The 121,315-nt window shown below is 43.3% G+C and overlaps 1 protein-coding gene across 7 annotated transcripts; it reads right to left on the bottom strand.

Annotated features, from left to right (window-relative positions):
• Positions 1–222: 222 nt before the first annotated feature.
• On the bottom strand, positions 223–120,757 carry LOC115167527 (diacylglycerol kinase zeta). 7 transcript variants are annotated; one of them, XM_029722010.1, is made up of 37 exons: positions 68,895–69,023; positions 51,479–52,635; positions 50,659–50,767; positions 50,367–50,462; positions 49,168–49,245; positions 48,837–48,899; positions 48,175–48,231; positions 47,891–47,974; positions 45,167–45,235; positions 44,974–45,045; positions 43,976–44,092; positions 42,206–42,277; positions 41,306–41,401; positions 40,962–41,044; positions 40,573–40,633; positions 40,263–40,376; positions 37,960–38,100; positions 36,753–36,831; positions 36,508–36,563; positions 36,258–36,320; positions 35,809–35,882; positions 35,556–35,667; positions 35,210–35,409; positions 31,659–31,759; positions 27,490–27,569; positions 26,273–26,317; positions 24,013–24,082; positions 21,542–21,582; positions 20,607–20,803; positions 16,063–16,176; positions 14,540–14,596; positions 5,575–5,609; positions 4,311–4,360; positions 3,939–4,059; positions 3,422–3,458; positions 3,188–3,287; positions 223–1,579 (listed from the first exon to the last, which is right to left on the bottom strand). In XM_029722010.1, exons 2-37 carry the CDS (start codon positions 52,585–52,587, stop codon positions 1,463–1,465), a joined length of 4,170 nt encoding a protein of 1,389 aa, XP_029577870.1. In that variant the 5' UTR covers positions 52,588–52,635; positions 68,895–69,023; the 3' UTR covers positions 223–1,462. The 7 variants fall into 7 exon arrangements, with proteins under 7 accessions (XP_029577870.1, XP_029577871.1, XP_029577872.1 ...); XM_029722011.1 differs by lacking the exon at positions 26,273–26,317; XM_029722012.1 differs by lacking the exon at positions 48,837–48,899.
• Between the last annotated feature and the right edge of the window lie 558 nt (positions 120,758–121,315).

The raw sequence follows: 121,315 nt of genomic DNA, 5'->3' as shown, positions 1-121,315 counted from the left end.
TAGATCCACAGTTACTAGGGCTCTACATTAAACTAGTTAGCTAGTTATACAGTAGGATAGCTTTTGGAATAACACCAATTCCTTCACTTTACTCTCTACGCAAATGTAACATGTACACCATCACAGGTCTTTATAACTTAAGTTTGATTATATTTCTGTTTTAAATGACCAGCCATATTTTAACAGAGATTATAACTATGGAAAATAAATAGCAACCTCAAATTGATGGTTTGTATGAAGACAAATTATTATTTTTTTTATGTAAAAAAACAACAACAAACACCTTGTAAATTTACAACCCAAACCTTTAGAATATTTTTGAGTTTGCTGAACATAAATCGGTAAAAAAACGTTGAGGTGAATAAATACGCCTTTGACTTCTGTAACAATATGAGAGAAGAAATGCTTTGTAGTTCTGAAACAAATACATATAAAATGCACATTTTATAGTAAATAATGACCAAACACAAAAATGTTAAATTTATATGTACAAATTATATAAACATCAATCTGCTTAAAAATGCTATAAAAATACACCATGACTTAATTAAGTACATTAAATACAAACAAATCAGCCAACAAAATAAGAAAATCAAGGCAATTGGAGCTGCAGTGCATAAACTGCTTTAACACAGAGCTACTACGATAAGTGTACAGTACCAAATATCCTTATTAACACTAAGAAATAAAACAAACATTTGCCAAGTGATCATAAAGTAGAACAACATTGATTTACTCAATTCAAATCGTTTGGTGATGAGAAAAGTGTTACGTAAAAAAATCCCCACTTTCGTGGATAGTTTTATCCCATTACACTGCGTTATGGGTGGACAAATCAGTCAACAAATAATACACATTTTAAAAATCAACAACAGTACAATAAACAAATAAAAACGTCATCAAAATAATGACATTTCTGGTAGCCTTAAAGACAGCTAGCCTACAGATCAGAGTGTTAATACCCTTTTGAAATCCACTGAGTCATTGTGATCTGTACGGTTGAAACGCTCACGCTGCTTTTATAGACACGGAGAGATACAACTCCATCGGAGCGTATAATAATACAATTACCTAGACATTCAATTACCCAAGGTCCTGTCCCAAAAACTTGGAGCACAATTCTCTACATAACCATTCAACATTCAGTCTAGGTGGATTGCAAGCGCAACACAACCTGGAGGAAAAAATGAAACAGAAGAACCATCTCTTCCAAGCGTTCCGACACAAAACATACGCTTTTTTTTGGGGCAGTGCAATAATCAAGTCCACTGGTCACAAGCAACTCACATGGTGGACCTGACGAGTCTCTCATCTGGTAGAACTTCAACCAACTCCCTAGCAGGAGAATACAACACTGGCTACCTTTTGACCGTCTTCTCTGGTGAGTTTCCTTTTTTAGCTAAAGTAGGTTTGGCACAGGGATAGGTGATAGGGAAGTGGTGCTGGAGGTCAGGGAGCAGAGTCACACGGCTGTCTCCTGGTCCTCTCTCTGGATCATCTGGTAGTGCTGCCGGTTCTCCAGGTAGGCTGCCAGCTCTGCATCCTTGGCCTTCTCTGCACGATGCTTTGGTGTGTCACCCTGCAGCACAAGAAAGGCAACTTGCTCAACATAAAATACTGCAATGAAGAACCCAACTTTAATTTAGGCAGGATCTATTTCTCCTGAAGTCTAAACACTAAGCCGCAGAGCCAAAGATCAGTCTGCAATTATTTTTGAGATGTAGGAATCATTTGTATTCGGATTTCATCATGGTATAGATTTAATATTTCCAGTTATCAACAGTGAATATGCACCAAATGTCAGTGTGCAAAAGCAAATCTAGAATGTTTTTAGACTCAATAAAGGTTTTCTGATTCATCCAAGAGCTCCTGTGCCATTTAAGATTTCACAAAATCAATTATTTCTAAGTGCTTGTTTTTTTTAAGCGCAGAGCCCAACAAAACTCGAAGAGAGAGAGAAGAGAGAAGAGAACATGGCGAGAGGGTGAGACAAAAAGACAGGAGAAGTAATTGCTAAGATATGCTGACATCTCAAGGCCAAGAGTGAATGTATTGTGAGTGAGAAAGACCGACAGGCAGAAAGGGTGGCAGGATGAAGAGACGGCGGAGAGGAAAGAAAGCCAGGCTGAACTGCATCCTAAGGCCACAGGGTATGAATCAGACTTGCCCCAAATCCTGCAAGATTACATTTTTTCATCATTGCTTGTACTCACTGCTAGCTCACTGAGGGCAGAAAGAGAGAGAGAGGGGGGGGGGGGGGGGGGGGGTGTACACAGGATAGAGGGAGGTTGCTGAGTTGCTGAATATCATGGGAATGTTTCATTTCGAGGAGCGCCACAGTACCAGAGTACGTTCAATGCACGATAGAACTGACTGGCCAGGACTACACTCCTCCCTAGTGACACCTCAAGCGGTCTGTCAGTTGCTTACAGTATGAGAGAGACCACACTGCAGACACACCATTTGGCAGTGAGATTTTGTATAAGAAAATTCTTCAAGCCTTGACATGAAAATCAAGAAATCTTAAATGTGGTAAAGTCTGAGCCTTCCAGGACAGAAATCTGAGATAAAAACCATCTGTGGGGTCTTCAGAAGGAGGATGCTTGTGAAATACTTTAGTAAAAAATGTAAGCGTTATGCTCCAACTGCTTTCCACACACTGAAACAAATGTATCCAATTGGCTATCTCTGCAGGAGAGGGTAAACACATAAGACATTTTATGATGGAGCCACTTAGAGGTAAGTACTTTAATTGACTTTGCAGGAATCTGGCAAGTTTGGTTCAGAGGGGACGTGTAGGGCACCGCTGTAATGCTCCCTCACCCGGTGTATAATTATCTTGTCATAAGAAAGACGAGCTAATTTTCCTTCTGGATGATGATTAGGCCATTCTATACCCACCACTTATCCATTTTACATTTTAGTCATTTAGCAGACGCTCTTATCCAGAGCGACTTACAAGAGCAATTAGGGTTAAGTGCATTGCTCAAGGGCACGACGGCAGATTTTTCACCTAGTCGGGACTTGATCCAGCGACCTTTCGAACCCAACGCTCTTAACCGCTAGGCTACCTGCCGCCCTATCCACTGTTTAAAAACCCTTCTCAGGGGTAACCTACGCATCAACTTGGATTATTTTGGCCAAATAAAGAATAAAGCAATGAGGGAAGAGGGAGCGTTGCTCTCACCTGTAAGTCTGTCTTCATGAGGGATGCCCCTGCCTCTACCAGGTAGTGACAGATAGTCCTCTGACACAGTGACGCTGCTTTGTGCAACACTGTCTCCCCACTGAGACCGAGAGAGAGAAAGACAGACAGAGTAGATCTAATGAGTGTAACTTCCTATTTAAAAAAACTTTAACTAGATACATCACACAGAATATGTGTAAAATGAGCATTTCAAAATCCATGTCTTAAACTTACTTTTCTTTTTCTGTTACATCCAGGATATCCGTGGGTGCTGTTTTTTGGGAGGGGGCAGGAAAAAAAAAAAAAAAAAAAAAAAAGAAGAGACATTTTAAAGCATGTCCCTAAACCAATTACAATGCTCGAAGGTACTACGTTTATAAAGTAGTAAAAAGCTGGTGCAGGAGGACTTTGACAGAAAAAATTTCCCTTTTCAAATATTAAAATGTATCATTCGTTGTTGAGGAAGAAAGACTCCATAAACGTCATCAAGCGAACACGGCGTGAGATGTATCTGCGCTGCGGCTTGTCTTAAACAATGCTGATGACCATCAAAATGACGGCGTTCCACACCTGGGACATTATTCTACTTTTATAAAACATAGAGCCTACTGTGCTGGGGTTAACTTTCGGACACATAGTTGATATTTGAGGGTCACAGACTCACTTTGGGAAATCCCACAGAATGATTCAGTATTGTGATGGGGGGAGGTCCTACTTAAATAAAACACATATGTATCGCCTTGTCCCCTACCATTGTCCAGGATGTATTTGACAGTGTCCTTGCTACCAGTGTCCACAGCATAGTGGAGCAGGGTGCATCCTGAGGGGTCCTGCAGTGATAGGTCGGCTCCCAGTTTGTGCAGCTCCTTCAGCTGGGAGAAGAGGGCACATTGTTATGACCGCAGGCGTGGGGAAACTGACTGCATGTCTAGAGGAACGGGGGAATAGACTGCATTTTTATTCATTGCCCGACTAGAGAAATGCTTACCCTGAGGTAAAGTCATGACAGAAGTGATCATCATTCCCTTGTTGAATGTATCAATTAGTGAGCCTACATTCGCTATACAGTATGTAGACCTATATGCAGTGAGCATATCCATTGGCCACTGTGGCTGCCGCTCACCTTCAGATGGTTCTTGCTCTTCACACATTCAATCAACACTTCTGGTGATACTGTAAGTAATGAGAAATATGTGGACAGTAAGAAGGTAGAGATATGAGAGGAGGCTACAGATTCAGTAGTCATAACAATAGCAGACCATAATACATGACAGTGTCCTTTGGGGAAAGATCTGAGCAGAGTGCCAGTGTTCATTAATAGTTCTTTATGGGGCACTTGCTCGTTTGGTTTTAGTACTATCTGCACTATATATCTTATGTAAGACTGACACTCTTGGGAAAGGAATCTCAAACTGAATTGATGAGCAAAAACATCAATCTATTTACTCAGCTAACATGGACAGTAATGAGAGCAACATGCAGGTTGCCGCCTTCAGTAGAAACCAAGTATTTAAACACTGGATCATGAAACGTTTTAAATTAACACAGATAATCACATTAGCGCCTGTTGAGTTCTTGGGTTCAGTCTCAATATGGCAAATCCTTGTTCAAAGCACCAAAATGCCCTTTGTAGATTATTTACCCTAATCCACCCATCTGCATGTTTTCCGTCGAGGCAGGAAAACAGTCAACTCAAAATTCCCCACAGCATTCTCCCAAATCTCAGTTAGCCAGCTCTGCAAGTCAAACAGTTGCTACCACGACGTCTGCGTCTGAAGATACGCTCTAGAATCCTGCTGTCAGAGCTGAACAACCAGAATTAGAAAGGGGCTGCTACTGGAAATATACATACATATTTTTGGGGGGAAAATAACTCGAGAGATGCCAAGTCAGGTCTTGAGAATATATCCCGACTGGGCTCACACCAGAATCTTTGAGGGATGGACTTGAACGCTAATGTTTCGTGTGAATTTTAATAACCCTTCCCCGCAGCACTCAAGTTCAAATGCCGTGAAATGCATATCTTAAGTGCCAACAATTTTTTGGGAGTGGGTAAAACCCTTTGCATGATGGCAGGTGAACTTGCGGGGGCTTGTTTAAGCAGGGCCACAAAGGCTAAGAAGTTTTTAACCACCTCTTGAATCCAGCTAAAAAAAATAAATAAACGGCAGGCTCTAATCGTTCGACATTGGCATTATTCATAGCGAAACTTAATTCTGACAGGAATTAGCTGGCGGTGGATATCAGTTTCTTAAACCTTTTCAAAACATCAAGCACGAGAGCAAAACAGTTGTGGGCACCGATTGGCCCACATCCACTTGCTGCCAAGTTAACTGCGTCAATTTATAATCACCTAGTGTTAACAATTCAAAGTGTGTTTGTTTTACCTTTGTCTGTATTGCATAGTGTATTCTTCTCCGACCTGGGGGAGATCGAGAACAGGACACAATTAAAGGAATATAAAACAAACCGTTAACTTCTCAGTCTACAAAAATGCATGGAAAAGCCCACCTCTCTGCACCCCTTGGGTTTTTATAGCAAACATCCATGATAGGAAAAAAACGAAAACAAACCAAATCCACAAAACAAAATGAAATGCCCCCAAAAAAAGACTTACTTCGGTTGCATGGATTTGGTGTTGGTTCAGAGGAGAGTTGGTGGGGTTAATTAGACAGTCCCTTGATGTGCTCTGTTTTTCCAGGCGTCCCTTGCCTGCCAACTAGCCCAAGGTAAAAGATTCTAATACGTGTGTTTGCAGCCAAAAGAACTCCCCCTCCCTCCCTCTCCTCCATTCTGTTTTAGCCAAAAACACACACACGGAGCTGTGTCAGTAAGGCAGTGTGAGTGGACGGAGAGGCAGCTCTTAGGCCTCCCTGCTGTCACTCCAGGTTATGTTACTGTCTGATCCTGGCTGGGCTGTCTGTTTGCCGGAAGCCAAATCCCCCACACAGTAATCCACTGAGAACTGACACAAGACTGTAACATCAAACGCACACAGGCAGGAACAGTGAAGCCGAGACTGACTGTCTGAGGAGCAGGCCCTGTACTGACCAGACAGATTATCCTACTGACTTCCTGGTCAACCCCACCTCTCTCAGGCTGGGCTAAAGATTGGTTCTTCATCTTTGTTATTAGCACAGAGCAGAAGCGGTAAACAATAATTGGTATGAAAGGTGTGAATATATAAAGAACATTAGAGGGTCAGAGACCATTGATATATTCAGTGATATTGTTAACAAACATGCCCCCATAAAGAAAATGAGAATGAAAAACAGGTTCAGCCCCTGGTTCGACAGTGATCTTGCAGAGTTACATGCACATGCATACTCACGCTGACTGGCTCTCATTCAGGCAAATGAGAAAAAAGTGCACTCAGGCTATCCGGAAGGCCAAAGTTAGTTACTTTAAAGAGCAGTTCTCTCTCTCTCTCTCTCTCTCTCTCTCTCTCAGTGGGTCTAATTCCAAGAAGTTCTTGAAAACGTTTAAAGACCTGGAGAATAAACCCTCCTTCTCAAAGTCGCCCATGTCCCTTAAAGTTGATGTGGTTGTTACTGACAAGAAGCACATGGCTGAGATTTTTAAATCACCACTTAATTAAGTCAGGATTCCTATATGACTCAGCCATGCCTCCTTGCCCATCCAACTTTTCCTCATCTCCCAACCCTTCTAATGCGACTAGCCCCGATGCTCTTCCCTCTTTTTCCCCTGCCCCGCAACAAAGTTTCTCCTTGGAGGCGGTCACTGACTCCGAGGTGCTAAAGGAGCTCCTTAAACTTGACCCCCCAAAAAAACATCTGGGTCAGATGGTTTAGACCCTTTCTTCTTTAAGGTTGCTGCCCCTATAATCACCAAGCTCATCTCTGACCTTTTTAACCTGTCTCTCCTATCTGGGGAGGTTCCCATTGCTTGGAAGGCAGCCACGGTTTGTCCTTTATTTAAAGAGATCATGCTGATCCTAACTGTTACAGGCCTATTTCTAGTTTGCCCTGTTTGTCAAAAGTGTTGGAAAAACCTGTCAATAATCAACTGACTGGCTTTCTTGATATCTATAGTATTCTCTCTGGTATGCAATCTGGTTTCCGCTCAGGTTATGGATGTGTCACTGCAACCTTAAAAGGTCCTCAATGATGTCACCATTGCCCATGATTTTAAGCAATGTTGTGCTGCTATTTTTATTTACTTGACCAAAGCTTTTGACAATTCCATTCTTGTGGGCCGGCTAAGGAGTATTGGTGTCTCTGAGGGGTCTTTGGCCTAGTTTGCTAACTACCTCTCTCAAAGAGTGCAGGGTATAATGTCAGAACATCTGCTGTCTCAGCCACTGCCTGTCACCAAGGGTGTACCCCAAGACTCAATCCTAGGCCCCACACTCTTCTCAATTTACATCAACAACATAGCTCAGGCAGTAGGAAGCTCTCTCATCCATTAATATGCAGATTATACAGTCTTATACTCAGCTGGCCCCTCACCGGATTTTGTGTTAAACGCTCTACAACAAAGCTTTCTTAATGTCCAACAAGCTTTCTCTGCCTTGTTCTGAACACCTCCAAAACAAAGGTCATGTGGTTTGGTAAGAAGAATGCCCCTCTCCCCAACGGTGTGATTACTACCTCTGAGGGTTTAGAGCTTGAGGTAGTCACCTCATATAAGTACTTGGGAGTATGGCTAGACTGTACACTGTCCTTCTCTCAGCATATATCAAAGCTGCTGGCGAAGGTTAAATCTAGACCTGGTTTCCTTTATCGTAATCGCTCCTCTTTCACCCCAGCTGCCAAACTAACCCTGATTCATATGACTATCCTACCCATGCTAGATTTTGGAGATGTAATTTATAGATCGACAGGTAAGGGTGCTCTCAAGCGGCTAGATGTTCTTTACCATTCGGCCATCAGATTTGCCAACAATGCTCCTTATAGGAAACATCACTGCACTCTTCTGTAAACTGGTAATCTCTCTATACCCGTCGCAAGACCCACTGGTTAATGCTTATTTATAAAAACCCTCTTAGGCCTCACTCCTCCCTATCTGAGATATCTACTGCGGCTCTCATCCTCCACATACAACACCCATTCTGCCAGTCACATTCCGTTAAAGGTCCCCAAAGCGCACACATCCCTGGGTCGCTCCTCTTTTCAGTTCGCTGCAGATAGCGACTGGAACGAGCTGCAACAAACACTCAAACTGGACAGTTTTATCTCAATTTCTTAATTCAAAGACTCCATCATGGACACTCTTCCTGACAGTTGTGGCTGCTTTGCTTGTTGTCTCTACCTTCTTGCCTTTTGTGCTATTGTCTGTGCCCAATAATGTTTGTACCATGTTTTGTGCTGCTACCATGTTGTGTAGCTGCCATGTTGAGTTGCTACCATGTTGTTGGTATGTGCTGCTACCATGCTATGTAGTTGTCTTAGGTCTCTCTTTGTGTAGTGTTGTCTCTCTTGTTGTGATGTGTGTTTTGTCCTATATTTTTATTTAATTTATTTTTAATCCCAGCCCCATCCCTGCAGGAGGCCTTTTGCCTTTTGGTAGGCCGTCATTGTAAATAATAATTTGTTCTTAACTGACTTGCCTAGTTAAATAAAGGTTAAATAAATAAAATAAATTGTATTCATTGAGAACAAAAAAGCCCTGCCTAAATAGATAGTATAATGGTCATGAAAATGTTGTACCACTTGCTCTGAGTGGCCGTCTACCAGGATTAATGGCTAAACAAGCGTTTAGTAAAGCCATATCGATATTAAAAGATTAAGAGATTTTGGTGAATAAATAAAGCATCATTACAATCTTACAAAACAATCCCATCTTGATTTTCAGGTGGAATACTGCTGTATTTGTACTAGTTTGGTTTGGGAAAATGGTAGTGAATTAGAAGGAAAATCTTCTTTTAGAAACCGTCTGAAAATTCCTGTTCCTGGAAAGCTATCCCCGTGTAGGTTTTCGTCCCAAACCCAGTTGTAACTAACCTGATTCAGGTGATCAACCAGCTAATTATTAGAATCAGGTGCGTTAGATTAGGGTTGGAGTGAAAACGTACAGGACTGTAGCTCTCCAGGAACAGAGTTGGAGAGACTTGGTCTAATCTGTTGGAAACCTAGATCAGTACAATCACCTGGACTTGAAAAACAATACAATTAGGTCGCAACTGAGCAGATGCTTGCTGTGCAAAGCAACACATTCTGATCATGGTAAATCCGAGGAGAAAATAATCCCTGTAACAAGTCTTTCCCCAAGGTCTGGGAGTCCTATATGTCTGTGGGTTACTAATGAGCCTGCTTTCCCCTGTTAGAGGTAATTAAACCACACAGAGCCCACAGTCTCTCTCATCAGCCCAGGAGTCTCTCACAACTACCCAGTCTGTCTACATCTACCCCTCACTACAGTCTCACTTCCTAGATAAAACTTTGATCAAAGACGTTGAGCGTCTTGTCAAAGTTCCACATTTAAAACTCTTGACAAAAGGTGGCTGGCTTCTTGTCAGCTGTTACTAGCACACGCCATTGGTACAGCTGGGAATCTTCCCCCATCACTAGCCATTAGGCTGGTTGACTGTGGAGGATGCAGACGCTAGCAAGAAAAAGTGGTAGCTATGGGTCCAGAGTTCATAAGCTCAGGGGATCATAGAGTAAGCTCCTCATGAAGGCAACAGCTACTGTGCCTCATTCGATGAGGCACAGTATATACCATGTGGTATTTACAGTCGAAGTCGGAAGTTTACATAAACTTGTTTTAATGACTCCAACCTAAGTGTTTCAAACACTCCACAAATTTCCTGTTAAATTATCGTTTTGGCAAGTCGTTTAGGACATCTACTTTGTGCATGACACAAGTAATTTTTCCAACAATTGTTTACAGACAGATTATTTCACTTATAATTCACTGTATGACAATTCCAGTGGGTCAGAAGTTTACATACACTAAGTTGACTGTGCCTTTAAACAGCTTGGAAAATTCCAGAAAATGATGTCATGGCTTTAGAAGCTTCTGATGGGCTAATTGACATAATTTGAGTGAATTGGAGGTGTACCTGTGGATGTATTTCAAGACCTACCTTCAGACTCAGTGCCTCTTTGCTTGACATCATGGGAAAATCAATAGAAAATCAGCCAAGACCTCAGAAAAAAAAGTTGTAGACCTCCACAAGTCTGGTTCATCCTTGGGAGCAATTTCCAAATGCCTGAAGGTACCACATTCATCCATACAAACAATAGTGCGCAAGTATAAACACCTTGGGACAACTCAGCCGTCATACCGTTCAGGAAGTTCTGTCTCCTAGAAATGAACGTACTTTGATGCGAAAAGTGCAAATCAATCTCAGAACAACAGCAACGGACCTTGTGAAGATGCTGGAGGAAACAGGTACAAAAGTATCTATATCCACAGTAAAACGAGTCCTATATCGACATAACCTGAAAGGCCGCTCAGCAAGGAAGAAGCCACTGCTCCAAAACCGCCATAAAAAAGCCAGACTACGGTTTGCAACTGCACAAGGGGACAAAGATCATACTTTTTGGAGAAATGTCCTCTGGTCTGATGAAACAAAAATAGAACTGTTTGGCCATAATGACCATCGTTATGTTTGGAGGAAAACGGGGGAGGCTTGTAAGCTGAAGAACGCCATCCCAACCGTGAAGCACAGGGGTGGCAGCACATCTTGAGGGGGTGCCTTGCTTCTGGAGGGACTGGTGCACTTCACAGAATAGATGCCCTTATGAGGAAGGAAAATGATGTGGATATATTGAAGCAACATTTCAAGACATCAGTCAGGAAGTTAAAGTTCGGTCGCAAATGGGTCTTCCAAATGGACAATGACCCCAGGCATACTTCCAAAATTGTGGCAAAATGGCTTAAGGACAACAAAGTCAAAGTATTGGAGTGGCCATCACAAAGCCCTGACCTCAATCCCATAGAAAATTTGTGGGCAGAACTGAAAAAGCGTGTGCGAGCAAGGATGCCTACATACCTGACACAGTTACACCAGCTCTGTCAGGAGAAATGGGCCAAAATTCACCCAACTTATTGTGGGAAGCTTGTGGAAGGCTACCCGAAACATTGGACACAAGTTAAACAATTAAAGGCAATGCTACAAAATACTAATTGAGTGTATGTAAACTTCTGACCCACTGGGAACGTGATGAAATAAATAAAAGCTAAAATAAAGTGGTGATCCTAAGACAGGGAAAATCTGAGTTTAAATGTATTTGGCTAAGGTGTATGTAAACTTCCGACTTCAACTGTATATATAGGCCATGTATTGTGTGTGATACAGTTCCTGAAAAAGAACCATGCATGTAAGATATATCTTAAGAGGAAAGTGTGCTTTGATTTACTAAAGCCATTCAGTTTCACCCACACTTCATGAAAATGTCATGAGTATTCCAGTCTTACATTACATCAAACTGCATTATCAGTTCCTTTACAGTGCCTGTGACAAACAGAACGCTCTCAGGGTTTAAAAAAAATAGTATATGTTGGTATGGAAACAAGAGAAGCAGACTAAAGTTAAGAAAAAGTGATCACAATCAGGCAAAGCATATGTTCAAGCCCCGGGATCCTGGCAGCAATTTCCTTTGAGAGTGGGAACAAGATGTGCAGCTAAGACGTGTCGGGCAACATCAAGCCCCAAACCACTGGCCTAACCTCTGTCGCTAATGGATTGTCAGTGTGAGGGAGATCCATGGCAGATTACACACAGTTTACTCGAATATCTGTTTCACCTCATAATTAGAGGAGCCTAGCCTCTGCAGTCCAGACACATACATCTCCACCAACCAGACAGTTATTCTCCAATCACAGGGAGAAGGACTTCAGAAGCTTTTATGTGTGCCCTTCTACAGTAAAACTAATGCCTAGGCATAAACTATGGGAATAAACATGAGTCTTCAGGTCTCAGGCAAGGTTACTCATTATGTGATCTCATCCCCCCTTTCCTCCTCCTCCTCCTCCTCTTCTTCACAATGACCCCAGCAGCTGATAGACATCAACTGATCTGCGTCATAGAATCAAGGTTGCCCGCATGACTATAGACAACGTTAATCAGTTGAGCTAAAGCCAAAGCAACAGAATTGCCCTTAAAAGACACGAGCTGCAAGATTTACTGCTGTTGAATGGTCATTTCAATGAATTATATTCTGTTCCAAGCAAAGTGGCAGGGCTGCAGCTCGGCAGAAAAACAGACTCCAGAATGTGGTTTTAAAATGGGGATAATCTTTTCTTATTAGGAAGTGAAAAGCAAGCCTGCTGGATGCTTAGAAGCCAAAGCTGGTAACAATTTGTCATCCCGGAGATCATTAATGCAAACAGTCTGTACATTCCTGTGTAAGTGAGAAAAGACTGTGTGTCAGAATAAGGTATACTAGGCAATTAGAGGACCGGACAGTTCGGTTCAGCACATAGATCTTTCGAAACACAAACATTGAGTAAACAATGGTATAGGGTGCCATCTTTTCTTACCATCGTTAACTTAACAACGTTTCAGAATGTTTGATGCATGCTGGACTGTGTGCTCTGGTATATCAGAGCTCCCTACAGTATTTATTGAACGGTAAATACAAGGTTTCCATCATACTGTATACATATAATGATTGTGATGCCCTGAGAAGCTTACATTTTAGAGTTTGAGCCCATCTACGTGGAGCTGCTGTCCAAATCAACATGATTACATTTTAGAGCTTGAGCCCGTCTACGTGGAGCTGCTGTCCAAATCAACATGATTACATTTTAGAGTTTGAGCCCATCTACATGGAGCTGCTGTCCAAATCAACATGATTACATTTTAGAGTTTGAGCCCGTCTACGTGGAGCTGCTGTCCAAATCAACATGATTACATTTTAGCGCTTGAGCCCATCTACGTGGAGCTGCTGTCCAAATCAACATGATTACATTTTAGAGCTTGAGCCCATCTACGTGGAGCTGCTGTCCAAATCAACATGATTACATTTTAGAGCTTGAGCCCATCTACGTGGAGCTGCTGTCCAAATCAACATGATTACATTTTAGAGCTTGAGCCCGTCTACGTGGAGCTGCTGTCCAAATCAACATGATTACATTTTAGAGCTTGAGCCCATCTACGTGGAGCTGCTGTCCAAATCAACATGATTACATCTTCTGTCATTACCTTCTACTGTCCATGCAGTCAAAACACACTCTGCAAATAACAACCTCCTTTTATAGTAGGGAACATGCATTACACACAGATGAGCACTATCATTACAAAATCCAGTGAATAAAGAACATAAAATGTGACATCTTATAACGCCACCTTAGTGGATGTTACATGTTCATTTAAGCGGATTTGTTGAACCAAACATCAGAGGAAAAGCTGACAGTGATTTCCTTTCTATCAAAGCTCAAATAACCGCTCTTCAAAGACTAGCTGATTACTGTCTAATTACCCATTCAATATAAAAACAAATCCCTTGCTAGCATCCTAAGCATTTTACCCGGACATCAAGAAAAAAAGAAAAGCTCCAAATCTCAAATGAATTACGACATTGGAAATAATTATAATTGCACGACAGGGAAGCATTACACAGGGAAAAATCTGGCAAGGAAAAACGACAAAATACATTAATCAGTCTGTTTGGCAGATCACTGAAGTGACAAGCAAAACTTAAATTCGGAGTAATTTCATGCGTCTCCTGTTTTGGAGTGGCTTTGCGGTGTTGCGCACATGACAGCGTTCAGAGGATGTAACTTCTCATTAGTCATCTCAGTGGACATGGAGAGGATCCATCATGCAAATTTGCCTCCAGACGAGACTCAATCAACAGTGAATTAGCGTCGCTGACAAACAAGAGTGGCAAAAACAATGACACATAATTCATTGTAAAATCTAAATGTGAGGATGTGCCAAATGTGAATACTCTAAGGCAGTCTCTCTCGCGCTCTCTCAGCTGTCCAAACGGAGCTATTTGTATGTAAAAGAGGGGATGGGGCACGGTGACAGCGAGAGGGAGCACATGGGCCTGTTTGTGTCATATGGTTCCACCAGCAGCTGAATGCCATCCCCACATTCTCGTAAGCATCCTGCCAAGCTGGGAGGTGAATATGATACTATTGTAAGGACAATGTTACCGAGACACAACATAAAAAAACAAAAAAACAATCCCTTCGAAATTCAGTTTCAAAAGATCTGATTCTCTCTCTTCACTGGGATGCTACTGGACAACATGCCACGTCTGGCACATTGAGTGGAGGTCTGTGGTGTTGTGTCGACTCAAGACCAAGGAACTAGTAAGCAGAAACTTTGCTAAGTAAATACATTCTTGCGTGACAGAGAGTGCAAAGGGCAGAATTGAGAAAGTGACATGGTGAAGAGAAAGTGAATGTGGTGAAAGAGGGCTTTGATCTCACCTCAGTGTTGGGTTGATCTCAGCTGCAGTAGTGTTAGACCGATGGATACATCCGGCCCTTTAAGACAACAGCAAACAAATGGACGGACCAAAAAAAAAAAAAAACAACAGATGAGCACATTTATGATAAATCATAAATGTGTAAACATGCATGATAAACAATAGAAACAGAAACAACTGGAAAGCCTCTACAAACAAAACCTCATTTCGAGAACGGGTTATTTACATTGAGATGGTATGGTTGAGTTTTAAGTTCATCAGCTGTAAAAAAAAAATAATAATAATAATAATAAAAAGTTGAAAATACGACTTGGAGTACGCAAAACTTACAGTAACTGCACTTTCACTCAAAGGAATAGTAGTGCTTCACCCCTTGTGACTGTATTGCATTTTCACAGCCCACTACGGCCCCGGCACAAAGACCACGGCGGAGCTATAGTTACAGCAATGGAGCTCAGCTAACCGACCCCTCTGTTTTATTTGAAGTTATTTTCAAATTTTACGTTCATTGTGGCAAAATGGGCTCCAGTGCCTGTATTGTATGTGGAGCCTCACGGCCCCTGTTATTGGTGTGGTCACAATATCAAAGAGCAGCCTAACGTCTTTATATTTCATGGCAGATTCAATTTGGAAGGGATAGTCCGTAGCGGATGCTGTTATACACTGTCATTTTCCCTCCTCTCTGGCTCCAATATAGGGAGGTAATATAAACAAAGCACAATCAGCACTAAAAACAAGTCCTACAAACCATTCTCAGTTCAAACACGTAATAAGAATGAATGATATTACGAAAGCAAAAACAAAAATATGTTGTTTTGATGTGTTTGCCCATGAAAAAAAAACGATGGAGAAAAAAAAACAGCATTTCACTGCTTGTCATCTCAGTTTCATGAGACTCAAGGAGGTGAACCATAACACTTTTCTGAAATGATGGACCATGACAAATGCGTACAACTCCACTGTGAAGAATGCATTTCCTTGCAAAAACTAGGATGGTATGGTGTTTTATTGACCCACTGACACTGCAGACTATTTCATGGAACAATTCCTGGCCTAAGTAGATTTGTACACCTGCAAGGAGCCATACACTTAACAGTGTCACGGGCAATACCCTTTCCTAATGTCCAACCCCTTTTCTACTCAGTCCAGGCGAGCGTGACAGGAAAGGGGATGGAGGCTACACCGGTTCTGTCCGATAATGAGGGTTGGCTAAATCTCCACCCAGCCTCATTCTACTCCTGAGCATATCACACCCTGCCAGGGATATGGCTGATGCTTACAACAGTCTGGCAACAGTCTGGCACTGCCGGACCTACACACCGTGGAAGTTAAACACTGCGTTTAAAGCCCTCTTACAATAGCACAGTGTGAGGCTATTATGGCTGACTGCATTGTACGTTAAGTAGCTTCAAAAGATCGAAGTGTGTTACAACAACAAAAATCAAAGAAGTAATATGTGATTTGGGAGATTGACGGGCTGCCTCAGTCCGGGCACCACCCCTGCGTTTTAGTCTCTCTTCTCACCTGGTGAGGGCAGGCTTACTGGACCTGAGGGAGCCGTCGTGTGCCAGCGCCTCCACCACCGAGCTGTCGCTGGATGTTCGCTTCCTCTGAGTGGTCTTCTGGAGCTCCGTGATCCTGAGAGAGAGATAGACAGGAAAGAGAGAGAAATAGAGAGAGAGAGAGATAGCCAGAAAAGAGAGAAATAGAGAGAAATAGACAGAAAAGAGAGAGAGATACAGTATGTTTAAGAAATGATGAGGTTTGAGATGACCTAGAAGGCATCACACGTTGTATACACTACGGAAAGAAAAGTAGTGAGAGCACCGTATCTATTCCCGCCGGGTCCTGAAGTGGAGGTAAACATTTAAGCCTTTTCTTGTCATTATAATAAAGCAAGTGTACATCAGAGGTGGGCACTGTATATATAAAAATAAAGTGTGTTTACATTGCTGGGGGGGGGGGGGGGGGGGGGGCTAGTGCAAGTACAAAAAGCTACACACTGTACAGATAAACCCACTTGGAAGATTGAAACCAGAACATTTCAACCATTGGGAGCAGAGTGCATAAAGCAAAAGAGAGAACTTGAGTACATGAGACAGAATTATAGAATGATGGGGGTCTAAAGAACGATTAAGAAGGTTCGCGATGGAAGATCGGAGAAATCGTAAATGGTAAAAAGTTGCCGTTAAAAGACACTAATATGCAATATAAATGTTCCTGTCATCCAGCACCTACAGTACTCGCTTTGAAGATTGTTTTCCTCCAGTAAAGTCAAAAGAGAGTGTTAAAATGATAAAAATGGTGTTAAATTGTTAATACAACCAATAATAGATAACAATAACATTCTACTTTGACTGAATGTCTTTTTATATTCCATTCGAACTGAAGAGCTGCAACAAAAGAGCAGAAGTGCTGTGTGGATCATTATTTAAACGCTTGGGGTCTTGTTGTGGAGCGTAATGATCCAAATCATGCTGTGGTGCTGGGTCTGTCTGTCTACCACTAACCCGGTCCATCTCTCCCACATTCGTCACATTAGTATGTCTGACTTCCAACCAGGACCAGAGGCAGGTGGAACAAAGAGCATACACCCGGCATACAGGGAATGCGTCTGCAATGCTAAAAGAACATGCAGAAGCTGTTACAATTTTGATGGGTAAAATCTTTTGGAATATAGGAGTAGGGATGTTGTTTAGATCAATTAGGGAAGGTAAGCAACTCACTAAAATAGTGATGCTTTTGCAGGGGGAAAAGTTGAAGGGCAGGACTTGAACCAGGGAAGTGCGGAGCCTAGAAAAATGTAGAGATTCTCAGGAGTGAACAGTCTGCACTTGTGTCCTAATCGAGATGTGCACAGCTGCATACACATTGTCTGTTCAATCGGATTGGTGATTTATGAAATATTGATCATATGAGAAACAAAGATGATGAAAGCCTCTGACATCAAATGAATAAGACTGTTTTCCAAAGATCCAAAGCTGATCTCTTTAACTAATAAAGAAAGATCCACAGCAGGACTAGTTTGTATTTCCAGGACTACGGAAGTTCCAAAACAGCGCTTCCAAAACCGCAGCTATTCATTGTGACAGAGGAAGAGCACTGAACACAGGAAACTACAATATTATTCGAGAGCATCATGACTCATGAATGTGTGTTTAACGATCTAACCGCTCTCACTGTAGATCTGACCCTGAAATAGACCTCATCGATCCCCCAAACCCTAAACCTAATCTAAGCTAACCCCATGCTCAGCCGGGCCACTTCCCCATGTCTCGTTTGGAGCCCAACCCACTCTCTGACTGCCTGCGCATGAAGATACAAACATTATTGAAAAGAGTTAAACAACAGACATCTTTATGGAGACAAATCCTGCTTTTTGACAAGAGCGTCAAACGCAAAATGGATAATCAGATTGGAGAGTGAGCAACTGCTACCCTCAATCTCAGTTGTGATGGCAGATTGTGGGCTTGTGTGATTTTGAAATAGAATCTTGATTCTAAGGAAGGTGGGAGTGAAACATAAGCAGTGAGGCAGATTGGTACTGTATTCATTCCCATTGCAGACGGAACGCTGGGTTTTTGCTCATCGCCTCCCACATTCATCCTCCTCCACCTATTCCAACCCACACAATCAACATTGCATTTGAAGAAAAAAATTATAATAATTGGCCCTGGCAACACACACATGGCTGCAGAAGTATCTATTTTCAAATGATCCAAATGTTATATTTTGAGGAAAATAAAGCGACGCAGTACACACTTTGTTGTTAAACTGCGTTCTGACGATGTAAACTGTAATTTTCCATGAGCTTGAATGTGTTCCACCCAAAAAGATCTTGGACTTAAGTGTATTAAATCAGTCTAGAGGTGTATATCAAGAACACAGAAACCCCTGCTACATCCAAGTAAAACGCAAAGGAATCTTGTATGGCTATAGGGGGAGACACGTCCATGGGCGAGTAAACAATCTTTGGGAGGACAGGATACGTTTAAAAGAAGAGGAGGAAAGGAGAGGCGAACAGGAAGGAAGGACAGATCGATACCTCTTCCTGACAGGAAAGGGGAAGCCGGAGTGAGAGGAGAAGAAGTGGGATTTCTTGTGTCTGACCGCCATGGCCTCGCTGTCTGAGTGAGGGCTGGTGGGACTGACGGTAAGAGGAAAGGGTACAGAGAGGAAGAGGAGTGGATGAAGGAAAGTAGGGCAGAAGGAAGGGCAGATGGAGAGAGAACAGAAACAATTCAGGGATGTTTTAATTTAATAACATGCCCCCCCCCCAAAAAAAAACACACACAAACTTTTTTTAAATATACATTTAAACTGATCTGTGATTAGGGAAAGGAGGACAAAGAAGCCGGGGATCTTCAGAGCCAGTAGCAGGAATAGTTAAGAAATGGTACAAGATCAGTTCAGCAAATGAATTGGTTCTGAGAAAAATGCTGTTTATGCTAGTATGCAAATAATGTAACAGTTAGGATGCGCATCGTCTTAAAATTTCCTTTGATGATTTGATACATTACCAAGAGACTAAGGTGGTATTCATCTATGACAAATTACCTCCAACACAGTGCTACTTCCAAACATCACTGTCCAGGTGTTCCTGTTTCAAGCATTGTAACTACTACTGCAGGACCTGAAGAAGACCCAAAACCACTGGACCAAGCCCCCCCCCCCCCCCGCACATCCAAACACATCAACCACAGCCTGTCTTTCTAGACTACAGGGCTCCTTTTATTAGGAATTCTATTTCAAGCCCCAGCCAGCAGCATGAGAGAACATAGCAAAAAGAACGTGGCCTCTGCTTTGAAAGCATCAAAAGACAGTCTGTAGAAGACGTGCCAATAGACCACAGGGCGAGAAGAGGGGGAGAGAGAGGCTACAATCCCACACGCCCTCAGAGATAGTCCCACCATGTTTACTTTGGAGGGGGGGGGGGGCGGGTTAGGATCTGCCTCTGCCATGTTTGAACTCCATGAACCTGTTGCCACACCTCTTCATCAAACTCTCCTTAAATCCCTAAATGGATGGGGGACAGGGGCCCGAGCTAAAGCGTAGAGAAGAGAGACTTCCACTAAGGTGAAGTTGACCGTAGAACAGAACTCCACAGAAAATCATCTATTGTACAATAGGAACGACATAAAGAGCAATAGAAGTTGATACGCTAGAATGGCAGGGAGAAATGCAAAGGTTTTAAATGACTGACAGCTTCTAATGCATATCGGAAATGATTCTATGAAATATTGATGAATGCACAGCAGATATGAAGAGACGGCTTTATCGTGGCAGTTTATTCCTTCTCATGTTCAATTGTATAACACTTTAAGATGATTTAACAGGATGGACATGTTGAGCTCAAAAGGTATTACTTGAGTAACTTGGTTGACTCGTTCTGAGTGCATCACTAGTGTCATTCACAAAAGGCTACAACACGTGCAGGAGATTTGTTGTGGAAAATTACGGAAATATCTACACCTGGCACACAAGACATCCTTTCTTCTGAAAAGATGAACGTGCAGTATATAGTGAGGCGGAGCGTCTCTAAAGACACTCTGTGGATTCAGGTGAGTGTGGCCCTTCTCCTTCCTAGGGTGATTATGAAGACCAGTGGTTAGAACTTAAGTGATTCATAGATTTAATGGGGGGGGGGTTAATGGGTGAGCATGGCCTCTGCATTCCTCCCTGTCGCCTCATTAATAATTCAACAGGGCAAAATCAGCACGCCCCCCCCCCCCCCCCCCCCCCCCCCGAGGAGCGTACGGTTTTATTGTGTTATAGGGTTCGTCCAAACACAGATTCAGCCCACGGTTTACTCTGCCTTTACTTTTGTGTCCTGGACCTGGGGCACTCCAGTCTGATTATTACTACACTATTTCAGCCTGTCAAAACAGCACTGCTGGAAACCACTTTAAAAACAGACTGGTTCACAGAAAAATGACCTGGTATGTATTCACTGTTATAACCCCCAGAAAGCTCCAGAGGAGCTGCCCCATCTTTTATCTAGTGTTTCTAAAAATGATCTCCAACAGAAATTCCCATTAGAAGCTGTGAGCAGCAGCTGCTTCTCTTACCTGGGTCCCGGTGAGGGGGGAGGAGAAGAGGAGGAGGATTTGAATCCAAACTTGGGAGACGCCTCCGGGAATTCACCAGAAGAATCAACCAGATCAGGCATCCCTGGTGAGGTGCTCACCGTCTTCGTGACGACCAGCTCAGGGTCCAGGACGAAGAGCTCGTCTTGGGATATCTCGGTCACATAGTTTAGGTGTTCCTGTTACGGAGAGAGAAACCATAATCACTTATGTACAGATCATAATGGCCATTGAACATGTTACTTGTTTATTTTGCTTTTGTTATCGGTGTTCCATTACTCTGCATAGTCAATGTATTCAGTGGTGTAAAGTACTTAAGTAAAAAATACTTTAAAGTACTAAAGTAGTTTTTGGGGGTATCTTTACTTTACTATTTATATTTTTGACAACTTTTACACCACTACATTCCTAAAGACAACAATTTACTTTTTACGCACTACATTTTCCCCGACACCTTAAAGTCCTCGTTACATTTTGAATGCTTAGCAGGACAGGAAAATGGTCCAATTTATGCACTTTTCAAAAGAACATCCCTGGTCATCCCTACTGCCTCTGTTCTGGAGGACTCACTATACACAAATGCTTCATTTGTAAATTATGTGTGTGTTGGAGTGTGCCCCTGTCTATAAGTAAATAAATTAAAAAAACAATACAATTATGCCATCTGGTTTGCTTAATATAAGGAATTTCAAATGATTTATACTTAAGTATATTTTAGCAATTACATTTACTTCTGATACTTAAGTATATTTAAAACTAAAAACTTTTAGACTTTTACTCAAGTAGTATTTTACTGGGCGACTCACTTTTACTTGAGTCATTTTCTATTAAGGTATCTTTACTTTTACTCAAGTATGACAATTGGGTACTTTTTCCCATCACTGAATGTATAATTATATACAATGAGACACACTCACCTGAGCACGATCAATTCTGTAAAATCGATCTGCAGTCGTGGCTAGAAGGAAAACAAGGAAAAATCTACTTAGAAATAGTATGAGATTTATAGAGAGTAAATAATATGAAAATAGGCTTGTACACAACCACGCACGCACACGCACGTACATGAACGCACGCGCATGCACACACACACACACACACACACAGTGTTCTAATGAGGCCAGAGAGGGCTGGTAACTGTGCAGGAGCTTAATCAAAGCGTTGACCTGATTAGACCAGCTCCGAAGCGCACCATGCCTTTGCCACATGTTGTTAAATGAAGGAAAAGATGGATAACCTGTATAATAAACAGAACAAGTAAGAGCAAAGGGCCACATAATTGGCCCATTGACTTGGGGACATTACAAGGAGAGTTAAAGGGTTCTGGTAGTGGGTGTAATTCTAGATGTTGGGGGACTGTACCGAACATCTCACACTGTTGCCAGCCAACTAGTCACAAACAGATTCACAGGAGACTGGATATGATCATATGTCAATATAATTGTATGTGCTTCTCAAAGGAAAATCAAATACACTATTGTGAGACTCACGAGTATGTACAACACCACATCTCAGCGTAGAAACTAAGACAGGGGAAGTAGTGCGAAATCTTTACATGGTTGAGGTCTAGTGATCAAATACTTACTACAGATGATCATTTCCCACCAGTCAGCAGAAATTCCACTAAACTAACTCTGTCCCGTCCCCCCCACAGTCTCGTTCTGTTGGACTGTACCAGTAATTAAGCTTCACGCTGCCATTCTGTCTAAGGGAGTGGAAATTAGCTGTTCTCTAGCCCAGTGGGAGCCGACTCAAAGGGGGTGCGCGCTGGAATGAAGTAGATCTGCCAGGCTTCTTCCCCTACATCTAAGATGTCAAGAAATAGACTCCCCTGTCCTCCGTGGACACTGCAAATTGAATTTCTGCCAGCTTCACTGAGCAGAATAATCCAGCTCTTATTTTTATTTTTTGAATAAAATGTATTTTTAAGAATATCTCACAGAAAAGCATGAAGTTTTGCCCAGAAGATTCCTTCAGTATCTTAAGGTCTTTAAGGGCAGGTCTGTGTACCGCATGTTTCTCAGCTTTTCCGAAATATCTGGGAAGGTGTTTTTTTCCCCTTCATCCTTATCAGAATGTATCAAAAAGTATGAAGTGTTTCCCCCGTCGTTCTAATTAAATAATCAGTCAAATCAGAATGCAGCTGGAATTCACTTGCTATGCTTCTAATCAAGAATTAGCCATGCTGTTTTGATGAGAGAGAAAACAATTATAATTTTTTCCACACGAGACCTTTACAACAGTCTTTTTTGGACGGCGCCTTTAAGATCTGGGCTGCTTTATTACCAGTGAATAGAAGCTAATCTGTGCTGATTTCAATGGAGCAGCTATGGGATTTAATTAAGCTTTGAAAAGCTACAGAAAATGTGGCTGTAGATTCCAACACCCTCCCTTCTCTACCAACTATCACTAGTTAAGTAAGTGAATTAACTTAGCATTCAAGCAATGACACCCTTCAGAGACCAGCTATCATATCAGTCTAGTGTAACGAGATGGAAGACTGTGAGTTTCACTGCAGGTGGAGTGGCTGATGAGCAGCACGAGTCCATCATATATGTAAACTGTGTAATGAGTAGTTATTCCTAGCAACGCACATAACGTGTAATTCACAACACTGAAGAAATACATTTAAAAAATCTCACGGGAACTGTGGACTGTCAGTGGAATAACTACAGTGGAATGAGTACCACAGATTCTTTACAGAAATATTATAAAACTGTATGCTTAAGAATATCTCACAGACAAGCATGAAGTCGGCCCAGAACATTCCTTTTCTGCTATGCAACAGAGAGCAGAAACATTCAAAGCAAATCAGTGACATTATTATCGAATAATTTCTGTATCTTTGCACCAGAGCTGTTGATCTAAATTAATGTTAAGATGGAGCTTGGTTTAATTGAATTGGCAGAGCCTATCGCACACAGAAATACAGCACAGCTGCGCTAAATCATGTTCTGGGTCGCTCTACCCATCTTCAATTCTTCTAAACAATAATCTAAAACAAAATGTTGAAATGATCCTCAAAACCTCTGTTTTGAACACGAAGAACTCAATTTATGCTGGGTATATTTGCTTGTAATGCAAATGTGAATCAATACCCTGCAGAAGAAATGCACTGATGCACTAATCGTAAAGGTCATAAAATGGCACTGCTCTATCAAATTAAGTCTACCTCGACGAAACATCAAATTCTGTGGTGAATGAACCAAGAAAACGGTGACTTGTAAGAGACAGATGCTCCCACTCGCAATGATCAGATTATGTGAAGCGCTCTCGCTTAAACATTGAAGATTGACAGAGGACTAAAAGAGGAGGCACAAGAGGAATACTACACTATAGAAAGTGTAAGGAATAAATAGCAGTGCTCTTTATAAGAAGTGGTACTTACAGTCCAAGAAGCACCACTTTGGCGAAAGCTTCTGCGAGGAAAGGGTCTTTGACTTAGCTCCCTCATCCTCCTGAGAAAGAAAATGGGACCAATGAGATTAGTTCCACAACAGCCTGCTCTTTACACCAAACATAAATGAGACTAGAAGGCCTTGACTCTGTTTTGTCCAACTTACTGGTCCATTGAAAAACAGAGGACTCAAATAATAAAAACCTTTTCTGCTAGATGTAGGGCAAGATGTAAAGGCCCTGAGTCTTGTGTTCAGACATAGGCTTTTTGAAATGAAAAGTACTTTTCTGGGCAGTGAGTTCACTGAATGGGCCCAGCATATTAACCCCTCCTTGACTCTTTCATATAGAGTTCCATGAGTTTAGGAGGGCAGGTGTTTTCACCCCCCTCATGTGTGCCTCAGTCACAGAATCCTTGGTCCATAGACCTACGATTCCTTTGGACACGGTTCTTTGCATTGGCTGAACTCTACTTAATCCAAGCACTTTCCAAAGGTACTATAGTCCAGTGACCTTATGCAATGAGACACATTGACATAATCCTCTTCAGAACTTGATCTTGAAGGTAAGTCAGTGTTTAGAGGAAAACGGGCCGAGGCAAGCCACAAAAAGGACATTTGTCTATTCAATGTTCAGACGGAAAGAGAACTGTTGGAATGTGACGACAACAACAGAAGTCATTTCTAGGGCCATGAGTTTCTCCTGACCACATGCCTTGGCCAGGAAAACTCCAGGCCCTAGTTAGAGTTATAGGCTAAAACTAGTGCAGAGAGTTTTTCCTGACCAGTTTAACTGTGGTCAGGAAAACGTACTACTGATTTCCCATCTAAAGGTAAACTTGACCAGTCCATCTAACTTCCAAAGGGACCAGGAGGATAGCAGTGTACAGAATGTAATGATACATGCGGAACTATGCTGAAAGATCATGCTTAGCTTAGGGCACAAATACTGGATACCACCTACAAGAAAAAAAACACACCCACACACCCACAAACAAACAAACAAAGAAAATCGTGTACACAAGGTAGCCAATCTAAGAAACGGCAGACTTTTCTGGGTCTCGAACAGGGAACCCAAAAAATGCAACCACCAAACGAGACAGTATCAACTAGTCCACTAACTGGTCTAGGTCGTAGTGCTCTCTTATATTCAGCAAAAGTATTACTAACTGCAGTAACATAGCCACAGCAACCTTAACAGCAGTTTCTTAAACATTGGATGCTTGCTGCATACAAAAATCAGAAGCAAACATACTCCTGATTACAATGTCTCTCTTTCATGCACACAGAAAGGGAGAGAGAGTAAACACCCACAATCACAAACAAACAAACACACAACACTAAAGAACACATCTAAACCATGCTTAGGGGCACAGAGGAACAAGGAGAGAAACTCTTCCCCAGAGAGCCAAATTTGGGTTGGTTTGTATAGGGGGAACAGGGCCACTACAGAAAAGACAAGAGGAAAAAAAGGGTCTCCTGAGTACAGCCTCTATTATTCAGCCATTCACATTATGCAGCCGGTTTGGCTGAGCTGTGAATGGGGATCTGAAGGAGGGCCAGGGTAGCTGGGAGGAGTGTGTGGTTACCACTGGAGACGGACAGTCTCAGCATCTACCCGCGCCTCTCGCCATCTGGGTATGCAACTTAGAGCGGTGTGGTGAAATCACTTTGTTAAAGGACTAGGGCACGATATTTGAACATTGATGCGACACACCCTTTGACTGATTGCACAGCTTATTCGTTTTGAAGCCAACAAGGAACTACTTGATGTGAGCAGTGTATTTGTGCTCTAGATTATTTTCTTGGGAGACAAAAATAAGACATGGAAGAGTTGATCAAACACACAGTTCCAAGTAAACACCTAAAGCAACGATGAGAATTGTGGCTGCAGCTCTGCCTTTGTACCGTATGTGCTTGACGGTTATGCACAGGGTGGGACAGGTTTGACAAGTGTTTTCTTCAGACTTTAAGCCTATGTATCACATGCTCAAACAGTGTGTTCTCATAAAAAGAACGCGGTCATGACAAAAAAAAGGCCTCATCCTTGTTTTTGAATTCGATTACATTTTACGGTTATTGTTTGCACTGTTTGTGTTTGCTCCGGATAAGAGAGTCTGCTAAAATGACCAAAAATGTCAATGTAAAATGTAATCGGTGATCTAAAGGTCGTTTTTGATTAGGGGAACGTTTCCTTTTCAGACTTGTTCCTTTCCATGCCACAGGCTCCATGTCCTGTCTCGTTTCACCAACCTGGAGCACCAGTCGTTTGAAGAAGGGATGAACGGAGACGAAGTCCTGCGGAACAGCCCCAAAAACACTGTAATTCCATAAACGGAGACTCTCCTTCCTGCCTAATGCCCTTACCCAAAGTAAATCACCACGCGCGGATAGGAAAGTAAGCATCTCGTCTTGAAGTTACTATAATGACTGGTTTTGGATTGCAGAAAATGGGTTGAATGTAGTGGGGGAAACATCCCCCCCCTCAATTTATGCCGTCTTGTGTGCTACGAGTCCTACTTACCAATAATACAGTATTATTATTGGGTGATATGTTTTTGAGAGTAACATATAATGAAAGTGGATGATTACATATAACAGAACTAATACCATTCTGCAACAGTATAGTAGTCATCGTGTCTCCATTAGGAGCAGACAAAACCTAAATATGATTTAAGTCTTTTCTTATAACATTGAGCTGATGAAAACAGCAACAAAAGAACATACCGCATGGGAATCCCAAATGAGGGACAGCCGTTGAGGGATTGTGGTTAAAAAAAAATAAGGAGGAATATAATAATCAAATGATCGCAAAGCGGCGGTGCCGCTAAACCGGCAGCAAATTTCACGCACTATTTATTTCAATGGGTTTTGAACCAAACGAGACAGCGAGGGGGTTAGATGGGCAAGGATGTCATTTTTTGGAAGAATCGCAGTCTCCCCCATTCACAAACAACCACACATGCAATCCTTTCCTATACTAAAGACAGGTTTGGGCTTGTCTGTCGAGATGAGCCATCATATACCAGCCTGAGAGTAATTGCTCTTGACATCAGCAAGTTCAAACCTCTTCTAACCTCCTCTCTTCGTTCAGCTCTTGCACAACTTCATCAGAATGATTTCCCCCATCCTCTCATGGCATTAGCTCAGTCCTACCCCCTCTGTCGTCTTCTTCTACTCTCTGCCTGAATTGTCCTCCATCACAGACATTTCGGAGTTCTCCCCTGGTATTAGTTACCTCACAGCTCCTTTGTCTTTAAATGCTCTCATGTCCTCCATCCCTTCTGTCCCTCTTCTACCCAGAGTCCCATCTCATCAACCCACATGCTCTCCTCTTCTCCCCTCTCTGTCTTTCCTGTAATTCATCAGCTTACCATCTCCTTTACCCAGTGTTCCATCTACCTCCTCAACCCAACACGCTCTCCTTTGTCCCCTTCTCGCTGTCCCCACCTGCTTCCTTCATTTCTCACCTCTTGGAGCCTCTCGATGTGGGAGCGACATGTTTCCAGGTCACTGTCTCCCGGGACAACGATGAGGCCCAGCGGGATAGCTGTGGGGAGAGATGATGAGAGACAACATGCTGTTAAACACTGCTGCAGGCGCCTAGTGATCGAGGCATGAAAAAACATTCTACAGGTAGCTCATAGACACGAGCTACAAGACACAGCCTATCTGATTGTGTCCATTTATCAACTCGAAAACCAGAAAGGTTTTGGGGGGAAGTTTCTTTTGTTGGCAATAGATCAAGGATATATTTAGAGACTTGGGCTTCCTGGATGCCTTGTGTTTCATAGAGCGCCACGCAAAGTCCAATGCACTCAAACCCCTTTGAAACGGCTGTCAAAGTAGGTGAAGTGTATAAACCTAATAGCAATGGAAAACAATAAGAGGAAGAATTCTCTAAATGTGATGTCTGCAAACTGTCTGGCGACATGTTTGCCATTAGTTCCCATGCCCATTGATTTGTGCTAAACTAGAGACAGGCAATTAGGCCTAAAGTACAACTGGGCAGCAAGTGAGAGAGCAGATACACTATGTATCAGTGAGTGCATCAAAACCACATTATGTGATCATGAATGTCCGGGCCATCCACAGGGCCTTCTTCGCGATCAGAACAGAACAGAAATGAATGACTCGTGGACTATCAAGCTGAGATTTGTGAATTGAAAAAGTGTCTCTGAGCAGCAAGTTTCACAGGCAGAGAGAGAGAGAGAGAGAGAAAAGCAGGCAGATTTCTCCACTGAGGAATGTGCTGTTGCCTAGCAACCTTGGAACAGTCTGTCTCTAATTCAATTCCGCTTCTTTCTCTTCTTCCCCCCCCACGCTTCTCTTTTGCTGTCCTCACTCTGCAAAAGCAGAGTTGTCTAAACTCTTTATAGGTGTCAGGCAACTGAGAGAACTGCGTAACTGGTACCAGCCGCATGCTATATTTTTGGATCAGAGACGAGCGAATAGAGCATTAACCTCAGCCATGACAGCGAACATCCCTTGTACCTCAAGATCCATGTGAAACATCAGGGACCTAACTTGATTCAGTGTTAGCCAGAGGGAGGTCTGCGTGTGCTATCTAGAAAGATGCTAAACAATGTGCAAATCGCAGAATGATTGCTCACTTTCATGTGTTCGCTCCCATTTACATTTATGAGTGGCCTATCAAAAACAGCCTTGGAATTCGCTTGTACGTCAGCAAGCATGAGGGTGCATTAGGTACAAAGTTTGTTATTGGACCACTGTATGACAGTTTAATATGGACATTGAGTTTATTTATAGAATCAGTTAAAGTGTGCTTCAGGTTTAAAAACGTATATTATTTTATGTTAGTTGCACGTTCTGACATCTAGTGGTGGAAAACAAAGAATAAACTACTTTCAGCATTCCGTGAAGCAAATGGTAGGTACTGTTAAAAAAAACAGTTGGACCTCCACCAATTATGCCTGAGAACCTACTGGGAGGTTTTATGTCAGGTATTATAATTGCTAAGTCTCGTACGACCATCCTGAAATCTTGCGAGCTTACATTCTGTTTCGCTACACAAATTCCACAGCGGTCATCAGGATGGTAATACGAGGCTTTATAATTGCAAAAGTTCAGGAAGAACCTAAAACATTCATTATATTATTTCCCATTCCTCTTAGGAGTTGGTCCACAGCAGCTGGGTTTTGTACCATCGGAGACCAAAACAGCCCCAAACAGCATCATTTGCATATCAGAGTTACATAACTTGGGGCCAATAACTGTTGCAATTGTTGTCTGGGACACTGTCTGGAACAGTTAGGTTTGTGCATGAGGATGCGAATGTGAGAACAATTAAGAGTGTGGGGGAGGGGAGGGGCTGTAGCTGTGTTATGGAGGTGATTACAGTGTCGTCCTAGCACACAGGTGCTGCAGGAGGCTGTAGAGCACAGAACCACTGACAGAGCCCCTCTGGGGCCCCAGGGCATCCATTAGAGACAGTAATGGGTAGCTACCTCATTATCGCCTCACAGTCACACACTTGATATCTAGCCAAAGTCACATGCAGGGAGGCCCACGCTGATAAACTCATAGCAATCGAATGGCCTGACGAGGGATAGGAGGAGGGTTTCAGGGTGGACGGAATAGCAAAACCTGGAGCCAATGCCCACCTCCCCTCCTCCCTGCCCAGGAGAAGCCAGGAAGAGAGAAAATGAAAGAGTTCCATCTCTGTGGGGTTTTCTGCTAAGTACCATATAAATCAAAAGGGACTTCCTTTTCCTTTGTAATTAGCTAGGCTAGTTGATGGCGGCATCCTTTAAGGGGGCGATCAAGGGCCTGGTGTCTCCTTCCACATGAAATATATTTGTGCTAACCGACGTTTGACAGTGACCGAGTGCACGCCTTTCCTATGCACTTCTCAGTAGTTGGTATACAGATGTACCTTATGCAGGTGCGTAACTGGCTTTGCAGGCATGGTTCCCTTGCGGGCACTGAATACATTTAGCTGAAAACCCTCCCACTTGCTGGCCAACAGATTTTCTCGAGGAGTTTTCATTCAATGGGGTTTTCAGTGCATCTATTTTAAGCCATCCCTTTTAAATACGGTGTACCTTTAAGTTAGAATTTTGTCAACAGACTCGCTAGAATATAAATATATGCATTTTGTTCTCTGTTCCAGCACCAATTGGTGGATTTCAAAATAACCAGATGTTGTAGATTTTTTAGATTAAGGAAAGTATTTATGAATCCTAAAAAAAAAAAACGGTTTGGAGAGCCTTTACACATAAAATAAAACGTTAATTTGATTCATTCTGAAAATTGCCTCATTCAGTTCTTCAACCCACTAATGTTGGAAGATTAGTGTACATAGAATTATAATAGGGAGAATAGTCTATATTATCAACTGTTACTAATGATCCTCAGCTTTACAGAGGAAGCAAATGAAGGTAAACGAAACTATGTCATTAAATGGAATGATAATGTAGGCTATACCAACTGATGGGATCTAATTGACAGTTGAATATGTGTGATTATTAGGCCTACTGACGGTCGATACGGATAAGTGGCGAATATTTAACATGACAGAAATAGGAATTAATTAAGATATTAGAGCGTGCCCATCCCTGCAAGTTAGACAGTACAACTTAGCACAGCATTTCATCAACTTTACTGTGGGAAAGTTGATATGCTTCAGTTTGCTGCCATATAACGGGTTTCACGTGTCTCCAGCGATTACAAGGTAAAATAGTTCTAAAACAAGTGTCATTTATATTAACAATTCCCTTATCCAAATGGATTACTCATTTACCTAGTCCTTGTCAAGTTGTCAAATACAGTGCATGGAGAAGGGTGTTATTTCTACTGGAAAACATTAAGTAAATGCTCTTTCCATTTGGAACCGGTAGAACCTTATTCATGGTTTCCTCCTGCGTAGTTGGTGGAATTATTAGGGAATTAAGTCAAGGTCAGAATATACACATACCTCTGCCACACCTGCATGTATTCAATCTACTGTACACCCCAAACAAATAGCAGGTGAATAGCATTCTATTCTCATGCTTAAATTCATGGTCAGAATACGCACAAGAGAGAAAAGTGCATAGAAAAGGAATCATTTTCCATTTACGCTCTTACTTCGGGTCGGAAAACTTGCCCGTAAAATGGCACAAGGATACGTGTAGTATCAGCCTCCCTGTGGCTCAGTTGGTAGAGCATGGTGTTTGCAATGGTGTTTTCAGCGCCAGGGTAGTGGGTTCGATTCCCACGGGGGGCCAGTACGTAAAAAAAAAAAAAAATGTATGAAATGAATTGAAATGTATGCATTCACTACTGTAAGTCGCTCTGGATAAGAGCGTCTGCTAAATGACTAAAATGTAAATGTAGTATATCTTCAGGTAATAGCTCTTGTCAACTGGCTCAAGTCCCTTACAGTGCATATGGCCAGGATTTAACTCTATAAAACAAGCCTGCCACTTTGAAATTCAACTGCACGGCAGTAAAAAAAAATAAAACTAAAATATGTGTAGACTACAGAGTTCTATGTCACTGAAAACACCTCTGGCTATCAGTAACATCCCTGCATGAAGCAGTGCTCAAGGGCCTGCTGCACTTCTCCTTGAACAGACTGGGCGACACCTGAAGGATGATGGAGTTACAGTGCATTAGACAGAGATGGAATACTCACAGGCTTCTTTAAGTTTCTCCTTGTCGTAATGCAGAGCCTCATAGTCTCGCATGTTAATACGGTTCACCCGGATCCTTAATCTCTCCGGGAAAGGCTGCTGGCTGTGGAAGACAACAGAAGAAGCATACCAGCTGGGTACCATCTCTCAAAAATTGGAATTACACCAAACTAAAATATAAAAGCAACAATTTCAAAGATTTTACTGCTGGGTACCATCTCTCAAAAATTGGAATTACACCAAACTAAAATATAAAAGCAACAATTTCAAAGATTTTACTGAGTTACAGTTCATATAAGGAAATCAGACAATTGAAAAAAATTATATTTTTATTTATTTTACCAGGTAAGTTGACTGAGAACACATTCTCATTTACAGCAACGACCTGGGGAATAGTTACAGGGGAGAGGAGGGGGATGAATGAGCCAATTGTAAGCTGGGGATGATTAGGTGGCCGTGATGGTATGAGGGCCAGATTGTGAATTTAGCCAGGACACCGGGGTTAACACCCCTACTCTTAAAATAAGTGCAATGGGATCTTTAATGACCTCAGAGAGTCAGGACACCTGTTTAACATCCCATCCGAGAGAAGGCACCCTACACAGGGCAGTGTCTCCAATCACAGCCCTGGGTTCATTAGGCCTTAATCTATGGATTTCACATGACTGGGCCCTAATCTATGGATTTCACATGACTGGGAATATAGATATGCATCTGTTGTTCACAGATGCCTTTATAAAAAGGTAGGGGCGTGGATCAAAAACCAGTCAGTATCTGGTGTGACCACTACTTGATCAGGCTGTTGATTGTGGCCTGTGGAATGTTGTCCGACTCCTCTTCAATGGCTGTGCGAAGTTGCTGGATATTGGCGGGAACTGGAACACGTTGTCGTACACGTCGATACAAAGCATGATCAATGGGTAACATTTCTGTTGATTATGCAGGCCATGGAAGAACTGGGACATTTTCAGCTTCCAAGAATTGCGTACAGATCCGTGTGACATGGGATCATGCATTATCAGGCTGAAACATGAGGTGATGGCGGTGGATGAACGGCATGACAATGGGCCTCAGGATCTCGTAACGGTATCTCTGTGCATTCAAATTGCCATCGATAAAAAGCAATTGTGTTTGTTGGCCGTAGCTTATGCCTTCCCATACCATAACCCCACTGCCACCATGGGGCACTCTGTTCACAATGTTGACATCAGAAAACCGCTCGCCCACACGAGGCCATACACACTACGCTGTCTACCATCTGCCCGGTACAGATGAAACCCGGGATTCATCCGTGAAGAGCACACGTCTCCAGCATGCCAGTGGCCATTGAAGATGAGCATATGCCCACTGAAGTCTGTTAAAATGCCGAACTGCAGTCAGGTCAAGACCCTGGTGAGGACGACAAGCACGCAGATGAGCTTCCCTGAGACATTTTTATGAAAGTTTGTGCAGAAATGATTTGGTTGTGGAAACCCACACTTTCATCAGCTGTTCGGGTGGCTGGTCTCAGACGGACCCGCAGATGAAGAAGCTGGATGTGGAGGATCCTGGGCTGGCGTGGTTACACGTGGTCTGCGGTTGTGAGGCCGATTGGACCAACTGCCAAATTCTCCAAAATCATGTTAGAGTAAGCTTATGGTAGAGAAATGAACATCAAATTATCTGGCAACAGCTCTGATGGACATTCCTCAAATCAGCATGCCAATTGCATGTTCCCTCAAAACTTGAGACACCTGTGGCATTGTGTTGTGTTACAAAACTGCACATTTTAGAGTGGCCTTTTATTGTCCCCAGCACAAGATGCACCTGTGTAATGATCACGCTGTTTAAGCAGCTTCTTGATATGCCACACCTGTCAGGTGGATGGATTATCTTGGCTAAGGAGAAATGCTCACTAACAGGAATATAAACAAATGTGTGCACAAAATGTGAGAGAAATAAGCTTTTTGTGCATATGGAACACTTCTGGGATCGATTTCAGCTCACGGGACCAACACTTTTTCTGTTGTGTTCATATTTGTGTTCAGTGTACATATTTGTAGGAACTCTGAGGTTTAAACAACCAAATCATGTCAAATGGACACATAACGATTATTCCTAACCTATGCTAGAGATCAGCACACCATTACACTGTATAGAATCAGTTACTTTCCATATTAATTTCTAACTTTGTAAACTAGTTGGGAGTTGGAAACATCTCAGTTGAGAGATAAGGAAATAAATGAAGGTATAAGTTTAATGAAAGACTGCCACCCGGGAAGAGCATTAAAACAAGCTGATGACAGGGGATCAACCTCCAACCACAACAGTCTGACAACCTGGGCTCACATGGCACAGCAGCTTGGGAGAAGCCAGGGGTGTTCCGAGCAGCTTTCCCCCCTTCCGTTTGTCACCGTGATGGCTTCTAGCATGATTACATATTCATGAAAACAGTTGTGATCTGTGACGAATGTGACCTGTTCGCAGTGTGTGGGAGAGCCAAAAACAACGCTGTGACTATAGCTTACCATTCTGTTCCAAGGACAATAGACAACTGACAACAACGCAAGTTGTATAGGTTTCTTACTGGAGTGTTGTTGGGAAAAATGTTGGGAGAACAGTTTGATCTAATGTTGGGGTATGATCTCAAACAGTGTAATCAGCGTAGAAGTGAATACAGCTGGGTCGTTTGTTTGAATTCCAGGCTCATTTGCATCTTTGCGTTCTTACTTTCTGTCCAAATGCCTGGTGTTTTTGCTTCACAGAAGGTTAGGCCATTCTAACCAAAAAAGGAAGAATGGTATCATGAATAAGGTTCGGATGACCCCGACTTAATCTCAGCTAAAACAGGCTTCTGTAAACACAATCATTGAATTAGTCCCCCCCCGGGACATATCAATCCTTTTGATGGAGGATTCATTATTCCCCTCCGCCAGCAAGTCAATACATAGTCGCGAGAATCAGAGAAGTATGAAATTAGCAAAAAACCTTACAACGGGATTGAAAAAGGTAATGCAATTACCGTGAAAATAAATAGGGCTGTTCATTCTGATAATACATCTTCGATTTTCAGCCTGTAGACAGACTGAGACTGATATGAGACTACCGATGGAGAGAAAAGGAAGATGGCTGCAAAGCCATGACGACTTTGATGAATGTTGTTGTATGTCTTTCTTGTTCTGCTTTCCCCCTCGTCGGCTTGGATTATTTTACACGCACATGTCTTTGTCAGCGCTTCAGCCACCCCCTGAAAATGAATCCCACCTTGTCTGGCCTGTCAGTCTCCCACTCCTGCGTGCCACTTTAAATCACACATTAAGAAATTGAAGAGCGACCTTCGGCTCGGCCGAGGACATTAGTCATGACTTGTGGAATGCATTACAGTAACTTCCAACTCCACAAGCACCGCATGACAAAAAGAGTCAACCTACCGACAGCGCAAAGACTAAATAGTTACACATTAGAAAGTCTCCATAGTGGATTGATGTTCGGATTCTGACTGGACCCCTTTTCTGGTCTCTTTTTATAAACTCAATTCTAAAATGGCGTTCCCATGCTGGACTGTATTACTCACTCGTTGAGCTGCGGTATAGAGGTCTTCCTCTTGGCCTTCTGCACCATGTTGGCTTGGTTCCTCAGGGAGATCCGGATGGTGGAGGGGGCTAGCTTGCACGGCTCCCCATCTACCTGCATGGGGATGGACTTGTAGGTGGTGAGGGTCACTTCTCTGCACTGGTTCAGCCGCTCGCCGTGACCTCCGACCTGCAGTGTTGCCTACAGCACCAGGGGGGACGAGACGACCATCCGTCAGAGCAAGGCTACGACTAGGACAAATGTAAAGAAAGTGACTCATCCATTTCATTCATCTACTAACTCGTATGTTCTAACACACAGACAAATTCAAGTTGATAGGTGAATACCAGAGAGGTCATGGTGAAGCCGATAACTTCAATGCAGCCGTCGTCGTGCCGTTGTGGCTCAAAGTCATGGTGCTCGCTTGGGTTTCCCCATGGCATGGTACCAGCACAGTATCTAGTACCACACACACACACACACACACACACACACACACACACACACACACACACACACACAGTTATGTGCCTAACTTAGCCTACAGCCTACATTACAACAGTGTGATATATAACTCGTTTCCCCATTGAGGCTGCTCACCTAGGAATGTTGAGGAACACCAAACACTGCAGCTTCAGATCCTGAACCTTTGAGGTGAGGTCGGTGCCGTCACACTAATGAGAGGAGACAGACAGATAGACGTCTCCATTACTGTACACAAACGCACTCAGATCATTCCTGGAAGAGGTCTCACGTGGCCAATAAAACGTACCCTTTGAAAGGTGCCACATTCTGACTGACTGACAGTGAAGAAGAACACATCTGTCAGTCTAATGAGATGTACAGGGTCGGTTGTAAGGATCACCAGCTCAGAATGGAGCCCAGGCTCTGAAACGAGGCTCAATTTCTATTTCGGACTAACTATTTTTTAGTATGAAGTGGGGAAATTCCTGTTAACATATTTAGATTTGAACTTGAACCCTTTGTGGAATGACGTCACACAATCTGAGCTGCAGCCAAGGTCCATGTAAATGGTCAGTTGAACTCACCACGACCTTGATGTGTTTGGCTAGGTCTTTGGAGCTGCCCATGAGGAAGTCTGAGAAGGCCGTCTGGTTAGAAGGAACACCAGAGAATCAAACTTGTAGATTATCAATAGAAAATATTGACACAACTAAAGCTATGGCCACAAATACAAACAATTACTATCACTACTAATGATAAAAGTGATGAGAAATGGTGAGAAAATATGAATGTATTAGTTATTTTCTCTTGTTTAGAAAACACAACTGTACCCACCCCTGCATAGAACATCTTGTTCCGAAAGCGGCTGTTGAATTTCTCAGGGTTGGCTTCTGAGGAGCGTTGGTTATAGAAAGCATGATGGAGTGTGAGTAATGAGACACAATGATTTGGCATACAGTAGATACACACAGCATCATCTGTTTACTATCAACGTGAGCCGTCTATGGATAGCACAGATGTATCCCCAACAATGACATTACATGGGTGGTCAACGTTAAGAGATCAGTCAGAAATACAACCTCGAGACTCGTGGAATTCTAGTGTCACGTGTGCGTCGAAGCCGAGGCTGAAGTAGTTGTTGAAGACGTCGAGGGGGAGCTGTGGGAAAGAAAACCCGTACAAAAAAAATTTGTTAATCCCAGATGAAATATCACCAAAACATCAGAAATCACAAGGTAAAATGTTGACATTTCAACACTAAACCGGAGAATGCTGCTGAGCCCAACTCCATCCTCAGTCCTACGGTCTTTAGTGCCCCAGACTACCCTCACTGCCATACGAAAAAATTATCTAACAATAATCCATGATGTTTGAGGTCACTGAGCAACATTGTGCTTCTAGTTGATAACACATCTCAACTTTTAGAAGTAACTAACCATTTAATAATTTAAAGGTCACTGAGGTATTTTGGTGTGTGACCAGCCATGACCCTGTTTACAATAAACAAATTATAATGTGACTTTGTAGAAAGGTTAATTCTCTGGGGCTCAATGAAAACTCATCACAGTAAAGACCTGATTTACGATGCTATTACACACCATCTGATAGGTAAAGTGCTAGCACTAAGTTAAAATTTGATCAATCCTCATTCTCTGCAACACCCATCCACACACACCATCATTTGTTGACAGTGTAACAGTGTAGCTTCCGTCCCTCTCCTTGCCCTTACCTGGGCTCGAACCAGGGACCCTCTGCACACACCGACAGCAGTCACCCTCAAAGCATCGTTACCCATCACGCCACAAAAGCCGTGGCTCTTGCAGAGCAAGGGGAACAACTACTTCAAGGTCTCAGAGCGAGTGACTTCACCGATTGAAACGCTATTAGCACACACCACCGCTAACTAGCTACCCATTTCATATCGGTTACACTCACCCCCCTTTTGACCTCCTCCTTTTCCGCAGCAACCAGTGATCCGGATCAACAGCATCAATGTTACAGTTTTAGCTTCCGTCTCTCTCCTCGCCCCTACCTGGGCTCGAACCATGGACCCTCTGCACACACCGACAACAGTCACCCGAGGCATCGTTACCCATCGCGCCACAAAAGCCACAGCCCTTGCAGAGCAAGGGGAACAACTACTTCAAGGTCTCAGAGCGAGTGACGTCACCGATTGAAACGCTATTAGCGTGCACCACCGCTAACTAGCTAGCCATTTCACATCGGTTACAAGTCCATGCCTACAGTGCAGGATCTGGGACGAGGGGTGAGAGGGGGTTTGTTCACCTTGTCGGTCTGCTGCTCATCCCTTTCCTCTGCTACAGCATCCTGGTTTGGCTCCACTACTAGATTCCACCGGTCGAGCTGGACGATGTTCCCATCCTCTACATGAGACAGGATCTTAGACACCGGCTCATCTGTGTAACCCTGGAGAGGGGAGGAATAGAGAAAGACAACACCAAGAGCATTAAACACAGTTCATTGTAGAAGGTATCTAGTTCCTCCTGAGATATATAAATTCTTCAAGACATTTTTCAAGCAATAATAAGTGGTTATTGTCATGATTCTGGTGTCCTCTTGAGAGTTAACTGTGCATCTGCATTGCCCAACTATGGAAAAGCCTATCTTTGAGGGTGTACACCGTGTACAAAACATCAGGAACATCGGCTCTTTCCATGACATAGACTGACCAGGTGAAAGCTATGATCCCTTATTGATGTCACTTGTTAAATCCACTTCAATCAGTGTAGATGAAGGGGCGGAGACAGGTTAACTATTTAGGGTATAGGGGGTAGTATTTTCGATTTCGGATGAAAAGCGTGCCCAGAGTAAACTGCCTAATACTCGGGCCCAGAGTCAACTATTTACATATTATTAGTAGATTTGGATAGAAAACACTCTGAAGTTTCTAAAACTGTTTGTATGATGTCTGTGAGTATAACAGAACTCATATGGCAGGCAAATACCTGAGAAAAATCCAACCAGGAAGTGGGAAATCTGAGAATTGTAGTTCTTCTTTTGAATCCCTATCGAACCTACAGTGTCTGTGGGGTCACTTTGCACTTCCTAAGGCTTCCTTTGGCTGTCAACAGCCTTTATAAAGTTGTTTCATCCTTCTCCTGTTACTGGGCAGAGAATAGTAGCTCAGTCAATGAGTGGACTGCCTATGGACAAAGGGCTTGGGTATGCGCGAGCCCGTGAGGACGCCGTTCCTTCTTTTTCTCCTGGAATGAATACGCTATTGTCCGGTTGGAATATTATCGACGTTTTATGTTAAAAATACCCTAAGAATTGATTGTAAACAACGTTTGACATGTTTCTACGACCGGTAATGGAACATTTTTACTTTTCGTGTCCTGATTTACGCTCGCGCGTTATTCCTTTGGATAGTGATCTGAACGCACAAACAAAACGGAGGTATTTGGACATAAATATGGAGTATTTCGAACAAAACAAACATATATTTTGGAAGTAGGAGTCCTCGGAGTGCATTCTGACGAAGATCAGCAAAGGTAAGAGAATATTTATAATACTAATTCTGAGTTTTGTTGACCCCAGAACTTGGTGGGTATCTGTATAGCTTGCTTTGATGGCTGAGGTCTGTACTCAGAATATTGAAAAATGTGCTTTCTCCGTAAAGCTATTTTAAAATCTGACACAGCGGTTGCATTAAGGAGAAGTATATCTATAATTCTTTCAATAACTGTTGTAAATTTTATCAACGTTTATGATGAGTATTTTTGTAAATTGATGTGCACATTCAACGGAAGTGTTGGTGGGAATACATTTTCTGAACATCATGCGCCAATGTAAAATGATGTTTTTGGATATAAATATGAACTTTATCGAGCAAAACATACATGTATTGTATAACATGAAGTCCTATGAGTGCCATCTGATGAAGATCATCAAAGGTTAGTGAATATTTTAGCTGTACTTTTGTTTTTTGTGATGCATGTCCTTGCTTGGAAAATGGCTGTGTGGTTTTTCTCGTGAAGTTTGTGTCCTAACATAATCTAATTTTATGCTTTCGCCGTAAAGCCTTTTTGAAATCGGACAATGTGGTTAGATTAACGAGAGTTATCTTTAAAATGGTGTAAAGTAGTTGATTGTTTGAGAAAATGAAATTGAGATTTTTGCTGTTTTGTATTTCGTGCCATGCTATTTCACTGGCTGTTGAATAGTGTGTCCCGTAGCTAGCCCAGAGAGGTTAAAGAAGGAATTTTAAGCCTCGAGACAATTGAGGCATGGATTGTGCGTGTGTGCCATTCAGAGGGCACACGTAGACCACTTTGAGTCAAGCACTGCAATGTCGCAATTTTATTTACACTCAACAGTTTCTGGTGTGTATCAAGAATGGTCCACCACCCAAAGGACATCCAGCCAACTTGACACAACTGTGGGAACCATTGGAGTCAACATGGGCCAGCATCCCTGTGGAACGCTTTCGACACCTTGTAGAGTCCACGCCCCGATGAATTGCGGCTGTTCCGAGGGCAAAACGGCAGGTGCGACTCAAGATTAAAGAAAGTGTTCCTAACGTTTTGTAAACTCCGTGTATATGTTGTCCAGATATGACTGATACTCACACCACCCCAGTTGAGGGTCCTGGCCAGGTCGTTGCCTGTCCCCAGAGGCAGGATGGCTACCGCAGGCTGGGGGTTCAACTGGAGCTGGTCCAGAGCAGACAGGATCCAGCCCACCTACACACAGTGTTCAGGGCTTAGATCACTAAGATGGGGTCAAATGCCTTTAAGGGAAAACACCAGACACTGTCCGCTGTTATTATAATGATCGCAAAGTCAAGTTTGCTGCTAAGAGTGTTCAGGAACGTCTGTGTATTGCGTAAAAAAAGACCGCGAGGCATTGCTGTTGTATAATAAGCCTGTTCCTACTCACCGTGCCATCACCTCCGCATGCCAGTATCCTCAGGTTATGCACCTTACGGTACATTTCTAACCTTGGAGAGACAGAGCAAGAGACAAAATCAACTTCTAGTTTTCCGGCCCAGTCAGTCCACAGTATCAAGCCTGTTAACGAAGGTTGGAATGATAGCATAGGGTATCCATAGCAAGAACAAAAACAATATCAAAATAATACTTTGTAATTAGAACGACTTCTTTTGGTTCAGATACATTAGATGTAACGAGAAGAAGCTCTGCGTCAGGGAGCACAGAGTAACGGAAGAGCTCCAAGACTTACACGTATGATGACGATACTGATGTCTAAAGGCCAGAGTCAGTAAAAAATGTAAAAGACTGCACTAGTACAAAGTTTGGGAAACGTACCCGTCCTTGGGTCCTCCCAGACTCAGGTCAAATACTTGGCGGGGGTTCAGGTACCACATGAACGACTGGATAATCTTGGCTCCCTGAAAAATGAGCAGGAGTACAATTACTACCAAGTCCTCATCGTCGTCACAGTAAAACAAGTATTTGATTAACTGACTAGTATATGATTGAGTGAGGTATGAGCTGCCCGGACTGGATTGCTGGAAAACTCTTTAAGATGCAGACAGGGTTTCATCTCACAGACGGCTTATAGACCAGTCAGGATTACACCTGTGACTGGTGTTGGCCTCGGTCCACTGGGCCTGCACTGACAGCTCCAGTACAGACAGCACGGCTCTCACCTGATTTCCCCCACTCTTCGGGTTGACAAACACCAACAGCGGCTTCATGAGCTGAGAGGGAATGGGTCTAACTATGAAGGGCTTCCAGCGCGCCTCCTGCACAAAGGAAATAAAGGGATGCATTTAGACAGGTGAAAGATGAGAGACCGACGTACAGTGTTGGTTTCCTAAGGGAAGAACACTAAGCTCTTACTGCTTGTACTGATGTTCTGTTAGAAACTATCGTGTCAGACTCGTATAACATTATGCCAAATTAACTCACTAAAATGAAAATGACATAGAGCTGATGTTGCGTGGATACTTCCTACACTCTATGAGATGTAGTAAGCCAAAGAGTATATAGTTGTCTAACAGTTGAAATGATCAATACGGTCTCCAGAGCTGTGGCTTTGGGGTGATCTGGTGGAGTTGGGGTGGGATGGTACCTGGGACTGGCTCCGCCTGAGGCGCTTTAGAGCGCCTTGTCTTTGGAGGGCTGGCTAACCAACGCAAGGCCAGACAAGAGAGAAAATTATTTCTGAAACATGCATCTGTCATGTAAATGCAGTAAAGCCATGGTATTGGACACTGGATGTCGCCAGGAAGTATGTATTGACCAGCACATCCTATGTCCCTGGCTGGGTTGTGTGCAGCAGTGATTCGATAAGGGCCAAGACTGTCTACATCGATAATACCTTGTCATCAGTTTGACATTGTCCTTTTAGTTACCCTTTCATAAGTCTGCGTTTCATTTTATTTCAATGTAAAAACCAATTTAACACTTCACAACAGTTGCAGTATAAGAGGAACGATGCCCCTTCAGGCTAATCAACAAAGGATATTTTAGTTATGTACGTCTCCTCACAATACAAACGGTAGGAAAGGCCATTTGCGATGGAGGAAGTAACAATTCAAACTCACCTCTACTCCCTTTTTGCTGGACTTGCGCTTAAACGAGGTCCGTTTTTTCTTTTTACTCGACTTTAGTGAGGTCTAAAAGAATAACACACGAGGATTAAAATGTCACATCGGTATTCCATTTTTATAAGGAACAGCAATTGATCAACTATAAATAATACAATGTAATTTATCATAACTGTTGAATAAGTTAGCTCTAAATATTTCTAAAACTAAAAGCATTGTATATGGGACAAATCATTCACTAAATCCTAAACCTCAACTAAATCTTGTAATAAATAATGTGGAAATTGAGCAAATTGAGATGACTAAATTGCTTGGAGTAACCTTGGATTGTAAATGGTCATGGTCAAAACATATTGATACAACAGTAGCTAAGATAGGGAGAAGTCTGTCCATAATAAAGCACTGCTCTACCTTCTTAACAACACTATCAACAAGGCAGGTCCTGCAGGCCCTAGTTTGGTCGCACCTGGACTACTTTTCAGTCGTGTTGTCAGGTGCCACATAAAAGGACTTAAATTGCAATTGATTCAGAACAGGGCAGCACGGCTGGCCCTTGGATGTACACAGAGAGCTAATATTAATAATATGAATGTCAATCTCTCCTGGCTCAAAGTTGAGGAGATTGACTTCATCACTACTTGTATTTATGAGAGGTATTGACATGTGGAATGCAATGAGCTGAGTGTTTGAACTACTGGCACACAGCTCAGACACCAGTGCATACCCCATAAGACATGCCACAAGAGGTCTCTTCAAGTCCCCAAGTCCAGAACAGACTATGGGAGGCACACAGTACTACATAGAGCCATGACTACATGGAACTCTATTCGACATCATTTAACTGATGCAAGCAGTAAAATTTGATTAAAACAACCCCGATTAAAAACACCTTATGGAACAGCGGGGACTGTGAAGCAACACAAACATAGGCACAGACACATGCATACACACACATGATAACATACGCAATGTACATTTACATTTTAGTCATTTAGCAGACGCTCTTATCCAGAGCGACTTACAGTAGTGAATGCATACATTTCATAATATTATTATTTTTTCCGTACTGGCCCCCCGTGGGAATCGAACCCACAACCCTGGCGTTGCAAACACCATGCTCTACCAACTGAGCCACACATGTACACACACGTACACATGGATTTAGTACTGTAGATATATGGTAATGGTGGAGTAGGGGCCTGAGGGCACACAGTGTGTTGTGAAATCTGTTAATGTATTGTAATGTTTTAAAAATGGTATAAACTGCCTTAATTTTGCTAGACCCCAGGAAGAGTAGCTGCTGCCTTGGCAGTAGCTAATGGGGATCCATAATAAATACAAATACAAATGCGTGGCTTACAGCTCAAACTAACGGATGACTGCTACCCTCTGTTGGCGTTTCAGTGCAATGGCACCACAAAGTATTTGGGAAAGCATGCCATTGCACTTTGTAAACTCACACGGTGGCAGTGAATATTTGAATACTTGGAAGTGTATTATGCGACTGTGTATTATGTGACTGTGGGGTCTGCAGGTAGCGTAGCGGTTAGAGCGTTGGGCCAGTAACCAAAAGGTTGCTGGTTCAAATACCCGAGCTGACAAGGCCGAAAAATCTCTATGCCTTTGAGCAAAGGCACGTAACCTTCATTTGCTCCGGGGGCACCGTACTACTATGGCTGACCCTGTAAAAAAACACATTTCACCGCACCTATCCGGTATATGTGACAATAAACATCTAGTTATTTATTTAAAAAAAAACATTTTCACCTGAGGTCTGCGGACCCGGAGGATCCAGGTAGAGGGTACAATGACAGAGGCATGAGCACCCAGGGAGCAGGGCTCCTCGATCTGCTGCAGCATGAAGCAAGACACCTTGTTGTGATACTACAGTAGGGAGGGGGACAGAGGAAAGGACGGCAGCGGTGTGAGCGCAATACACGCATCACACACGTCATTCACTTAAAAACACTCGACACAGACCCTCACGCGACTGTCTCACATAAACATACGTACACCACTACAGAGGGTGAAGACAGCTACTGAACACACTCACACAACACATCAGCGATCACGTACATCCACATGCATTGGAAGTGTGTTCATTCGACACAGACACTCGCACAAACGTCTCACACAAGCATACGCACACACATCATTATTATCCATAGTTTGAGGCACAGCAGCACTAAAACCATACAGGGGTAGGCATCAGACTCTCTCTGAGAACATAATCGTATCACTCTTTTGTTGCGGAGTAATTCCAAATGCAGATGAAGTTCATGATTTACATAAATTCCCTGAAAACAGGCAATAGCACACAGCTATATTAACAGTACTGCACTTTTCATGTAGCCTAATTTTGACTAGCTAATATTAGTAGTAGTAGTAGTAGTAGTAGTAGTAGATTTTATTGGTTTCTCAGTAATCGGCTAAATTTACAATAAACCAATTTCCAATCATAACATCAATCATATATAATTATCAAATAGAGCAGTGGAGGTGTCATAATAACCATAAAACCTAGCGGTCAAACAGGGAAATGGACCCAATCGTTTTCCACCGTTATTTTCTTCCCCCATAGGGGATTTTAGAAACACTTAATATAAGGACTGTGTTTCGTGTAGGCTTACCCTGGTGTGAAGTTCGGATAAACATGCAAATCTCTCTCAGACAAGGTGACGTTGCTGCAGGATTAAGTTGCTGCGACAATGCCGGTCAAATTAAGACCCTACATCTGTACAGTACAAACCAACCTTCCAACTTACTGCCTGTTTACACCACGAACAGCTGATGGCCACAATCTCTTTGCTATGGAAGGCAAACTTCTGCTGGAAACCCTGTAGAGAAATGAATCAGATCTAAGATGTAACGTAACCTCAAGGAGAACATGTTTCATCAGATCATTCATCCTGCAATATAGGGCAGAAATGAATTAATTGATATTATAACCATGCTCACCTTCCCACACTGCCGACACTTCCCATCCTGGCGCCTCCGGTGCACCCAATGGTGTCGCATTACGGTGGGCTGGAAAACCGACGTTCATAAACACATTAATCAACTCACTCACAATTGCCCGATTTAAAATATTGTGGTTTTCCTATTTTTTTATCATGTAGACAATGGTGAGTGAGATTAAGGAAAGCTTGTGTTGAGTTTATTGGTTTATAATTAGCAATGTCAGAGGTTTGGACAGACACAGTGAACATTATTGTGTATAGGACCCCATAATAAACCCAGTTCTGTGGTAATAAAGACCAAGTGTAGTATGCTAACAGAAGAGGGCTTCGGGCAGCTGAGTGGAAATGTAAGAAAACTACATTTCTGGAGGACCCATCATCCTTCCACTCCCTCCTCTCTACCTTTTCTTCCTTTGTATCCACTGATAAAGCCGCTCTCTATAACGCTACATTTCAAGCTTCCACCTCCAACCCTGGGAAACTCTTCTCCACTTTCTCTTCCCTCCTTAATCCTCCACCCTCCTCCTCTCTCTCTGTGGATGACTTTGCCAACCACTTTGAAAAAAAAGGTTGACAACATCTGTACCCCTTCTACTCAGCCTACTGAGTCCACTGGTCCCACACACAGAACTACCATATGCCTTGATCTCTTTCTCCCCGCTCTCTACAGATGAAATCCTGCGACTAGTGAGGTGCGGACGACCGACAACATCCCTTTCCTCCAGACCATTTTTGGAGACATTCTCCCATTTCTCACTTTCCTCATTAACTCATCCCTGACCACTGGCTGAGTCCCCTCTGACTTTAAGACTCCTGATGTCAAAAACTACAGACCGGTATCGTTTCTTTTTTTTCCTTTCCAAAACACTTGAGCGTGCCGTCTCTGACCAACTCTCTCGTTATCTCTCTCAGAACGATTTTCTTGACCCTAAGCAGTCAGGCTTCAAGGCGGCTCACCCAACTGAGACTGCTTTCCTCTGTGTCACAGACACTCTCTGCTCTGCCAAAGCTGACTCTCTCTCCTCTGTTCTCATCCTCTTAGATCTATCCATTGCTTTCGACACTGAACCATCAGATCCTCCTCTCCATCCTCTCAGGGTTGGGCGTCTCAAACGCTGCACACTCCTGGATTGCATCCTACCTGGCAGGTCACTCCTACCAAGTGGCGTGAAGAGGATCAGTGTTTGCACCACGTGATCTCACTACTGGTGTCCCCCAAGGCTCCGTTCTAGGCCCACTCTTCTTTTCTCTTTAAACAAAATCACTCGGCTTCGTCATATCCTCACATGGTCTCTCCTATCATTGCTATGTGGATGACACTCAACTTCTCTTCTCCTTCCTACATTCTGACACCAAGGTGGTGAGAAGCATCTCTGCGTGCCTGTCAGACATCTCAGCTTGGATGTCAGCCCACCACCTCAAGCTCAACCTCGACAAAAACGTATCTTCCTCCCGAGGAAGGCCTGTCCATTTCAAGACCTCTCCATCACGGTTGACAACTCCATGGTGTCCCCTTCCCAGAGTGAAAATAACCTTAGTGTGACCCTGGACCACACCCTGTCGTTCTCTGCAAACATCAAAGCAGTGACTCGCTCCTGCAAGTTTATGCTCTTCAACATCTGTAACGGCACTAATCCAGGCACTTGTCATCTCCCGTCTAGACTACTGAAACTCTCCCCGCTTTGCTATCAAACCCCTGCAAATTACCCAGAATACTGCAGCCCGCTTGGTGTTCAACCTTTCTAAGTTCTCCCACATCATCCTGCTCTTCCTCACACTCTACTGGCTTCCAGTCGAAGCTCGCATCAACTTCAAGACCCTGGTGCCTGCCTACGAAGCAGCAAGGGGAACTGCACCTCTTTATCTTCAGACTATGTTCAAAGCCTACATCCCAACCCGAGCACTCTGTTCCGCCACCTCTGGTCTCTTGGCCCTCCCACCACCACGGGAGGGCAGCTTAGCCCAGTCAAAGCTCTTCTCTGTCTTGGCATTCCAATGGTGGAACAAACTTCCCCCTGAAGTCAGAACAGCGTAGTCCCTGCCCATATTTCAAAAACGTCTGGAACCATTCCTCTTTGAAGAGTATCTTAAATAATTCTCACGGCGCCTCTGGCACCCCCTCCTCTCCCCCCAAAAAACCCACAAACAAAACGTATTGTCCCACCAGCACTGACTGCTGATAAATACTTTGTTGAGGGAAAATGGACTTGATACGATTGTGATATGTCGTTGTCTCTTACTTCGCTACTACGGCCCATTTATTGCCTTACCTCCTTACTCCATTTGCACACACTGTATATAGATTTTTCTATTGTGTTACTGACTGTACTTTTGTTTATCCCACGTGCAACTCTGTGTTGTTGTTTTTTGTCGCACTGCTTTGCTTTATTTCGGCCAGGTCGCAGTTGTAAATGAGAACTTGTTCTCAACTGGCCTACCTGGTTAAATAAAGGCAACAAAATATATAGCCATCTTAAGATGAATGCACTAATTGTAAGTCGCTCTGGATAAGAGCGTCTGCTAAAATGACAAAAATGTCTAAATGAAAATGTTTGATGAGGGAATTTTAACTAGGACACCCAAAGATAGCTCTGGAGGACCATAGGCCTTAGGGGTTACCCAGTCTTTATACTCATTAAACGAGTCAGGTATTACTCTCCTACAGCCCCCATAACTGTGGCTTTGGGTTGGGGTGATCTGGGGAGTTAGGGTGGGATGGTACCTGGGACTGGCTCAGGAAAGGGGTGGCCATGCAGTTAGCCATCCGCCTGAGGCACTTTAGAGCACCTCGTCTTTGGAGGACTGGCTAAGGTCAAAGGTCAAGAGAGAAGGTCAACGGGCAAAAGGGAAGCAGGGGCAGGAGGAGAGGGAGGGGTTACAGAGACAGACAGACAGACAGATAGAATGACAAGACAACGGAGGATGAAAAGGTTGTGAAAATAAAGTATGAGTATGAATATCATGATCATGCTGATCAGATGTAAATGACAGTGTATTGGCACTTACCTCTCGTATATTCCTAGACCCCGATTCCCTGAATGACGGTTTACACCTAAAATTTATCTACGGGTGTAGAGAAAACAAATTGTTTAGAACATTGATTTATTTTGCTGGTCGTTGTTTCAATATGTTGTTAGACAACCCCCTGCACCAAAATAAAATGCTGAGTCAGTAATCCAAAATGGCCAATAGGAGAGGTTTCAGGTTAAACTGAACATGCTGAAGTTCTTGTTCACCTAGAAGTACAGTACTTACTGAAAAGGGAAACCTGTGATGCAATATGTGTTACTATGTCAGTGACACAACCAGCTCTTCACCTTTACCTCCACCGTAACAGCATCAGATAAAGTATAAACGATAGATATAAACAAACCCTCAGATTAGCAGAGTTGTGGGAACAAGTTAAAGATATTTTGGAAAAGGGAGATTCAAATCAACTCAGCAACTAAAAATCTCCAGGAAAGAGCAACCCAATCTATTCGACTACCAATCAAAGTAGCCCAATTTGGAAAGCAACTTTGATTATCCAGAGAACGGCCCAATCAGAGTGCAGCATTGGAGGGTCAGGTCAATGGGTCAGGTAGCGTAGTGAGATAGGGTTAGAGAAGGAGTATGATCTAGCACTAGTTATATCCCATAGCAGCCTGAGAGAGGTCAGAGTGTCTCACTCTAAAGGCGGGGTCTTCGATAAGCAGGCTGGCTTCATTTGGCATAGCCTCGGTGTCGAATAACTGGAGAGGAGCAGGATGGGTTAGGTTGGCAGGCTACCATTTCAATCTCATCTTACCTGATGTGATGGAAACATTTTGTCTCCTTGACAGACAACATCTGAAAATGCTGATATTACGGTATTTTCGGGATTCAACATTTGCAACTCATTTGGTCTTGGTATACATGCTGTTAACTCATTTCCACAACTTTGGTGATAACACATCATTTAACATCTATCTGAAGAAAAGTTTGTGAAGCATTTGTTGGGAAAATTAGCTTGAAACTTACCTTTTCTAGCTGCTCTATGCAGATTGTGTGAACCACTATCTTGCAGGCTGCACACTTTTTCCGGGCTACAGATTTTTGCTGTGGTGACAAGAGATGAGAGTGAGAGAATATTATTTAATGATCCTTCTCGTAATGAAATTACTTTATTTAACTTGATAATGCAGGGCACAACCATAAACTTAGATAGGCTTTGAGGCAAAACAGCGGTCTGTTTTAGCATAGGCAGTGCCATATTGAAGACTTTAACCATTTTAAAGTAGTCAACTTGATGGGACTTCCTATGGATTACGGAAGAATCCCATAATTCCATCAAAGTCCTCAGGAGGGATCAGCCAATGCATTATACACCTGAGCATACATTCCTTAACTGCAGGTGGCAGTAAATTACCAATCTTGGTTTTATACCTGTTCAGACAACACACTCCAGGTGGCAGTATCCACCTTTGACTACTTTAAAATGAAGAAAGCTCTCAATGGAGCTGTCGATGTTGTCACAGAAGCCATATGGCACAGATGCAAAGAAGGGCCCTCTATCTACCTCTATGGGTGCAACACCCTCAAGATGGCAGCACCACTTCTTCGGTGAAGTGTGTTAGGGTTATGTGGACACCAGAGGGAGCCTCTACACAAGGGGTGTCAAACTCATTCCACGGAGGGTCGAGTGTCTAGCCAAAAACCAGCAGACACTTTGTAATGAGTTTGACACCCCTGGTATACAGCATTGCATACCATTTTAGGGTGTCACACACTGTGGCTATCAGAACTAAATATCAAACAAATAATGCAATCAAAAAAATACATCTGCATCATCAGGAGATAAACAAAAAAAGATTGGGCTCGTTTTACAGGTTCTCTTCCTAGTTGGCCACTTTTTATAATCCCATCAGTTTTCCAAAACAAGGAAGAGACAGTGTTTATGTTCATAACATGGCACCATCTCATACTGTAATGTTTACAGTTGCAGAGAGCTATTGAGCTATACAATCTGCATTCTCTAGAAGTGTATTGTATGGTACCGGGTGGTATAAATCTGGACAGTATCATCCACTGACGGACGAAAAACAATGTGACAAGGAAGTTTTAGGGTTTCACTACGAATACATCTCCTCTAATGAGTTCATTCCTCCCTTCCTCTCAGAGCATCTGTGGCTTTGCAATGTCAGGCAGGGCCAGCGGTAGCTGCACACAAACCAACTCACCAGTGTCTTGGCAAAGCAGTGCTGCTCTCCGACATAACAGTAGTCCCCAGAGACATTGGTCTCAAACCAGATGTGCTCCCCATACAGGGCGTTCTCCTGGAGGAAAAGGCATTGTCTATTAAATACACCCTTTTTTTACCCTGACAAATAGGAATCTCAGCTCATAGAATCCACTACCAAACAGTATCTCTGGGTAAATAAAGTACACTACTCTGAAACTCATTTAGGGGCATGTAGTCCATTATGAGGTAACAAAAGAAAATCTATAAGCTGGGCCAGAGGCTGCACTTACGGTCCAGTCACAGCTGCTCCGGATCTCCCTGTCTGGGTCAAACTTGGCCAGGGCTGAGGCACTGGGCTGGGCAGACAGGTGCTGTAGACCCGATTTAGCGATGGCCTTCCTGAAAATGACACAGACACAACACCTTTGAATGATTGCAATAACATCATTGAGATGACACTCCCAGTGCGATGCTGCATCACAACACCAGTAAACTGAAGTGCCTAATGGCAAACCCACTCTTCACTGATGAAAAAAAGGTAGGCCCTAATCAAAGAGAGAGGTTTAGCACACATGAGGAATAATGAAATGGTACATCTGACGTCATGCAATATACATCTTTTGAAGTGGTTGCTTGTCCTTCCCTTCGGTAGAACAACACCCTGTTGAGCTGATGTGCAGTCAGGTACAGATGAGGTCTAGGTGGGTATTTGACAGGTTTGTGTGACTGAGACCCTGCATGAAAGGTGCTGTAGGAGTCACTCAACATAAATCCTAGCTTACATGTCAGCAACACAAAAGATCAGCAGAGTTTAATGTAAAATATGAAAGATTTTCCAGTTACATACTGCAGCAGGCTTAGACACAAACACTTGCTTAACTGACATCAACCCTTCAGACCAGGAAGTGCTGGTATGGTTGGACAGGCAGGAATGGCCAGTGACTTTGGCATGCATTTCCCCCTTTTATTGTTCGGATATAGCAAATAGTGTGGTCTAAAACATGCGCTGTGTATACAGACATTTTCTGTGTGTATTCTGCCATAGATGCCCGCCCCCACCCCCACAAAAGCATTGCCTGTGACCCAGTCGAAGGTAGGGGGTCTACATACGAGACGAACCCACTCCAAGTCTCCAGGCGGGGGTCATAGTAGATGCCCTGCAGCGGGCTGAGGGACTCCCTGCGGCCCCTGGGTTTCCAGCAGGCGGAACAGTTCCTATACAGGGAACGGGAGGAGTGGCGGGCCACAATAGAGCTCCTGCGGCTGGGTGGGTGGACTAGCCTGCCTGGCCAGGCGCTGTTGGAGATGGTGGAAGGCCTCCGTAACTGGCTGGAGCGTCGGTAGCGCCCGTGCACACCGTAGACCGCCCTGCTACGGTGCACCGCCTCCGCCGGCAGCAGCTGGGAGGAGTTACGGCGCAGGCAGCGCAGGGCGCGGCTCAGGGGCCGGGGCTGGATGCTCTCCATCGTTAAGGCTGCCATACTATGAGCCTGATTCCAGTCCTCCCATGGAGACGTCCTCTCTCCCTCTGGATATGATGATGACGATGCCGCAGTCCCCTCTCGTTCACTCCCGCTGCCCTCTGACCTGGTGCTACACTCTCTCTGACTGCAGCTGTCCCCCTCTGACTCAGAGCAGCACGAGGAGCTCTCAGTGTCCTCTCCTGACGCCCCCTCACCGCCCTGCGCCTCTGGTGCCTCCCTCTGCTGCTCCTCACTCATCTGGACCAGGCTGGCCAGCAGCATGGAGGGCCCCAGCAGGTGGGTGTCGATGGTGCGGAGCTTGCCGGCCTGCCGGCGGCGGACAGAGAAGCGGGGGTTGACACAGGCCACAGTGGTGCTGGAGCGACGCCTGGTGTAGTATCTGGTCCTTACTAGCTTCCCACCTCCATAACAACAGTGCCCCCCGGTGGCCTGGGGTAACCCCTGCACCTCGCTGGAGTGCCTGCGTTGTTGGTGAGCAGCGCAGGCCAAGCCCACACTGGAGCGTCTACGGCCCACATAACCCGACGGCAGGCCAACACTGGACCTTCTGTGTCCGACAGGACCTGTGAATGGCAGTCCCACACTAGAGCGTCTACGTTGGACCAGGCTAGCAGAGGGCAGTCCTACACTGGAGCGCCGGCGAGCCTTGCTTGTGGGTACTGCCACGCCAGGCCGTCTGTGTCGGGATTGCTCCGCCCCTTTCAGTCTAAAGTGCCGACGGAAAAAGGTGTCCATGACAACCCACAGCTTCTGGGTCCCCTTTTCACTGTCCCTCTGCAGTGGCTGTTGGTACGAAAAGTCAGTGTCAGCAAAACCTTCAAAACTGTACACAAGCCACTATCCAACTCTTATCAATAGGGATACAGTACTGTTCTTTTCACCTGTGTGGAAAAGTTGAAAGTGAAATGTCTGAACTCGTATACTGCTGCCAGAGAAGGTAAAGCACATGACTAATCTGTGCCTAGATGCTCAAAGAGCAACGTCAATTGGCTGACTAGTGATACTGTCAGTAACGGCATCTGCTTACAAAGGGACATTAGTCAACGCATCTAGAGCGATAACAGTTCCGTTCTCCGGTACAAGCAATGTGACCAGCCGCCCCGGTTCAATAACTCACCACCTGTAACGCTATACCTCGGTAGTGTTCTGTCTGGTGAAAGTAGAGCCGAGTCCAGGTCACCTATCACACGATAGCCATTGTGACGCCACAAAGCCAGAGGATATATTTAGCAACCGCCTTTAATATTCTGTTCAATCACCTCATCAGATACGCCACTTGACAGAACCAAAGAACGCGTCATTATCCAGTAACCTCAACGCATTTCCCTCTGCCAACAATGAAAGGGAAGGGTTGATATCAACTTCATAAAAGGAAGTCATTGTTCTGATCATCTTCACTTTAATGTCCCAATCTGAATTGTGAATTCATAAACCATTGTCTACACAGTTGCGATGTAGAGAAGTGGGGCAAGGCTCAGGCAACCTTCACAAAATGCCAAGCTGTTGTATTACTGATCTCAGACCATCATAAATCACCCAGAGCCTCCTCCTTTGATTACATACAGACTGATACAGACACTCTTCACAGGAAGTGACGTGTATAAGCAGTGGAGGTGCTCAGCAGCATTAGCCTGTCAACGCTTTGATTCAAGCTGAAGACGAGCACCAACATCAGGGACCAGTGTCTTCTCACATCCTGTGCCAGGCAGCTAATGCTAACAACAAACGAAGAAGATAGGTGAAGTATTTATGAGACAGATCCAAGGTCCCCTGTCAATGAAGTGTTGAGGATGAAGTATAGTGCATGGAAAGGCTTATTTTCCTTTGAAATATTATACATGTCATGGATATTCTCGCTTCGCTCTACCTCTCTTGTGATTAAGGCTGGTTGTGGAGGAGAAACCGCGCACATACATAAAGCAACACTCTCCTCATTTCAATGTAAATGGATTCCTAGAACCTGCCAAAGGAGCCTTTGATCCTTCTCATCTCTTATTCTATTCATTAGACATTCAAAAAAATAAGGTAATAATAAAATGGCAAGAGGGTGGTGTGGGTGGGATGTGGAGGGGAGAGAATCACGACCAAGGCTGGGGATAAAAGGACCAAGCTGAGCAGAGATTGTTTCCAACATACAAGCATCATTAATCCATCTGTAATGCAGCATGAAGAGAGACATGAGAGAAGACCTAGTGAGAAATTGATCAACGTCAGTCTCAGATGATTAAAACATTTGCTTAAACCGCAGGGATTCATCCACAGGTCTTACAGCTGCAGTATGTAAAGCAAATTATTGGTTACTCATAGTAGGGTTTTTACAAATACAGCGCCTATCCAGACCCCTTGACTTTTTCCACATTGTTAGGTTACAGCCTTATTCTAAAATGTATTAAATTGTTTTTTTCCTTTATCAATCCACACACAATACCCCATAATGACAAAGCAAAAACAGGTTTTAAGAAATGTTTGCTAATTGATATTTGTTGAAGCACCTTTGGCAGCAATTATAGCCTCAAGTCTTTTTGGGTATGATGTTACAAGCTTGGCACACCTGTATTTGGGGACTTTCTCCCATTCGTCTCTGCAGAGCCTCTCAAGCCCTGTCAGGTTGGATGGGGAGCGTTGCTGCACAGCTATTTTCAGGTCTCTTCAGAGATGTTCGATCAGGTTCAAGTCCGGGCTCTGGCTAGACCACTCAAGGACATTCAGAGACTTGTCCAGAAGCCACTCCTGCAATGTCCTGGCTGTGTGCTTAGGGTCGTTGTCGTGTTGGAAAAAAAACCTTATCCCCAGTCTGAGGTCCTGAGCACTCTGGAGCAGGTTTTCATCAAGGATCTCTCTGTACTTTGCTCCATTTATCTTTGCCTCGATCCTGACTAGTCTCCCAGTCCCTGCCGCTGAAAAACATCCCCACAGCATGATGCTGCCACCACCATGCTTCACCGTAAGGATGGTGCCAGGTTTCCTTCAGATGTGACGCTTGGCATTCAGGCCAAAGAGTTCAATCTTGGTTTCATCAGACCAGAGAATCTTGTTTCTCATGGTTTGAGAGTCTTTAGGTGCCTTTTAGCAAACTCCAAACGGGCTGTCATGTGCCTTTTACTGAGGAGTGGATTCCGTCTGGCCACTCTACCATAAAGGCCTGATTGGTGGAGTGCTGCAGAGATGGTTATCCTTCTGGAAGGTTCTCCCATCTCCACAGAGGAACTCTAGAGTTCTGTCTGAGTGACCATTGGGTTTTTGGTCACCTCCCTGACCAAGGTCCTTCTCCCCCGATTGCTCAGTTTGGCCGGGCGGCCAGCTCTGGGAAGAGTCTTGGTGGTTCCAAACTTCTTCCATTTAAGAATGACGGAGGCCACTGTGTTCTTGGGGACCTTCAATGCTGCAGGAAGTTTTTGGTACCCTTCCCCAGGTCTGTGCCTCAATACAATCCTGTCTCGAAGCTCTACGGACAATTCCTGCGATCTCATGGCTTGGTTTTTGCTCTGACATGCATTGTCAACAGTGGAACCTTATATAGACAGGTGCGTGCCTTCTCAAATCATTGCCAATAAATTGAATTTACCACAGGTGGACGCCAATCAAGTTGTAGAAACATCTCAAGGATGCACCTGAGCTCAACTTCAAGTCTCATAGCAAAGGGTCTGAATACTTATGTAAATAAGGTATATCTGTTTTTTTATTTTTAATAGTTTTGCTAAATAAAAATAAAAAATGTTTTGCTTTGTCATTATGGGGTATTGTGAGTAGATTGCTGAGGATAAACAATTATAAAAACTATTTTAGAATAAGGCTAAGTCAAGGGGTCTGAATACTATCCGAAGGCAATGTATATGCAGAGAGACATTTACTTAATCTCTCTATTGTACAGAGATATTTAGTTCACCATAAGTGAGCAGGACTGAGGCCTATTAGCTTGATGTCCCCTGACTGTGTATTGTAGCTGTAAGATTAATTTATTTTAAAAAGTTCCAATGCAGCAGTTTTTATCTCAATATCAAGTCATTTCTGGGTCACAATTAAGTACCTTACTGTGATTATTTTTTTACATTTTACTTGAAAACAAACAAAAATAGCTTCTTAGCAGAGCAAATTCTCAAACAATAATTCTGCTAGGACTGTCTGGGAGTGGTCTGAGTGGGGAGGGGGAAATTTTAAACTAGCTGTTGACAGAGAGGTTTGGAACTCACTTTCTGATTGGTCTATTAACTAATTTACTGCCTGGTATGTCACCAGGCAGGCCCATCAAAACATCTCGGGTGGTCTTTTCAAACAGCTCTTACACTAAAAGGGCATTATCATTATTTAACCAACCTCATAGTGTGGAAATACTGTATAAACAAAACATAGGAAAACACATTTTTGACTGCACTTTAAACAAATATGATGAAAGTACATGCTGAAAAACCTTTTGGGAATCCGGCACGAGGACAAGAGGGGTGCTGAGGGTTTCTGTCTCTAATATGAAGAATCTCTTCAGTGTGTATTCCCAGCCTGGGTTTCCCACCCTCACACCCACCCCTGGAGCATTCTGGGAGTCAGGGTCAAAGGTCATCTGGCTGAGGCCTCAAGAATATGTGGCTGCATTCACGTACAGTAGTGTTTAAAATCATAGATCAGGGAAAATGCGACTGTCTTTCAAAACAGACACGGTCTTTGCCACTTTTTGACTTCCCGGCTACAGAATCTATGATAAATGTAATCACACTCCTGTACAGTTCTTGAATGTTTTTATCTAGAAACGGGGACTTATGTTTATTATTATCCCTAGGTAGTCACAATATACTGTACGGTAGCCAACAGATCCATTTAGCAAACCCCTGAGGTGGCTATGATTAAACTAGGTCAGTGTCACTGCATCAACTCCATGGCTGAGACAAGTTCGAAACACAAGCTCGCAAGTCCTTTAGATTGATCATTTCCTCCCCCTCCCTCCTGCATACTAACTCTATGAAGAGTTACATACTGACTGTTCGATTGACAGATAGATAACAAGGTTATGGAAATAGACTGGTTACCCCCCAAAAAATAAGCTCAACACATCAACGTTAGACTCTCTAGGGCTACATCCTCTCAAATATGTGCATTTTAGCATTATTTCCGTGCGTCACAGTGAGTGCATGCTGTGCATTAACTCAATAGATTCCTTGTTTAGAACTGCTTAAAAGCACTGGGTTTTTTTCTACGGCACAACACTGTTACGACGGTCAGGCCATGCACTCCCAAACAAATCAATTTGAAATTCAATGCATCCGGAAAAAAAAACATACACAATACCATACACACACGTAACAAAAATACATAAAACACAGACAAGTCTACACACTCCCCCATGCACACATTCCTATTTGTATTATGGCCTCCATTCCTGGTAGATGAATTAGTCACAGGCTCTTTCCATTGCCTGAAACGGGTCGGGATTAACAAAGCGTAGACTGACCCAGCATCAGCTGTTACAAAACCCCTACAGTACCTCTACTCCCTCTAACACACCTAGGAAGTCAAACAGAGGAGGGCTCCCGGGTGGCGCAGTGGTCTAAGGCACTGCATCGCTGTGCCACTAGAGATTCTGGGTTTGAGTCCAGGCTCTGTCGCAGCCGGCCGCGACCGGGAGACCCATGGGGCGGCGCGCAATTGGCCCTGCGTCGTCCGGGTCAGGGGAGAGTTTGGCCGGTAGGGATGTCCTTGTCCCATCGCGCACTAGCGACTCCTGTGGCGGGCCGGGTGCACTGTACGCTGATACAGTTGCCAGGTGCAGAGTGTTTCCTCCGACACATTGGTGCGGCTGGCTTCCAGGTTAAGCGGGCATAATACAGAACTGTACGTGACTGGGACAGGTAGAATAACAGCTGGGTGGGCTTTAATCGTTGAAGTATACATACTGTACTGGAGTCAATGTTTGAAGCTGTTATACTGCAAACACCATACTGTATCATGCATCAAAAGTTAGATAGGTCCATCACATTTCAGTTGTACAACTGACTAGATATTTCCCTTTCCCATTTTTGGACTTATAATTCATGATATACTTTATTCATGATATAGTGTTGATTTGCGTACTTGCGTGCTGTGGTATTGTTGCCACTTTCTATGGAACTCTGAATAGAATGCAAAAGTGACAGGGATATGTACAGTTGAAGTCAGAAGTTTACATACACTTAGGTTGGAGTCATTAAAACAAGTTTTTCAACCACTCCACAAATGTCTTGTTAACAAACTATAGTTTTGGCAAGTCGGTTAGGACATCGACTTGTGCATGACACAAGGTATTTATCCAACAATTGTTTACTGACAGATTATTTCACTTATAATTCACTGTATCCCAATTCCAGTGGGTCTAAGTTGACTGTGCCTTTAAACAGCTTGGAAAATTCCAGAAAAATATGTCATGGCTTTAGAAGCGTCTGATAGGCTAATTGACATCATTTGAGTCAATTGGAGGTGTACCTGTGGATGTATTTCAAGGCCTACCTTCAAATTCAGTGCCTCTTTGCTTGACATCATGGGAAAATCAAAAGAAATCAGCCAAGACCTCAGGAAAAGAAATTGTAGACCTCCACAAGTCTGGTTCAACCTTGGGACCAATTTCCAAACGCCTGAAGGTACCATGTTCATCTGTACAAACAATAGTACGCAAGTATAAACACCATGGGACCACGCAGCCGTCATACTGCTCAGGAAGGAGACGCGTTCTGTCTCCTAGAGATGAACGTACTTTGGTGCGAAAAGTGCAAATCAATCTCAGAACAACAGCAAAGGACAATGTGAAGATGCTGGAGGAAACAGGTACAAAAGTATCTGTATCCACAGTAAAACGAGTCCTACATCGACATAACCTGAAAGGCTGCTCAGCAAGGAAGAAGCCACTGCTCCAAAACCACCATAAAAAAGCCAGACTACGGTTTGCAACTGCACATGGGGACAAAGATCATACTTTTTAGAGAAATGTCCTCTGGTCTGATGAAACAAAAATAGAACTGTTTGGCCATAATGACCATCGTTATGTTTGGAAGGAAAAGGGGGAGGCTTGCAAGCTGAAGAACACCATCCCAACCGTGAAGCACGGGGGTGGCAGCATCATGGTGTGGGGGTGCTTTGCTGCAGGAGGGATTGGTGCACTTCACAAAATAGATGGCATAATGAGGTAGGAAAATTATGTGGATATATTGAAGAAACATCTCAAGACATCAGTCATGAAGTGAAAGCTTGGCCGCAAATTGGTCTTCCAAATGGACAATGACCTCAAGCATACTTCCAAAGTTGTGGCAAAATGGCTTAAGGACAAAAAAGTCAAGGTATTGGAGTGACCATCACAAAGCCCTGATCTCAATCCTATAGAAAATTTGTGGGCAGAACTGAAAAAGTGTGTGCGAGCAAGGAGGCCTACAAACCTGACTCAGTTACACCAGCTCTGTCAGGTGGAATGGGCCAAAATTCACCCAACTTATTGTGGGAAGCTTGTGGAAGGCTACCCAAAACGTTTGACCCAAGTAAAACAATTTAACCTCTCTGGCGCATGTGGGACGAATTCGTCCCACCTACTTAACAGCCACTTCAATCCAGTGGTGCGATTTTTGAATCGTTTGAAATACTATTACTTCAATTTCTCAAACATATGACTATTTTACAGCTATTTAAAGACAAGAATCTCGTTAATCTAACCACACTGTCCGATTTCAAAAAGGCTTTACAACGAAAGCAAAACATTAGATTATGTCAGGAGAGTGCCCAGCCAGAAATAATCAGACACCCATTTTTCAAGCTAGCATATCATGTCACATAAACCCAAACCACAGCTAAATGCAGCACTAACCTTTTATGATCTTCATCAGATGACACACCTAGGACATTATGTTATACAATACATGCATGTCTGTTCAATCAAGTTCATATTTATATCAAAAACCAGCTTTTTACATTAGCATGTGACGTTCAGAAAAAGCATACCCCCCGCAAACTTCCGGGGAATTTACTAACAGTTTGCTAAATTACTCACGATAAACGTTCACAAAAAGCATAACAATTATTTTAAGAATTATAGATACATTACTCCTCTATGCACTCGATATGTCCGATTTTAAAATAGCTTTTCGGATGAAGCACATTTTGCAATAATCTAAGTACATAGCCCGGCATCACAGGGCTAGCTATTTAGACACCCACCCAGTTCAGCCTTCACCAAAATCACATTTCCTATAAGAAAAATGTTCTTACCTTTCTTGTTCTTCGTCAGAATACACTGCCAGGACTTCTACTTCAATAACAAATGTAGGTTTGGTCCCAAATAATCCATCGTTATATCCAAACAGCGACGTTTTGTTCGTGAGTTCTAGACACTATCAGAATGCTACATCACGGTCTCGCGCATGGCGCATTGGCGTGACAAAAAATGTCTAAATATTCCATTACCGTACTTCGAAGCATGTCAACCGCTGTTTAAAACCAATTTTTATGCCATTTATCTCGTAGAAAAGCGATAATATTCCGACCGGGAATCTGCAATGAGCCTAAACAGCCAAATTAAATTTCTCCAAGGGGGCGAATCGTGCACGCGCCTCATTCAATGGTCCTCTGATCAGCCACTTACCAAAGGCGATAATTTGTTTCAGCCAGAGGCCGCCTCGTCAACCTTCAGGTATTTCGCGGGTTCTGAGAGCCTATTGGAGCCCTGGGAATTGTCACGTTACAGCGAAGATCCTTACTTTTCAATAAACAGATGCAAGACGCACGACTCCTTGTCAGACAGGCCACTTCCTGCATGAAACCTTGTCAGGTTTTTGCCTGCCATAGGAGTTCTGTTATACTCACAGACACCATTCAAACAGTTTTAGAAACTTTAGGGTGTTTTCTATCCAAACCTGAACAATAATATGCATATTCTAGCTTCTGAGTTGGTGTAGGAGGCAGTTAAAAATGGGCACATATTTTTTCCAAAATTCTCAATACTGCCCCCTAGCCCAAACAGGTTTTAAAGGCAATCCTACCAAATACTAATTGAGTGCATGTAAACTTCTGACCCACTGGGAATGTGATGAAATAAATAAAAGCTGAAAGAAATAATTCTCTACTATTATTCTGACATTTCACATTCTTAAAATAATGTGGTGATCCTAACTGACCTAAGACAGGGAATTTTTACTAGGATTAAATGTCAGGAATTGTGAAAAACAGTTTAAATGTATTTGGCTAAGGTGTATGTACACTTCCGACTTCAACTGTACATATATCTTTACATTTTTTATTTATAATATACATTTAGACTTTCGGTTTAGTTGTTTTTTCCCCCCCCATTGGTCCTTCTTTGGAATTCATCTTCAACTAAACATTCAATGAGACAAAGTGATGAGAGGGCTGATAAACCCCATCCTAAATGCTGATTTATATTTACCCAAATACCACAGACTGCTACAGTGGTGTTAACACTGGACACTTCAATGAAAGTTAATGTATAGATGTTCACACCTGGATAGCGTGCGTAACATCAGTCTACCTTAACAGCAACACTGCTGGGACAACATGGAGAACCCGAATCAGGGGAGGAGGGTGGAACTGGGGATCTTCACTACTCTGTGGGAGATTAGTGGGTAGCTAGCTACACTAGATACACAAAAGTATGTGGACACGCCTTCAGATTAGTGGATTTGGCTATTTAGCCACACCAGTTACTGACAGGTCTATAAAATTGAGCACACAGCCATGCAATCTCCATAGACACACATTGGCAGTAAAATGGCCTTACTGAAGAGCACCGTCATAGGATGCCACCTTTGCAACAAGTCAGTTCATCAAATTCTGCCCTGGTAAAGCCACCCTATCAACTGTAAGTGCTGTTATTGTGAAGTGGAAACATCTAGGAGCAACAACAGCTCAGTCGCGAAGTGGTAGACCACACAAGCTCACAGAATTTGACCTCCAAGTGCTGATGCGTGTAAAAAGAAACATCTGTCCTCAGTTACAACAATTACTACAGAATTCCAAACTGCCTCTGGAAGCAACGTCATTAGAAGAACCGTTCGTCTGGAGCTTCATGAAATGGGTTTCCATGGCCGAGCAGCCGCACACAAACCTAAGATCACCATGCGCACTGCCAAGCATCGAATAGAGTGGTGTTAAGCTTGCCACCATTGGACTCTGTAGCAGTGGAAACACATTCTCTGGAGTGATGAATCCCACTTCACCATCTGGCAGTCTGACGGACGAATCTGGGTTTGGCAGATGCCAGGAGAACGCTACCTGCACGAATGCATAGTGCCAACTGTAAAGTTTCGTGGAGGAGGAATAATGGTCTGGGGATGTTTTTCATGGTTCAGGCTAGGCCCCTTAGTTCCAGTGAAGGGAAATCTTAATGCTACAGCATACAATGACATTTTAGACGATACTGTTTGGGGAAGGCCATTTCCTTGTTTCAGCATGACAATGCCTCTGTGCACAAAGCGAGGTCCATACAGAAATGGTTTGTCGATATTGGTGTGGAAGAACTTGACTGGCCTGCACAGAGCCCTTACCTCAACCCCATCAAACACCTTTGGGATTAATTGGAGTGCCTACTGTGAGCCAGTTCTAATCGCCCACATCAGTGCCCGACGTCACTAATGCTTGTGGCTGAATGAAAGCAAGTCCCCGCAGCAATGTTCCAACATCTAGTGGAAAGCCTTCCCAGAAGAGTGGAGGCTGTTATAGCCGCAAAGGGGGGACCAACTCCATATTAACGCCCATGATTTTGGAATGAGATGTTCGACGATCATGTAGTGTATATGATGTGGGACAGGAAGAGTACTGGGCTATTTATAGCACCCCCTCTGTTTATATCCTCCTGGCTGCTCTCTCACTGCTGCTGCCTCCCGCCAGGCTCCACACGTACACATCACAGACAAGAGTCAAGAGACTACCTCCTGCTATGTCTCACAGATAGAGAGGAAGAGAGTGTGTGTGTGTGTGTGCACCAGTGAGAGAGAACGGGTGGGGAGAGAAAGAGAGAGACAGAAAGACTTCTCCCTCATAGACCACAGACCAGGGCTCTCCAACCCTCTGCTGGAGTGCTACCGTCCTGTAGGTTCTCACTCCAACACTAATATAGCACACATGATTTCTAATAATTAGCTGGTGGTGAAGCGGAATCACGTTAGTTACAACTAGGGTTGGAGTGTCAACCTACAGGAGGGTAAGCTCTCCATGCCTGCTGGGTTGAGGCATAAGCTTATCAACCCAGTCCGAGCTGGGTAACCACGGCAACCTGTTCCCCTAGATTACGGAGGCGTGCACCAATGAGGGCGGTGTCATGGAGCCATCATCCAGGTCAATGTGCCTGGGTTAGGGATGGGCATCAGGCCAAGTGTGTGCACCCACTGCCCCGGGCCCCTGATCGATCTGGACATCCTGGTCTGTTAAATGCATTAATACCACAGGGGCGAAGGTAAATGAGATCGACAGTACCGGATTCTAGCAAAGCATCATGCCTCAAACCAAGCTGCATCTAGGGGGGCTACCTGTGTAATCACATCTACTGTTGTACTGTAAATGCTTTGGCGTTGTTACAACCCTCAGTAGAGCGATGTGATTTGAACAGGGAGATTTGAAAGGGTCTTGATAAGCCTGCTGCTGTGATAAATTGCACATGCCTATAGCCTTAGGATTTACCCTTTCACCCAAAGCAGGTGAAAGTGATTAGTTGTCCCATTAAGGTTCCGCAAATGCAGGAGTTAATCACCAAATCGTTAACAAACTAAATGTACAATAATCCATTCAAGGTACCCTCAGATAGAAGTAGGCTAAAGGTGAACCGTATGTATCCTAAGTACATATAGGCACTGAAATGTTTATGAAAGAAAAAGAAAAAAGTCTATTTTGTTTCCATGAAGAGGCTCCTTTCGAACGTTTCAATATGTCGCAAAACGGATTCACCAAAGTTGCAGTAACATGGTCACAATTTTGAAAAGTCACTCTCACATGGTAGCTTTCAAAATGTCCCTGCAAAGCAGCAGTACAGTGTAGTACGCGAGCTGTGCTCAGTGTGAGCCTGAGCCATGTTGACAGTATGGTGTGAGAGAATGGAGTCGAGAGGGAGTGTCAGTAAAAAGAAATGAGGTTACCAGTGTGTTTACCAGTGGACCTGAGAAACAGAGGAGGACTGTTTTTGTTTCCATTCGGAGTTAGGGACCTTAGGCCTCGAGCCCAGCCTTAATAAGGCACTGTTTGACAGAAGAAGAAAAAAACTATTCAACCTGCAAATGAAGTAACTCCGCTGTGAGCCCAACGTTGAGTCAGAATGTCTTACTCTTAGTAATTAGTAGATTATTGACTTTCCTTTCTGCGGAGGAGAAGTTGATGCGACAGCAGAGAAAAACAGTCGAGCTGTTATTCGGTTGGATCCTCCATGGGAAAAGAAAAGTGAGGTGGGGTTACATCCAGCAAATACCACCACTGGAAAATATCATCATAACTAGCCTATTTAATTCAATATTTACATGTAAAACATACAAAAAGGTCAGTAGGAATAAATAGCCGTGGAGCTCTTGTCCTCCAGAATCGCATAGTGCGTGATAATAGCGGCTGTCAAGAATGAACCCTTAATGCTGCTGCTCTCGGTTTGGTAAACACTCCAATGTTATATGAGGATAATGGAGCGCACAGCACGACCATCAATTTATACTTTTCCTTCCACTGTAATCAAAAAAGTAAATGTCACCATCTTGGCACGTCTGTGGATACATCTCCTTTAGATCCTCTGAAGGCACTTGTCTTGATGATGAATCCCCCTGTGGAGAGGGAGACTTGGACGTGTCCTAGAAAGCCTGTGGGGAAAAAATGCCTAATCTAGACTGCGTTAACTCTCCCAGGCTAGGTCGTCCTCTAGGACAGTGTCAAATAACTAAGCTACTCTTATATAATGGATGTGCAGTGAACTGAAATGTTGCCTGAAGGTCTGTTAACAAATATGGAGTGGAATAATTCACAGATTGCAAAAATGATGCATCGTGGGCTGATTTCACAAACATCGAGCTCTGTGCACTACATGTCTCCTCTCCATCCCTATATAGGTCTGTCTCCTCTCTCCCTCCCTTAACATAAACATCCATTCATTGAGCTTCAGCACAACACTACAGGGAGAGAGGCACTGGAACAGCCTGGCTAGTTGGCACAGCCTGATGGGAGCTCAGAGAGCACACCATTTCCACAGCCATGTCAACATAGCTAGCATGGCGAATAACACAGGCTACTGTAATTTATGGAGGGAAAATTCAATTGCTCATCTGTAGTAGAGGGCAACTGAGGTTTCTCACAGACTGGACAGAATGGGCAGACAGACTGGACCAGTGACCCTTCGGTCCAGGATCAGATCAGAAGCCTGGCCTGGTCCATAATCCTTTCCCCTATACTGTGGTGTCACTCAGCACAGGACAACACAGGTCACCCTGATCAATGGCTCAAGGCAGGAGTTGGCACTACAACAGCAGTATCAGTGATGATGATGGTTGTTGTTATTCCCCTCTCTCTAGTTCAATAGTCAGTCAGTATGGCTATACACCGGGTGTACAAAACACTAGGAACACCAGCTCTTTCCATAACATAGACTGACCAGGTGAACGCTATGATCCCTTACTGATGTCACTTGTTAAAATTGACTTCAATCAGTGTAGATGAAGGGGAGGAGACAAGTTGGAGTAGGGTTTTTAAGCCTTGAGACAATTGAGACATGGATTGCGTATGTGCACCATTCAGAGGGTGAATGGGCAAGACAAAATATTTAAGTGCCTTTGAACGGGGTTTGGTAATAGGTGCCAGGCGCACCGGTTTGAGTGTGTCAAGAACTGCAATGCTGCTGTGTTTTTCCTCGCTCAACAGTTTCCTGTGTATCAAGAATGACCCACCACCCAACGGACATCCAGCCAACTTGACACAACTGTGGGAAGCTTGGAGTCAACATGGGCCAGCATCCCTGTGGAACACTTTTGGCCCCTTGTAGTCCCATGCCCTGACGAATTGAGGCTGTTCTGAGGGTAAAAAGGGGTGCAATTAGGGAGTTGTTCCTAATGGTATGTACACTCAGTGTATTTATCTGATGTTAAGGCATTCCTATTGGTTGGTTACAATTACACATCAATAAGGTGTTATGCCATTGGTCATGCTTGCAGATGGGGGTGATCGCGAACATCAATTCTTCCCAGCCTGATATTGTTATGCAAGCAGTAGGTCACGTTCTGAAATACTGTATTCTATTTTCATATTTACAATGTGTATGCGTTCACTATGTACATGTCCTGATTTGGGCATATATACAGTACCAGTCAAAAGTTGACACACCTACTCATTCAAGGGTTTTACCTTTTTTTTCTCTTTTTTTTTTTAAACAATTTTCTACATTGTAGAATAATAGTGAAGACATCAAAACTATGAACTAACACATATGGAATCATGTAGTTACCAAAAAAGTGTTGGTAAAAATCAAAATACAAATCAAAATACATGTTATATTTTAGATTCTTCAAAGTACGTAAGCTTATTAAAGATCAGTGATACTGTCAAGAGCAGTGTGCGGTTTCCTTTTTCCTTCATCTTGTTCAACTGTTGCCATGCACCTGCAAAAGAAGATTGCTCAGATGTGCGAGTGCCTTTTGAATTTTAGATTCTTCAAAGTAGCCACCCTTTGCCTTGATGACAGCTTTGCACACTCTTTGAATTCTTTCAACCAGCTTCATGAGAAATGCTTTTCCAACAGTCTTGAAGGAGTCTCCACATGTGCTGAGCACTTGTTGGCTGCTTTTCCTTCACTCTGCGGTCCAACTCATTCCAAACCATCTCAATTGGGTTGAGATCGGGTGATTGTGGAGGCCAGGTTATCTGATGCAGCACTCCACCACTCTCCTTCTTGGTCAAATAGCCCTTACACAACCTGGAGCTGTGTTGTGGGTCATTGTCCTGTTCAAAAACAAATGATATTGATAAGAGCAAACCAGATGGGATGGCGTATCATTGCAGAATGCTGTGGTAGCCATGCTGGTTAAGTGTGCCTTGAATTCTAAATACATCACTGATAGTGTCATCAGCAAAGCATACCCCGCACCATTACACCTCCATGCTTCACGGTGGGAACCACACATGCGGAGATCATCCGTACACCTACTCTGCGTCTCACAAAGACACGGCCGTTGGAATCAAAAATCTCAAATTTGGAGTCATGAGACCAAAGGACAGATTTCTACAGGTCTAATGGCCATTGCTCGTGTTTCTTGGCCCAAGCAAGTCTCTTCCTCTTATTGGTGTCCTTTAGTAGTGGTTTCTTTGCAGCAATTCGACCATGAAGACCTGATTCACACAGTCTCCTCTGAACAGTTTATGTTGAGATGTGTCTGTTACTTGAACTCTGTGAAGCATTTATTTGGGCTGCAATCTGAGGCTGGTAACTCTAATGAACTTATGCTCTGCAGCCGAGGTAACTCTGGGTCTTCCATTTATGTGGCGGTCCTCATGAGAGCCAGCTTCATCATAGTGCTTGATGGTTTTTACAACTGCACTTGAAGAAACTTTCAAAGTTTTCTGGATTGACTGACCTTCATGTCTTAAAGTTATGAAATAAAATGAAGTCAAATATATGTTGATTTGTTTACCACTTTTTTGGTTACTACATGATTCCATATGGGCTACTTCATAGTTTTGATGTCTTCAATATTATTCTACAATTTGGAAAATAGTAAAAATAAAGAAAAACCCTGGAATGAGTACTGTAAGTGTGTCCAAACTTTTGACTGGTACTGTATATTGATGTTTTCCTATGTATCTGCATGCTTGACGACATCATGGCTATGCTCATTACACTGACTCTACTCTAACAACTACTGTGGGCTGCAGTTCTAAAAACACTGGTCTTTTCCACCTTGCTCCATGCCCATACATACGCACAACTAGTCAAGAGAACATTGAGCCATTTACATTTTCCACATGATTACCATAGTTGTAATTCGATTGTAACCTATCAGCAAGTTATTACTCTTTTTTTCAAGACATTTCCCCAATGTTGTGTACACTACATTACACTCTTATTCACATACCTTATGGCGTAACCCTAAAATGAGTATCACGAGGTACAACTGTTGCCTGACATTGGGCCCCCTGGTCTGCTGATCAGTCAGCGTGAGGAAAACAATGTCACTCCAAGTCCAAGGTTGTCTCTGTCTGTCTGTCATCGCACCCTACACAGCCAAACTGCTAGGGGCTCCTGGGAAAAGGTACAACAGATCTCTCGCCTAATACTGTCCATCTCCAGAGAAAGCAAGATCTACTTCAGCACAGCACAACCAGATATAGTTTGTTTTGTTTGACTGCAAATGGTTGGCAACCAATTTTACAGTTGGTCAATTTTTTGGAACTCACTTAATGAAAAACAAATATGGTTTGTGTAATGCACAAACCCCCTCTGTCTTGACAGGGTGTACAGTTGAAAACAAACCACATGAATAGAAAACACTAGATAACCACTTATATGACAGCCGAATCCATTTTTCCTCGAGTACAGTGTCATTTCATTATGAGTAAACTAAGACATTTTAGTATGCCCTTTTTCAAATATAGAACAACAGGTCTGTACACGTCTTCACAACTACAACTCACAAAGAAAAAAGGCACAACGGAACAGTTGTTCCTACTCTGGCAGTATTTCCTATGCTGTTCTCAGAAAATACACATTAAATCACTGTGTATTGTAGAGAACCTCCCAAAACATTCAAGAGTGACGGATAGAGTGAGTGACACCCTTCCAAAGAGCACAATCAGACAGCATTATCATTAGTTCAAACACTTTTTTTGCCACCGCAATGCCTCTGTTCCATCAACAAAAACACTTCTCTGGCAGCATACAGCCTCGTGTGAAAAATCAAACAGCAGATTAGCTGCCACACTATATCCACAGTATACACAACCAACAGAAGCCCTCAAGGGGCAAAAAGATACAGTACTGCATCAGAAATAGTACAAGCAATAACAACATAATATTTGGCAAGACCACATCATACACAAGTCAATGAAATAGTCATGATTCAAAATACAACCTGACGGAAGCAGGTAAAACAACCATCCACGCCTTTCCCCAGTTTGTCTAACTTTTAGTCCATGTGTGACGGAGCGAGAGGGAAAGAGAAAAAAGAGAGAGAGAGAGAGAGAAAGAGAGTGAGCGACAACAGAGCGGTTCATGTGGAGGGAGAATGTGTGTCACAGCCAGGCAGACTTGTTGGAGGGGGAGTGTCGGGCGGGGGGTGGGGGTGAACGGTTACACTAAAATAACTCTGGTAATAGAGCACACTTCCTTGATGAGCCGTTTACTTGAGTGTTCATGCTCTCTCATACATACATAAACTGAATGCACAGACACGCACACACACACACACACACACACACACACACACACACACACTAACACACAACCGCAGGATTTAATTTAGCTTTAAAGAGCGACTGCCTTAAAAAAGCAACGAATACCTTTGAAAACAGCTTGTGTGGCATCGATATGAGTTAGAAACAGTTATTCTAGCATCAAAATTGATTACAAAGTCTAAATAGGATAATTTCGGTCATAAAGTCAGTCTCGTCTAAAACTGAGTTTGGAACATCTGTGCGTCACAACAGGTAAACGAAGGTTGGGTTTTGATTTGATAATGTCCATTTGCCCACTAACATGGGGTGAACAGCCGCGGTGATTGCCCTCTATCCAATAACTATGACAGTGAGACAAACCTGCCCAGCAATTATGACTTTGTTTACATAAAGACAAGACATCACAAAAATAACATCTGGAGAAATACTGCACCAAACACCTTAGTTTGATGTAAAATTGCGCAACTAAAACATCCCCGGGAAAACGTAATTACAGATTTCTTGGGTTATCTTAGATTCATTCTGGGGATTTTGAAGAAGTGAAATAGGCTAGAGCGTCTACAGTGTCTCATGTGGGACAAACATCATTTTACCAAACGCGGAAATCGGTCAGGGAACACACCTCCAAGACTAAAATGAAATGAGCAACAGAAAAACATACTGCCGTGTTCAGCGGCTCTTTAACAAACTGTATTAGCTGGTTGCATCAAGGTTATTAAACCTTCTGCCTCTCTGTCGGTCACTCTCTAGGGTAAATCCATTTCAATTCTCTCTCCATTTGATCTGAACGAATCCTTCCATATATACAGTAGTTGCCAATTGTAGAAGTGCTCAAGAGATAAAGGTGCTCAAAACGGACCTATTTTGCATACCCCACCATACCGTGAGACAAGCATGTCTTCATCACTGGAAAAAAGAAACGGTTGATAATGATTTCATTTAAAAGCTTACAAACAGGGTTGTCAAACTATTTTATCATTTCTGGAGAGAAAAAAAATCATGAATTCAGATTTTTTTTTCATATTCACATACCGTACCAGTCAAAAGTTTGGACACCTACTCATTCAAGGGTTTTTCTTTATTTTTACTGTCATCAAGGCAAAGGGTGGCTACTTTGAAGAATATGAAATATATTTTGATTTGTTTAACTCTTTTTTTGGTTACTACATGATTCCGTGTATTATATTTCATAGTTTTGATTTCTTAGTATTCTACAATGTAAAAAATTGTCAAAATAAAGAAAAACCCTGGAATGAGCAGGTGTCCAAACTTTCGACTGGTACTGTATGTTGTAGCTTAGACCCTGTTTTACATCATCTTAGGTTTTTGTGTTGTGCCCGCCACTGGTTGAGACACCACATGCTCTTGAATACAGTGTGGGTGTCATGTTTTGGCTGATAAATGTACTAAAATGGGAATGCAATAAAAATTTCAACTTTCAAATGTTACCACCAGACTGGACCAGTGACCCTTTGGTCCAGGATCAAATCAGAAGCCTTGCCTGGTCCATAACCTTTCCATAAAATCCTTTCCCCTACACAAATGGTACCACCAAGAGATGTTTTAAAATATACTGTCAATCCTTCATAGGAAACCTATTGAAATCATAGAAATATAGATAATAGAATAGACATGACCATTAAAGTTGACATTCAACAGTGGGTGGACCAGCGGTCATCTTTGTGTTAGTAATTAGAAGTTACAATTTCAATTCAATTAAAATTTCAAATGGTGTACCAGCTAAATTGCTGTTGTCTGAATCGATAGAATTCAAAGAATTGACCTATGATTGAAATGCACCCACACCGTATTCAAGAGCATGAAATGTTTCAACCAATGGAGGGGTACAACACAAAAACCTCGGATGATGTGAAATAGTATCTAACTTACAACATATACAAAGAAAAATAGGAGTTACGTGTTAAGATATTTTTAAACCTTTAACGTTTAACACTTACCATATTTATTAAAAAATAATAATAATCAATAAATAATTAAATAGTTTGGCAACACTGTTTGTAACCGTTTTAATGATATTGAACTCAACCGTTTATCTTTTCCAGTGATGAAGACATGGATGTCTCATGGTAGAGTGAGTGCAAAATGGTTGAAATTTGAGAACCTTTATCTCCTGAATGTTTTGGCATTCAGGTCCAAAAAGTCACTTTCTGACAACTTTTTCCATGGGCAAACATGTATGGAAAGTTTTGTTTAAAATCAAAAGAGATGCTGTCAAAAAGGGATTCAATTCAAATGGATTTAATCTCTCTAATGCACTTGCTCAAATCCACAGTGATGTCAGAGATAATAGTCAAGACAACAATGCTATGCCCATCAGAACCAAATTACTGACCAACATTGCAAAATCAAACCAACGTTTTTTTAATTAACTAGGCAAGTCAGTTAAGAACAAACTTTTATTTTCAATGACGGCCTAGGAACAGTGCCTTGTTCAGGGGCAGAACGACAGATTTGTACCTTGTCAGCTCGGGGATTCGAACTTGCAACCTTTCGGTTACTAGTCCAACGCTCTAACCACTAGGCTACGCTGCCACCCCGTTTTTGAGGTCTAGCTTTGGCAAGTACTGTCTGTCCAGTGATATTAATGTCCCAGTGTTGCACATGTATTAAAATAAATAAAAAGCACTCTAAAAAGGAGTTGCGTGCCACGTGACTTTAATGCTACACAGATGTCCTTCTCTCCACGTTGGAGTGTCCCGTGTCCCCCTAACTGGCCCACAGGCAAGGTTGTATCTGACAAACACACATCAAATCACATTTTATTTGTCACATGTGCCGAATACAAATGGTGTAGACTTTACCGTGAAGTGCAGAGTTTAAAATAGTAACACAGGAGGAATAAAACAAAATACACAAGAATGTAGCTATATACAGGGAGTAATAGTACCAGATCAATGTGCAGAGGTACGAGGTATTTGAGGTAGATACTGTGTATATACACATGAAGGTCGGGTAATGTGACTAGGCATCAGGATAGATAAAAATAAAGAGTGTAAAGGTGTGGGTGTGAGTGTGTGTGTCGGTATGCATGCGTGTGTGTTACGTGTGCGTGTGTGCGCATGTAGTGTATGTGGTTTTGTGTGGGAGTGTTAATGTAGTGTGTGAGAGTGAGTGTGAATATAAACTCAGCAAAAAAAGAAACGTCCTCTTACTGTCAACTGTGTTTATTTTCAGCAAACTTAACATGTGTAAATATTTGTATGAACATAACAAGATTCAACAACAGACATAAACTGAACAACTTCCACAGACATGTGACGAACAGAAATGGAGTAATGTGTCCCTGAAAAGGGGGGGGTCAAAATCAAAAGTAACAGTCAGTATCTGGTGTGGCCACCAGCTGCATCAAGTACTGCAGTGCATCTCCTCCTCATGGACTGCACCAGATTTGGCAGTTCTTGCTGTGAGATGTTACCACACTCTTCCACCAAGGCAACTGCAAGTTCCCGGATATTTCTGGGGGGAATGGCCCTAGCCCTCACCCTCCGATCCAACAGGTCCCAGACGTGCTCAATGGGATTGAGATCTGGGCTTGTCGCTGGCCATGGCAGAACACTGACATTCCTGTCTTGCAGGAAATCACACACAGAATGAGCAGTATGGCTGGTGGCATTGTCATGCTGGAAGGTCATGTGAGGATGAGCCTGCAGGAAGGGTACCACATGAGGGAGGATGTCTTCCCTGTAACGCACAGCGTTGAGATTGCCTGCAATGACAACAAGCTCAGTCCGATGTTGCAGTGACAGTCCGCCCCAGACCATGACGGACCCTCCACCTCCAAATCGATCCAGCTCCAGAGTACAGGCCTCGGTGTAACACTCATTCCTTCGACGATATGCGCGAATCCGACCATCACCCCTGGTGTGACAAAACCGCAACTCGTCAGTTAAGAGCACGTTTTGCCAGTCCTTTCTGGTCCAGCGATGGTGGGTTTGTGCCCATAGGCGACGTTGTTGCCGGTGATGTCTGGTGAGGACCTGCCTTACAACAGGCCTACAAGCCCTCAGTCCAGCCTCTCTCAGCCTATTGCAGACAGTCTGAGCACTGATGGAGGGATTGTGCGTTCCTGGTGTAACTCGGGCAGTTGTTGTTGCCATCCTGTACCTGTCCCGCAGGTGTGATGTTCGGATGTACCGATCCTGTGCAGGTGTTGTTACACGTGGCTGCCACTGCAAGGACGATCAGCTGTCCATCCTGTCTCCCTGTAGCGCTGATGGAGGGCACATCTCACAGTACGGACATTGCAATGCATTGCCCTGGCCACATCTGCAGTCCTCATGCCTCCTTGCAGCATGCCTAAGGCACGTTCACGCAGATGAGCTTGGACCCTGGGCATCTTTATTTTGGTGTTTTTCAGAGTCAGTAGAAAGGCCTCTTTAGTGTCCTAAGTTTTCATAACTGTGACCTTAATTGCCTACCATCTGTAAGCTGTTAGTGTCTCTCACGTCACCCCGCTCCTCCGCACACTCCACTGGCTTCCAGTTGAAGCTCGCATCTACTACAAGACCATGGTGCGTGCCTACGGAGCTGTGAGGGGAACGGCACCTCCATACCTTCAGGCTCTGATCAGTCCCTACACCCAAAGAAGGGCACTGCGTTCATCCACCTCTGGCCTGCTCGCCTCCCTACCTCTGCGGAAGCACAGTTCCCGCTCAGCCCAGTCAAAACTGTTCGCTGCTCTGGCACCCCAATGGTGGAACAAGCTCCCTCACGACGCCAGGACAGTGGAGTCAATCACCACCTTCCGGAGACACCTGAAACCCCACCTCTAAGGAATACCTGGGATAGGATATAGTAATCCTTCTAACACCCCCCAAAAATATATAGATGTACTATTGTAAAGTGGTTGTTCCACTGGATATCATAAGGTAAATGCACCAAGTCGCTCTGGATAAGAGCGTCTGCTAAATGACGTAAATGTAAATGTGTCTTAACGACCGTTCCACAGGTGCATGTTCATGAACTGTTTATGGTTCATTGAACAAGCATGGGAAACAGTGTTTAAACCCTTTACAATGAAAATCTGTGAAGTTATTTGGATTTTTACATATTATCTTTGAAAGACAGGGTCCTGAAGTTTATATGAGTTTATATATTGTCTAGTAAATGTGCGTAGGGTCGGTGTAAGATAGTTAGGGTACCATTAATTGACTATTTAGTCTTGCTATATAGCAGTCTTATGGTTTGCGGGCAGAAGCTGTCAAGGAGCCTGTTAGTCTGAGAGCCGATGCTCCGGTACCATTATCCGGATGGTAGCAGAGTGATCAGTCTACGGATTGGGTAGCTGTTTAGACACTTGCCAGCTGGTCTGCGCATGCTTTGAGAACGCGCCCTGTTATTTCGTCAGATTGTTAACCTGTTTCAAACGTTTTGCTCACATCGGCCACAGAGAGCAAGATCTCACACACACACACACTCCTGCCATCCTGGCCTCCACGTTGCTCTCCTGCAGTGCCTCCCCTGACTCCCCTCTGGTTCGACAGAGGGCATGGGCTGGCACCCCTTACAGAGGCATTGTCCACAGTTCTGTTTCTATGGCCACACCACTAGAGCTGAGGGACAAAAAGAGAGAGATCTACCCATAGGCAAGGATAGAGAGGGAGATATAAAAAAGGGGGATATGGGATTTCACTGTTTGTGTGGCTGTGTATTGGCTTAGGAGAACGCTACGTTCTGAAGTTGAGCCATTGGTGTCTTATTACCGATATTGCACATCTGTGCTATGCAGGGATGACTAACCACAAATATCACTAACCAACTCATGTCTCAGCGCCGGTAAACTGACACTCTGCAGTCTCATACGCCTGCTCTGTGTGACCAGAGCTGTTATGGCTGATGACTAAGACCGCGCAACAGTGTTGCGCTGTGTGGGCTGACCACACGCACACTCAGACTGCAGCCCTGGCAGCCCTGACACTGTTAAGAGCACAAGGCCACAGACAGCTGAACTGAGACACCTTCTCCATATCAAAACACGGCTCGGCTGCACTGTGGGCGAATGGAGGAACACATTACTACGCTGTATGGAGTTCATTTACTGGAAATCAAAAGTGATCATTTCGTGTCCTATTGCAAGCTCTCTTCCTGTAACCTTTGGTGAGAGGCTTGTGAAGCTGACACCTGCAAATGCTGTGGTGGGGTGTGCACTGTGCTAAATAAGGAGAAGCTAGGAAGACACTGTCACTAATATAAGTCATAAGATATAACAAAATGATAAAGAGATATCCAGGTGTCTTGTGTTCTCACACAGGAAGAAACACAAATGTCAAAGAAGGAAGTTTTGTGATGGTGTACTCTTGTAGTGGTGGTTTCGGTGAGGAAGCAAGGCAAGATGGTAGCGGTGCAATATTCAGGATGGGGACTTTTATTTTAAGTGAGAATAGGGAAATAAACAGCATTTTAGTCATTTAGCAAACACTTATCCAGAGCGACTTAAAGTTAGTGCATTCATCTTTAAAGGGAAACGCCACCACTTTTCAACCTCATTTTTATTACTCCAGCATTGTCTACACGTGAAAACCTTCGCATTTCTACATTTTGTAGAAAAAAATATATACATTTAAAAAGTTCTACCCGATGACATGGTGTCGTGGGGAGCAAAAAAATACCCTCCCTCTGGCTAGAAACTTGTTGCAGGTTTTGAAAATCCCCGTTTTTAAAAAAACATTTAATCCTAACCTGTCATGTAACAGAGAAGCATTTTTTAGGACTTTTCTTCATATCTTTTTAACCACAGATCATAGAAACGCACCGTTTTCACATATGTAGACACTGGTATTTACATTTACGTACATTTACGTCATTTAGCAGACGCTCTTATCCAGAGCGACTTACAAATTGGTGCATTCACCTTATGATATCCAGTGGAACAACCACTTTACAATAGTACATCTATATCTTTTTTTTTTGGTTGGGGGGGGTAGAAGGATTACTTTATCCTATCCCAGGTATTCCTTAAAGAGGTGGGGTTTCAGGTGTCACCGGAAGGTGGTGATTGGCGCCGCTGTCCTGGCGTCGTGAGGGAGCTTGTTCCACCATTGGGGTGCTGGAGATAATGAATACAAGGTTGAAAAGTGGCAGAATTGTCCTTTATGGTAGCAAGGTGAGATCACATATCATAGCTACTTATTACATTTTTCCTGAATTATGAGCAAAGTCACTGCTGGAAAGACAAGTGCGAGTGTTGGTGCAAGAAAGAAAAAATTATTAACACTAATGTTGCTTACAGTACACACTTATCTGGTAATTTCAGATTGGTCAACATTGAACAGATAGGATAGAGGTTGTTTTCATCATAGAATTACATTATAGAATCTCTATGGTTTTCACTAGAAGAAAGTACAGTCTCTGGACAGAGCTGTTAGTAGTTCCTCTTGAAGATGCAGCTGCAGAGTATGGAGACGGTGCACTGACTGAATTCAGCCAAAAGACCCAAAAAACCCAGCTGGTATTTGGGAATTTTTGGTATCAAGTAATAGGCAACCACGAAGACAGTGGTAAAGCCAGGATGAAGAATATCCCAATGATGAACATCACCTTGGCCCTGGACCAGTTACCCTTGACGCAGTTGGTGCACTTGGACCAAAGATGGCCCCAATCAATCCCAGAGATCAAAGGACGGTTGCGATGGAGGTGATCATCATCAGGGCCCATATGACCCCACTGGGAGGGTCCATAAGAAACAACTAAATAGACGGCACAGGACACTAGGGAGACTAATCCACCAGAATGATGCCAATCTCACTAGGGGCACAAGCTGGACAGTATAGCTCCTCCGATCCACATTTTGTTGTGTTACAAATTGAATTTAAAATTGATTAAATTGAGATTTTTGTTCACTGGCCTACACATATTACCCCATAATGTCAAAGTGGAATTCTGTTGTATTTTATTTTTTATTGTTTTTTACAAATTAATTAAAAATGAAATCCTAGAGGAAAACTTGCTACAGTCTGCTTTCCACCACACTGGGAGATTAATTCACCTTTCAGCAGGACAATAACCTAAAACACAAGGCCAAATCTACACTGGTGTTGCTTACCAAGAAGACAGTGAATGTTCCTGAGCGGCTGAGTTACAGTTTTGACTTCAAATCTACTTGAAAATCTATGGCAAGACCTGAAAATGGTTGTCTAGAAATGATCAACAACCAATTTAACAGAGCTTGAAGAATGTTTTAAAGAATAATGAGCAAATGTTACACAATCCAGGTGTGGAAAGCTCTTAAGAGACATACCCAGCTGTAATCGCTGTCAAAAGGTGCTTCTACAAAGTATTGACTCAAGGCTGTGAAAACGTATGTAAATTAGGTACTTATTGATTTCCTTTCCAATACATTTGCAAAAATGTCTAAAAACATGCTTTCACATTGTCATTATGGGGTGTAGATGGGTGAAGAAGAAAAATATCTATTTAATCCATTCTGAATTCAGGCTGTAACACAACAACATGTGGAAAAGTCAAGGGGTATGAATCATTTCTGAAGGTACTGTAACTCTGGGATTTTCAGTCTTTACAAAGTTCCACAACAACATCCTCTTCCAAATGCTCTTACCTTCCGATTCTTCTTTAACTGGAGATCGGAGTCTGTGAGAAACCCACTATGTCTGATCGATGCTGTGATCTCACCTAAATATGTTGTCATGGAAACAATAAACCAGGCCCCCTCTCCACCTGCAGTTTGCAATTTGCCGAAATGCGTATCCAGGGTCTAATATATGTTTTTAGGCCATAACCTTCTTAATGGAAGGAGTGGAGAGAGGCGGTGAGTCACTCACAGCGGCACAGGCGGCCTTGAACACAGAGGAGCAGACTTGGTGGCCCAGGTCTGTATAGAGTGGGATGGAGGCTGGCGTAGGTTGGCATGACTCACCACAAACAAGTAGATACCACCGAGGCCTGGGTAGAGGGGGAGGGGGAGTGAGGGGGGGTTGACGATATACTGTAGGCAGATATTGCAATAATTATAAAAATAACCATTGTACTGTATATAACGTGTTTTTTATAAACTGGCAAATAAAAATCAAAATCAATCAATCAATCAATCAATCAATCAATCAATCATGCATAGTGCATACCAAGTCATACATTTTTGTATGCCTTTTTGCACATTTACATGCAGAAGCTGTTCTATCTGGTCCATTAATTTTAAACTTCAAAGCATGGCTTAGTTCAGCCTTTTCAATGTAGGCTCCATGAGTAAAAGCTCACAGACAAGTGTTCACTACAAGAGCCATCCCCCCCCTGCCAAGGCCCTTGGGGCAGCATGGTCATGAGAGGGAGTGCAGAGGTAATCGTTTTGGACGGGTCCGTTTGTCCCCCAGCGATGCACCCAGGGGACAGTTGTCCGGCACTGTGACTGAGACCGGGGCGGCGTCATGACATGACCGTGCTACCTTGATCCGTTACCTGTAGCAACAGAGTGGAGGTTCTGAGTGTCCGTTACCTCACATTAACAGACGCCCCTCTCCACGGTTGTGACTAGTTGGGAGTACAGCTACGGACAGAAGTGACTTTTCGTAGAAGGTTAGGAAAGAATTTGAGCTCCCTAACCCTTTCCTACCCTTAACCCTATTCTCCTAACCTGCTATGTTAATTCTCCTAACCTGCTGCACAAGTTCTCCTAACCTAATGACTCCCTTGTGTCTTTACTCCAGCCCCCTCCCCGACCATCACCCCCCTTAGCCCCTCATACACTGAGCCGTCCTCAGCCACTGTTAGCCTAAACTCGGTCTCTAACTCTTTGCTACAGTCCCTCCAGCCTCAGAGAGAGAGAGAGAGAGAGATAGGAGAGAGAAAAGGGTGATGTCAGGCCTGCCCTTTCAGAGTGAGCTCTGATTGGATTGAAGATCTAACCTGTCTCTCACTGCTACAAGGGACAGTGATTATACGCACCAGCTGTGACAGTGCCCTGGCCCAGGGCTTTGATGAGTAACAAAGGCTTGTAACATTTCCCACTACCAGACAGATTTCCACAAGCACTCTGCAAGGGATTAAACTCATATCTCACTGAGAGGTGTGTGTGTGTGTGTGTGTGGGGGGGGGGGGGGGCATAGGGAGACAGCTATGGGAAAACAAAGAGGACATTTACTGCATGAGCTGCCAGACAGCACCTAGACTAGAGTAATAATTGATTGGGCATTTCCTTAACACTAGCCTCACAACACAGTAGGAAGAGCAAAAATATCCTCTTAGACTCAAAGACAACAACTAAATTACTGTCTGCAGCATCATAAAAATGCGAAAAAACTAAACAACTATTCAGTCAATAACACAGTCCTTCAGGAAACGTTAATATGTGGATGTTATCCTACTATACTATTGAAGTTGTGTTGCATTCCAACATCATAACATTAGGTAGCTTAGTTATCAATACTATACGTCACATGATAGACATGCAAAAACTTTCCCAGGTGTTAACAGCATTGTAAGCTACGAGGAAAAGAAGACACCAATGTTCCTCATGGCAGGGGAAGCACCCAACAGAAACTATTAAGGTTGACTTCATTATGCTCTATAGGAGGAAGTATCTATTGTTAACTACACAGCAAAGTCAGTAAGTCTGCAGAAATATCCAGCATTCAAAGTTATGACTGATCTGCCTGCTGTAAGTCCTGAAAAGGTTTTTTTTTGTCTCCTTTATACAGTCTTGGTGTTGTGTCGGTACAACTGTAGCTACCATACTTCCTGTCTGAAGTGAGATAGTGAGTTGAGAGGAAACAGTCCTCTAAGACCCCTGCAGGCCTTTATAACACATTAACAACAATGTTTCGCTGTGCGATTAGCGCAACTAACGATACCACTCAGGCCATATGTGGGTAAAGTATTGAAATTATTCTCAGAAACCAGCGGCACGTTTCTCTATTAGCAATTATGATCTACTTATGTTGTGAGGAAGCAAACATCAACCCCAACGGTTGCGTGATCTGTGGGTCAAGTGAGCATGTGATGATGATATTCAAAACGACACGTGTACTGCATCCTGTACGGTGGTCACAGAGACAGTCAAGCTGGGATGTGTCTACAGTCTAATACCCACCAAGACACACCACGTATTTCTGTTGTGACATAGGCTAATGTGGCCCAGTCAAAGTCCAGACCTAATCCCAATTGAGATGTTGTGGCAGGACTTGAAACGAGCAGTTCATGCTTGAAAACCCGTAAATGTCACGAGTTAAAGCAGTTCTGCATGGAAGAGTGGGCCAAAATTCCTCCACAATGACGTGAGAGACTGATCAACAACCACAGGAAGTGTTTGGTTGGAGTCATTGCAGCTAAAGGTGGCTGTCACACCCGCTCCCACTCCCCCTCTCTGGCGCTTGAGGGCGCCAGGCTGCCCATCAATACGCACACCTGCCACTATCATTATGCGCACCAGCGCTTCATTGGACTCACCTGGACTCCTTCACTTTGTTGATTGCCCCCTCTATATCTGTCTGTGTCTCAGTTTGTTCCGCGTGTCAGCATTAATGTCGTTATGTTCCCCCTGTCCAGACGCTGTCCGTGTTTTGTTTCCTGTCATTTATTAAATATTCACTCCCTGTACTTGCTTCTCGTCTTCCAGTGTCTGTCTTCACAGTGGCACAAGCAGTTATTGTGTGTAAGGAAGCAATTACTTTTTCCACACAGGGGCATTGGGTTTTGTATAATTTCATTTATGAAATAAAATAAATATGTAATTCGTGTGTTATTTGTTCCCTCAGGTTTCCTTTATCTAATATCAGGTTTTGGTTGAAAATCTGATAACATTCGGTATCAAAAATATGCAAAAGTAGAGAAAATTAGAAAAGGGGGCAAATACTTTTTCACAACCCTGTATATTTCCTGGTTCAGTAGGCCTACAAAGACAAACATTACATATTCTAATGCTTAGGTAAAGATAAGCATGAGGGAAATATGACACCTAGTGGCAAAATGAAGCCCTTACGGATTTATATTCGTATGGACTATGATAGAAGATGGTGAGGATAGCTAGAGCAGGTTTCTCCAACCTTGTTCCTGTAGAGCTACCGTCCTGTAGGTTTTCACTCCAGGGTAGCTCTCCAGGAACAGGGTTGGAGAGCCCTGAGATAGAGGATGCTGGGTCTGTACAAGAAAAACACAGGTGTCTCACACAGAAGCACAAGAGGAATGGGGCCATAAGCGGTGTAAGGAGAGGTCATCTGCTGATACAGAGGCCCCTAAGAGCTGGATGGCCCCAGGGAGATGGCATGAAGTCGTGATGTAGAGGCCTCTGCTCCTGACTCTGTGGGTCTTTCCTGCTCCACGAAGCACTCAGACCTCCTAAACAGGCAACATGATATTTCTCCCCGCTCGGCCCATTTAGAGTCCTTTGCCAGTCTTCTTTTTATCCTGGCTTTGGCACTGAGCTCTCACAGGCCCACGTGCTAGTCTCAATTGCAGAGGTAAATAAATAAACATCATGAGGTCTCTAACAATGAAAACCCTAATTTGATTGTATTAGTTATATAAAACCAATCTCTTTAGCTTAGTAAAAGGATTCATCTGATTGTGTGTCTCATTTTGTAATTACAATGCTTGTTTATCATGTACAGTTGACGTCGGAAGTTTACATACACTTAGGTTGGACTTCTTGTTAACAAACTATAGTTTTGGCAAGTCGGTTAGGTTAGGTTAGGACATCTACTTTGGGCATGACACGGTATTTTTCCAACAATTGTTTACAGACAGATTATTTCACTGTATCACAATTCCAGTGGGTAATAAGTTTACATACACTAAGCTGACTGTGCCTTTAAAGAGCTTGGAAAATTACAGAAAATTATGCCATGGCTTTACAAGCTTCTGATAGGCTAATTGACATCATTTGAGTCAATTGGAGGTGTACCTGTTGATGTATTTCAAGGCCTACCTTCAAACTCCATGCCTCTTTGCTTGACATCATGGGAAAATCAAAAGAAATCAGCCAAGACCTCAGAAAAAAATTTGGAGACCTCCAAAAGTCTGATTCATCCTTGGGAGCAATTTCCAAACGCCTGAAGGTACCACGTTCATCTGTACAAACAATAGTAGTTTAAACACCATGGGACCACGCAGCAGTCATACCGCTCAGGAAGGAGACGCATTCTGTCTCCTAGAGATGAACGTACTTTGGTGCGAAAAGTGCAAATCAATCCCAGAACAACAGCAAAGGACCTTGTGAAGATGCTGGAGAAAACAGGTACAAAAGTATCTATATCCACAGTAAAACGAGTCCTATATCGACATAACCTGAAAGGCCGCTCAGCAAGGAAGAAGCCACTGCTCCAAAACCACCATAAAAAAGCCAGACTACGGTTTGCAACTGCACAAGGGGACAAAGATCAGACTTTATGGAGAAATGTCCTCTGGTTTGATGAAACAAAAATAGAACTGTTTGGCCAAAATGACCATCGTTATGTTTGGAGGGAAAAGGGAGAGGCTTGCAAGCCGAGGAACCCCATCCCAACCATGAAGCACAGGCGTGGCAGCATCATGTTTTGGGGGTGCTTTGCTGCAGGAGGGACTGGTGCACTTCACAAAATAGATAACATCATGAGGCAGGAAAATTATGTGGATATATTGAAGAAACATCTCAAGACATCAGTCAGTGAGTTAAAGCTTGGTCGCAAATGGGTCTTCCAAATGGACAACGACCCCAAGCATACTTCCAAAGTTGTGGCAAAATGGCTTAAGGACAACAAAGTCAAGGTATTGGAGTGGCCATCACAAAGTCCTGACCTCAATCCTATAGAACATTTGTGGGCAGAACTGAAAAAGAGTGTGCGAGCAAGGAGGCCTACAAACCTGACCCAGTTACACCAGCTCTGTCAGGAGGAATGGGTCAAAATTCACCCAACTTATTGTGGGAAGCTTGTGGAAGGCTACCCGAAATGTTTGACCCAAGTTAAACAATTTAAAGGCAATGCTACTAAATACTAACTGAGTGCATGTAAACTTCTGACCCACTGGAAATGTGATGAAAGAAATAAAAGCTGAAATAAAATCACTCTACTATTATTCTAACATTTCACATTCTTAAAATAAAGTGGTGATCCTAACTGTCCTAAGACAGGGAATTTTTACTAGGATTAAATGTCAGGAATTGTGAAAGCCAAATACATTTAAACTCAGGTTAAGGTGTATGTAAACTTCCGACTTCAACTGTATGTTCAGAAACTGTAGTAATGAGCAATACATTTTGATTTATTGTGAGGCCACCCACCATATGATCTGTCTATTTAAAGATCAGACATGGGACTGCCCTGACTAATATTGCTCTGGGCAGATAGAAAGAGACAAGACATGATTGAAGAGTTGGGGACTGTCTGGTTATCTAACCAGTTATTTCTATCCAATAGGGTTCCATTCTTCCTTCAGGCTACAGTATTGTATTAGTGCTAACAGAACAAGACAGTCAATAAAAAATTCAACACTGTCAGAAATCTGACAAAACATTTCAAAGACATTTCCTTGAAATGTAATCCCATGATTCCCAGAGCGATGACAAGCCATAACGAATCAATAACTTTTAAGTGGTAATTGATTCAGTTCCAAAATAGAGACTCACAGAGTCACCGCGGGTTTATTTGAGCTAATTTTATCCCCCCTCTGCTATCTCTAGGCTCTCCATCTGTCTGGTAGTGTTGGCATGTTGTATCATACTACGTAGACAGGAAATTAACTGGCTCACTACCAAAAGATCCTGAGTCAAGTGAAGGTTACACACACACACACACACACACGCTTTGGTAAAAACACTACTAGATATTGCTATGTTGTTAACTTCCTCATCAACACTGGCTGTTCTGCTTCCTCACTCTACACCTCACCCCATGCTGGTTGGGTATGGAGTGGGAAACATCTTCTACGCTAGATACAATACAGGGGGCATCTTTTCCTAAAGCAATCCTCTGACATCACGACTTGGATTTGCATCAACTAACCAGTTAATTAGTAGCCGAACAGGAAGTAAAAGAATTACAGGGAACTGCAACTACTGTATATGTTCCTAACGAGGGTGGGGAATGACCTAACGCAATGTAATTAGTGCTCAGAGTGGCTCTAACCACCGACAATGGGCGCAATTACTCACCATTTTCTGTTGGGTTTTTAATTAATCTCTATGAATATAGCAATATGATTAAGGGCCCCCTTTAACAAAAACAACAAGAAGTGTAAGACTCGAGGCTGTGCTGAGGGTCATTGTTCGAGAAAGCTGTAAAAACGGACAGCCTCACGATGACACATTTTGACCTTTGCGTTGGTACCAGAGGAAATCCTGTCGTGAGAGGACAGGAAGCCATGCTGGGTGACCCTGTTCCTGTCAACAGCCCCTGAAACCGGGAGAGGATGGACTTCATACTGAAGCAGGGCTCAACCTACATTAGTGATGAGGAACACAGTGAAACCCTGAACAGTAGTAGGTTACACAAAGCCAACAGCAGTATGGACATGTCTGGAAATTTCATGAAATATTGATGGTTTTGTTATCCTTAGCAATTGTATTCAGTCTCTTATTTTATGGCCCACTAATTCATTGTGATAAATCAGTAACTTGCCCATAAAAGTAACTTGTTAGCAGCTCAACTGACACATTTTCTCGGCGAAACCACAATGTTGGGTTACAGTTGATACGGCTGCTGCAGGGCTAGAGTGACACATAATGGCTATGGGCATGCTTTGTCACATCTGTTACATCAATGAGCGAACTAAAGATAAAACTGGCTCTATTTCTGTCAGTCCTCAGATGGGTCCCTCTTTCTCCCCTCAGGCCCCTCGCTGTCTGCAGACCCATCAGCCCTGGCACCTCAACACTGTCATCCAGCCAGAACACGCCGGAAGGGGACGACTGGGATGGGATCAGCTCTGCGAACACACATCAGGAAGGATAGGGGTTTCCGTATCCCCCATAACTCTTGGGAAGCACACAGTCTATTCCCCCAGTGAATCCTCTCTCTGCCCTTAACACGGGGTAGGTGTCCCTATCCCGGGACTGTTGAGCTAACGTGCGCTAATGTGATTAGCATGACGTTGTAAGTAAGTAACAGCAAACTTTCCAGGACATGTCTTATATGGGCAGAAAGCTTAAATTCTTGTTAATCTAACTGCACTGTCCAATTTACAAAAAATAAATAATCTAATCTAATTGTATTTGTCACATGCGCCGAATACAACAGGTGTAGACCTTACAGTGAAATACTTACTTACAAGCCCTTTTGCCACGGCAACTGGTTTGATACATTCACCTCTGAAGGTAAACAAGGTACTTGCATTCAGTAATCTTGCTCTGATTTGTCATTCAGAGGGTCCCAGAGATAAAAATGTAGCACAGTTTTGTTTGATAAAATCAATTTCTATATTCAAAATGTAGGAACTGGGTTCTACAGTTTGAACCCCTGCTGTCTCTGGCTTCACACCCACCCAGCCCAACCATCTAGATGTGTGAAAGTTAGTGTATAAGCTAATTATCCATCATGTATGACATTCCTCGGAGTGTGTAAACTTAAAATGTTGTATTACCATATCATTTTTGTATGTTCTCTATAGTTATGTACTTGAAAATGTATTAATTGACCAATTCGGCACATTTGGGCAGACTTGATACAATATTGTCCAGTATTGCAACGCTTCACTGGATCAATCTGAAACATTGGCCAAAATCTAAATTGCGCCTAAACTGCTATATTATATTATGGCCTTTCCATTGCATTTCAAAGATTATTTAAATAAATATAAAAAACATTTAAATAAATATATATATAAAAATGTTTGTATCGTCTTTTACCAGATCTAATGTGCTATATTCTCCTACATTAATTTCACATTTCCACAAACTTCAAAGTGTTTCCTTTCAAATGATATCAAGAATATGCATATCCTTGCTTCAGGTCCTGAGCTACAGGCAGTTAGATTTGAAAAAAAGGGTTCGATCCTTAAGAGGTTTGAATACATGAGAACATCAGCAGTTCAGCTCCCCATAAGCCAATGCACATGATGCTCTGGAGACAGCGTTCCAGGAATATTAGCAAAGTGCAAAAATGATCTCTGAAGAACAGAAGGACAGAGCCTCTGTGTGTGGTTGGTAGAGGGTTCTGTTGAACAATGGAAAGCATTGTCAGAAGAGTTCACGTTCCAAATTCTACTGTGCGGCCCCAACTAGAGTCATGGCTACAAGGCTGCGCGACATTGAGAACAGCTGTCACATGTCTAGGTCTATGCTCCTCTGAAATAGACACTATATGCCCCGTTAAGGCTGCAGTGTGAATCCTGGCTTCTAGTAGATCATTCATTTTATATGTGTATTATAAGCAATTACAAGCAAACAATCATAAATGACAGGAATTGGAGCACAGTCTGTGGCAGTGACAGGGAGTAGTTGTGACAGGGACAGGCACCTGGTGGGCTGAACAGAGAGGTGTGAATGAGATGTGTCCCCCCGCAGAGAAGGCACTGTCATCTCTGGCAGGTACAGCTTGCTGCGAAGAACAGTGTGGAGTGTAAAGGATGAGGGGGCAGGCGATTGTCCGAGGACTTGTGTTGTAATATCATCATCATGTAGGCAGGTAGTTCCTCTGTATGTTCTTATGATCACTGGCTGCAGTACTGATGATTCTGAAGGCAGAAAATACTAAGCTAACTACTTGGCTAGCAGTTATACAGTATTGTGTGAAGCTGTAGCTGGATACCAATAAGATATATGTATCCGTACGGTTCACATCAATTGTCACAAAGTTCCCCTTGTTTCCTTATTGGCCCACTCCGAACAATAGTGCCAGGGGTTGACAGAGTTATTGCCGTTCTTGCTCAGAGCCTATTCACAGACAGGACCAATTGATGACAATAACAAGTATCACTGTTGAGCAAAAAAAAAAAAAAAAACACAGAAAATGTATTCATTGTATGCTTAACATGGCTTGTAATTTGTTGACCCCTAGATCAATTGGCTTATCATAGATTCAAGATTGTGCAAGTAATCTGTAGAGTAGCACAACACGGCTCTCTCTAGCCAAACAGGTTTATCGGTCTAATCTGTTGGAGGAGACTTCAACCCTGGTTTAAAGGACATGTTGATGTATTGGCTAATGGCCAGGCCTACTGCATTCACTGTGCGAGCAGTATGCTTTCAAGGTATATACTGTACTTAAAAAAAGGGGAATAACGGCAAATTTCTCAAACGTGTCCATGTGCCTAAATCCCTCTGACTAGTTGAACTGTCTGTCAAAGTGCGCCCCTCTCTCACTCAGGGAGAGCGAGGTAGACCTAGAGCAGGACCTACATCGCAGGGTGATACAGCCCCCCGCCGCTCACTGCAGCGCTAGATAGAATTTGGTGGAATAACGCAAATCTACGACACATATTAAAACGTTCTGTCGCAGCGAAAATACTACATTCGATTGTGAGGTACGACAAATATTTTATGTGATGAATTTGGGTCGCTGGGTTCATCATTTTCCTTTTCTGAGACCTCTGCTAAGCAAGGAGGAACGAAGCCGACCTAATCCCGGGCCTCCCCCTTTAACCTTGACACCCCGTTCGAACTCATTTCACCTGCCAATGAACACTGTCCATCTTCTCTCTCTGACTGTAGGCTACATCCCTCATTGCATGGTGATCATCACACCAAAATACATCTACTAAAATGAGATGGAAAGACTAGTGAGAGTGCAAGATTACCGTCCACTTCCTAGGATGACACATATGGGTTATAAGGCTAATTTATATAACGCATGTTTCATTAGATTGTAACTTTCCAACAGTAGCTTGTTGACAGCGAACATATCCTTGTAAATTCATTTCTGTTACAGATATAATAGATAGCCTAGGTACTGATGAAGGCATCTATCGAAATGCGATTTATGCTCACTGTCCAAGTTTTCATTGGGCTAGATCAAATATGCTGTTATTACATGCATTATTAGCCTACATTTATATTTTTTCAATTAGTGGAATAATGACAAATCATTTACAAAATGATGCAGAGGATTTTGTTTGCAAGCCAGGGCCAAATCGCATTCCTCCAGCGAGCAAGAGAATGTGATCATGTTGGCACATTTTATCAAATGGAAAAGTATTCTTATAGCCTGTATGCATTAAATACTCTTGCATCAAATACCCTACTCCTTGAAAGTTGTGTAGTGATTATATTTAGCATACGTGATGAATGATGACCACTGCAATCAACAGCTGCAGTGTCGCTCATTGGATTACCCCGGATCATGAAATAGGCTATGTGAAAGTTTATAAAGACAAAAAGGCAGACACATGGAATTATTTGATTTGGATGGATGGTTGACATGACAAAGGTAGGCTGACATTCTTATCGAAAATGTGGGTCAAACTTTGCTTCAGTACTCGTCGTTGTGTGTTTCGCACACAGGACTTGAGCCTGGATGGACTCGTGCAATATATTCCAAAATTCTAACAAAATGCACCAGCAACATAATTTAGTAGATAAAGCTTGTGAGGACAGTGTTTCTGATCAGATCGACAATTACCTTCTAATGTATTTGTTTGGCTACGTTGCCATCTTTTAGAGCACAGCATTTTCTGCTTGGTTTCAAGAGCATTGAAAGAGAGAAATGAAATAGGCTACTACCGAGGCCTGATGATGCTTCTGACTATATAGGAAAAGGCATGTTGTGAAATGCTAAATATGATGTAGGCTATTTTGAAAGCTGCCAGTGTGTCTGGTTTTTTTTGGTTGCATGAAATGGCTGCTGTTTCCTCCTTGCTTGGCAGAGATCTCAGAAAATGTACAAAATGTGACCCAAAATGTGTCGCACACAAAACGTACATGCCATCTCTCACAATCGATCGGACTTCCCGAATTTAGTATCTTCGCCGTGAGAGAACGTTTATATTTGTCGTAGATTTGCGTTATTCCACAAGGTTCTATCTAGAGCTGCAGTGAGCGGGAGGCTGTACCACCCTGTGATGTAGCTCTCGCTCAAGGTCTACCTCGCTCTCCCCGAGTGAGAGAGGCGCGCACTTTGACAGACAGTCCCAACAACGAGGGGTTTAGGAACACAGACAAATTGTCAAAATGTACTGCTATTCCCCTTTAAGACAGGTACAGTATTAGTGATGACAGGTGGATATTTGAGCATAAAACACCAAATCCCCCCACGCAACTTTGAAATATTGTGTTGTGTGTGCATAATGAAAGGATACTGACTCAGAACCCTTTCAAGGAAATGCAACACGCACACTCGCACACACACACCTTGGTGACAATGACATGACATGCTCATTAAAACACACACTCCCACAGTGAGATGTCCTGCAGTTCTCAGGTCAGTATGCTCCGAGAGCCCCCTGCTTACTGCTGAAGGAGCTCTGAGATACTGGAACAGCAGATGCCTCCCTTCCTTCCTCCCTCCCATCCCCTTCACCTCTCACCCACCTCCAGTCATCCGCAGACGCCTGAGGATTGAGCTATGGATTAATACTGTGAAAGGGATTGTAAACAACAGCAGGACTCATATACAGCTACAGTAGTGTTACTTCAGCACTAGAACATAAAACTAATCTTTTGCCCGTATCCCTGTGATCACCAACTCTGGCATCCAATTTGAAAACCCTGCGTAATAGCATACAGTAGGCTATATTTTTTTTAGGAAAGAACACTTATGTTGCTAATGTATTGTCACAGAAACCCATTCAGGTAAAAAAAAATGAAGCCTTCAACTAAGTATAAAAACAAGACACCAAGTACATTTCCTGTCCATCCTTTATCTTTCATGCTGGTTTAGGTTTTAAAGCTCTGGCCATTTATAGGCTATTTTTAACCCTCTTAACTATTACGCAACACAAGACATATCCCTTATCTTGAAGATTTACAACAGGACAGGCGGGCAAACAGGGGTGAGACAATACAAAGATGTACCATGCCGCTTTACGAGACAGGAAACATCTTTCTGAATGACATTGTTACTAGCTCTTTTAGCTTCATTTCATAAGCAGAAGGTAGGCCTTTTCAAAATAGATTTCTTTTTCCATTTCAGTTTCCACCACTGATGACATTTTGAATTGAAAATATAGATTCTTTAAAATGTTATTCAGATAACAGAAGCGTAATAAAATTGTCTCCTTTCAGAGCCTGGAATACATTTAGAAACTAATACTAGACCATTATCAAATATAAAACATTTGACACGTATTCCCTGAAAATAAGTTATGACACTATTTTTACATTGATAAGATGCTCAAAGAGAACATCAAACACAAATTCAGAATTTGACCCAGAGTAAAAAAATAAACTTTGTGTTATTAAGCAATACTAAATATATTTTACTTTGTATCTTTTTATTTTACTATTACTGAACGACCTCTATAAACCTGACACAGACTACTTTGTAACCAGTCTTTCTGTGTCTCACCTCGCCATTGTGCCAACCAAGGTGCTGATGCACCCTGTATGTGCTGGCTTTACGCTGGCATTACCAGGATCAGACCTGATCCAGGGGGAATGGTGCGGTCATCATCAATGTGTTAGATGGAGAGGCAGGAGGGTTTCTAGCATTAATATCCTGTGAATCCCTGGGAGAAGTCGCCTTAGAGTGCAGCCAGATAGATTGGGCCCTGGGCTGGGCGGGAGGGAGGATCGGTGTGAATGGCTGTACCCTGGGCTGTTTTTAGCAGAGCAGATGGCCTTGAGGTTTCACCAAGAGGGCACAAATAATTAGGACAGAAATTAAACGAGGCCAAGGTTGTTTCTGTTCGCCTGGTTAAACCCGACTGAACACTACCTCTCACCATTGTACGTGGTTGAGGCCAGCATTCAGTCTGGTTTAGCCAGGCTATGAATCTGTTTGCAGCTAAATCAGTGTACCAGGAATGGATACTAGCTAACTTACTGTACACCAATCTGAATCAGAGCTCTCCAGTAATGTCAAAGCTATTAACGAATATCAGATCAGTCAAGCCAGCACTAAGGGACAACTTAAATGACATCCACTGCAGACTGTGTCAAGCGAATGCCCTGGTAGTCACTGTTGTGGAGACTGTTAAAACGGCAGCCTAGTCGTCACTGGGCATATTCCTGACTTCCTTTGAATTTAATGAAAAAAAAGAAAAGAAAAATGTTGCAAGTGTAAACATTCTCACTATATATCATAACTGTATTTCCTGGCTTGTAGAAGGTGCAGAAAGGGTCGATCCCTAAACTTGTTCCTCCTTGAAATATTTGAGAGCTAGCAGATTTAACCCTCAAGTCGTTGTCTTAGGGTCAACAAGGGAATTGTTTTAAATCCCTATGTATTTCTCAGGGACGTACAAGTGAAAGACAGGCAGAGTTAACAGCAAAATGAGATGCCCGCAGGTGTATAGTCCCATGACCTACATAAATCACTTACCAATCCCTCAAGGAAGGCTATTCCTTCCTGGTTTATTTTTTCCCTGATAGGTTGAGCTTAAACAAAATGTCAGAACAGTTTCATTCAGGTTGAATAAGGTCAAATCAATTGGTGAAGGAGTTCTTGAAAACCATGTAAAATGTTCTACTCCTTATATCAGCCTCTGACTCATCAGCATAGTGTGTCCAGGCTGTTACATTGCAGAACCAAGGAAACACAGCACTGAGAGCTCATCCAATAACATAGGACCTCTCTGGTTAGTGAAACATCAAGCCAGCATCAAGCTACTCTTACACAAAACTAAGACTGATTTACACAAGGCTGGAATACTGTTTCAGCCAATCAGCATACAGGATCCAAACGACCTGTTTTGTGAAAAAATTGAAGACCCACAGAATGTAGAGATATTGTATCTCATATAAATAAATGTAAAAAAAAAGGGTAAGAGTGTCTGCTAAATGACTAAAATGTCAAAAGTAAAGTACCCTACTGTGATTACTTTCAACTAAAATTGTCAAAAAGAAACAAAAATATTGTCTTAGTAAAGAGCAATTTCTCAAGCAAGAATTTTGCGAGGACTGTCTGAGAGTGGACTGGGTGGGGAGGCCAAAACAAAAAAACGAGTTGTTATTGGCAGACAGGTTTGGAACTCTTTTTTTTATATGACATTTTAGTCATTTAGCAGACGCCCCTGCCCAGAGCGACTTACAGGACCAATTAGGGCTAAGCGCCTTGCTCAAGGGCACATGGACACATTTTTCACTTAGTCGGTTCTGGGATTCAAACCAGTGACTTTTCAGTTACTGGCCTAACGCTCTTAACTGCTAAGCTACCTGCCGTGATTTATTAACAAAATGTATCGCCTGGTGCTGTGACAAGGCAGGCCAAAACTCAATTAAACCAAAACAGGCTGAAATTTAAAGGCTGCCTTTTCAAACAGCTCGTACACTAAAAGGCATTATCTTAAAATGTTCACAATTTCACAGTATTATTCCAACCTCATTGTGTGGAAATGTATATAAAACACAGGAAAATATAGTGACTGCACTGGGCCTTTAAAAGCTCAGGAGAACCTCACAAATCCTGTCCATCAGGTCTGAATCCAGTCAGATGAATGATTGACCAGGGAAGGAGGTTCAAAGTTCTTTCTTTCAAGGTGTGGTGCCAGTTGTAGTACTCTAATGAGGTTGCTGAGGACTTTCCAATTCTAATATAAAACTGTGGTTAAATGTTAGTGGTGGGTGGTCACAATACACTATGCATAGGTTTAATTTAAAACAAATACATTCCCAGAAGAGGTCTCTTGCCTAAGCACAGGCCATACGTGTGAATGCTTATAGTGTTTCACTTCCAGTATCTGTAGTTGTCTGTCGGCTATGGTTTGATGGCTTATGATGTACCTCAACTGTATAAGAGTGCCTCTCTAGTTTCCATTTAGCCTACTTTATCCCTAATGTACATCCCGGGAACACAGTCAACAGTCAAGAAGTTTTGCAGGCATTAACTGTCATACGCCAGCACTATGAAAGTTGCTAGCGGAGCTACAGCAGAGATTTGAAAAGACTTTCTGGAGTCAATAATAATTGCCAAGAAGGCTTTTTATCTGTCAAATAATTGAAATATGAAGCTAGTGCTGATCTTAAGATACTGGCAATTAGGGCTTTTCCCAAAGTCGTAAAACTATCACTGTACTGTCTTCTAAACAGGGTCTGGTGTTTTGAAACTTACGGAAGAAGGCAGATGGAGACTCAGCTTGGCTAAAGTAAGACGAGCTCGAGTAGAGAGAGAGAGGAAATAAGGAGGAGGGCCTCAGTCACGGAGAGAGACGTCTGTGCCCCCCGTCCCTCAGAGAGAGCAGATGCAAGTCTGGCAGATGGGCTGAGACCCTTCGCATATGTTAGGAGGACACCGCTCCTAGCGTTCCCGGTCTCATCTTTGGCTGCTAAAAATCAGCCTCTGCTCCTCTTTCCCTTTCTAGTTGTATCTCGGGACACAGTGATGCTCTCCCGTCACCAGCCTCTGTCAGGCAGGGTGAATGTGACCTCATTTTCTTGTATAGGGTTACTACTAGTTGCTGGTGGTGGTTGTTGTGCAGAATTTTACTAGGCCCAAAGGCACAATGAGGATTGGTACGGAAAGTCTTTTGGTTCAAGACAGTCAAGTGTTGTACAAGTACAGCACAAGTGTTTTGGGGCCTTTGGCCAATAAAGAGACACTCAGATCATCCTGATCTTGCTTTTAAAAATGTTGAGACTCCTCGTTGACCTCAACGCCCTCAAAATCTCTGGAGTCTTGTTGGCCTCCTGATTGGGATCACAGATCACTCCATTTCAATCAGTAGCTAATTAAAACAAGAGCTCACACTGTATATAGGCCACCATATGTTGTACTGTTGGGCACCATCAAGGGCCATGAGTCTGGAACAATCCCAGAAATAAACTTTACGGTTGAACTTTTAAAATGGTTTTATAACATTGCTTCAAATGCATTTGAATGGGGCTGTAAACGCGTCACAGTGTGATATTTGAAGGTTAAAAAAAACAAACAAATTTTAGCTTTTAAAAAAAATAGCAGTAGCCACCAGCCTGACAGCCTTGTGCCAATCTCAACAGGGCAAAGGGAGCAGTAAGTGACTGACTCCGTGAACTGATCTCTGGGTCGACCGCAGGCAGATCACGTTCCCTACGGCCACTGAAAACCATCAAAACAAAAATCAGCCACAACGTCAATGGTGGCTCAGACGCTCAGCTTCCAGACATGTGATAGCCCTACAATGCCTCTTTCCTGGAGAGTGATGAATGCACTATTTTGACCATACAGACATATTAAAACAATGATTATTGATTCAATAATACAGTGCATTCCGAAAGTATTCAGACCCCTTCAATTTTTCCACATTTTGTTACATTACAGCTGTAAAAAAAAATTAAATACAACATTTTCCTCATCAATCTACACGCAATACACCATAATGACAAAGCGAAAACAGGTTTTTAGAATTTTTTTGCTAATTTATTACTTATTTACATAAGTATTCAGACTCTTTGCTATGAGACTCGAAATTGAGCTCAGGTGCATCCTGTTTCCATTGATCATCCTTGAGATGTTTTATACAACTTGATTGCAGTCCAACTGTGTTAAATTCAATTGGTTGCACATGATTTGGAAGGCACACACCTGTCTATATAAGGTCCCACGGTTGACAACACACGTCAGAGCATAAACCAAGCCATGAGGTCAAAGGAATTGTCCATAGAGATCTGAGACAGAATTGTGTCAAGGCACAGATCTGGAGTAGGGTACCAACACATTTCTGCAGCATTGAAGGTCCCCAAGAACACAGTGGCCTCCATCATTCTTAAATGGAAGAAGTTTGGAACTACCAAGACTCTTCCTAGAGCTGGCCGCTGAGCCAAACTGAGCAATCGGGGGAGAAGGGCCTTGGTCAGGGAGGTGACCAAGAACCCGATGGTCACTGACAGACCTCCAGAGTGCCTCTGTGGAGATGGGAGAACCTTGCAACCATCTCTGCAGCACTCCACCAAATCAGGCATTACAGGGTATTGTGTGTAGATTGATGAGAGAATTTTTTTTTTTTTAAAGTGGGGAAAAAGAGGTTTGAATACTTTCTGAATGCATTGTCCATATACTGAGAAGAAAACCCCCTGAAACAGGCAGAGTAACATAGACTCTCCTTGTGTTGTGGTGTTGCTCCCCTGTGAGCAGGTTCTGGCTCTGGTCCAGTGTCTCTTCGGTTACCAGGGAAATGGGTGTTGATGCACTGATGGATCCTTAAAGCCCGTTTACCTAGAGATTCTGGGTCAACACACCTTGCGATTGATTCTCTCTGCTAGAGGCGTCAGACAAAATCGGTGGCATTCTCGGTTAATTTATTATAGCCAAAGGCTAAGGGAAAGTATTAGACAGATCTTTGCTTATCCAATGTGGATGGTGGATGAATGAAAATTAGGTAGCAATTTCTACATATTCCACAAGGCAAGTGTTTTATAATAAAAAACATCCCATCATCGGGCCATCATAGCTAACCATTCTCATAGCTAATAGTGATGGGTGGGGGAGGGGGAAATCGATAGTTACATACCGCAATATTATTTTTGGACGATATCACACTGAACAAAAATATATAACGCAACATGCAATAATTTCAAAGATTTTACTGAGTTACAGTTCATATAAGGAAATCAGTCAATTGAAATTAATTCATTAGGATCTAATCTATGGATTTCACATGACTGGGAATAAAGATATGCATCTGTTGGTCACAGATACCTTTAAAAAAAGGAAGGGGCGTGGATCAGAAACCAGTCAGTATCTGGTGGGACACCATTTGCCTCATGCAGTGCGACATCTCCTTTGCATAGAGTTGATCAGGCTGTTGATTGTGGCCTGTGGAATGTTGTCCCACTCCTCTTCAATGGCTGTGCGAAGTTGCTGGATATAGGCGGGAACTGGAACACGTCGATCCAGATCATCCCAACATGCTCAAAGGGTGACACGTCAGGTGAGTATTCAGGCCATGGAATAACGGACATTTTCAGCTTCTAGGAATTGTGTAGAGATCCTTGCGACATTACCATGCTGAAACATGAGGTGATGGCGGCGGATGAATGAAACAACAATGGGCCTCAGGATCTCATGTTGTCTCTGTGCATTCAGATTGCAATCGATAAAATGCAATTGTGTTTGCTGTCTGTAGCTAATTCCTGCCCCCATGGGCTCCAGAATGGCGCAACGGTCTAAGGCACTGCATCTCAGTGCATGAGGCGTCACTACAGTCCCTGGTTCGAATCCAGTCTGTATCACATCCGACCGTGATTGGGAGTCCCTTAGGGCAGTGCACAATTGGCCCAGCTTCGTCCGGGTTTGGCCGGTGTAGGCCGCCATTGTAAATAAGCATTTGTTCATAACTGACTTGCCTAGTTAAATAAAAGGTGAAATAAAAAATATACCATAACTCCACCACCACCACGGGGCATTCTGTTCACAACGTTGGCATCAGCAAACTCCTCGCCCACACGACACCATACATGCTGTCTGCCAGCCACCTGGTACAAACCGGGATTCATCCATGAAGAGCACACTTCACCAGCGTGCCAGTGGCCATTGAAGGTGTGCCTTTGCCCACTGATGTCGGTTACGACGCCGAATTGCAGTCAGGTCAAGATTTGATTCGATTTTTATTTTGATCTCTTTTAGTCCCCATTTGGACTAATCTTCCAAGAGTCCTTAAACATTAAAATACAATTTATAATGCGAACACATTTTCACATATAACACACTATTACAAACATACATAATATACTAACATAATGACCCAATAAATACTCAATCTAAAAAAATATTGATTCTTCATCTACTATAGTCCCACAACATTTCTATGCATTATATTTCAATCGTTTTAAAATAATGTTTAAATGTATATATTGAAAAGGTTTCTGGTTTGCTCAGTTAATTTATTCAATTTCTTTATTGCTCTAAATCGAAATGTTATTTTGCCTATTTCTCTTTTCTGTCTGGATAACGCATAGATGGTGGACAATCTATTCCTAGTATTTACGGAATGTCTGTCTCTTACCAACTGAATACCATTGTGAATAGAACTTGGCCGTTTTAAATGATGTATATTATGAAATAAAATAAGCATGTTTTTTTCAATTATCTTGTCGATTGATGACCAACCAAGAACATTGCGCATGACTGCAACAGAAGAACCATATCTCCACCTTAAAACAATCCTTGCTGCTTTGTTCTGTGCAATCTGCAAACCTCCTAACTTCACTTGATGATGCATTTCCCCAGACCACAGAACAGTAGGTCACCTGTCTCTCAATTAATGCTTGTGTTATTTGCTGAAGAATTTTTCCTGGTAAATATTTAGCTATCCTTTTGATTATGCATGCTGTTTCATTTTTTTTTTTTTACATAGATGAGTTATTTGAGACGACCATGATAAGCAGTTGTCTAGCTGCACTCCCAATAGTTTGGTTTCTGCCACTTCTTCAATTAGTACTCCTCCCATACTTAATTGTATCCCATGCCGTTTTGGCCTTTTCCTGGTGGAACAGACCAACATAACGTTGGTTTTCTTGGTGTTTAAAACAAGTTTGTTTTGGCAAACCCACTCCCTGATATTCTCCGAGACCCTGGTGAGGACGACGAGCACGCAGATGAGCTTCCCTGAGACGGTTTCTGACAGTTTGTGAAGACATTCTTTGATTGTGGAAACCCACAGTTACATCAGCTGTCTGAGTGGCTGGTCTCAGACAATCTCGCAGGCGAAGAAGCCGGTTGTGGAGGTCCTGGGCTGGCATTGTTACACTTGGTCTTCGGTTGTGAGGCCGGTTGGATGCGCTGCCAAATTCTGTAAAATGACGTTGGCGCCGCATATGGTAGAGAAATGTACATTTAATTCTCTTCCAACACCTCTCGTGGACATCCCTTTAGTCAGCATGCCAATTGCACGCTCCCTCAAAACTTGAGACATCTGTGGCATTGTGTTGTGTGACAAAACTACACATTTTAGAGTGGCCTTTTATTGTCCACATGATGCACCTGTGTAATGATCACGCTGTTAAATCAGCTTCTTCATATGCCACACTTGTCAAGCGGATGGATTATCTTGGCAACGGAGAAATGCTCAATAACAGGGATGTAACAAAAAAAAAATTGTGAACAAAATGAGAGAGAAATAAGCTTTTTGTGTGTATGGAACATTTCTAGGACCTTTTATTTCATCTTACATTTTTTGTTCAATGTATATTGATATCGGACTTCATGTATAGATTTTTTTATTTATTTACTTTTATTTCCATGACCGAACAAAACGTATCATGCTCTCTCTCGTCTCTGGTCTCTCCTATCATTGCTATGCAGACGACACACAATTAATCTTCTCCTTTCCCCCTTCTGATAACCAGGCGGCGAATCGCATCTCTGCATGTCTGGCAGACATATCAGTGTGGATGACGGATCACCACCTCAAGCTGAACCTCGGCAAGACGGAGCTGCTCTTCCTCCCGGGGAAGGACTGCCCGTTCCATGATCTCGCCATCACGGTTGACAACTCCCTTGTGTCCTCCTCCCAGAGTGCTAAGAACCTTGGCGTGATCCTGGACAACACCCTGTCGTTCTCCACTAACATCAAGGCGGTGACCCGATCCTGTAGGTTCATGCTCTACAACATTCGCAGAGTACGACCCTGCCTCACACAGGAAGCGACGCAGGTCCTAATCCAGGCACTTGTCATCTCCCGTCTGGATTACTGCAACTCGCTGTTGGCTGGGCTCCCTGCCTGTGCCATTAAACCCCTACAACTCATCCAGAACGCCGCAGCCCGTCTGGTGTTCAACCTTCCCAAGTTCTCTCACGTCACCCCGCTCCTCCGCTCTCTCCACTGGCTTCCAGTTGAAGCTCGCATCCGCTACAAGACCATGGTGCTTGCCTACGGAGCTGTGAGGGGAACGGCACCTCCATACCTTCAGGCTCTGATCAGGCCCTACACCCAAACAAGGGCACTGCGTTCATCCACCTCTGGCCTGCTCGCCTCCCTACCTCTGAGGAAGCACAGTTCCCGCTCAGCCCAGTCCAAACTGTTCGCTGCTCTGGCACCCCAATGATGGAACAAGCTCCCTCACGACGCCAGGACAGCGGAGTCAATCACCACCTTCCGGAGACACCTGAAACCCCACCTCTAAGGAATACCAGGGATAGGATAAAGTAATCCTTCTAACCCCCCCCCCCCCTCCTTAAAAGATTTAGATGCACTTTTGTAAAGTGGTTGTTCCACTGGATATCATAAGGTGAATGCACCAATTTGTAAGTCGCTCTGGATAAGAGCGTCTGCTAAATGACTTAAATGTAAATGTAAATGTCTCTCTGCAGCAGACATACAGCGATCAATATGTTTGTAACATCAAATCGCAATAAAACTGCAGTATCGAATCGCAATACATATAGAAATTGTGAGAATCGCAATACATATCACATCGGCACCTAAGTATCGTGATAATATCATGTCGTGAGGTCTCTGGCGATTCCCAGCCCTAATAGCTAATCATTCTAAACATAAGGTATAACTAGAAGGACCCTCTAAGACCATGCTTAAGGACTCCTCCAGTGTAATTGGATGAAGTCAATCTCTTTATTGCGTAACCCACTGACACAAATTCCCCATGAGCATCGTCCTCACAGCATGCGTCTCGATACGATACCTGAGAACAGGGTCAGAACTACATTCCGTCTGCAGTTGAAGGAGGAAGACGGGGTAAACCTGATAAGCCCTTACGACCTGACAGCAATCAATTACTCCGATTTCAAAACGGCCTGCTTAACACATTCCTCATGCTTGACACATTTAAACTGCTGCTAAGCTCTCCAGAGACCGTGCTGCAAAACACACGGGCTACCCCTTAAGTCCATCGAAGCCCGTCTCCACACTACGCAGTAACATCAGCGGTGTTAATGAGCTACTTGAAGTGTGTTCCTTGTCAGAGGATTTAAAAATTAAAAAAAGATAAATGGATGCATGTTTAGAACGTCTAGACAACATGCAACTCAAATAGCGAGCAAGAGGAAGTAAGACACATGTGACTATGCCCCCAATAGAGTTAACGCGTCTCTATTCGTGGATCTGATTAGATCATTATTTGATCTATTGTGAATCCCATGAAAGCATATAACAGGACCATTTGCCACAATGATTGCTAGACTTTTCAGGCTATTTCCCACCGGGCTAAGACTAAGTATGTCAGCTTTGTAAGAAGACTGAACTGGAGATCATGTGGGCTATAGTTATAGTCTTCAAAAAAATCCTTCTCAATTTCTCTTTTCCTTCATTCACTATTTCCACATCCTTATGACCTGGAAATCCACGTCAACAAATGTCAGTACTGTTTAACAAAGGAAAGAAGTGTGTTCTCCCTCTGTTCTCACTCGCCTGCTTCCACAAACCATATGGACACTGTCCTATAACACATCATCAGTGACTCCTTATCAGAGGCTGAAGCAGAACTAAAATAGCCTCCTTGTAACATTTTCTTCTATTCTTAATGTCTTTGTCTCTTCTCCTCCCCTCTCTCCTTTCCATGATCCTTCCTTCTGAGGGTAGGGGCCTCTCTCTCTAGCAAAGCGGCAAACCACGTGTTGGGGATTGTAAAGGGTGAAAGGTTGTTTAAAGGTCCTGACTTGTGACCCGTAGTAGGTCCTAACCCAAACAGCCAGGTTCTGACACATGACCCAAACGTATAGCTGTCCACAGAAATGGTCCCAAATGAATGAATTACCTCGGTTCAGATCGATTACAGTAGACACATGAGCTACTGATGTTGCACTTCCTGTTGCTTCAGAGAGGACAAATAAATAAGCATGTTTCTGACACCATAGCACCTTGTTAGATATCAGTAGGCCTTAGAGTCTGTCGACGTCAAGGAGAGATTTCTCCCTGAGAGGAGAGGGAGAATTGGGGGGGGCTGATCCAGGTAGCCCCCACCAGCTCTAGCTCATTAAAATTCCACTGAGTTAAAGAGGCGGGAGACCCCCGACAGAATGCTCTCCGTTTTGCGCCATCACAGCCGACAGGCAGCATGTGTTTACTCGGGGCCACAGAGATAAACACACTTAAACAACAGGAAAGCAAAACACACACACAGAGAGAGACAGAGACACAAAACGAGGACTAGAATGGAATTCCTACTCATTGTTGCGCTCAGCAATGGAATCTCGCAAAGGTAGAGCACAACAAAATGTTTTACAGCCCTCTGATCAAGACGAAGGTCATTAGTGGTCAGAACATTGCTTTGCACGCTGCTGCAAGTAAAGACGTACTCCGATACGACTGAATATGTCCATATTTGGTTATATCAACGCACTGAACTGGGCTCTTAAATTGAGTCTCGCATTTGATTACCTCATTTAACTAGGATAGTATGTAACAGCTCATTAGCTAATGTACCATAACGTCGGGAGTACTGCACGTGCTCTCAGCAGCGGGGAGGCATGTCATGTGTCTCGTTTTAATGACATCACTGCCGGGCACATCTTGTGTCAGCGCTGACTTCACTTCCCGACACGGACCTTAAATCCGTCAGGACAGCGTTTGCTGAGATGACTGTTATCTCAGCCCTCAAACCCAATCTCTACCCAAAGGCTCATCTTAGATTAGCATCCACCAGCAACACATCAAAGACCCCTCTGTTCATTCGCAAACAAACAGTGATACAGTATCATGCTCTTCCTTCTTGTCGTTTCTCATTATTTCATATGCATCAAAGAAAATATTGTGTGAACTAAGTATGAGCGCTAAGGTGAACTCGGCGGTGACTCAGTTAGCGAGGATGGCGCTGTGGTAAGTGCCATTGTGACTGATTGATCTGAGTCACATCTCCCTCTGTAATCACCAGCCAACAGTCTGTGGACCCAGGTCTCAGCGGAACAACGCACACATCTAAACTCCATCACACGGGTCTCAGTGGCCTGGCTCAGATTAGCCCAAACTTCACCTCTGGAAATCCTTCATCTTTCATCTGGTGTTTTGAAGGCTTTCAGGGAAGGCAGGAGGGAAACAGAGCAGCTAATTAGGTTTAAAAATAACCTCTCAGGGAGAGAGAGAGACATGTAACGTTCTCGTCCTGTTCTGCTCTGCTCGGAGGGTGCAAGGCCTCGAAGTCTCACTGGCCCTAGCCACCTGTGGGTTACAAGCCGAAAAGATAATTGCCAGGTTTGCTCTATCTCCGCGCTATTAGGGAAACTAATTCGAAAGAACAGCAGACAGCATACCGGAGCTAGATGTGCATGACAGATTAGGGGGAAGTCTGGGATTTGACGTTGGCGTTGTCTCTCGGTGTGTCATGACCATGGGGACACGCTGTGTGACCGTTATGTTGCTATGATGAGAATGAGTCTTACGCCCTCTCAGAGAGCAGAGGAGATGATCAGAGTTTCCTAATCAAGCTTCGACTCTTCCGCTGGCCATGGAAACACTCACTCACTCTTACTAAATCAATCCTTGACTGTTAAATCGCTGCAGTCTTTACCTCCTACATGTCCTCACTCCTTCGAAGCTATGTTCTGGCAAAGTGCATCCCATGCTGTACCCTACCCAGGTAGTGTTTCGCCGACTTGCAATACTGCATATTGAAACACGAGTGCTTCATTTATGCCATGGCGTTACGTTGCAACACTCAGCGACAGGGTATGCAAGGGTTGGAAACAACAAACTAGTCTTTGATTAGTGTGTGGACCGTACATCAAGGTCAGACCAAAAGCAGACCAGGCTGTACTGTATAGACAGAGGCTCTGTCCTAAAGACATAGATCAATCCCCCATACAGTAACCAATACATACACACATACATAACATTACATACATGGGACGCAGATACCAGTACTACAGCTGCCTGAGAGGGACAAGTGCATGGAAACTAACCCGCTCACACACAGCCCAGTCATTATTGGCATGTGGTGGAAACTCACACCTGTTGGTGCTGCTATTAAGTAAGCATCCAGGAATCAGAAATCAGCCACCGAACATTTACAGGCTCCACAGCATTATGATCAACGCACTTCAGCGGTTTAATGAGACGTTGGTCTGTGCCTTACCTCCGGCCGAACAGTTTGAGGCCAGTGAAGGGTTTGCTTTGCCTTCGGCCCGTGTCCGGGTGCTCCCCGTCAGGTAAGAGGGCGGAGGGCAGGTCTGAGTTGGAAGAGGAGGCGGAGGTGGTCTTGACGGCATTCTGTCCGTCCCACAGGGAGCCCGGGTTTGAGTCGGACCCCGCCAGCCCAGGTCCTGCCCCCTGGTCACACTGTTCCTCCATGGCAGTCTCTCCGTCAGCCACTAACGCAGGTCCACTCCAGAGTAGGGGCTCAAAGTGCTCCAGGAGTCACAAAGTCCTCATGGCTGTGGCCGCAGCAAAAAATGGCAACAACAGTTAAAAACCCATGTGAAAGAGTAAACAGTCTACCGGAGCTCTACCAGGCTCACCTCAGTCGCTCCCACCTTCCTTAGACCAAACAAGATAACAGAGAAGAGAAAAGTCAGAGAGAGATGCTCAGGCTCCCAGGTCCTGATTAGCCTCCATGTGGAGTAAGCGTCCCATTCTGCCAGAGGGAGAGGTAATCCTTTGAGCTATGTCCTGTATTCCTCTTTGTCTCTCCCCTCTGTTGATCCCCCTTCTCTTTCCCTCAAGTTCCAACAGCACACGTCCTGCTGCAGATTTCAATCCCGGAGTCCTTGATCCATTGGCTTCAAGCAGAGGTTGTTTCTTAGGATTTGTTGTGTCCTTCATTCCTTTTTTCCTCCCCTCTCCTCTGATCCTTCTCTCACTTCACACCCTCCCCTCCTTTGAGAACCTCTGTCTCCCGTTTCCCTGATCCTCTGCTGTCCGTACTGCTCTCCCTGCTGCTCACGCTCAATTATGCACTCACACAGCTCCCTCTCTCAGGACTGCAACAGTCCAGGAAGTGTCAAATCCAGAGGAGGCACTCATAGGACCCCAAGATTAGGTGCCTATTCAGCTGCCTGCTTGTTTTTCCTGTCTTTCAGTGTGTAGCTGGTTTCTCTCTCTCTCTCTCTCTCTCCTCTCTCTATCTCTCTCTCTCTCTCTCTCTCTCTCTCTCTCTCCTCTCCTCTCTCTCTCTTCTCTCTCTCTCTCTCTCTCTCTCTCTCTCTCTCTCTCTCTCTCTCTCTCTCTCTCTCTCTCTCTCTCTCTCTCTCTCTCTCTCTCTCTCTCTCTCTCTCTCTCTCTCTCTCTCTCTCTCTCTCCTCTCTCTCTCTCTCTCTCTCTCTCTCTACTCTCTCTCTCTCTCTCTCTCTCTCTCTCTCCTCTCTCTCTCTCTCTCTCTCCCTCTCTCTCTCTCTCTCCTCTCTCTCTCTCTCCTCTCTCTCTCCTCTCTCCTCTCTCTCTCTCCTCTCTCCTCTCTCAAAAAAAGATAAGGCCTTGAAGTACTTATAACCTACTAATTTTAAATGCAGATAGCATGTCTGGTTTAAAAGCACAGGTGACCATTGTCACTCTACAAATTAAACACTTCAGGATATTTCATGTCTTTCAAACTTTATCCACTAGAGGGGATTGTAGATCATCTCCACCCATGGACAAACAAGCTTTGGCAATGACAACGACCATAGGTGCTGGCAAGAAATCCCAAACAGAACTGGGACCATGCTAAGATGTGACAAGGTGTGTGTGTGTGTGTGTGGGGGGGGGTATCACCAATTTTATGATAGGATATGTCCCTACATATGTCATCTTGTTTCCTAGAGGATCTTGTATAAAAATGTCCCATATTTTGTTGAATACGAAGGTCATGCTGCTAATCAATGTTCCGTATTAGAACACTCCGAGCTCTCTCGTACTATTCCAATCCAAATCAGCATGAAATAAACTACACTCTGCCATACCCAAATCTTTCAATAGGCCTCGCTCATTACATTCCAGTTGCAGCCAAGTTACCATGACCTGCTGAAGCAGAACAAGCAGCAGACTAGATCAGCCACCTTGTGAGCAGAACAAATCTGATAATCAGACCATCACCAAAAGGACCAGCAATTTCCAACATAGTTCATGGAAGAAAATAACACATAGCCCTAAAAACATGGCTGTGTGTAGCCTCCATTATTTTGGTCTAACACACCTCTCCTATTAGAAAGTGTCTCTTTCGGTCACCTTTGAAGGCCATTGATGAAAGCCGAAACGTCAAGCTTTTAATAGTTGCTTACATTTTTTTAACGTGTGTTTTTAAAATGGTGAGCGAGCGCTGCGCCTTTTCATTTCAATGATCTTCCTGTCACACCCTCATCTCCATGGTCACGAATAAACCATCCACTTTGTCTGAGGCAGACTTCCGTCTCTCAGATTGGCAATTGCTTTTACCCATCAGCCTGACTCGGTCTCATCAGGCGTCTCAGCGTCCTGTGGCGCTGCAAGCTGGGTCCTGATCGAAGGCCAGCGATCACATTAACCTCCCACCGAGTCCAACACTTGCTGTTATGTGACAACTTCTTCAGTGGCAGAGAGGACCAGAGAGACACAACACCTTACTGAACACCACAGGTGCAAGTCTTAAATAAAGTGGTACATTGCAAGTGGTGGGTAAGTATACTGTACGGCAGCTGAAAGAACATTATGCAGAATAAGTAACTGGGTGGGATATGTAATGCGTGAGGCGAGACCGCACTTTGAGGGTGAAACTATAGCAGTAGAGAAATCTGCCGAGTCGGAGTAATACAGCCGAAAATCCCTGAGACTTTCTAATGAGGAGCAGAAACACAGCTGCTTCCTACCTGGGCACATTAAGGCAACGCTTCACATAGAAAGGACATTTTCCTAGAACAACCCAGAGCCTCCTAGTCCTGCAGAAGAACACTATAAAGAGAACTTAGAAAAACAGATTCATTCCTCATTTATTGATCCCCTCGTGGAGGAGGGGAAACGAGACGATGACCGATTTCGGTTTGAAGAGTGAAACTTATGTTTCCTCAACCAGCCAAACCTACAGAACTGGTATTCTATAAAGCTTGGAGGTTGTAAATCTGGATATGCAGGTACATTCCCACATATTCCTTGGGGTTCTTACAACGATTAAGACTTGTACAAACTGTCTACTGCGAATGCAAATGTCCTAAACGCAGTCGATAACACCCGAAGACAGCGCTTCAGTGCAGTTACAGCAGCCGTCTGTGATTCATCTGCCAGTAGAACAGAACTGAGATGGATGGACGCCCAGAAAAATCTGGTTCCTTGGTAGAAAAACACGGTAAACTTGCTAGGACAACGCTTCATTTAATTCACTGTAGTCTAATCCCGAGAGCAGATAGAGATACTATGGCTTTTTCACTAAAGTCAGTTGTTCTGTGATTATTTCTCCGTAGTGTACTCACTGTACTGACAATACAGAAACATCCCCTCAAGGTAAACCTGGACCTCTGCCAAGAACGGGTGTTCTGTGTGTGGGCAACCGTCAGCAGCTAGGCCTTTATTTCTCTCTCCTCTCACCTATCCAAATGAGAGTGGTGCCGTCGAAACTGAAGCACACTCAGCAGTGGGGTTGGAGAGTGTTTTCTTTCCCCCTCCCTCCCTCCCTTCCTCCCTTCTGGTTTCATTTCAGGCAGCATGGGATAGGGTGATCATACAGTATAACTGACATGTTCTTATACACAGTAGGCCAGCAGGTATCTTTAGGACAGGGGCTTGAGACCATTAGGTGTGATATTAAAGTTTCCCCAAATGCTAGGGCGGTCTGACACTACAGGTACATCTCTATTATAAGAAACCTGGAAGAATGACTGATCAATCTGCCATGGTTCAGTGACAGCAGTGCAAACCAGATGGGCTCTCCTGTCACTCACTGACATTGTAGATTTATTTAGTAATAATCAAATGTTATTTGTCAAATGCGCCGAATACAACAGGTGCAGACCTTACAGTGAAATGCTTACTTTACAAGCCCTTAACCAACAATGCAGTTAAGAAAAATAAGTGTTAAGTAAAAAATAGATGAGTAAAAAAAATTCTTAAAAAGATAATCAAAGAGCAGCAGTAAAAAAAAAACAGGGTTTTATATACAGGGTAACCGGTACAGAGTCAATGTGTGGGGGCACCGGTTAGTCGAGGTAATTGAGGTAATATGTACAGTTGAAGTCGGAAGTTTACATACACCTTAGCCAAATACATTTAAACTAAGTACTTAAAATACTTATTTTCCACCATAATTTGCAAATAAATTCATAAAAAATCCTACAATGTGATTTTCTGGATTTTGTTTCTCATTTTGTCTGTCATAGTTGACGTGTACCTTTGATGAAAATTACAGGCCTCATCTTTTTAAGTGGGAGAACTTGCACAATTGGTGGCTGACTAAATACTTTTTTGCCCCACTGTATGTACAGTCACTGTGGGGACGACGTCATCGATGAAGCCAGTGACTGATGTGGTGTACTCCTCAATGCCATCGGAAGAATGCCGGAAGATATTCCAGTCTGTGCTAGAAAAACAGTCCTGTAGCTTAGTATCTGCTTCATCTGACCACTTTTTGACCACTAGGAACGCCACCTCTGGATGAGCGTTTTCCTGTTTGCTTATGGCCATATACAGCTATATATGAGTGCGGTCTTAGTGCCAGCATTAGTTTGTGGTGGTAAATAGACAGCTACAAAGAATATAGATAAACTCTTGGTAAATAGTGTGGTCTACAGCTTATCATGAGACACTCTACCTCAGGCGAGCAAAACCTAGAGACTTCCTTAAATTTTGCGCACCAGCTGTTGTTTACAAATATACATAGACCGCCACCCCTTGTCTTACCAGAGGCTGCTGTTCTATCCTGCCGAAAAAGGGTAAAACCCGCCAACTGTATGTTATTCATGTCGTCTTCAGCCATGACTTGGTGAAACATAAGATATTACAGTTTTTAATGTCCCGTTGGTAGGAACTATTCATGCCCGTAGTTCGTCTATTTTATTATCCAATGATTACCATTGGTCCTATTAGCCAACGTACAAAGGCAGACTACACACTCGCCGTCGGATCCTTTCAAGGCACCCAGACATACATCTCCGATATCTCTGTCTCTTTCTACTGCGAATGACGGGGATTTGGGCCTTGTCGGGTGTCTGGAGTGAGTAAATCCTTCGCGTCCAACTCGTTAAAGAAAAAAAAGAAATCTTCTTCCAGTACGGAGTGAGTAACCGCTGTCCTGATATGTAGAAGCTCTTTTCGGTCATAAGAGACGGTGGCAGAAACATTATGTACAGAATAAGTTACAAATAACTCGAAAAAAACACAATTGGTTAGGGGACCGTAAAATGGCAGCCATCTCCTTCGGCGCCATTATCATAGCTAGACCTATAGAATAACTGCTGCACTAGATGCGATGCACTGCACTGAATGCTGCTAGACTACATCTACATTCAGAGCAGAATTTCAGCCAGAGGTGTGCCAACAGTCAAAGGTCAATTATCAGTTGCCGGGTAACATCAATAATAACATTTAACATAATCCACATGATCAGAGAACACACTCTCTCCTTCTCTTCTGTCTATCACTTCCCCCACACATTATTTACATTACAAATAAAACGTGTTGAACATCACATCACCTTTTTGTTCAACAGTAAAGCGTTGGAGAGGGCAGCACTCCGAAAAACAAAATGCTCTCTTAGCAGCTATGGAAAGGTGCAGAGGCAGCGAGAAGGAAATGGAAGGCCACATTGGCAGACCAGTTTGTCTCAGTTTACGAACGCCCACAACCATTATCTTGTGGTGAACCTTACATCACTCTGAAGCCCATTGGTAGTGCCTACTTTGGTGGTCCATATACATTTAGTCTTCTAGTCGTCTTTTGCCTCGATATTTCTCAGTCTCAATTTCTCTTCCTGAGGAAGCTGAGCTGTAACTCAACTGGAGTGGTACAAAGCGGTACTCCGCTCCCCAGACATATCTCACTTTTAACACAGGAAATGAGAGGCCAGTCAGTGAGTCCAAATTGAGTTGCTCAGTCTCTTCCTTTGCTCGTCGTTATTTGCACCCTGTCAAATTCTCACCCAGACACACTTTCACCCTCTTCACATATGCTGCTGCTACTCTGTTTATTATCTATTCTGATTTCCTAGTCACTTTTAACCCTACCTACATGTACATTTGACATAATTTACCTCTACCTCGTACCGCTGCACATTGACTCGGTACTGATACCGCTTGTATATAGCCTCGTTATTGTTATTTTATGATGTTACCATTTCCTTTTTTAATTTAGCAACTTTCTTACTCTGCATTGTTGGTGAAGGGCTCGTACGTAAGCATTCCACAGTAAAGTCTGCACTCGTTGTATCCGGCGCATATGACAGATACAATTTGATTTGATTGAATGGTGCATTGATTGCTTAGGCGCGTCATGACAACCGGACATCCTTTCATTGTCAGCTGTCATTTCCTTTTCAATTGTAGGAATCCACTTTTTCTCATGTTAGTTTGTTTCCGTGTGCATGTCTGTATCTGTGTGTGTGTGTGTGTGTGTGTGTGTGTGTGTGTGTGTGTGTGTGTGTGTGTGTTTCTGTGTGTGTTTCTGTGTGTGCATGTGCACGTGGGGGTGCAGGTGTCTTTGTGTAGCCTATCATTCAATTCCTTGGTTAAGGTAACTATGTGTCCTCATAAAATGGGAGAGGAAACATAATTATCCAACAACTGTGGAGAGAGAAGAGTGGCCCTTCTCAGCTGTTGCAGAGAGCTGCAGTATTTTTCCTTTATTAGCTGCCTGGTCTGCCATATGTGACAACGGCTTCAAATGAAATCCCAAGTTCAAGAACAACGGAGGCACTCCGAAAAGTTTAAAAAAATTAAATACAAAACGATGTCACCTCATTTCATATTTGGCCAGGCAGGCTAACGCGGTTTCGGCAGTTATGCCTTCACCAGAGCCACCATTACACAACTGATGAAGGCATAACTGTGGAAATGCAGGAGTCTACACCCGGCCAAAAATAAAAAGGTGAAATGAGGTGACATCGTTCTGTCTGTTTTGTAAAAGCTTTTTGAAGTGCCGCCGTTTCCCAGTGTTCTTGATTTCATTTGAAACTGCAGTATTTTATTTGCAAACTTGATAATGGGAAGAGATATCCCGATAGAAGGGATATTGGATTCACCAGATCCAGGTAGGATTGCTGAAGAAGAGGTAAATCTAAACAAATTGTGTGAAGTGTTCATTTTCACATAGCATTGCTCTCCTTGACTTCACATGTCAGCGAATTGAAAACAAAAACATACAAAATTTACCGCCCGACATTTTAAACCACACATAATAAAGCGTTATTTAAAATATCATTGATGAGGTAAAGTCTGGGAGCGGCTGGCCTGAATACTCTCACATACCAACCTATCTAGTCCACAGCAAACAAAGCTCTGGCCTGAGTTAAGTCATTCATGATGAGGTTGAGAGTTGCATACCAGCTGCTCCCCAATGTTCTCTAATAACTTTTGTTTCCCAACCCTGGACAAGCATACCTGCTTCAACTTGTCAACTAATCCTCAAGCCCTCAATGAGTTGAATGAGGTATATGTCAAGAGCTACAACGAAACGGTGTACTGTTGGGGGTTCTCGAGGACCAGGGTTGGGAAGCACTGCCATAGAGCAGGTATTGATTTTGAGATGAACGGACAACGGCCTGTTTAACCTCCGTAGAGAGGAAAATACTTAAATATTATTACAGTATTAACTGGTCCTTTAGGACTGCAGACACTTCCTGGAAAACCAGATTACTTGACTGTGAGAAATAATACATGACTCCCACAGACAGGGCAGTCTTTGTAGAATCAGACAATTCAGAGCCCTGGCAGAGTAAAATAGGCCACCGGGACCTTTCAGTGTTGTGCATTGAGTTGTGAGAGAGTCACGGTCAGAGAACAACAACCCGTCGTGGTCAGAGATACGTGACAGTACACCGTTTCGTTGTAGCTCTTGACATATACCTCATTCAACTCATTGAGGGCTTGAGGATTAGTTGACAAGTTGAATCAGGTATGCTTGTCCAGGGTTGGGAGACACTGCTCTGTGTCTAGCCCACACCTATTTTTCAGACACAGTTCTTTTGTTGTTTAAATAGAAATGTACCATGTTAGTAATTGTGTGCAGCATAATAATCAAAAGTAACTTGGTAAATGCGGGTAATTACAAATAAGTCTGGAGAGGAGGGTTTACGATCAGCATCCATTAGTGTCAGTGGTCGATGGGGAGTCCAGACGAGACAGTTCGTTCCCTTCATCAGAGGGGCTGTAGCCCTTGCATCTCCCTCAAACTACAAACAACCTTAACCAGAGTGTCAATAGAGCCATAAGGACCTACCGTATAGGCGTACGACCCAGAGACAGAGGACCTAAAAATGAGCTGAAATTAGCCCTGTCTGTTTGTTCAGTGTAAATACAGCCTTTTTAAAATCAGATTTTGTGTCAACACTGAGTGTCCCAATGTCAATGAGAGGATGACAATTTCCTTAATCTTTATAACATGCAAAGACTCAGGAAAGGAGTACAAAGGGTATTATCCATTTTCCTGAGAGGCCTGGTGGCTTTAATGTCATTATGCATTTCAATATGACGTGTGGTGCCCGTCGTCGTGCAGGCTTTACAGAGGGAGGCACCGCTGGTGCTGGCTCATTTCAGTAAGGATGGATCTGGTCCGGTATTGGATGCGTATCATCTACGTAGGTCAACACTGTCTCCACAGAATACAATATATCATATCATTGATTAAACAATCTCATGGGTTTTCATCACTGAATCATCTGCAGGGCCGGTTGCAGCAGTTGGGTGTAAAAAAAAAGTTGGTCTTAAATGTTAGGTCGGGCGTAGCTACGGGATGAGAATTTATATCTGTTGCGCCAACCAAAAATAAGATTAGTCGGTTTAAGACCGGCGTAAGCAATGCACGTTCACGAGATTTGATGCTTCATTATTATGGTTGCTAGGCAGTGCCCGTTACTAGGCTGTTACCTTCCTCGTGGCAGTTCTAAAAACTTTGCGAGGGATGCCCCATCACTTCGCAAAACCCACCACTATGATGCATGTTTTCTTAACCACAATTGGATGGATCTTTCAATAATTATTGTGGGAATGAATATCACAGAATTATGAAAATAACGTAGACTAATGCCATTGCAGGCATTTATCATATTGCTGCTTATTGAAACTCCCAAAGTCATCCAACCGTTTTAAAAAAACTTTAAAGCAATATCCATGAGTAGTCATTTCAGCACCGTTACGATTGGGACAGCGTTATGGCTCTGCTTTGAGACAAGGGTGGGGACATCTTGATAAATCAATCGTGAGATTTTTGTTTTGATATTTGGTTACAATTTGGCTGGGAAAGCATTAGCCAAAATTGAGGTGAGTGGTCATGATGATAATCTTTCGTCTAGTTTGCTCATCTACCAGCATTATCAGAACATTTTGCTAGCATGTTATGTAGCCTAGCATAACAGGTGGATTTTTTTTGCTCCTCTCGAGTAGTAGCCTAGGCTATATCCTGACAGAGATTCACTGAAACAAAATCACATTGATTGATTATCAGAAATCAAGGAACGTCTGACAATCAATTAATGCGATTTTGTTTCACCGAATCTCCGTCGGGATATTCGGTTATTTGATCTCTGGCTGGGCAGATAAGTGGGAGGTGGCAGCTCATCTATTAGTTTGTTAATATCTAAATCAGACACATTTGGCATGCTATAATGTAGCATAAGTCAAGTGTATTCTTTTGCTATTGACTCACGCATAGGCCACTCGATAAGCCTGCGGATGTTGTGCTATATGAACACGAAACTCACATCCTTTTGAAAATATAGATTTATATTACTGTCTGTGCACATCCTTTTGAAAATATAGATTTATATTACTGTCTGTGCATATCATGAAAGAAGACAATCGCAGGTGTAGTTCATAGAACAGGTGGTGCAACAGGTATAATGTTTTGGTAGGGCATAAAGCACTTTTTACATCAGATGTAGAGTTGCAACCCACTTGTGGAACAGGCTTGATGTGTTGGTGATCTGAACTAAAGCACAGGATAAGCTCAACCTTATCCTGAACACCAGAAACAACATTCTGCGATGAAATGGAATTAAAAATCTCTACCTTAATCCGTTGCTCCCATTTCTCCTCAAATAAATCCTAAACAATCCGCACAGTTTATTTGCATATACAGTAATAGATCACCAAAGCTCTCCTCCAACAGACAATATAGAATGCCACAGGTTCCCTATATTTAGTTTCAAATTGAAGGGATGAACTTGTAACCTCTCGGTCATCCTTTACCCTTACTTACACTGCAAGGCACCATTTATTTACAAGGTTAATCCCATTGAGATGAAACAGGTTTCTTTCCATTTGTCTGGTGGCCTTGAAACTAGGCCTAATTCATCCTAGTATAAAGATTGTGATAAAACTTGGGAGGGACTTCAAATTTGCTGCCATTCGTGGATGTGTTCATTTTGTCACTTTTCGATTTCCGACCGTTTTAAATCTGCTGGATAGAAGAGCATGCACCTGTCTGAGTCTGTGAGCCTGCTTCAAATAACAAACTATAACAATCCAGTATTCAGACAGCGGAATGCCTGGCGGTCCAAATGATCAGGACTGTTACTATAAATCAGGGGTTGGAACTGAGATTATTTTCCAATCGTTTCGTTCTGAACAGAACCATCATTTTTGTTTGTTCCATTCCACTGTTCCGACCAGCAAAATAAAGTTCTGAACCGGTTCGAACCCCCAAAAAAGTAATGGTTTATATCATTCCTTTCTAAATCTCCGAAATACACTGCTCAAAAAAATAAAGGGAACACTTAAACAACACAATGTAACTCCAAGTCAATCACGCTTCTGTGAAATCAAACTGTCCACTTAGGAAGCAACACTGATTGACAATACATTTCACATGCTGTTGTGCAAATGGAATAGACAACAGGTGGAAATTATAGGCAATTAGCAAGACACCCCCAATAAAGGAGTGGTTCTGCAGGTGGTAACCACAGACCACTTCTCAGTTCCTATGCTTCCTGGCTGATGTTTTGGTCACTTTTGAATGCTGCCGGTGCTTTCACTCTAGTGGTAGCATGAGACGGAGTCTACAACCCACACAAGTGGCTCAGGTAGTGCAGCTCATCCAGGATGGCACATCAATGCGAGCTATGGCAAGAAGGTTTGCTGTGTCTGTCAGCGTAGTGTCCAGAGCATGGAGGCGCTACCAGGAGACAGGCCAGTACATCAGGAGACGTGGAGGAGGCCGTAGGAGCGCAACAACACAGCAGCAGGACCGCTACCTCCGCCTTTGTGCAAGGAGGAGCAGGAGAAGCACTGTCAGAGCCCTGCAAAATGACCTCCAGCAGGCCACAAATGTGCATGTGTCTGCTCAAACGGTCAGAAACAGACTCCATGAGGGTGGTATGAGGGCCCGACGTCCACAGGTGGGGGTTGTGCTTACAGCCCAACACCGTGCAGGACGTTTGGCATTTGCCAGAGAACACCAAGATTGGCAAATTCTCCACTGGCGCCCTGTGCTCTTCACAGATGAAAGCAGGTTCACACTGAGCACGTGACAGAGTCTGGAGACGCCGTGGAGAACATTCTGCTGCCTGCAACATCCTCCAGCATGACCGGTTTGGCGGTGGGTCAGTCATGGTGTGGGGTGGCATTTCTTTGGGGGGCCGCACAGCCCTCCATGTGCTCGCCAGAGGTAGCCTGACTGCCATTAGGTACCGAGATGAGGTCCTCAGACCCCTTGTGAGACCATATGCTGGTGCGGTTGGCCCTGGGTTCCTCCTAATGCAAAACAATGCTAGACCTCATGTGGCTGGAGTGTGTCAGCAGTTCCTGCAAGAGGAAGGCATTGATGCTATGGACTGGCCCACCCGTTCCCCAGACCTGAATCCAATTGAGCACATCTGGGACATCATGTCTCGCTCCATCCACCAACGCCACGTTGCACCACAGACTGTCCAGGAGTTGGCGGATGCTTTAGTCCAGGTCTGGGAGGAGATCCCTCAGGAGACCATCCGCCACCTCATCAGGAGCATGCCCAGGCGTTGTAGGGAGGTCATACAGGCACGTGGAGGCCACACACACACTATTGAGCCTCATTTTGACTTGTTTTAAGGACATTACATCAAAGTTGGATCAGCCTGTAGTGTGGTTTTCCACTTTAATTTTGAGTGTGACTCCAAATCCAGACCTCAATGGGTTGATAAATTGGATTTCCATTGATTATTTTTGTGTGATTTTGTTGTCAGCACATTCAACTATGTAAAGAAAAAAGTATTTAATAAGATTATTTCTTTCATTCAGATCTAGGATGTGTTGTTTAAGTGTTCCCTTTATTTTTTTGAGCAGTAATTAATATATATATTTTAACATTTGGCTCGACATTAAATTACTTCACCATGCTATGGAGTGGCCAAGCTATACAGTTGATTACATGCATTGGACAGACAAGTGTAGGGTACGAGATGCGACTGAAATTTTGCGTGTGGGAGAGAGCGAGAGAGGGTGGAGGAGGAGGCTTGGCTTGAAGCACTGGGCATCTTGTTATGACATGCATTATATGAATTAGGCCCACAGAACTATACCTACGCAGGAGAAGCTTCTATGAAGGAACTTTTAATGTCTTTGAACTTCCGAGAGTTGGCTTAACGTTGGACCAGAGCTAGTTAGCTAACAAGCTTATGTGTGCAGAGCAGCACTAGAATTAAAATAAAACACATCTTTTTGGAGTTAATGAATCTGTGAAATGTGCTAACTAGCATTAACAAAAGTTAATACATTCTTCTCTAAAAAATCTCTCTAATTTCTTTATCCCACTTGTAACATCAGTAAACTACAGTAGCCTATGCTTCGGTGGGGGATGGGCAGGTATATAGCCTACACACGCATTGGCAAAGATTTTCAGCTGGCAGGCAGACACTAGAATATGTTTCCAGGTGACAGAGTGAGGACTTTGCATAGGCGCTTTTTTTTTGGGGGGGGGGGGGGGGGGGGGACTGGGACTGGGAAAAAATGCCAGGAACATAAAAGAGCGTTATTAACCAGCTCCCATGCTTTTAAAAATAACGGTTCCGGAACAGTATAGATCACTTCATTCTCGGTTCTTATTCTGTTCCTCTAAAATAATGTATTTTCTGATTTTCAGTTATGTTCCCTGAACCAGTTCCAACCCCTGTAATAAATCTGGACAGCATTGAAAGCGGTTCCCTTAGTTACATAGTATAATAATAGGACAGACCTAGTGACAAATCATTCACCTTAGGTTGAGCAATACAGTGAGCTCATGTGAGAGAAAATTACAGACATACAATGCAAATAGTCCAGGTAACCATTTGGTTAGTCTTATGGCTTGGGGGTAAAAACTGTTGAGAAGCCTTTTTGTCCTAGACTTGGCACTCCGGTACCGCTTGCCATGCGGTAGTAGAGAGAACTGTCTATGACTGGGGTGGCTGGGGTCTTTGACAATTTTTAGGGCCTTCCTCTGACACCGCCTGGTGTAGAGGTCCTGTATGGCAGGCAGCTTTGCCCCAGTGATGTACTGGGCCATACGCACTACCCTCTGAAGTGCCTTGCGGTCGGAGGCCGAGCAATTGCCGTACCAGCCAGTGATGCAACCGGTCAGGACGCTCTCGTTGTTGCAGCTGTAGAACCTTTTGAGGATCTCAGGACCCATGCCAAATCTTTTTAGTTTCCTGAGGGGGAATAGGCTTTGTCATGCCCTCTTCACGACTGTCTTGGTGTGTTTGGACCATTCTAATTTATTGTTGATGTGGACACCAAGGAACTTGAAGCTCTCAACCTGCTCCACTACAGCCCCGTCAGTGAGAATGGAGGCGTACTCGGTCCTCCTTTTCCTGTAGTCCACAATCATCTCCTTAGTCTTGGTTACGTTGAGGGATAGGTTGTTATTCTGGCACCACCTGGCCAGGTCTCTGACCTCCTCCCTATAAGCTGTCTCGTCGGTGATCAGGCATACCACTGTTGTGTCGTCTGCAAACTTAATGATGGTGTTGGAGTCGTGCCTGGCCATGCAGTCGTGGGTGAACAGGGAATACAGGAGGGGACTAAGCACGCACCCCTGGGGAGTTCCAGTGTTGAGGATCAGTGTGGCAGATGTGTTGCTACCTACCCTCACCACCTGGGGGCGGCCCGTCAGAAAGTCCAGGATCCAGTTGCAGAGGGAGGTGTTTAGTCCCAGGTTCCTTAGCTTAGTGATGAGCTTTGAGGGTACTATGGTGTTGAACGCTGAGCTGTAGTCAATAAATAGCATTCTCACATAGGTGTTCCTTTTGTCCAGGTGGGAACGGGCAGTGTGGAGTGCAATAGAGATTGCATCATCTGTGGATCTGTTTGGGCGGTATGCAAATTGGAGTGAGTCTAGGGTTTCTGGGATAATGGTGTTGATGTGAGCCATTACCAGCCTTTTCATGGCTACGGACGTGATTGCTACGGGTCTGTAGTCATTTAGGCAGGTTGCCTTTGTGTTCTTGGGCACAGGGACTATGGTGATCTGCTTGAAACATGGTCTGCTTGAAACATTTTATTTTTTACTTTTGTTTATTTAGTAAATATTTTCTTAACTCTATTTCTTGAACTGCATTGTTGGTTAAGGGATTGCAAGTAAGCATTTCACTATTTGACGCATGTGACAAATAAAATTGTATTGTATTTGATTTGATTTAAAATATCATACCCACCCAAAAATGCTAACCTCTACTGTTATTGTAATAATGAGAAGTTAGCATGTCTTGGGGGTTTGATATTTGTGTGTCTGTAACGTTCTCATTACTTATCCGTAATCATGGTAGCATCCACATTAATGTAGAAACATATTCTATTCTTATTTACAATAAAAGCGACTCCAAAATCAAAACACATTATTTCCCATTCATTTCTATTGGACACAAAATAATGTGAAACACAACCAAAAGAAACAGCAAATGCATCTAACAAATGTGTAGAGTCTCAAGCTTGATGTAATCATTGAGTGCTATGAATATGGGACCAAATACTTAACTTTTAACTACTTTAATACACAAGTGAATTTCTCCCAATACTTTTGGTCCCCTAAAATGGGGGGACTACGTAGAAAAATTGCTGTGATTTCTAAACGGTTCACCAGATATGGATGAAAATACCCTCAAATTAAAGCTGACAGTCTGCACGTTAACCTCGTAGTCTTTGCATCATTTCAAATCCAAAGTGCTGGGGTACAGATTCAAAACAACAGAGGTCACTGTATATTGTGTATTTACCACAAATTTCAGCTTTTCACAAAATCTACAATACTAATTTAATCAAAAACAAAAAAGGTAGTTATCATTACTATGCAATTATACAACAGCTTTGGTGAATACTCGATTCTGATAGGAGACTGGGGGGGGCACATCATTTATTTTAGAATGGATGCGCATAACATTCCACAATAACTTATCTCCTTCACTGTCATCATTGTCCCCCTGCTGCAGGTGCTGTTTGGTCTTTAATAACATCTGAATCACACATGAGACCACTACCCCGGGCCTTGTTGTTTGAGTCACTATATTGACGCACTTAGTCACAGACACCGAGGAAAGCGATGGGTAATCTGTGTTTATGTAGCCAGACTGACATGGCCTCAGCCTCACTGATTGCCAGGCCAGCCTTAACCATCCAGCCAGTGGATGCAGCCAGCCCAGGGCTCTGCTCACTAAGCCCCTTTCGTAAGGGCCTCTTATTTACAATGCAAACAAAAAACAAAAAAAAAACACTCCTGATCCCTTGCCGCTGCCGCCGCTGCTGCTTCTCCTTCCGTTACATAAGAGCCACAAACAACATCACAGCATCCGCTGGCAGTGACAGACTCTCAATAACCAACACCCAGGGACCAGAGTCACCTCATTCTACACAGCCTGCACAGAAAAAGAATCCCTCGAATCCTTACGTAAAATGAAAAAAGATGGAATGTGAGTCAGTCAGGGGGCACAGACAATTGTGCCATCCTCTACAATCAAGCTTCAAACAGTTGGGATTGTGGGGGGAAAAAAAACGACACTACCGGTCTCATTGCAAACCAAACATTTTGTTTGAAGTGGTCTACTGGATGTTATACAATGACGGATTATACGCTTATAGTGTATATCGGTCAAAATCCTCCTGTACACCAAATCCTGTACTGTAGCTTTGGTGAACTAACACTCTCACATTACATTACTTACTGCCACTGACTTTGCTGATAGCTACTTTGAGGGAAAATGTACTTACGATGACTGAGATGTCGTCGTCCCACCTAGCTATTTTAAGATGAACGCACTAACTATAAGTCGCTCTGGAAAAGAGTGTATGCTAAATGCCTAACATGTAGAAATGTAACAGAGTGTGGTAGTAATGTCTGTGTGAATGTTTAATAAAACATGTCCAAGGGTCATGGGTAAGGGGTCATGGTCAAAGGTCATTCTGTGAATCACTGCCTCATGACCAAAAGACAAGTTGCTTGCTCTGTCATGTCCTTCACTCGCACAGCACACTGAGTTGCAACAAACAGGGTCAGGAAACAGTCAATAGCCTGCGTGCAGCCAACCAAATTTACAATACTACAAACCGGCTGAAATAGCCCAGATTCTAATAAGCGGCAAGATTTGCAGTCCTAAAACCCTAGTCTGAGATTATGAAGGATAGCGTATTTAATCCAAAAACTCAGCAATTAATGGGGTGAGGTCTATGTTATGACTGAGGAGGACACAGAAGTATGTTTTCTTGATATCCCCATTCATGACATGAATGACCATGTATTTACTATACTCCATAGGACATCAGCAGGTAGTAAAAGAATGATACCCATCAGTGTGGTAAGTGAACATTATGATGGCCTTGCTGACAGATGTGATAGTGCTTTTGCTATAAGATGCTATAGTGGATAATGTAGCCTAACGATAACTTTAATGTAGGCCTATCTATTAGATGAAGAACCATATTAAAAATGGAGTGTCAGCTCACATGAACACATGTTGTCTTGTCTACAAATAGGCCACAGTAGCTGCCACACTAAGAGGTGCATAATCAGGTGAGATAGTGACGGCTGCAGGTGATGTTTACTTTTACACGTTGCAATTGCGAAAACTTCAGACATTTGGTAGCCAGTTGAAGTAGTTATATGAAATATCGTGCGGGTTTGGGATAGGAAGTGGGGATAAATTCAAAATGTACTACCTGTATGAAACCTGCTTTCTAATAGTGAGGAAGCAGGTATCCGCTGACAATGCCCCCGCACCTTCCAACCGCGCGGACACTTTTCCTGGACAATTTCCCGTCTTGAAGACTGGACAAGGTGATACCATTTCGGGCAGGAAAACGTCCTCCTCCTCAGCCAGTTCTTCCAAGGTTGGTGGCACCAGTATCGCCGTGGGTGAATCCGTAGAGCTATGGACGATATGGACGATACGGGTTATACCGTCCCCGGTATCCGGTGCCTCAGCCATCGACACCGTGCTGTGTAGTAACTGTGGAGCGCGGCAACCTAAAAAAAGTAGCTTGTTTCCAACACTGGAAGTCCAAAGCAAAACTATGACTCGTCTTGTAATGCGACAAATACAGATACTGACTTTGTTAAGCAGAATATACCTGGTTGTTGTCGCCAGTATTCACGCGAAGAAGGAAATCCTGTAGGTTTACAGGGTCGTCACTAGTTACCACAGACACAAAATCCTAAACCCCGCCTATTTTTATTTTCTTCTTAAACCTAACCTTAACCACACTTCTAAGCGTATGCTTAACCCTACCTTTAAATGAAGAACAAAAAGCAATTTTTTGTTAAATCATGATTTTTTACAATATAGCCAATTATGACTTTGCGGTTGTGATAACTAGTAGAAACCGGTTTTACAGCTGTGCTGCACTCTGATCTCTGCGTTTAACCACACGTGGGGTCGTGAATAACGTTAGAGTGATCAACAAAAGTGGAATATGCGGTTCGCCTTCAAAATATATGTCCCCGATTGAAACTAATGCAAAGAGATGAAAATAGTGGAATCATGACACAATTGTACAAAATAATGTTGTGTTGTTGTATAAATGATACAAAAGACAAAAAAAAAAGATTTCAGTTGAAATCTCAGTGTGGATGTATAGTCAATAGACTGACTGGGAAGGTGATTTCCCCCAGTTAAAGCCCTGCAATAAGAGATTTGATGCTAGCTGTGTTCTGTGAGTGTCACTGAGTAGGCTGATAC

The sequence above is a fragment of the Salmo trutta genome, chromosome 29 (assembly GCF_901001165.1).
Source record: "Salmo trutta chromosome 29, fSalTru1.1, whole genome shotgun sequence".
Taxonomy (NCBI): domain Eukaryota; kingdom Metazoa; phylum Chordata; class Actinopteri; order Salmoniformes; family Salmonidae; genus Salmo; species Salmo trutta.
Note: the sequence above shows the minus strand (reverse complement) of the source record. Positions and strands in the feature narration are given on the sequence as shown.

Excerpts from the sequence above, each read along its gene's own strand:
- LOC115167527 (XM_029722010.1), bottom strand. The coding sequence starts at position 52,587 with ATGGACACCTTTTTCCGTCGGCACTTTAGACTGAAAGGGGCGGAGCAA. Across the intron at positions 47,975-48,174 it reads GGTCTAGGAATATACGAGAG|CCAGTCCTCCAAAGACGAGG; the intron begins GTAAGTGCCAAT and ends CTTTGACCTTAG. Across the intron at positions 41,402-42,205 it reads CCAGCAAAAAGGGAGTAGAG|GAGGCGCGCTGGAAGCCCTT; the intron begins GTGAGTTTGAAT and ends TCCTTTGTGCAG.